Raw genomic sequence first — 144,179 nt, forward strand, 5'->3', positions numbered from 1 at the left:
CACGGGGACGTACAGTTACTGCGTGGTTCCAGGTGCACACTGTCAGCGACAGTGCGCACCGGGAGGCCAGCTGTCCCTGACAGCTGACACTCCACTGTATGCCGATCAGCGGCTTATTTCCGGAGGTTTGCAGATGGCTAGCATGGCGACCGGAGGCCAAGTATTGGCCTCCGTGTCTGCCATGTACGGAAGCCTATCAGGACCAGCCTCCTGATAGACTTCCTGTCAGAGTGACAGGACGTCACTGCCGTTCGCGATGCACACTGTCGATGACAGTGTCTGTGACAGTGTCGGCGACAGTGTGCATCGGGAACTGGGAGGTCAGCTGACATTCCACTGTTGCCGATCAGCGGCTCATTGCCGCTGATTTTGTCAATTAACCCGTTACATGCGGGGCTCGATTGCGATCTCCGCATGTAGGGGGTTTGTAGCACATCAGCAGCCCCCATGCAATTGTGGGGGCTGCTGATGCTTGTGATGGCACCCGGGGGCCAGACAACGGCCTCCGGGTCTGCCATGTACGGAAGCCTATGAGGACCAGCCTCTTGCTGGTCCTCGTAGACTAAGGGCATGGCCAAACGTGGCGGAATTGCTCTGGAATTCCGCTGCGGCCAGTCCGCTGTGGAAATCCGCAGCGGACATTTTCTCCATTCGTTTCCACACCTTTTTAGACCATAGGCTGCGGTGCGGAATTTGGTGTCCGCAGCATACACTGGCTGTTGCGGACGTGTAGCGGACTTGTTGCGGACTTATTGAGGAATTTCTCCATTGACTTCAATGGAGATTCAAAATTGCGTAATGAAATCCTCAGATGTTATGTGTGTTGCGTTGCGCATTGGTTTTACGAACAGGATATTTCATCATTCTGGCTGAACCTATGTGTTTCGAGGTCTATAGCCAGACTGAGATGAAATGTTTTAAAAGACAGCAGGAAGTACTCTTCACCTGAATACGCAACGGCTAATCCGCATCAATTTACTGCACATTTTAGGCAAAGCCGCAACAGAATCTGCAACGCAGATTATGTGCGGCATTGATGCGGACAGTGTCTGCAGGAATACGCCAGGTCAGGCCATGCCCTAACTGTCAGAGTGACTGTGACATCACACTGACAGTTGGAATACGTTACACTACCTAGGTAGTGTAACGTATTCTAGCAGCGATCAGAGCTGCGGGTAAAAAAAGTAAAGGAAAAAGTTAAAAAAAAGTTAATAAAAATGTTTTACAAAAGTGTAAAAATAAAAGATTTTTTTTTCCTATAATAAGTCTCTTATTATAGGGAAAAAATGAAAACGTTAAAAAACAGTACACATATTTGGTATCACCACGTTCATAATGACCCAATCTATAAAACTATAATTGTTCTTTTTACCGCACGGTGAACGCCGAAAAAACCCAAAACTAAAAACAATGCCAGAATCACTATTTTTTGGTGACCACCCCTCCCAAAATATAGAATAAAAAGTGATCAAAAAGTCACATGTACCCGAAAATAGTATCAATAAAAACTACAACCCGTCCCGCAAAAACAAGATCTTACACAGCTTTTTTGACTGAAAAATAAAAAAGTTACGTCTCTCAGAATATGGTGACAGAAAATAATTTATTTTATAAAGAAGTGATTTTATTGTACAAACGCTGCAAAGCATAAGAAAAACTATGTACATCTGGTATCGCCGTAATCGTACCTACCCGGAGAATAAAGTAAAATTGTCATTTATAGGGCATTATGAACGCCGTAAGAAATAAAGAATTTAAACCGCCCAAATCACTGTTTTTGGTCACCAAAGCTCTAAATAAAATGTAATAAAAAGTGATCAAAAAGTTGCATGTACCAAAAAATGGCACCAATAAAAACTACAGCTCTTCCTGCCAAAAATAAGCCCTCACACCACTCAATTCATGGAAAAATAAAAAAGTTATGGCATTTGGAAGGCGGGGAGTGAAAAACTAAAATGGAAAAGCAAAAAAGGATCAGTCCTGCAAAGGTTAATTAATTTCTATTAAAAAAATTAATTATTACCACATGTGGGGTATTGTCGTACTCGGGAGAGATTGCGTTACAAATTTAGGGCGACTTTTTCTCCTTTATCCCTTGTGAAAATGAAAAAATTCAACATTTTAGTGGCCAAAAATGTTTGTATTCATTTTCACGGCCTAATTCTACTAAATTCTGGAAAAAACCTGTGTGGTATAAATGCTTACTATACCCATAGTAAAATTCCTTGAGGGGTGTAGTTACCCAAATGGGGTCACTTTTGGGGTGTTTTCACTGTTTTGTTCCCTCCAGGGGGTTGCAATCGCGACATGGCACTAAAAACCAATCCAGCAAAATCTGCGCTCGAAAATCCAAATGGCGCTCCCTCCCTTATGAGCGCTGCCGTGGGTCCAAACAGCAGTTTATTACCACATATGGGGTATTTCCGTAATCGGGAGAAGATGATTTACAAATGTTGGGGTGCATTTTCTTGTTTATTCCTTGTAAATATTACAAATTTCTATGTTTTTTCAGAAAAAAAGTAGATTTTCATTTTCACAGATTAACTCCAATAAATATAGCAAAATACCTGTGGGGTCAAAGTGCTAACTATACCCCTAGATAAATTCCTTGAGGGCTCTAGTTTCCAAAATCGGGTAACTTTTGGGGAGTTTCCACTGTTTTGGCACCACAAGACCTCTTCAAACCTGACATGGTGCCTAAAATATAATCTAAAAATAAGCAGGCCCCAAAATCCTGTAGGTGCTCCTTTGCTTCTGAGGCCGGTGTTTCGGTCCATTAGGGGACTAGGGCCACATGTGGGATATTCCTAAAAACTGCAGGACCTGGGCAATAAATATTGACTTGTATTTCTCTGGTAAAACCTTCTGTGTTACACAATTTTTTTTATTACAAATGAATTTTGGCAAAAAAAAAAAGAAATTTGTAAATTTCCCCTCTACTTTGCTTTATTTCCTGTGAAACACCTAAAGGGTTAGGCAACTTTCTGAATGCTGTTTTGAATACTTTGAGGGGTGCAGTTTTTAAAATGGGGTGATTTATTGGGGGATTCTAAAATATAAGGCCCTCAAAACCACTTCAGTACTAAACTGGTCCCTGTAAAAATAGCCTTTTGAAATTTTCTTGAAAATGTGAGAAATTGCTGCTAAAGTTCTAAGCCTTGTAACGTCCTAGAAAAATAAAAGGATGTGAAAAAAACATTGCAAACATAAAGTAGACATATGGGAAAGGGTAACTAGTGACTAATTTGTGTGGTATTACTATCTGTTTTACAAGCAGATACATTTAAATTTAGAAAAATGCAAATTTTTGCAAATTTTCTCAAAATTTTGGGGTTTTTCACAAATAAATATTGGATTTATCGACCAAATTTTTCCACTATCATAAAGTACAATATGTCACGAGAAAACGATCTCAGAATCGCTTGGATAGGTAAAAGCATTCCGGAGTTATTACCACATAAAGTAACACATGTCAGATTTGAAAAAATCGGCTGTGCCACAAGGTCAAAACAGGCTGCGTCCTAAAGGGGTTAAATGCCATGGTCGCAATTGACTGCGGCATCTAAGGGCATGTTCAGATGTGGCGGAATTTTTCCGCTGCAAATGTTTGTACAAATTTGCAGCAATTACGCAGAGGAATCTGCTGCAATATTTACATATTTGACGGGTAATTCAGACTTTACGGATGTCACAGCGGACTTGCCGCAGATTTCAGTTTTTGCATTGTAAGGGCTTAAATCTACAGTGAAAATCGGCTGCTTCTCCGCAACAGACTGAGAATGCTGTGGTGTGAAAATTCTGCATTGCAGCCTAAATTCCGCTTTATTATTTTCCCCAACGTCTGAACAAAGCTACCTAAAATTCTGCCAAGTCTGAACGCACCCTAAGGGCATGACCAGACGTGGCAGAATTTCTCTGGAATTCTGCTGCGGACAGTCCGCTGCGGAAATCCGCAGCATACATGTTTCTCCATTGCTTTCCACTGCTTTTTAGTGAGGTTCGTTTACACGTTGCGGAAAACTCCGCTGCGGACCATAGGCTCCGGTGCAGAATTTGGTGTCTGCAGCATAGACTGGTTGTTGCGGACGTGTAGCGGACTTGTTGCGGACTCATTGCGGAATTTCTCCATTGACTTCAATGGAAGTCAAAATTCCGCAATGAAGTCCGCAGATGTTATGTGTGTTGCGTAGCATATTTGTTTTACGAACATGACATTTCTTCATTCTGGCTGGACCTATGTATTTCTAGGTCTACAGCCAGACTGAGGCCCCATGCACACTAACGTAAAAACGCCCGTAATCCGGGCCGTTATTACGGCACGGGCAGGCCCATAGAAGTCAAAGGGGCTTCCCTAGCGTTGCTAGGCGACGTCAGGAGATAGTCACTGTCCAGGGTGCTGAAAGAGTTAAACGATCGGCAGTAACTGTTTCAGCACCCTGGACAGTGACTACCGATCACAATATACATCAACCTGTAAAAAAAATAGAAGTTCCTACTTACCGAGAACTCCCTGCTTCTTCCTCCAGTCCGGCCTCCCGGGATCACGTTTCAGTCCAAGTGAACGGCTGCAGCCAATCACAGACTGCATCGGTCACATGGACTGCCGCGTCATCCAGGGAGGTTGGGCTGGATGTTGAAAGAGGGACGCGTCACCAAGACAACGGCCGGTAAGTATGAAATTCGTTTACTTTTACTAGGGAAAGGGCTGTCCCTTCTCTCTATCCTGCACTGATAGAGAGAAGGGAAGTACTTTCACCTCAATACGCAACGGCTAGTCCGCATCAATTTAATGCCCGTTTTAGGCAGAGCCGCAACAGAATCTGCAACGCAGATTATGTGCGGCATTGATGCGGACAGTGGCGGCAGAAATACGCCATGTCTGGTCATGCCCTAAGAGGTGAAACTGCCGGAATATGAGTTATCTCCAGTCCCAGCAGCAGCGTCAGGAGCCTGGCTGTGTATAACAGCTCTGCTTCTGCCACCGATCCGAGTGACTGATATATCCGTCACAATATGAGAATTGGCACCTGCTTATGACTGATAAATCCAGCGTTACGGGGTTAAATACTTTACAGTTTTTAATATTTTCTATTACGTTTTAACAGTACTGTCCTGCATATATGTTTTTGCGTCCAACACGTGAGGGTCAAGACAGAGAGACATATACACAGTGCACTGGAATGCATACTAGAATTTGTTCAGCATGCAGAAACCCTTTATTAGGGAGAAAACCATAAACTGTTCTTGTTTCCACTAGTAACTGGTATTTTTAGGAAAATATCTATTTTGGATGATGAATAAAGCTGCTGTGACCGGATTTACAGTTCAGCTCAGTAAATAACCCTATTGTTCTGATTATGTTGCAAAACCAAATTGAGTCAAATCACGTAACAAATTGAGAAAACCTTAACATACCGAACAGAAGTTCTCCACACAACCCTTCAGAAGTACATGAAGAAGCTGCTGCCTGGCATAAACATTAGGCTGGGTTCACACAGAGTTTTTTGTAGGAGGAAAATTTTCCTCTGCCTGCACGCCGATTTTCGCGGCATTTTTCACAGTGTTTTCTCGCCCGCGGCCACTGAGCGCCGCGGGCATAAAATGCAGCGAAATACGCTTTCTCTGCCTCTCATTGATGTCAATGGGAGGTCAGAGGCGTAAACGCCCGAAGATAGGGCATGTCCTTTCTTTTTCCCACGAGCCGGTTTTTCCGCTCACGGGAAAAAAACGCCTCCACCTCCCTTCGAAATCAATAGGAGGCATTTTCGGCCGTTTTTTGGCGCATTTGCGGCTCGGTTTCCGTGTCAAAAAACTGGTCAAAGAACTCTGTGTGAACCCAGCCTTAGGTTAGATTTACACGGGACGGAAATGCTGCGGATGAGTAGCATTTCCCCATTTCTGCGGAAAAATACGCATGTTTTACAGTATGTGCGTATTTTGCTGCATATTTCATCTCTTCTACCTTGAATAGGCTGAAATCCGCAGTGAAAACCAGTACAGAATGAGCCTGCTCTGGTTTTGAAAATCTGCAGCATGTTATGATTTCCATCCAGAAAATGTTCAGCAGCATGTGGATAATATTTGTTCAAATCTCATCCACATGGCTGGGACTGTTACCCGATGCAGAAAATCTGCAGCATTTCCGTCTTGAGTGAATCCAGCCTCGGGCCTTGTTCACACAGTGCAGATTTGCTGCAGATTTTGTATGCAATTTTAAGCCAAAGACAGAATTAGATCCAGGAGAGGAGACCTATGTGACTGGACTCATAAGCTGTTATTGATGCAGTTTTATTTTTAGATAAATACAGGAGTGGATACAAAAAGAGAAGAGTCTTTCCTTTTGGCTATGTTCACACGGAGTATTTTGCAGGAGGAATATCTGCCTCAAAATTCCGTTTGGAAGTTTTTTGCGCCGTTTTTCGCCCGCGGCCATTGAGCGCCGCGGGCATAAAACACCGCGAAATACGCTTTCTCTGCCTCCCATTGAAGTCAATGGGAGTTTAGAGGCGTAAACGCCCGAAGATCGGGCCTGTCGCTTCTTTTTCCTGCGAGGCAGTTTTACTGCTCGCGGGAAAAAGACGCCGACGCCTCCCATTGAAATCAATGGGAGGCATTTTAGGGTCGTTTTTGCCGAGTTTTGCGACGCGGTTTCCGCGTCAAAAAACTTGGCAAAATACTCTGTGTGAACTTAGCCTTAGGCTATGTTCACACGGGGTATTTTGCCGAGTTTTTTGACGCGGAAACCGCGTCGCAAAACTCGGCAGAAACGGCCCGAGAACGCCTCCCATTGATTTCAATGGGAGGCGTCGGCGTCTTTTTCCCGCGAGCAGTAAAACTGCCTCGCGGGAAAAAGAAGCGACATGCCCTATCTTCGGGCGCTTCCGCCTCCGACCTCCCATTGACTTCAATGGGAGGCAGGAGAAAGCGTATTTCTCGCTGTTTTATGCCCGCGGTGCTCAATGGCCGCAGGCAAAAAACGGCGCGATAATTGCCGCGAAAATCGGCGTGCAGGGAGAGGAATATCTGCCTCAAAGTTCCAAACGGAATTTTGAGGCAGATATTCCTCCCCCAAAATACTCCGTGTGAACATAGCCTTAGGTTGGGTTCACAAGGAGTTTTTTTCAGGAGGAAAATCTGCCTCAAAATTCTGTTTGGAATTTTGAGGCAGATTTTCCTCTGCATGCACGCCAATTTTCGCCCGCGGCCATTGAGTGCCGCGGCCATAAAACCCCGCAAAATACGCTTTCTCTGCCTCCCATTGATGTCAATGGGAGGTCAGAGGCGTAAACGCCCGAAGATAGGGCATGTCCCTTCCTTTTCCCGCTTGCGGGAAAAAAACGCCTCCGCCTCCCATTTAAATCAATGGGAGGCATTTTCGGCTGTTTTTTGGCGTGTTTTCTGACGGGGTTTCCGTGTAAAAAAAAATCGGCAAAAAACTCTGTGTGAACCCAGCCTAAGGCTGGGTTCACACGTGGCGGAATTTCACTTAAATTCCGCTGCGGACACTCCGCAGCGTTAATCCGCAGCGGAGCCGTTTCTCCATTGACTTCCACTTTAATTTAGCAGTGTTCGTTTAGACGATGCGTAAAATTCCGCTGCGGAGCATAGGCTGCGGAGCGGAATTTGGTGTCCGCAGCATGCTCTGTCTGTTGCGGAGCAGTGGCGGACTGGTTGCGGACTCATGGCGGAATTTCTCCATTGACTTCAATGGAGATTCTAATTTCCGCAATGAAGTCCGCAGCTGTCATGCACATGTTATGTGTGCTGCGGATGCGTCTTGCTTTTTTAACTTGACATTTCTTCATTCTGGCTGGACCTATGTATTTCTAGGTCTACAGCCAGACTGAGGAAGTCAATGGGGCTCCCGTAATGACGGGAGCGTTGCTAGGAGACGTCAGTAAATAGTCACTGTCCAGGGTGCTGAAAGAGTTAAGCGATCGGCAGTAACTGTTTCTGCACCCGGGACAGTGACTACCGATCCCAATATACAGCTACCTGTAAAAAAAAATGAAGTTCATACTTACCGAGAACTCCCTGCTTCTGTCTCCAGTCCGGCCTCCCAGGATGACGTTTCAGTCTAAGTGACGGCTGCAGCCAATCACAGGCCAATAACAGGCTGCAGCGGTCACATGGACTGCCGCGTCATCCAGGGAGGTCGGGCTGGATGCCGAAGGAGGGACGCGTCACCAAGACAACGGCCGGTAAGTATGAATTTCTTTGACTTTCACAGGGGAAAGTGCTGTCCCTTCTCTCTATCCTGCACTGATAGAGAGAAGGGAAGCACTTTTCCCGCAGTCCGCAGCAGCTAGTCCGCATCAATTTACTGCACATTTGGGCAGATCCGAAGCCCGGATTAGGTGCGGCATTGATGCGGACAGTTGCGGAGGAATTCCGCCACGTGGGGGCATGCCCTAAAGCTATGTTCACACGGAGTATTTTGCAGGAGGAATATCTGCCTCAAAATTCCGTTTGGAAGTTTGAGGCAGATTTTCCTCTCCCTGCACGCCGATTTTCGCAGAGTTTTTCGTGGCGTTTTTCGCCCGCGGCCATTGAGCGCCGCGGGCATAAAACACTGTGAAATACGCTTTCTCTGCCTCCCATTGAAGTCAATGGGAGGTCAGAGGCGGAAACGCCCGAAGATAGGGCATGTTGCTTCTTTTTCCCGTGAGGCAGTTTTACTGCTCGCGGGAAAAAGATGCCGACGCCTCCCATTGAAATCAATGGTAGGCGTTCTCGGGCCGTTTTTGCCGAGTTTTGCGACGCGGTTTCCGCGTCAAAAAACTCAGCAAAATACCCCGTGTGATATACATAGCCTAAAGGGTTTTTTGTGATTTTATGGTAATATAGATTAAACACTGTATAAATGAAAAGTTCTACAACTTCCCATCTGTTTCACTTCCTTACCATTTTCAAGATATTTGTTTGCTGTCAGTGAATGAGAACTATTGTCTAAATTCAATATGTATGAATAGGGAATTACTGAATATAGTAAGACAAAACCAGAAAGCATTCAAAACATTGAAGGCTGAGGGCTCAGCAAAAGCGTTCCAGACCTACAGAGATCTCAATAGAAAATGTAAAAATGAAATCAAGTTAGCAAAATTATCTGCGGCGGATCTGCCCAAAATGTGCAGTAAATTGATGCGGACTAGCTGCTGCGGACTGCGGGAAAAGTGCTTCCCTTCTCTCTATTCAGTGCAGGATAGAGAGAAGGGACAGCCCTTTCCCTAGTGAAAATAAACGAATTTCATACTTACCGGCCGTTGTCTTGGTGACGCGTCCCTCTTTCGGCATCCAGCCCGACCTCCCTGGATGACGCGGCAGTCCATGTGACCGCTGCAGCCTGTGATTGGCTGCAGCCGTCACTTAGACAAAAACGTCATCCTGGGAAGCCGGACTGGAGACAGAAGCAGGGAGTTCTCGGTAAGTATGAACTTCTATTTTTTTACAGGTAGCTGTATATTGGGATCGGTAGTCACTGTCCAGGGTGCAGAAACAGTTACTGCCGATCGCTTAACTCTTTCAGCACCCTGGACAGTGACTATTTACTGACGTCACCTAGCAACGCTCCCATAATTCCGGGAGCCCCATTGACTTCCTCAGTCTGGCTGTAGACCTAGAAATACATAGGTCCAGCCAGAATGAAGAAATGTCATGTTAAAAAAGCAAGACGCATCCGCAGCACACATAACATGTGCATGACAGCTGCGGACTTCATTGCGGAACTTAGAATCTCCATTGAAGTCAATGGAGAAATTCCGCCATGAGTCCGCAACCAGTCCGCCACTGGTCCGCAACAGACAGAGCATGCTGCGGACACCAAATTCCGCTCCGCAGCCTATGCTCCGCAGCGGAATTTTACGCATCGTCTAAACGAACACTTCTAAATAGAAGTGGAAGTCAATGGAGAAACGGCTCCGCTGCGGATTAACGCTGCGGAGTGTCCGCAGCGGAATTCAAGTGAAATTCCGCCACGTGTGAACCCAGCCTAAGACAGACCATTGTATCTCATCTTCTTAGAATCTCTTGTAACAGGATCAGTGCCACGGGATTGGAGGACGGCTGATGCTGTACCAATATTTAAGAAGGGTAAAAAGGTGGAATGGAGTAACTACCGTCCAGTAAGTTTGACATTTGTGGTATGTAAAGTATTTGAGGGTATTCTAAGAGATAAACTACAAAAGTATACAGCAGAGAAAAGTCTAATTACTGATAACCAGCATTGATTCATGAAAACCAGGTTGTGACTAACCAACATGCTCAGTTTCTATGAGGGGGTAAGTGAAAATCTGGATGTTGGTCATGCGGCTGATGTGATTTACTTGGATTTTGCAAGAGCATTTGATACTGTTCCACACAACAGTCTTGTTCTGAAGCTACAGACGCAGGGACTAGGGGAACGCGTATGCAATTGGGTAAAGAATTGGTTAAAGGAACAGTGTCACCACAATTTTTTTTTTAATATGTTAAAGATGTTAGTGCTTTATTAAAAACGTTTGGATTAATTTGTGTGTTTGTGTGTTACTTTTTCTTATTTTTACACTTTTTCTTCCCTATGGGGGGCTGCCATTTTTTTTTCCATTTCTGTATGTGTCGATTAACGACACATACAGACATGGAATACGGCAGCTCCAGTCCCATAGGGACTGTGAACGGGGCCCGTTCCATCCACTAACATGTACGCCGCTGTGTGGGAACGGCGCATGCGCCGCTCCCACACAGTTCAATTTGAAATGCGCGCCGTCCGGCGCCATTTTCCTGTGGACCGGAAGTCGCGGCCGGACAGTAAGATTACTACTTCCGGTCGCGGCTTCCGGACTTGTGCACATGGAGCAGCGGCAGCAGACGGAGCGGATGGACCGGAGGGAGCGGCGGCGACTGGAGCAGGTAAGGGATTTCTATGTATGTTTGTGTTTCAGTGTGTGTTTACTACTGTATGTAAACCTTCTACACTGTGTGTTAGCTCAAAAAATGGCGACACACAGTGTAGGAGGTTAGACCGTTCAAACCCCTCGTTTCTCCCAGCACTAGCCAGGATAAAGGAGGGGGGGATTCTGAGAGCTCACTAGAGCGAGGGCTTTTTACCCAATTTTGCAGCATAAAGCAATGTGGTTGCTTTACCACATGCAATGCTGCAATTTTGGGAATGGCTCCATCTAGTGACCAGCAATGGGAAATATTATAAATTAGAATCCAATTGAATCCAATTTATAATATTTCCTGACTCGTGAAAAAAAAAAAAAATTAGAACAATGTTTAATCACCTATACACTAATTGTTTAACTAAAAAAAAACAAAACATGTTTTGCTGGTAACACATTCCCTTTAAGGGACAGAAAACAAAGAGTTGTTATAAATGGAACTTACTCAAAATGGTTTGAAGTCAGCAGCGGGGTACCACAAGGAACGGTGTTAGGCGGAATTCTTTTTAATCTCTTTATTAATGACCTTGTGGCTGGGATTGATAGCAAGGTGTCAGATTTTGCTGACGATACAAAACTTTGTAGGATACTTAAAACTCAGCTTGACTTTAAAATATTACAGAAAGACCTAGATAAGCTGGCAGCATGGGCAAAAACATGGCAGACTAAATTTAATGTTGATAAATGTAAAGTTATGCACTTCGGATGCAATAATAGCATTAATTCATATACATTAAATGGAATAAAACTGGGGATAACGGAAAAAGGACCTGGGTATTGTGGTAACAAATAAGCTAAGCTGCAGCACTCAATGTCAAGCAGCAACTGCAAAAGCAAATAGGATTTTGGGGTGTATAAAAAGAGAGATAAAAACCCGGGATTCAGATGTAATATTACCACTCCCTTGTAAAGCCACATCTAGAATATGGAATTCAGTTTTGGGTTCCACATTGTAAAAAGTACATAGGAGAACTGGAGAGGGTTCAAAGGCGGGCAACGAGATTATTAAATGGGATGAGAGGTGTCGCTTACAATGAAAGGCTAGAAAAATTGGGCTTGTTCAGCCTGGAAAAAAGAGGGGATCCTATTAACATGTATAAGTATATGTGTGGTCAATACAAAGAACTAGCACATGATCTGTTCCTTCCAAGGACTCTACAAAGGACAAGGGGACACCCATTGCGTGTTGAAGAAAGACGTTTCAGATATCAATATAGAAAAGGGTTCTTTACAGTTAGGGTATGTTCACACGAGGTCATTACGTCCGTAATTGACGGACGTATTTCGGCCGCAAGTACCGGACCGAACACAGTGCAGGGAGCCGGGCTCCTAGCATCATAGTTATGTACGACGATAGGAGTCCCTGCCTCGCTGCCGGACCACTGTCCCGTACTGTAATCATGTTTTCAGTACGAGACAGTTGTCCGGCAGCGAGGCAGGGACTCCTAGCGTCGTACATAACTATGATGCTAGGAGCCCGGCTCCCTGCACTGTGTTCGGTCCGGTACTTGCGACCGAAATACGTCCGTCAAATACGGACGTAATGACCTCGTGTGAACATACCCTTAGAGTGGTCAAGCTATGGAATGCCCTACCCCAAGAGGTAATGATGGCGGAAACTATGTCAGCATTTAAAAAAAGGCTAGATGCTTATTTATTTACGAATGGCATTGAGGGTTATAATTAATCAAGCAATGAATGACGGGTAATTTATTGAGAAGGGTTGAACCTGATGAATTTTTCGTCTTTTCTTAACCTATGTAACTTTTTTTTTTAACATATTTTTGTGTTTGCATTTTTTGTAACTTTTTTTTACTTATGTCTTCTTCTTTTGCACTTTCTTTTTCTTCTTTCTGTTAGGTTTCTTTTTTTCAACGTTTTAACTCATTTATTACTTTTTTTTTTAACATCACGAAACTTTCAATATAATCAACATACATATTAAGGTATTGGTCTGTATTTCTGAACACAGCAACTTTTCCCCTTAAGGGTAAGAACACACACAGCGTAAACACTGCGGATCTTCCGCAACGGATTTATTGCGGAAAATCCGCCGCGTTTTACAGTAGCATCAGTGTGTGTGAGAATTCAACAAATCTCGTCCCCACACTGCGGAAAAATGCTGCCGAAAAAAATGCACATAAATGGACCTGCGGTGTGGCTTCTTCAACCGCAGCAGGTCCATTAATCTGCGGAATCGCAGCTCTTCTGTTGCGGATTTTCCCACTGAATTCAATGGGGTGCTTAAACCCGCAATAGAGTGGTGTGTGTTGCGATATTGTCGTAATAATCTCAAGTAAGAATACAAAATAATAAAGTTATACTTACCCAGAGTTCCCTGCTTCTTCTCCAGTCCGGCCTCCCAGGATGACGTAGCAGGCCAATCACAGGCTGCAGCCGTCACCTGGCCTGCAACATCATCCAGGGAGGCCAGAGCGGACATCAGAGGAGGGAGAGGGTAAGTATGTGCGATAATTTACGCAGCGGATTTTACGCCCAAAAAAAGCAACACAGTGTGGTGTGGGTTTTCACAGACGGCATTCCCTGCAGTGTTCAGGGCAGATACACTGCGCAGCTTGACGCAGCATATCCACCCTGAATATGCTGTGTGTGTTCCTAAAATAATGGTTATTGAATAAAAAATTATAAAAAAAACATGTGAAAAATTAAAAAAAAAGAATGAAAAAGAAGGACAACATTCTTTAAAAAAAATCTAAAAAAATTATTAGAAATGTGAAAAAATTAAAAAGAAAATGTGACTAAAAAAATTTTATGAAATAAAAGGGGAAAATAAATGTATTTTTTGCAGAAATACTTAAGCTCGCAACCCACGTCAAGGGTCCTCATTCTCTCGCGAGTCCCTAACTAATAACTAAACCAGGAACAACTAACTAGCTAACAAAAGAAACAGACCAGAACCAACAAATAAACGACAATTGTCCTTATGCAACTATCTACCACTGTGGATTGCATCCATCTGCCAAGTAACCGCCCCAGCAGAGGACATAAAAGTAGTCCGCATAGAATTCCCGAGTCAACAGTCCAGCTGCTCCAGATCTTCCATGAAGGGTGTTGTCCACAGGGATGATAGAAGTCGGAGAAAACTGCTCCAGGTCACTGTCAAGCGCAGACTCATGAATCTGGCAGAAATTTTGTACAATGACACTGGCTTGGATATCCAGCATAACGTTCTGTGGATCCATTTGAAGAGGGCTCTGGAATAGCCGCCATTTGCTGCTCAGAATCCTAAAGGCACACTCCACATACCGTCTCGCACGGGTGAGCCGGTAATTCAAAATATGCCTCCTTTCATCCAAACCACGCCGCGGGAATGGCCACAACATATGGGGAAGAAAGTCCAAATCCTTCTTCTGCCACGATGACAAAAGGGGCTGGAGGTCCAGAAGATCCAGGCAGTTGTCTCAGTTCTGGAAGGGCAAGCTGGTTGGACTGAAGCTGTTCATCCATTTTGGAAGCCCTGGAAATGCCAGCATCTGAAGAGCTCACAAACCGGTAGTCGCTGTCAGCCAAGGCCAACAGCACCACCGAGAAAAACTGCTTGTAATTGAAATATAGGGACCCTCAGTGAGATGGCTTCTTCACACGAATGTGACTCCCATCCAGCGCGCCAACAAAGTTGGGAAACTGTGCTTGTTGGTAGAAGCCCTTGGCAATGAAGCCCTCGGAATCCAAAACCAGTCTTGTGCCTTGGGCTGTGGCATCACCGCCGCTCTCAGTCGCTGCCAGATCACTTCGTAGGTCAGACAGATGATCCGCGAAATGGTGGAGCATCCCAGCAGAAACTCAAATTGCAGTGAAGCAAATGAGTTCCCTGTTGCCAGGAATCTGTGAAAAAGAAAAAAAAATTGTGCTAGCAGTACCAGGGTGACATGGCGGAAATAGGCAAAAGAAACAACTACGGTTATGTCACCCTGCTATAGGTAGTATGGCGGCAATGGGCACAGTGGACAACTATGGTTATGTTATCTGTAGCAGTGTGACATGGGGCAATGGGCAAAGAGGACATTATGTGTTCTGACCTGAGGGTGACGATGAGTCGTTCCTCCGGAGAGATCCACCATTGCATGTTGACGTCCTGGAAGGTGATTCTGGGACGTAGGTCTGACTGCAAACGGTCAAAGCTGGAGATCGACATGCGGCAGAAGTTGTGAAACTTGTTCGGGTGCTGCCGTAGGTCAGCGTAGTAGGTGTGGAAATGCCCCTTCCTTAGCCATTGGGAGACAATGGGGTGAACCCAGTACCTCCTCCTCCTCTTCGGTGCTTCTTCCAGCATAGCTTGCTGTCTGAATCGCCGAGACATGAGCCAGTCCAAAAGAGCATGATCCACAGGTGTGTAGGGAATCTTTGCAGCGAAAGAAACATCAGAAACCAAAGCTAGATCAGCTGAGGAATCCAACAGTGCTCTCACAAAGCACAAATGCCAGAGAAAATGGTGCCAGATCATGTGACCTTTTCAAAGGGGTTGGGATATGTTGGTGACATCATTTGTAGACTCCCATGTTTGTTTTTACATTTACGTAAATACGGATGCACTACGGTCCGTATTTGCAGACTGCATGGCGTATATGTGGATGGCTTACATATGACTACGAATCCGTGTTTGCGGACATTAAAAACCATTACGATTGTGTTCATGATGCCTAATAGTGTGATTATGAATGGACATATTTGTGCCATGTCTATCAATGTGTAACGACAGCTATTTGTAGCAGAGAACTACTACTCATGTATGCCAGATCAGATCTGGTGCAGAAAGACATGTCGTGCAACACATACAATATTTTTCATACAGTGTATGCAGCTTATTTGTCAAACGTCAGGCAACAATATTAGGATTATACACACAATAATAAAAATAATAAAAATAAAGTCTATTATCAACAGCACCAAAAATAGGGAAAGACTTTATTTATACACGTGTACCAATGTGACCTTAGGGTTGTTCTCCTCGCGTAATAGAAGGCGGTGAAAGGATTCATATGCTTTCTAATGTCTATGACACAAGATGGATCATTTTCCCCAGCAATTACATTCTGGGTTCACATGCACATACATAGGTGAATTGTGCACAGGACTGCTGCATTATTGAATACTGAAATCTTACTTTATAATAACTGATTCTGTCAACACTGAAGAAAACTGAAGAAAAATGAAGAACATATAGGTACGTCTGACAAATAAAAATATAGTCAGTATGTGACATTAATGACAGAGCAGGGAAGAGAGTTCACACTCTGGATAATTATGGGTACACGCACACACCTAGAGTGTCCAGTAGGGTAGTTGGGTGGAGAAGTAGTAATAACACATTGAAAGGAAACATTACAATTAACATAACTCTGATTATTCTTAGGCTGATAATTGCATCGATTAAAGATTAGTGGTTTTGGTGTCAAAAAGGGAAGAGCCGACACACTCATTCAACTATACAAAATGCACTGACCTTAACTAAAATCTGTGATATTTACTCCCCTGTGATACAAATATTGTAAAAGTGCTCATCATCAATGTGCATCTTATTCTCAACATGTTTGGACCATACACATAATGTACATGTCTGTAAAGTAAAGTATGAAAACGTATACTGTGACGTTCCTATAGGTTTTTATGGGACAAAGGTATTGACATGTCCATGGCCGCGGGCCGTCACGTTCACTCACCTCCTGATGCCAGAGCTCACTTCCGCTTACCTTGGCCGGGTCCCGTAGGATGCGTGCGCATGCTCGTGCCCGCTCTTATAGGGCCAGCGTGCGCACCGGAGTTTAATGTCTAAATTAGCCCATAAGTACCCTGGACTTTAAGAAGAGCCCAGCCCCTTCCTTCCATGCCTGAGCATTGTTGTCGTACCCTAAGTTTGTCTAGCAAATGGTCTCCTAGTGTTTCCTAGTTCCCAGTGTTTCCTGTACCTGTATCCTGTATCCCGTGCTACCTGGTCAAGTGCCGTGCTGAGCTGTAGTCGTGCTGTGCTGTATTCCACGCCTGTCCTGCTACACCACACCTGATGTCTGCCTGCTGCCTAAGTCCCAGCCGAGCCTGTCATTGCTACTGTCCGAGCTGCCACAGGTACCCTATACGAACTATAGACTGTGACCTGCGTCCTGTCGGCCAGCTGCCATACCGTCAAGGCGGTACTGCCCAGTTGGTCCACGCACCCAACGTGACCGGTATTACCAAAAGAATGGGAGTTAATGGCATTTTCTGAGATCTTTAAAATATACATGCCCTTCCTTATTTAGAATGCTGGGTATTCATGTGATGTCCATGCTGACATAACGTAAATCGTTGTGTGGCCCTGTAGAAGATACATCACAGTAGTTTGCCATGATTGGCTGCCATGGTTATGTGGCCTGACTGTACAATGAATATCACATCAATACCTGGTGTGGGAAGCCCCGAGTTATATTTGAAAGATTTTGCTATGAAGGGCACAGTAAAGGGGTTCCCAAAACTGACCCCAATCTCAGAAAACTTTAACCCCTACCCACACAACTCAGTAACTATACGTCGTCGCATGAGGTTACTTCCTGCACGAGGACGTATAGTTACTGAGTCATTCCCAGTGCACACTGTCGGCGACAGTGTGCACCTGGAACCGGGAGGTCAGCCATCACCGACAGCTGACACTCCACTCTTACTGGCCAGCGGTGCTTTGCCGCTGATTTTGGCAATTAACCCCTTAAATGCTGCGATCAGTTGTGATTGCCGCATTTTAGGAGTTTCTAGCACATCGGCAGACCCCACGATGAAATCGCGGGGTTTGCCAATGGCTGGCATGGCTACCTGAGTCCAACAATGGCCTCCGTGTCTGCCATGGATGGAAGCCTATCAGGACTAGCCTCCGGCTGGTCGTGATAGGCTTCCTGTCAGAGTAACAGGAAGTCACTGAGTCGTTCCTGATGCACACTGTCGGTGACAGTGTGCATTGGGAACCGGGATATCAGCTCTCCCTGACAGCTGACCCTCCACTGTTGCCGATCAGTAGCTCATCGCTGCTGATTTAGTCAATTAACCCCTTAAATGCGGCGATCGATTGCGCTCACTGCATTTAGGGGGTTTGTAGCACATCGACAGCCCCCATGCAGTTGTGGGGGTTGCCGATGGTTGTGATAGCATCCGGAGGCCAGACAACGGCCTCCTGGTCTGCCATGTATGGAAGCCTATGAGGACCAGCCAGAGGCTGTCCTCATAGGCTTACTCTCAGAGTGACTGTGACGTCACACTGACAGTTGGAATACATTACTCTACCAGGTAGTGTAATGTATTCTAGCAGCGATCAGAGCTGCAGGTAAAAAAAAAAAAAGTTCATAAAAATGTTTTCGAAAAATGTAAAAATAAAAGTTATAAGTTACTAAAAACAAACTGCCTTTTTTCCCTATAATAAGACTTATTATAGGAAAAAAATTAAACCATTAAAAAAAAAGTATACATATTTGGTATCACTGTGTTCGTAACGACCCAAACTATAAAACTATAATGTTAGTTTTCCCGCACGGTGAACACCGCAAAAAAACAACACGAAAAACAATGCCAGAATCTCTATTTTTTGGTCACCACCCCTCCCAAGATATAGAATAAAAAGTGACCAAAAAGCCGCATTTAGCACAAAATAGTACCAATAAAAACTACAACCCGTCCCACAAAAAACAAGCCCATGCACAGCTTTTTTGTCTGAAAAATAAAAAAAGTCATGGCTCTCAGAATATAGCAACACAAAAAAGAAATTATTTTATAAAAATTTGATTTTATTGTGTAAACGCTGCAAAACATAAATAAAACTATATACATCTGGTATCACCGTAATCGTACCGACTTGCAGAATAAAGTAAGACTTAATTTATTGTGCACGGTGAACGCCATAAGAAATAAACAATTTAAAACCCCAAAATCGCAGTTCTTTTGGTCACCTTAGCTCTAAAGAAAAATGTAATAAAAAGTGATCAAGAAGTTGTATGTACCATAAAATGGTACCAATAAAAGCTACAGCTCGTCCAGCCAAAAATAAGCCCTCACACCGCTAAATCGACCTAAAAATAAAAAAGTTATGGCTCCCAGAATGTTTGGAAACAAAACAATAATTTTTTTTTAACAAATAGTCTTTTCTTTGTAAAAGTAGTAAAATATAAAAAAAACTATATAAATTTGGTATCACCATAATCGTATTGAGAGGCAGAATAAAGTTAAGTTCTCGTTTTTACTACATGGTGAAAGACATAAGATCAAAACCTAAAAAACAATGGAGGAATCAGTTTTTTCCAAGTTCAGCCCGCAAAAATTTTTGGGGTCAGTTTCCCAGTACATTATATGGTACTATAAATAATGTCAATAGAACCTACAACTTCTCCCGTAAAGAATAAGCCCTCACACCACTCTATTGACAGAAAAATAAAAAAGTTATGGCTCTTGGAAGGCGGGGAGTGAAAAACAAAAAGGAAAAAGCAAAAAAGGATCAGTCCTGAAAGGGTTAATTCATTTCTAATACAAAAACATTTATGACCACATGTGGGGTATTGTCGTACTTGGGAGAAATTTCTTTACAAATGTTGAGGTGCTTTTTCTCCTTTATCCCTTGTGAAAATTTAAAAATGCAACATTTTAATGGACAAAAATGTTGATATTAATTTTCACGACCTAATTCCACTAAATTCTACAAAAAACCGGTGGAATCAAAATGGTAACTATACCCCTACAAAAATTCATTGACGGGTGTAGTTTCCAAAATGGGGTCACTTTTGGGGGGTTTCCACTGTTTTGCAAACCCGACATGGCACCGAAAACTATTCCAAAATCTTCGCTCCAGAATCCAAAAGGCGCTCCTTCCCTTCTGAGCCCTGCTGTAGGTCCAAACATCAACTTATGACCATATATGGGGTATTGCCGTAATCGGGAGAAATTGCTTTACAAATGTTGAGGTATTTTTTCTCCTTTATTCCTTGTAAAAATGAAAAAAAATAATGTTTTAACAGGAAAAAAAGTACGTTTTCATCTTCACAGACTAATTCGATTAAATTCTGCAAAAAAAAACTGTGGGGTCAAAATGCTAACTATACCACTAGTAAAACTCCTTGAGGGGTGTAGTTTCCAAAATGGGGACACTTTTGGGGGTTTTGACTGTTTAGGCACCACAAGACTTCTTCAAACCTGACGTGGTGCCTTAACTATAATCCTAAAAAAAAAGAGGCCCCAAAATCCTCTAGGTGCTCCTTTGCTTCTGAGGCCAGTGTTTTGGCCCATTAGCACACCAGGGCCACATGTGGGATATTTCTAAAAACTGCAGAATCTGGGCAATAAATATTGAGTTGTGTTTCTCTGGTAAAACCTTCTCTGTTACAGAATTTTTTTTATTACAAATGAATTTCAGCAATAAAAATTTAATTTGTCAATTTCACCTCTACTTTGCTTTAATTTCTGTGAAACGCCTAAAGGCTTAAAATACTTTCTGAATTCTGTTTTGAATACTTTGAGGGGTGCAGTTTTCAGAATGGGGTGATTTATGGGGACTTCCTAACATATAAGGCCCTCAAAGTTACTTCATAATTTAACTGGTCCCTGTAAAAATAGCGTTTTGAAATTTTCTTCAAAATGTGAGAAATTGTTGCTAAAGTTCTAAGCCTTCTAACGTCCTAGAAAAATAAAAGGATGTGAAAAAAACAATGCCAACATAAAGTAGACATATCGGAAATGGTAGCTAGTAACTATTTTGTGTATTATTACTGTCTGTTTTACAAGTAGATACATATAAATTTAGAAAAATGCTAATTTTTGCAAATTTTCTCTACATTTTGGTGTTTTTCACAAATAAATATTCAATTTATCGACCAAAGTTTTTCACTAACATAAAGTACAATATGTCATGAGAAAACAATCTCAGAATTGCTTGGATAGGTAAAAGCATTCCAATGTTATTACCACATAAAGTGACACATGTCAGAATTGAAAAAATCATCTGTGTCCACAAGGCCAAAACAGGCTGTGTCCTAAAGGGGTAAAAGAAAAGACTGTAATGGAATACTTAGGAATGCACATGGTTGTAACTTCTTTTTTTCAATATACCTCAACCGTACAAGTAAAATGTGATTGTATATGTATATGTGGGCCTATGCAATGGAGTCCTGCTTCTAATTCTCATGTGTCTGATTTAACCCACTGTGTCCTAGGTAGTGGGTAGTGGTGTCACTACCGCCCTAGAAGTCATAGCAGCTGCTATAGGGTCCAGGGTCTCAGGATGCAGATACAGTTGAATACAATGGTGGAGCAGGGAGCTGTCAGCTGTGATGCACTCTGACTCGTGATGCAGCGACGTGATCACTTGTCGGCGCCCAGCCGCGGACTGCAGGGGACTGCACATGCCAGAAGAGGCCTGCTCTGTTTAACTTGGAAACAGGGCTAGGAGAGTATTACTTTTAATACTTTAAGGGGCACTATTTATTTGGGGAGGCACTAAGGAGGCATCATACTGTGGGATCATTAAGGGGCATCACTACTGTGGGGGGACTAATGGGACATCATTACTGTGTTTGTAGAGCACTTAGGAAGCATTTTAACTGTGAAGGACCTCTTTGTGGGCATCATTACTGTGGGGGAGGCACTAAGGGGGCATCATTACTGTGAGTGAGGCACTAAGGGGGCATCATTACTGTGTGGAAGCACTAAGGGGCATTATTAATTTGAGTGGGGAACAGAGGGGCATCCTTACTGTGTGAGGGACACTAAGAAGGCATTATTACAGTGAGGGGGCACTAAAGGGGCATCATCACTGAGTGTCAGGCAAAGTGGGCACTATGAAAGTGTGTGGGATACAGATGGGTAGTATTAGGGCATGCCCCCACGTGGCGGATTTCCTCCGCAACTGTCCGCATCAATGCCGCACAGAATCCGCATTGCGGATTACGGTGCGTTTTTTGCCAAAGTGCTGCGGATTGCGTTGCGGATTGCGTTGCGGATTTAGTTGCGGATTTTCAAAACAAGTCTTCCCAATTAGGCACTGACCTCATTTGTGGGGTCATTTCCGTTGAGCACGTGCTGGACACACCCATGGCATGTATAAGTGTGGCCCGAAGGAGAAGTGAATCTGCCTGGCGAAGTCTACTAGTCCGAAGTGTTGGACAATGGCTTAACTTTAGGAGCGACCAGTTCAATGACGGCTGCAAAATTTGAATAGGGGGCTGCGCACCATAGTGAGCATTGTCCTTCGTTCGCAATGGCAACGTGTAAGTAATATTTTTGCACCTTCACACGTCCAACGCCAAAGTATATGTTTTTGTCTGCTAATGAGATAGTAACATGTTTCTGGAATTTCCCTCTCCTTTTGTTCACGCAGGCTCAATAAAGAGGCCATGTCCGACTGTGGGTTGACCCTTTGGTTGCTGTAAGAGCAACCCAAGGTCATTGTGCCTTTTTTTTCCGCGAACTAAGAAGGTATATATTTTGGAGAGAATCTTTCATTGTCACTGCCCCTGAGGTTCTGTTGGGTAGGCCAGTCGTGGTGTACCAGTTCGAGATATGTTCTTGTATTATTTCGTGACTTCTGAAGGGGCCGTGCCTTTGCAATACTCCTGGGTTGCTGGTGTGCAGCCTACCCAGCAGTAATCCGTCTCATGTCCAAACAGTAGGCTATTCTGTCAATGATACTCCTATGGATTGCAAAATTTTCTGTTGGATGTGCTTCCCAAGGCCAAAAAAACACGTTTATTCTGATTGGCCCTAAATGTGTGTATAAGCGAAAACACATGTCTGAAAAGTGAGTCGGATGTTCCCTTGATGCCCTTCCCCATTTTGGCGCCCGCACATAAAAAAAGACAAACACACAAGGCAGAGTCATAAATTTAAATTAACTTTTATGGCACGTCTACACATCTCAACTAGACGCCCTGAGAACATTCAGTGAAGAACTTGGACCATAAATGCGCTCACTGGTAGAATCGCGAACAAGGAAAAACAAAAACCTAATGCAAGGTCTGGTAGCGCGGGGGGCTAAATTGGGGATACGAGGAGGGGGCTGAGGAGGAGGTCGAGGTAGAAGGCATGTATGCTGCAGAGGTGGGAGGATGAATCTGCAGAGGTGGGAGAGCGGAAGAGTATGGGGTGGGCAAAGGGTTTGGGACATTGGGGTAGGGACGGTAGGAGGAACCCGGGTTTTGTCCATGTGACCATGGTGAAAAATAAGGTTCGGCCTGCATTGAGGGTGCAGAGGCAGGAGGTGGGGCGTGCGGCACAGCGGCAGAGGGGTCAGCCCTACAGCCAGTTAATGTGCGCAGATGGAAAATAATATCTGCCACATCGGGGAGGGGCTGGGGGGCCTCAAAAATATCTGCCAGCGCAAACACACAAGTCATATATGCTGCCCGGCGAGTGGATTCCATCCCGCGACAGCGGCCACCAACAGAATACCCGAAATTATGGTATTCATCCTCCGCCTCCACCCTCCGAATCATGTTGAGCGCTTGGTTCCTCTGGGGCCACACGCTTTCGGCCACACACTCGTTGCCGACGACGGGACGTTTCTGCCGGTGGGGCTGGAGAGGTGTTGCCAGGAGGAACAGCTGGGGCCGGGGTTGGCTCGTGGGGGACATCATCCTCCGTCATGTTGGCAGACGAGGCTGCCACGGGCTGCTCCTGCACCTGGGCACGGGCACTCACTCGCGGCGTCCGTGGTGGAATATTGCCGTGAGTTCTGCAAGGAAAAAAAAAGTCACTGAGTTTGGTGATTGAGAAGACATTTCGAGGACTGTTTGTCAGTCGCTAATCTTGTAAACATAGCCTTGTGCCATTCTACACACACACGAACTGACACCAAGTTTGGGGGGGGGAAACTAAAGAGGCTTTCTCTTCATGAAGAGAATGAGTTACATAAGCAACGCAGAGTGATAGGTGATAATGTGTAAGGTTAAGGGACATTTTCGTGACGACACTGGCCAAAGCAAAGCAAACATGTCCACTGTAAGCGTCAAAGAAGGGAAATTGAAATCCGTTCAATTGGAATCACGTGGTTCATGCGCTCCCTTTTAACCCAGGTGTGTGTGCGAATAGAGACTCACCTTCGTAGCTCCCTGCACGGAATCAGGAAAGCCAGTTCGTCGTAGTGGGCGATCGCTGCGCACCGTGACGGAGAGGAGCCACTTGCTGGTGTTTTGGACACCTGCTTCCGGAATCTGTCGCGGGCTGTCCGCCACCTATTGCGCACATCATTTTCTGTAAAAGGAAGGATTTTTTTTAATTAGGGCATAGGGGATGAAGTCAGGTGTATTCAGATCAATCGCGTCTTATGGCCTGTCCTGAGGAGATATCATCAATGCAACCACATCATTGGGTCCGAACTTTACTATCCAGTGGTTATGGCTACGGCTGGGTTCCCACGACCTGTTGCCATGGCAAAAGTAGGCATTTAAGGCCTATAACGCCGCATGCCGATACGCCTCAAATACGCTGGCAAAAATCTGCCCATTCATTTGAATGTGCATATGGTTGTCAACGCTTTCAAAACTTACTTCCTGCCGTTAAATGGTGTGTCAAACGCACGATTTCGGAACGTCAAGAGGCCAGGTGCACATACCCTTACAGTCGCAAGAAAGTGGTCAACAACTTCGCACGTGCCATATTGACATGACAGAAGTTGGGCTATTGTTTAGCTAGGCAGGAAAGGCAAAATTAGTGCCTAGTATTTACAGCATGCTAATGATGCAAAACAACGTTAGCAACCAGTGTTTTAAACTATCTGCATTACAAACTATATGCAAACTTACCAATCACTCCCTGCTCCCTCTCCAGCATCCCATCCCACTCGGGGTACAGACCGCGGCACACGTAGGTCCATCCCTCCTCACGTGCATTCCGGTCGCTATATGCTGCTATAGAGGTGTCCCAGATTTCTGGCCTACTATGCACCTACAAAATAAATACACAGTGCATATTGCAGTTTGCTTGGTACTCAGGATTCACGGTGGAGATGTTACATGGTGATCTGCCTTAGAATATGTAAATACTGCAGGTGCTGCTAGTGTTAAACCATACATACTACACCACTTGAAACAACATGACATAAACTTATACATGTACTTACCAGATTTATCAGGGACGAAACCTCCATGTCCATCCGTCTATATCTGGACATTGCAGCCTGGCTTCAGAGTTTTCTCTCTTCTTTTCAAAAATCCTGTCAGGCTGCAAGCCGAAAATGGCGGCTTCCTTTCCTCTACAGAATGATGATGTCATATCCTGCTCCGGCTGGAAATCCGCACCGCAACACACCCGATATCCGCACCACACATAACATCTGCGGACTTCATTGCGGAATTTAGATTCTCCATTGAAGTCAATGGAGAAATTCCGCCATGAGTCCGCAACCAGTCCGCCACTGCTCCGCAACAGACAGAGCATGCTGCGGACACCAAATTCCGCTCCGCAGCCTATGCTCCGCAGCGGAATTTTACTCAACGTCTAAACGAACACTTCTGAATTAAAGTGGAAGTCAATGGAGAAACGGCTCCGCTGCGGATTAACGCTGCGGAGAGTCCGCAGCGGAATTCAAGTGCAATTCCGCCACGTGTGCACCCAGCCTTACTGTGCCGTGCCAAAATGGTGCTACTACTACAGTGTGGGGCACTAAAGGGGCACTAGCTGTTTTCCACACTTATTTTTATGGTACTATCAGCGTGGCACTATTTGTGGGAGCAATATCTGCGTGGCACCTTCTTTGCAGCCGTAGGACACTTTAAAGGCGATAGAAGGGTGGGATGTTTCTGTACAGGGTGAGGATGTGCTGGTAAAGCGAAGAGCCAAAGACATCTGGGCAGCAAACTCTGCAGAGACGAGTCATGGCTGGGAGTAGCAGTCTGGGAGGATGGTGAGAAAAAGAGACGTAAACGGCTCCCATCAAAGAAGATATCACCAGTGAGTCACTGGATATAATTGCACTGTATTCACAGTGTGATTATACACTGCAGAGCGCCAGTGTAGAACTAGTTAAATTGGTCTTTCAGGAAGTTATATGTGGTCATGTTGTGGAGATATTATTTGGTCCTTGTATAGTGGTATTAATGAGTGATAAAATAGATCTAACATATCAGTTCTTAACTGTTTGTTACGTTATTTCTATAAATGTAAAGGTAAAGGCACACTTAACAGCCTGTATTTTTTTAAATTCAACTTGGCGGAAAAGTGTGTCCTTGCCTTAATTTCACATGGATCTGGTAAATGTTCATTCTCGAGGGGGGCCCACTAAAAATTTTGTTATGGGGCGCAACTATTTTAGTTTCGTTTTATTTTTATTTTTTTAGTTTATTTTTAGGTAGCGAGCTCTCTTGATTTACAATGGCTTATGAAAAACGTAAAAAAAAAAAAAGACAAACTTTCTGTATGTCCATGCTGCAATACACAAGGCAACGTTATCAAGTACTTTCAGCTGTATATGCAGGAACAGAAAGAGTGCAGGTCATATAATGATCACACACACAATAGACCATGCTGACCACTTACATAATGTATAGTGAATATTACTGTTATGCAAGATTGTCACATGGATCAATGCTACAACTGCTAGAAGTAAACCCTATGACTTCAGTCACATGGCTCTATGTGTTCTGCTTATTTCTTCCATATTTGTAAGGTAATATTAGTCAAGACCAAAATTCATAGTAATTTTTTACGTTTAATATGCGTCCATATTTTCTCCTTATGCTGGTGCATCCTTTGATCCATATTTATGTTTGTATTTTATGCATATTTGTGGGTAGAACTTAAGAAAAAATGCTGCTGAAAAAACATTCAGGCTGGGTTCACACGACCTATTTTCAGGCGTAAACGAGGCGTATTATGCCTCGTTTTACGCCTGAAAATAGGGCTACAATATGTCGGCAAACATTTGCCCATTCATTTGAATGGGTTTGCCGACGTATTGTGCAGAAGACCTGTAATTTACGCGTCGTCGTTTGACAGCTGTCAAACGACGACGCGTAAATTGACTGCCTCGGCAAAGAAGTGCAGGACACTTCTTTGCCACGTAATTTGAGCCGTTCTTCATTGAACTCAATGAAGAGCAGCTCAAGATATACGAGCGTCACAGACGCCTCGTATATTACGAGGAGGAGCATTTACGGCTGAAACGACGCAGCTGTTTTCTTCTGAAAACAGGCTGTCATTTCAGCCGTAAATGACAGCTAGCGTGTGAACATACCCTTACACAAGTTGGTTTTCTCGTTTTGTAATATTATGGCATATCACTAGGATATACTATAACATAATGAGTGGGGAGTCCAACCTCTGGGATCATAAGAAGGAAGGGACTGAGGTGCTCTTGGTGAAGGAGCATTAGTGCTTAACTAGCGATGCTGCCCATTTATTCTGATCAGTAAGTTATGGCATATCCTAGCGATATACCATCTCTTGCCATAATTGGAAAACAGTTACGAAATAGAGTAGGAGTGAGTATGGTTGAAAGTTTTTTTTTTATTATACTCAAGGAGTTAAAGCCCCATTTCATATATGCTTGCCACTCACGTCATGATTTCCTCTGTGGTAGCAAAAAAACACTATACGGAAACGGATGAGAAAACTGATCTAATAGTTTCCTAAGGGAACAGTTTTGTGTTCAGTGGCATCAGTTGTGACGCCAGACGTCTCCATGAGCTGGACATTAAAACATTTTTTGGTACAGCTATAGATGCCGGACTGGTGCACGAGGCGTACAACTTTGTCTATAGTTGTGTCTGGCTCAGGTATAAAACAACTGGCCAGATACAACAGATATATGTAAACCCAGCCTTAAGGCCCTTTTACACGGGCCAATTATCGGGCAAACGATCGTTCATAGAATGCTCGTTGCCGATAAATGCCCTGTGTAAACAGGGCAGCGATCAGCAGATGAGCGAGCAAACATTTTTTCATCTGCTGATCATATCGCTTTAAAAAAGTTAAATATTATCGTTGTCGGCAGCACATCTCCCTAACGTGCTGCCAACATGATAATAATGAATGGGCCCGTACTAATGAATGGCCCATACTAGCTCCTTGTGACCGGAGCAAACGAGTGCCAATCAACGAACTGTCTACACGGCCCAGGACAGGCCGTGTAAGAGGACCTTTAGATAAGACAGTAGAATTACATGCAGTTCTATGGAATACCACAGGTAACAACGTATCCTGTCAGATACAACTCTGCTACATCTGCATGATCTAATCTTATCTATTTTTATCAGTTTTATAATCTACAATGAAATAAGAGTGGTGCGGATTTCACCAAAAGTCGGCTATAAAAATTGTCGTTGGATCCCACTGATTTCAATAGGACCCAACAACAATCTAATATGTAGGGAAGGTGAAGTTGTCAATAAACTAGTTATCGTGATCCTCCTATTGAAATGATGTGCACGTTCCACGTCAGGGAACTTAGCTGAATAAGCATTTGACCAACACCTGTAATATGTGTATGGTCAGCATTACTGTCCTAGTTACAGTATATTTATATAGTGTCAGCTACTGTATATCTATATAGAGTCAGGCTAAGTTTACACTAGGGTTAGTATACGTTTACCTCTCATCCGTCAGAGGAAGAGAGGATTGAAAGATTAAACACAAAAGATTAAATGGAAAGCAACGGTTCCATTAGAATTACCATTGATTTCAATTGTAATTATTTTGCTTCAGTTGCTTTCCGTTTGTCTCCGTTCACTAGGTTTCTGTTTTTTTTTTACAGAAGCAAAAGTGCAGTCTGCAGCTCTTTTGTTTCCGTTAGAAAAAAAGGAAAGCTAGCGAACGGAGATAAACGGAAAGCAACTGAAACAAAAAGTTACCTTTGAAATCAATGATAATTCTAACAGAACCGTTGCTTTCCGTTTAATCTTTCGATCCTCTCTTCTTCTGATGGAAGAGAGGTAAATGTATACTAACCCTAGTGTGAACTTAGCCTCACATGATGTTACTAACCTCCAGATAATCGACTATCCTTTCCAGTTCTTACTGCTTAAAAAAGTTTTTAATGGGCAACAGAATGGACAACTGATGCAAAAGCAGCTTTAATGTGAACTCATATACACAGACTGAAGATGTATATTTAGGGGGAGAGACTTGATGCTCCACTATTTTTGTTAGATTTATGTGAGAACCGCAGTGTACATGAGGCCAGGTAAAGAATACAAACAGTATAATGTGTGAAGTGGGCATTACATCTTCAAAGAGCATGTGTGCCTGGCAGAGCTGAGTGGATGTGCCTATTAATGTAATATCCATCATGCAGATACACATCTTCAGCTTTAAAGTGATATTGTGGGAATCAATTAGGTATGCAGATTACATTTCACAAATGTCCAAATGTTAAACTTCTGGCTGCTGTGCAGCTCCCAGTATTATGTTTCTCTATGGTGGGGTCAGGCTTTACAATATAATTAATGTGAGTTGTAGACCACTCTGAGCAGATAGAGCAGAGGACCCTGAAGAGGGGAAGTCCTGTCTGCAAGATAAGACCCCGAGCATCTCCTGAGCACATGACAAACTTCAGGTAATATGTGGGCTTTAGTTTCCATGACCATCCCTGCTCCTGCCTTGTGTGTCAGTGTCCACTGGGCAGTAATGTATCAACATATAGGGGCGCCAGGGAGAAGGAGCCCTGTTGTGCCGCACATGTATTCTATATATATATTGTAAGGTTTCACTGTGGTATATTTCTATAGATTTTATCACTATGGGTGTATGTGTATGTATATATATATATATATATATATATATATATATATATATATATATATTACTATACTATATTATACAGTGCATTACTAGAGGTATATTCATACTATTTTATAATGATTTTGCTGTGGGTATATTGGAAATATATCCTTATCTTCTATCTATCATCTATCTATCTATCTATCTATCTATCTATCTATCTATCTATCTATCTATCTATCTATCTATCTATCTATCTATCTATCTATCTATCTATCTATCTTCATATATAATCTATCTATCTATCTATCTATCTATCTATCTATCTATCTATCTATCTATCTATCTATCTATCTATCTATCTATCTATCTATCTATCTATCTATCTATCTATCTATCTATCTATCTATCTATCTATCTATCTATCTATCTACATATATAATCTATCTACCTATCTATCTATCTATCTATCTATCTATCTATCTATCTATCTATCTATCTATCTATCTATCTATCTATCTATCTATCTATCTATCTATCTATCTATCTATCTATCTATCTATGTCTTTCTATGTTATCTATCTCTATCTATAAAACAATTTTATGTCAGATATGTGAAACATTGCAATTACAATCCCTAATAAATGTTAATATAAAATAGATTATATAACTTTCAATTTATTTGTTATTTAAAAGAATATCTATTTTATTATTGTTATTATTATTATTATTATTAGTATTATTATTAGTATTAGTAGTAGTGTAGTAGTACCACAAGTATATTTTATTATTACACGTATATTGTTACATGTATATTCTATTATTAAATTGTTATTATTATTATTATTTTTAAAACATGTATATTTTATCATTAATATTACATGTATATTTTTATTATTATCTTTGTTTTTAATATTATTAGAACTACTATATGTATAACATTATGAATATAGTTATTACATGTATATTTGTATTATTCAAATTAATGCAATACCATGTATAAGATGAATATTATTACATTTATATTTTATTATTTACAATATTTAATAGTTATTATTATAACAGGTATATTATTAGGATTTATTATTATTACTACATGTTTATTTTTACAATCATGAACATTAAGTTTGGTGTTATGATAACAAACAAATATGTTTATAACAACAACCACTGTCAATATTACGGTCTTACGATTTACATTTTTTTTATGGTTATTTATAATGGTAACTAATAATGAATGATGATAATAACAAAATAATGGATATGTTAAATAGAGTAATAAATTGTAACAATAAAAAAGACAGTTCACAAGACATTAGAAGTATTGGATAAGCATGATGAACAATCGGTTGTATGTATATATGTGGTAGCCACTGATGGTAATGGTATATGATGTTGGTATTGTTCATCTCCAGCTCTGTAGATGAAGATGATACACAATATAACGTGGACAGGTAATGAGGGGAAATCAGCCTCTGCCATCTAATAATCAGGAATTATCTGGAACGGTGCTGTGTATTTCCTCTAATTGAAGATGTGAGTGTGATGTGTTATCTAAACACACAAGTGTCTGATCAGTAAACGTTGTACATTGTTGTACATGGACAGGGTGGGGGTGACTTGTGTAGCTGATGCTCAGAGATAGTGGAAGTGGCTGCTAATTCCCCATCTCCACTTCATAAAGTTATCTTATCTCTGTGTTGATAACACAACAAGGTTCACTAACTCAATTTGTGTATTTTATAGGTGTATTGCAGTTATTTTTCATCATATTGTTTCTATATGTGTTTATTGTTTATCACATATTTAACTATTAAATTAGATCATTTGCATTTTAAATGATTACATTGACTACGTAATTCGATTTAATTTAAGATGAATAAATTCACTAGAAGTTTGGAAATATATTTTATAGTCTTAGAATCTACAAATCCATGTATTCTGCTAGAAGCAATAATAAAACCAATTTTAGGATACACATACAGTCATAATCTGTTGTAGTGTTGTTATTATAACTACAACAGATTAAGACTGTATGTGTATCCTAAAATTGGTTTTATTATTATTTATAATAACAACAATTCTAATTATTATTAGTAGTAAAATTATTATTATTTTATTATTGTGAAATATTATTTATAATATTATAATTATCTGTCCATTATTTTATTATTTATATTACATGTATTTATTTAATAATAAATACTATTATTATTTTACTTATATTTATTCTTATTATTATCATCATTTTATTATCATCACTTTTACTTATTTTAACATTATTATTTTATTTTAAATAAATTATATTATTACATCTTTATTTAGTAAATTATAGTTGTATTACTATTATCATTATTCTTACTTTTAATATTGTGTAGTTATTGTTACATATGTATATAATAATGACAAATATATTTATCTAACAATATCACAAATTGCATCAGCCCCATTTGTCTGAAGTCATAAATGCTCTATATATTCGTTTTTTCCCCTCTGTAAAATGGGCCGCAACACTCTATAGAAACTGTATGGAGGTATCTTCCCTGCAGGTAAGTGTAATGGGTAAATAATGTGTTTGATAGCCCCAGGTACTCAGGTCATTTACTAACTAATGACCAACATGAAAGTCAGACTTATTACTATGTGACATTAACATAAGCCAAGTGGCCATTCCCAGAGAGAGAGAGAGAGAGAAAAAAAGAGAGAGAGAGCTTTGCACTAAACCCATAACCTGGTGCTGATCATAATAGACTCACACCTCATTACAGAGCTCAGCAGGAGAGAGGACCTCTGTCGCTGGGGATAGCTCTGCTACCTGGAGTGTCTCTTGGTTTTGGTGGAAGAAAGCAAAATATCTGAAGTAAAGGGACAAAAGAGAAAGGTGCAGAGATAAATACATCAAACGCCTGTATCTACCCAAACGACAGGTACAGGGCATAGCATATTAACAGCCGCCCTGTGTCCATATTACAGTAAAAATTAGATGGTTAATTTCTCCACTCACTAGACAGTTTCATATGCACATTATATAACCTTACTACTTCTATGCACAGTACAAATATTTTGATGTATCATCTATCTATCTATCTATCTATCTATCTATCTATCTATCTATCTATCTATCTATCTATCTATCTATCTATCTATCTATCTATCTATCATCTATCTATCTATCTATCTATCTATCTATCTATCTATCTATCTATCTATCTATCTATCTATCTATCTATCTATCTATCTATCTATCTATCTATCATCTATCCATCCATCCATCCATCCATCCATCCATCTATCCATCCATCTATCCATCTATCTAGTAAATAAAGAAGTTGCAACACTTCATGGATTATAATAGAAAATTTAATTTATTCACTCATGCTCAGAGTATTGCTACCTGTTTAATCCTGAGGTTTTAATCATAGGTTATTTACACACACACACACACACACACACACACACACACACACACACACACACACACACACACACACGCGCGCGCGTGTTTATATATATATTTCTCTCTCTATATATATATATATATATATATATATATATATATATATATATGTCTGTGTGTGAAGATATATATATATATATATATATATAAAAAATACATATGTCTATCCAAATATATATCCCACATCTGTATGTCTGTTTCTATCTCATATCATCTATCTATCTATCTATCTATCTATCTATCTATCTATCTATCTATCTATCTATCTATCTATCTATCTATCTATCTATCTATCTCTCTCTCTCTCTCTCTCTCTCTCTATCTATCTATCTATCTATCATCTATCTTTTTTACATACCACTATATATAGCACAAATAAATGAAATATCTGAAAGATAAATAATGATTACAGATGATTTAGATGACTGCATTCATAAGAGTTGAAGACGAGAAAATAGTCATTTTATCATTAGAAGAAAAATCCCTGTGTTGATCTTGATGAAGATGATGATGAGACTGTGACATTACTACTAATCCCATTTAAGGTGCACCTGGCCCCAGTACTCTGTAATTATCACTATATGTGGCTATATGGAGAGCGTGAAATCTCGCCCCCCCCCCCCTTCTACAAGAGGATCAATTCTGTGGAATGTAATTGTCCTGTTCTCATATGTCTGACTGCGGAAGAAAATGAGTAGATAACATCGATCTATCTATCTATCTATCTATCTATCTATCTATCTATCTATCTATCTATCTATCTATCTATCTATCTATCTATGTCATATCTATCTATCTATCTATGTCATATCTATCTATCTATGTCATATCTATCTATCTATCTATCTATCTATCTATCTATCTATCTATCTATCTATCTATCTATCTATCTATCTATCTATCTATCTATCTATCTATCTATCTATCTCATATCTATCTATCTATCTATCTATCTATCTATCTATCTATCTATCTATCTATCTATCTATCTATCTATCTATCTCATATCTATCTATCTATCTATCTATCTATCTATCTATCTATCTATCTATCTATCTATCTATCTATCTATCTATCTATCTATCTATCTCATATGTATCTATCTCATATGTATCTATCTCATATCTAGAATTAACAGATAAGCTACCTCTTTTTTGGCTACTTAGCGCTGCCTGTATAAAAATGGAACTAATCGAGAGCAATGAAATGATCAGGATGTCAGAGATATCTGAGTAGCGAAAGGGACGTCATATGACTCCAACCGTGGTACTTTCAATTGAAAGTTTTCTTACCCCTCAGATGATTTTCAGTTTCATTCCATGATTTATTTTGTGCCATCGGTGAAGGGACTTCTGAACCTCCACGAAAGGCACATAATAAATTATGGAATGGAGGTTGTTCTTAACCTTTAGGAAAGATCCATGTACACAATCTTATAAAAGGCGGTTTGTGTTCATCCTATAGAGATTAAAGGTATCTATCTATCTATCTATCTATCTATCTATCTATCTATCTATCTATCTATCTATCTATCTATCTATCTATCTATCTATCTGTCTGTCTGTCTGTCTGTCTGTCTGTCTGTCTGTCTGTCTGTCTGTCTGTCTGTCTGTCTATCTATCTATCTATCTATCTATCTATCTATCTATCTATCTATCTATCTATCTATCTATCTACCATCAGGATGGGTCAGATTAACTATTTAAAATGTCCCGGAATTCTGACTCAAATTCAGCGAGAATTCTGGCGTACATGCTGCTTACTGTTTTAGACCCTTTTTTCGACATACTTGACAAGATGGCGTGTCTTAGCTGGAAAGAGGGTGTGGTCTAGTGTAAAGGGGATGTGGTTTAAAATACGCCAAAATTTGAGCGTAAAAAACTGCCATGAACTAAGACAAATAGTAAGTGGTAAAAGGAAGATAAAAGTGTCTAGTAGCATGTCTAGCAAGATGCACCAAATTTATCATACAGCATGCACTATCCTAATAGTTTGGGCGCATTTTCTGATTGCCTTGTGTAAGTTTATGTTGTCTAAAACTTAGTATTAGTAAATCCACCCAAATATGTTTCAGAACAACTAAAGACAACGCTAATGTACACCTAATGATTTTATTTTTATGCATAATTTGGACTTTCCACATAAGTGTAAAGCGATGGAGGCAAATAAATAATACAGTAGAGTAATATCAATACTATTCCTCTGCTTTTACTTACATTAATAACAACCTAAAAATGTACCCAAACCACACTAATAACCTTATAAAATCTAGTAGCAATTAAACTTATTTAAAAAATGTTTATTAGTGATTGGTCAGATAAACATTATTGTAAAATATTTTATTTCAGTGCTTGTTCAGCCATAAATCCCAATTGCCCATATGCATATGTGTTTTACCATAGGACAGTATAAGGCCACACAGTCAATATACCAGCTACAGGAAAGTTTTGACATCCATCAGAGGAGGTAGCTACATGTAGACTGGGGGCTATGTCAAGCTCTTTTTTTCCATACAGACACAAGAACTCACGTGTGGGTGTTTTAACCAAAAATAGAAAGAGGGGAAGATAATAGAAATCAAATTCTTAGATCAATGCAGTATATGATCTATGGTGCATAGTACATAATGATGACCAAGGTGCCTGATGCCAAGGAGTGTGGCCAGCTGCTTTGCCCAGTTTCATGTGTTGGGGAACAGCAGGAGTTATCCAAAATGGAATTCATTTTAAATTAACCAAATCCAAGTCATTAATTTTGATGTAATTGGAGCAGAGCTAAGAATCTGCAGGCTGAACAAGCTCTATAATGTGATAAGAGTTTAATAAGCTGATCTGAGCACAGCACACCACACACACACATACAGAGGAAGGGGCTTCTCTAAATAATAAAGGGGCATAGGGTCTGCACCATGTGGTCACACTGTGAGGTCATGGACACTTCCCAAATTTGTCTGTATCCCTATTACTTCCTCAATTTATTCCCTTACAGGAAAACATGGACCACCCTATTCATATTAGATAGATAGATAGATAGATAGATAGATAGATAGATAGATAGATAGATAGATAGATAGATAGATAGATAGATAGATAGATAGATACATAGATAGATAGATACATAGATAGATACATAGATAGATAGATGATAGATAGATAGATAGATAGATAGATAGATAGATAGATAGATAGATAGATAGATAGATAGATAGATAGATAGATAGATAGATAGATAGATAGATATATGCATGATGGATAGATAGATAGATAGATAGATAGATAGATAGATAGATAGATAGATAGATAGATAGATAGATAGATAGATAGATAGATAGACTTTTTTTTTCCATGATCATAAATGAAGCAGCTTTAAAAATATGCTATTATCAGTAATATATCAGCGATTAATGATATTTATTATATGTTATGTTAATAATTTATTTTAATTAAATTGAATACACATATGTATCAGTCTATATATAAACAAACAGCTTAGAATATTGTTTGAGTATTAAATATGACACTGGAGAGAGATAAAATGATTAGAGGGTGCAAGATAAGAAGGTTCTTCAGCAAGTTGTCGCAGTGCTATCCCCAGATGAATTAATTCCTTATGTATTATAACACAATACCCCAAATACTGTAAACTCAGAACATTGTAACATCTATATTGATGTTCTTTAATATAAACATGTAGCAGAGCTATTTATGTTTATATTTTTCATTATTATTATTATTATTATATTTTTTTTGTGCACTTCGACTGATGAAAAAGTCTAATGAAAAAAAATCATGCTTTATTGCAGATACATTAAACATTATCAATACAAGAATCATTAGAATTTGTTAGAATTCCACTTGACAAAATGTTAATGATTTCTTTACATTATTAGAGAAATATTTAAAGACGCCATTGGCTGTATAAGTATGTGTTCCCTGCACAACTGTTGAGCAGATCTCAGCATGTTGCATGTGTAATATCTATATAGAAATAAAAAGGGAGAGGGTATTAACCCTGCTGATGCCACTCTAGCAGCAAAGAGGTTAATGATGGAAGCCATTGTGTCTTTTATTTCAAAGGCAGAGAACCTGAATGTTTTTTCCCATCCTTTTGATTGATGAAGGCGGTGAATGACTCCAGTACTGGGACTGACAGTCACTTGAATAGACTTTTACAAATAAAGGAGGCTGTAGAGAGCGCAGTATAAAGTGGAGCTGGCACTTACCATGTTATAAATAAATGGCCACTCACAATGGCACCTTCTATCCAGAGAGACAGCCTTTACAACCTCCCTGGCGTCATCTCCTGCTGGGGATCCTCCATCCACTGCTTCTATTTAGCCTCAATGCTACTATAAATTCCTTTCAACAAATGCTATGTGAAAAAACACCCACTCCTATATATATGAAGGGGAAACGCTCAAACTATGGCCCCCATATACCTTCCTTACTACAATACCCAACTGAGCAGCCACGAGAAAGTGAAAAGTGGATAAATAAACAATTAATAACAAAAAGTAATACAAAGGCAAAAAAAAAGTTCTACAAATTGTGTATATATAAACATATTTAAATATATATATGTGTATATATATATATATATATATATATACATATATATATATATATATATATATATATATATATATATATATATATATATATATATATATTTGTATGCGTGCATCTCCTTTGGCGTATGACGCAGCAGAGAAAGGGTTAATGTTTGGTAAATAGAGCTGATCCCCCCCATTAGGAATCAATGTGGCGTGTGATGTGCGGCACTGATAGCAGGGCAGATAGTGATCAGTACTGTGCAGGCCTTTAGGATGGGAAGAGAAAGTAAAGGAGCATGGACCAATCAGAGCAGGCCTCTGCAGACAGGACACGCCCCTTGCTGGCCAATAGCAAGCACAGGCTCCTGATGCAGCCCTGCTTGAAAGAACTAATAAATACTCCAGAGGAGGTTTCCTTCCACTCTGAACCATCCACAACAAGGAGCTGTCTGAGTGCTGTGTCCACAGGAGGAGCACATCCACACTGAGAGCACACTCACTGGAGCTGCCCTCACTCACACTACATTGTACAGTACTACTGGAGGCTGGGGGCACTGGCAAATAACTTTGGGACACTAACCCCAAAATGACAAGCCTGGTTGGAGCTGTGCCAAGAATGATGAGACCAGCTCCGGGACAGAACTACCCCAGGAGTGGATTCCCCCTAGAAGGTACAACACAAATGATACCACTATCTTACACTACATTATACTACATTATATTATACTGCCCTGTATTACTTACGTTCTGTATTTCGAGGAAGACTTTAACTTGTGTAAAGCCAAAAAAACACTAATGAAGGCTTTGCTATAGGTTTGATAATGAAAAGTGCATTAAGTATTATGTATAGAATTTATGTCCTAAATCATTACAGGCTACAGATATTTATTAGTGCAAAATAAAATGTTTTTGAAATTTTAGAAGCAATCATAAAAATATCTGTAACACCTAAATATATAGAGCTAAATTACTAATCTAATCTAATTATTTTATCTACATCTATTTGTCGCATATATTTCTAATCTTTTATATCTTATAAATCGAATAATTTATTTAGTGAAATATATCTCTATTTATCTACTATAAATTAAAGTATACACTTAGCTAATTATCTATTTATTTATTTATATATCTATCTATTATAAATCTAAATATCTATTTAGTAAATTATCTATTATAAATGTAATTATCTAATTAAATTTGGTATTTATCTATCTATCTACCTAATCATCAACATATTAGCAAATTATTTAATTCTTTTATTTGTCTATGTATTATTCAGTTAATTAATTATCTATTTATTTATGGATCTAATTATCAACACATTTTGAATCCAATTATTTAGATAAGTTGCAAATCTAAAGATTTGAAAATATTTTATTTATATCTATTATATATATAAATATCTAATTAATCATCTATCTTTCTATTATAAATCTAATTATTGTATTTAGTTCATTATCTTTCTATTATGAATCAAATTATTAATTTTGTTAATTATCTATCTATTATAAATCGAATTATCTTTTTATTTTATTATTTATCTATTTTTCTAATTATTTTATCTATATCTAATTTCCAATATATTTTAAATAAAATTCATTAATTATCTATCTACCTAATTCTGTTTTTAAATCAAAGATTTTTATTTGGTAAGCAAGTCATGAAAGAGTACAAAACAAAGCATTGAAATAGTTCTCAGTATAGAAAACAGTTTACATATTATTTAGTAGTGAGTATAATGTATACCTATGCATGCACGCTAAAAAGAAACGAAAAAAGAACTATCTACCTAATTATGAACATAGTATCAAAATATATCTATCTATCTATCTATCTATCTATCTATCTATCTATCTATCTATCTATCTATCTATCTATCTATCTATCTATCTATCTATCTATCTATCTATCTCATATCTATCTATCTATCTATCTATCTATCTATCTATCTATCTATCTATCTATCTATCTATCTATCTATCTATCTATCTATCTATCTATCTATCTATCTATCTATCTATCTATCACCTATACATACATATACACAAACACACACATAGATACATACATATATTTATACACATATCTATATACATATATATTTATATTTCTAGATATGTCAGTTATTTATCTAATTATCTATGTATTTATCAGTATAATTATCTTTATGAGTACATGAGTGTAGTGGACTACTGCACAATGGGGCCATTTCTCAGTCCCCGGGGTGTCCCATTTCTGTACATTGTGGATTAGGGTTATGATTATTTTATGAAAGTGCAGAACTCTGTCTACAGTCTCATCCTGGACACCAGCACTTCTGCCTGTCACTCATTTTCCTCACAACTACTCTCCAGATGATGACTCAATGATCTATATATCAACATATTAACAAATAATCACTCCAGCAGGATGTTATTTATTACACAAGATTCTGCACAGCACCGCTTTATATATCTTATATATGTATAGATGCAGCATAGCTGAATGTCATTGAACTCTTTCTATATAACTGAGTAGATCCCTTTCTGCAGTTCTATGTGAAATTACAAATAATCATTATTATTATAATTAATTGTAGCTAATGAACTCAGTTCTGCTACATCTATAGCCATATATTTTATTTATATATGTTGTGTGTGTATAGATAGATAGATATATTATATATGATAGATAGATAGATAGATAGATAGATAGATAGATAGATAGATAGATAGATAGATAGATAGATAGATGATAGATAGATAGATAGATAGATAGATAGATAGATAGATAGATAGATAGATAGATAGATAGATAGATAGATAGATAGATAGACAGACAGACAGATAGATAGATAGATAGATAGATAGATAGATAGATAGATAGATAGATAGATAGATAGATAGATTATTTGTCTATGTGTGTTATAACTAAGATGAATGTTAAGGATATAAGTGTCAGATGTCAATTTATAACAATTAATTAACTCTCTATTTGGTGTCTTTTAACATGCAGTGTCCACTCCTCTAGGCCAAGGCAGAGTGAACCAACTGGGTGGAGTGTTCATCAATGGCAGGCCCCTGCCCAACCACATCAGGCATAAGATAGTGGAGATGGCGCATCATGGCATCCGCCCATGTGTTATCTCCCGCCAGCTCCGGGTGTCCCATGGCTGTGTGTCCAAGATCCTGTGTAGATACCAGGAGACCGGTTCCATCAGACCAGGGGCCATCGGGGGCAGCAAACCCAAGGTGAGGACCCAGCTCTGAACGCTCAGAACTGTGAAAATTAGCTATTGATACTCATTATAGCTATAATAATGGAAAAATAATGTAATAAGAGAAAGTATGTCTACATTCATTTATTTATAATATCCAGGACTATTTATAGAATAACAGTGGCCATTATTTAAACTATATTTTTAGATAAATAGATTGATAGATCAATTGCTAGATATTATATATAGATAATAGATATATTATTCTTATGGATAGATTTTTTTGTCATTTATTTAAGTGTTAACAAGTAATTTTACATCTTTACTCTTATGCATTTTTTTTAAATTGGAGAATTTATTTTGGGTGGGGACAATATAATTGATTGACTGCAAAGTTTAACTATAATCAGTATTGCTAAGACATTTGGAATGAGAGTGAGGTATCATATGCACATGACATATGCTGACCATCTGATCAATATACACAGTTGACCCGGAGTCAAACTACTGGGGAATTCTTCCAGGCTTTTTTGTAGGACTAGAATACCTATCTATCTATCTATCTATCTATCTATCTATCTATCTATCTATCTATCTATCTATCTATCTATCTATCTATCTATCTATCTATCTATCTGTCTGTCTGTCTGTCTGTCTGTCTATCTATCTATCTATCTATCTAATTATTAATTTTTTCATGTTCTATATTTGGGTGGGGGCTGGTATCCTGCATTCACATGTACTTGTGGAATATCAGAATTCTGGAGCATTAAATTCTGTGAATAATGGAAAGAAATAGAAAGTAACATTTACATTTTTACTTTTATTTGTGTATTTACCTACTGGATGTATAGAATATGTATATATATAGTTCTGGTGATTATTAGTCGGCCGCCTGGTTTACTTGGTTTCTTGTGTTGCCATTAAAGCAGGTGACCACTCCGGACATAGAGAAGAAGATCGAGGAATACAAGAGGGACAACCCGGGTATGTTCAGCTGGGAGATCCGGGATAAGCTGCTGAAGGACGGGGTGTGTGATCGTAACAGCGTCCCGTCAGGTAGAGCCGCCATACACAATCCATCCACAGCTCATCATCCATCTCTATTAGAGCGGCAGCATCACTTATAGGCAATTACACATATTGATCGCTGCACCAGTGGAGCCATCCCAGGCATGAAATATTAACAAGCGCTGTCTCTGCTCTATCCCCTGCCGCCTTGCTGCCTGCAGGTTAATACACCCCCTTAATGTGCTCATCCAGAGCGGCCACCGCACTAGTGCTGTCCAGCAATCACACAATCATCCCAGTTATTATTATTATTATTATTATATAATAATACAAATAGTACAATTATTGATACAATAATACATGTCATTATAAATCAAAATATTTGTTAATAACAATCCAATTAATAAAACACAATAATTATCAAGAGCAATAATAATATTTATAATAATAATACTAATAATAATAGTTATAATAATAGTAGAAACAATAATAATAATAATAACAACAACAATAATAGTAATAATAATAGTAGAAACAATTATATTCGTAATAATAATAGTAATAATAATAGTAATAATAATAGTAATAATAATAATAATAACAACAACAATAATAGTAATAATAATAGTAGAAACAATTATATTCGTAATAATAATAGTAATAATAATAGTAATAATAATAGTAATAATAATAATAATAACAACAACAATAATAATAATTATTATTATTAACTGTATTTATAAATTAAAATAATTTTTGCTGGATGATGGTGATGATGATGGTGATGATAATAATAATAATAATAATAATAATAATAATAATAATAATAGTAATATTAAGTATTTCCACTCCCAGAAAATGTTAAGTAAAAACAACAACTTAAAATGTACTCTTATTCGTAACTATTAAACATGTAGGATGTATTTATTTATTTATTTACCTATGTAACTATTCTCTAAATATTGTTATAATTATTATAATAATTTTTTTCTAATAAGTTTCATTTTGTAGGTTGAGTAGAAACAGATATAAGGTGAATCCTTCTGCAGGAAATATAGAGATCACATTATTAAATGAACTATTTATATCTGTGTTTATATTCTTATATTGTTATTATTATTAGTAGTAATTGCTGTTTTATTGTATCATGAATTGTCGTTATTAGTAATCGTAGTATTACTTTAAATTTTTAATTATTACCGTCCTCATTTTACAGTTGCTACAGATCTATCAAGTATCTCTCTTTCTCTCATCCATCTATCTATCTATCTATCTATCTATCTATCTATCTATCTATCTATCTATCTATCTATCTATCTGTCTGTCTGTCTGTCTGTCTGTCTGTCTGTCTGTCTGTCTGTCTGTCTGTCTGTCTATCTATCTATCTATCTATCTATCTATCATCTATCTATCTCTTGATAATTTATAGACAATATATGTAATTAGAGTAAATAATACATCGCATTGATGGCGACTACAACCTTCTCCCCCTTTAGTCAGTTCCATTAGCCGCATTTTGAGGAGTAAATTTGGAAAAGGGGAAGAGGATGATGTGGATCTAGAGAGAAAGGAGCAGGAGGAGCAAGAGAAGAGGACAAAACACAGTATAGACGGGATCCTGAGAGAGAGAGGTACAGTGAACCCTAAACGCTGCTTGTATTGTACTCATTGATTATTGGGTCATTAGAAGTGGCAGACTATGTCAGCATATCATGACGTCATAATAATGCTCATGTCTATGTAATATTGCTCTGCGTAGGATTATTCACTCCACGTCCTACTCTTGATTTGGTTGCAGGGTTATGAAGTTTAGTTTCTGTGGTGCCTTTTTATTGCTGGAGGGTCTATGTCTTTCCATTGTATATGTGATCATGGAGAGTTTTCCTGTTGTGTTTTGTGAGTGTACACTGGACATTGTAAAGTACTGATTTGTGTTGTGTTTATAGCTTTAATCAGGGGTAATGTGTAACCAAGGTGTCCGGGCAATTGCTTCTTTTACACCTATTAGAACAGATCAAAGGCCTCCATTTCCCAGTCTACCTCAAGGGGACCTGGGTATTGTCATAGGATAGCAGGGGAAGATGGTCATATGGGGGATGGGAGGGGTTAATAATGGGAAAGAAACTTTACAGAGCCTTGCAGCTTAGTTTTAGACATCAATAGGAAACCACAGGAGTTCCAAATTCAGTTCTGTGAAGAGCTGGAGTTGAGGGGGTAGGGGAAGGGGGGGGGGCACCCACAACCTTTCTGTTTTCTACAGAAGTTATATTAAGAGTATCTGTAACTGTCATCTGACCCAACTTAGTCCATTCTTCTATTTCTCCATTCATTAAAAGGTCCACTGGCCCAGATTGTGCCCTCACCTTAACCCCTTCAGTGCCTGTGAGCCCTTAAACAGTAAATATTGAAATCATATACTTCCTTCACAATACACAAACTTATTTCAGCTGTTTAGGGGCTTTGATAATAATTCAATTCTAAAAGAAACATTTGTCCTAAAATAAATTGGAAACAGGAATCGTGTAATTCCTATGTGCTATGTAGGAGTAATGTTTAGGTATATAATGTAATACACACACACACACACACACACACACACACACACACACACTCACATATATATATATATATATATATATATATATATATATATATATATATATACAAATATATATGCATACAAATTTTTGTAGTTCATATTATATTATATTTCATATATATATATATATATATATATATATATATATATATATATATATATACATATATATATATATATATATATATATATATTTTATGATTATTATACAGATTTATCCTGTGTAATTAATATGTTTTTAAGCATAAAGTTATTAATCTAAAAAAGTGAATCAGGTGGATTCAACATTCAACTTACTCTTGTAGCTTCAATTTGAACAGGCACTAGTTTGCTTTTCATAGGTAGATTATTTTGGGACAGGTAGACTCATTTTGGGATAGTTAGACCTAGCTCAAGACAGGTATATTCCGCTTTGGGCAGGTAGACTCAGCTTGGATAGGTAAAACTTGCTTGGGACAGATAGATCTAAACTTAGAACAGATAGACTCATCTTCGGACTGCTAGACTCAGTTCAGGACTGGTAGACTCAGCTTAGGACCTCTTTTGTATTGTAGGTCTTGACAGCAGTAAGTGCAGCCTGTCCCTTCCTCGGTGTAATGAGGCAGTTTAAGCTTGGCTGTATTAATGTGAGCAGTATCTGCATATAGGCACTAGAGGGGACAAAAAGTACCAAATGAGCTGGTCAAACATTTGTACAACTTTTCCATGGATGACAAAGGAGCCTCTCCATACACGATCTACACTTGGAGATGAACTTGGGGGACAAAGGGAGGAGAGTCCATTGAAACTCACACTTTAGCTCTTCTCAGACAAAGCTCCAGCTAGAAGCAGCTTGGCATGGACAAAGAAGGGCCTGCCTTTCTTATAATTCAAGGAGAAAAGAGTGAGAAAGCTGCCTCACAAAAGCCTCAGAAAAGACATTATGGGCTTGCAATGAGGGATGAATAATTCAATAGCCACTGCTACTGAGAGTTTTATGGACTCTTTACTGGGGAAGAAAAAAGGACACTTTTACCTACAAAATGTCTCTGGCTGTCATAGGGTGTATAGGACTAGTGAAAAGAGAGTTACTGAACCATTAACCCTTGTGTACTGCATGCATGACTGCTTCATAAGGAGCGGTACGCGGATGGATAGATAGATAAACAAATAGTTCATAGATAGATAGATAGATAGATAGATAGATAGATAGATAGATAGATAGATAGATAGATAGATAGATAGAAGATTCTGATTTTCACTACTAAATATAAGTGTGTGTTATTCTTATAAAGCTGCAGCCTTGGATAGCACACAAGACTTCGCCATACTGTGTATCACATGTTGCTGGTCCATGCGTTCGCAACAAATGGAGATCATTAGCAAAAATCTACTTAAAAAGAAAAAAAAATTGTCTCTGCTTTCGATTTCAGTTGAAAAAGTAGAGAAATCTCCAAAGCCTAAAAAAATAAATGCCACCAGCTTTGTAAGAAGTAATGTTCATATTTCTCAGCACAATACATTAACTCTTCATAGTACTCTCTGGCGGTTATTGGATATGATTGTGTCATTAGGGTTAGGTCACATTCACACTAGCGTCTGAACCTGTATGGTTTTATTTGCAGAATAAATGCATTATTTGCAACAGTTGTCCAATCTATATACCATTGATTAAAAATGGTAAAAAAAAGATTGTAAAAACAAAAACAACAATGTAGTATGGAGCATACAACTAATGCAAAAAAAAAAAAAAAATAATACAAATTTTCCTATCCCTCTTGAACATAAAACCTACAGGTTCACATAAGAGCTCTAGTGTGATAGCTATATCAGCCACTTATTGAAGGTCAATGCGTGGCCTGTAAGGTAAATGCAGGCTGACACTTTAAGGCAATCTATTCATTCCTATTGATATTATAGGTGTAAAGAACCCCTGGTTCTCCTACTACAGCTTTCTTACCTATGTAAATGTTTATTGGCTTTTTGAGTTGCTCAGTTGGTGAACTGTGGGTTTTCTAGAAGCATTATCTGTGCATATTGAACAATACATTGCTTAGTCTTTGTTGTATGGTTTACTACTGTTGTGTTTTACTTCTAAAGGGAATTTTGCACAATGTGTGGATTGTTTCTGGCAAAGCTAAGTAGAAATCCATCCGAATAATGTATTGTAATTCCTCATTACAGGTTTTATTAACCTCATTAAACAACATTTACAGAATGTGTCCACCAATTTATAGAAAAAATTGGGAGCCTTGTAGAAAAATGACACACATGCACCATTACACTGTTATCAAATTTGCCAATAAAATGATATATTTTATATATTCCACCTGTTGCTTCTTTTTAATAGAAAGTCTACATAATTTCTATTAAGTACAATCTATTCTTCCCTCTTATAAGCCATTTTAGGCAGCGGAGGGGCTGAAACATTTACATACATATTTGTATTTTTTTATGCTACAGACATTCGGTCCTTTAAATATTGTTCAGATATGTACTATATATAAGATATTGGCTTTGGTAATAATTGTTGTGACGTTCCTGAGAATGGTGATACTATTTAGGAGTAGTATATTAGAGTAATGCCGGCCTCCCGGTGAGAAGTTGAGTGTTGGCCACTGATTTGCAATAAAGGAAGATAACCTGACTCTTGGTTCTCAGTGTCCCCATCATCTACTTTGTCTTCATTGGGTCCTGTAAATATTTCTGTAGCTGCTCAGTGTGACATTTACAGCTCTGCTGAGTGTATTTCAGGCCTGGCAGTTGAATGGGCCCCTCTGTTCCCCCATGCAGAGTGGATCTGGCCCCCAGGCGGCGTCACAATGCATTTGTCCCTGGTCAGGCGCTCAGCCCCAATAGACTCTCTGCTAACTCTTCCCTATGTGAGAGCTCTGTAGGCAGATTAAATTGACTCCTTTCTTCCTCTCTCACTTTCATCTCGCACCATCCCCGCCCTCTGTAGCCCCGGGCGAACATTCGTGAAATTTCTGCAGCCTCCCCTTATTTCTTTTATTTAACCCCTTTTTCTCCACTACATACGCCATATCTGCAGAATGGGGCAACATTTAGTGTTGTCCAAGGAGTCAGACACTAGAGGGGGATGCAGGGGGCAGAGTAATATGACTAATAGAGTAGAGGTTTGGATGCATTCTTGAAACAACATAATATAAAGAGTTACTTGCATTATTAAAGATACTTATTTGAACTTTGGTCTAGTCTCATTACCGCTAGGGGTCAGATGGAACTTTCCCTTGTTAAGGTGAATTGCACTATGCTTTATAAGGGTATTTACCTTGCTCTGGGTTAACCAGGGTTAACTTTTTCTGGTTTAATTTGATAGACAATCTACCTAGCTGTATGTCAGTGTTTATCGCATGTGATGATCGTGTTTGTGACCCTACTGGCGAGTTCATAATGATGAGACATCAGGAACTGGCAGCAACGGGCACAGATATGTTGTATGGTGGATGCTCTCCAGGGAGAGACATTTCATTCTGGTTGTGGTCACAAGAGGTGGACAACAGAGCAGTGTTGTATATGACACACGACGGCCATTGCAGAGCTTAAATATTTACATGTAACCTGACAATAAGGGACTTGTTCCCCAGCCTTCAACTTGTTGCTTATTAGTGTGGAGGCAAGATGGTCATCTTGATACTGCCCATCATCCGCGCACAATGCACTGACTAGCCTCCATTATTGATCTTGTAGAGGCTGGCACCTAATATAGTGTCCTCATCACATATATTCCCATATTACATTATATTTAGTGTCCTGGAATATTATATGTACTGTACTATGTGCTGTATCCTTCAGTAGTTTTCTTTCCTAACAGTGCAATGGCACTAGGACACACACTGGTACTCCGACTAGTGGGAGTACCCCTCTCTAGCGGCTCTATACAGTGGATTGTCCCTTCTGTAGTAATGTATCTTATTATATTGTGTCATTAATTACAAGTGCTTAGTCCTGATTTTCCACCTTCAGAAAAAATGACTTGTTTTCCTCTATAAACATGTGCTAATGTTTAGTCCTGCACGGCAGCACAGACTAGTTCTGGGGATAATTTCCAGCGTCTACTTGTTGATTTAATGTGTATTTGTCTATCCATATATTATGCTGATTTATATGCATGGCAACCTGAGCTCCACCAGTTACTGTAGAACTAGCACCCCCAGCAAGTGCAGGCTACTTGTAAAATTTGTCTTTAAGCACGTCATAATTGATTTATGTCTATGTTGATTTTAGCCGTTAGATTTTCATTAGCTTTCTATTGATTGCTGAAGAAAATTGTATTTGACAACCTTGATGCTTATGTAAAACAACAACTGTCTAATGATCTAATACTGCTGCAACCGGATTTACATGCTGGAGGCAATTTATTTAGCGTGGGACATAATGTATTCCTATGCCAACTATATAATGCATAGAAATGCAGCCGGAAAACACTTTAGATAGGCGCAGAGCAGTTGCAGCTTTGGCCTGTGGCGTTCCACGCTCTGACACTGGCAGCTCTATGCTTCATTTCGCACTAAATTAAATGTACCATAAAACAAATATTACCAGCATGTCTATAACTGTCTGTCTGTTTTATTAGTGGTGTTGTTTTTGTAATTGGACATTGCCAGCCTTATATTTGTAAGGGTATGTTCACACGCAAACGCAAAATACGTCTGAAATTACAGAACGGTTTTCAGGCGAAAACAGCTCCTGAATTTCAGACGTTTTTGTATTTACTCGCGTTTTTCGCGGCGTCTTTTACGGACGTAATCGGAGCTGTTCTTCATTGGAGTCAATGAAAAACGGCTCCAAAAACGTCCCAAGAAGTGTCCTGCACTTCTTTGACGCAGGCGTAATTTAACGCGCCGTCTTTTGACAACGACACGTAAAATGACACCTTGTCTGAACAGAACATCGTAAGACCCATTGCAAGCAATAGGCAGATGTTTGGAGACGTATTGGAGCCGTCTTTTCAGGCGTAATTAGAGGCGTAAAACGCCTGAATTACGTCTGAAAATAGGTCGTGTGCACATACCCTAATGGCAAAAATGTTGGCTTTAAAATGTAATATAATATTATCTATAGAGCTTGGGTACACCAGGATTACACGCCATGTCTCTGGGGAGTACGTGCACTGTCTTCATGCTGTGCTTTTCATAGGTAGAGGTGCAGCACATTGTATGATCATAGCCTTGGGGGTATGTCATTTATTTGGATAGGGGGTACTTAGTTTTGGAACGTTTAAAAACACTGCTCTGGAATGACCATAGATGACCAGTATTATGTTATTTGCATTATATTTCCCCCCTTTATATCTAAGGTCGGATTATATGTGATAATTGTATGAAGAGGTATCTTGTGGTCTGATTATAATAATGACTAAGAATAATTGTAGTTAGACGTAGATGATTGTTTGATAGCATATGAATTATTATTGATAATATTGATTGCAGTGTGGACAGTCATTCCTATGCTGTTTACATGCGGCAAATATTTTTAATACGTTGGATTCATTGATGACGTCAATGATTAAAGACAGTGGGAAACTATAGCTTTCAATCAGTTACACGTAGTGATTATCGCTAGATTCAGTCTGAATGAATCACAGGGTGTAAACTGTCCCTTATGTAATATACTGCCCATGATTCATGAAATGGGTCATGCTAGTGTAAAGCTGCAGCCTGCCAGCATGCGGCAAACATATGGTTAATCCTGAGTGTATATACAGCAAAGAGGACAGTAAAAGGTAATTAAGTTGTTTTAATACCTCATCTTAGGGGCTGCTTTACAGCTGTTTTACAAGCAGACATTATAATGTGAAAGGGATGTTTTTAAGTAGCCTCTCTGGGCAAATATTGATTAAGTAGTTGTTTGTTGATACTTTTGTCACCTCTGAAAGAGTCAGGGGCTTTGCTTCTTGTGTTTTATCTGCCATTGTTATTGGTATCTAATGAGATCAAAGGGGGATCATTTCAATGTATCTGACTTGGAAAATCCTATTTGACCACTAAGCCCCTTTGTGGATTTTTGGCTGATCAGTGGTGTCTATATAAATGGAGTCAGATTAATTATACTTCAAACACTCCACAAGACTTTCTCATTTAATACTTCAGTATAAAATTATTAATAAATAGTAAACAATTTATAGAAATTAGTTATCTTGTGTGAGATCATTTTTTGCTTTAAATTTAGCTTTAAAATTGTATTATGTACTTAAAAATGACATTAAAAAAATTGACTTTAGTTTAAGTTTTAGTTTCTGGAACGGCTAAAGTGTGACTATTTTAAGCAGCTACAGTCTTGTTCAATATGTTTAAAAATACAATTAAAGAATTAATATTATAAGTAAATATATATATATATATATATATATATATATATATATATATATATATATATATATATATATATATATATATATGCACACACACACACACGCACGCACGCACACACACACACACACACACACACACACATACACACACACACATAGATATATACACACACACACACACACACACACACACACACACACACACACACACACACATATATGTATAGTAAATATATATTTTACATCAGTTTGCTAAAATCATCTAACAAAAATAAAACCTAAAAATGGAATAAAATTAGCTAATATAAAAATAAAAATAGAAGTTCGTTATAACAATATCAAATTTGTATATTGCTATGCAATATCCAAATATCTCATGCTCTATTTTAACTAAAAAGAAATAATTGTAAAGTTTAGGTGAAATACATTTTTACGATGTTTTTACCATATATTTCTAGCCAATGGGCCTCTTTATTAGTTACTGTTTTACTACGATTTACCACTTCGATATACCATTTGTGTTGTGTTCTTACACAGTATTAATTTGTAAACGAGAGTCATGGATTATTTCATAAATATATCCCATATTTTACCTATAATGAGCTTAATTTATTGATAATGACACTTTGCTGTTGATTCACATGTGGCTGCTAGAGATGCACAGTAGTAAAAAAGTTGTTGATCCATAGCCAAATAAAATGCATCAGAGCCTTGAAAATATATATAGTGTATATTCAGGTTGTGATAAAATATATTTTCCTATTTTATTGACTATGACAAAAAATATGGACCAGATACTATGTTGCTGGTTTTCAAATAATATAAATATATAAATAAATAAATGCATATATAATAAATATATGTCATAGATTATATATTTGATATAGACATATATTTATTCTATATATATACATACATATATACATATATATATGTATGTATATATATATATATATATATGTAGCATAAATATATGTCTATATCAAATATATATATATATATATACATACATATATATATATATATATATATATATATATATATAGCACATTTAGAGTGATAGAAATGCATCTAACATATTTATTTTTCTATAGCCTTACCATTTGTGGAATGGTGTGTTTGATTAGATGAAAATGTGCGGCAGTACACATAAGAATATTTGCAACACATTTTCACATATCACTCCCATTATTTCACATATCCCTCCATGTATGTTCCTCAACAAGGGTACTGATGGTAAAAATTGGTTGTATTGTACCTTACCATCGATAAACTGCTTTATATATGTCGATTGTTAAGTGGATAATACTATATGTCTCTTGTGTTAATTTTAGAATGCAACAAGTGAGAAGCACAAAGGGGTTTACTGCCTGGAATCTATAGGTACTATTAGGGCACATTCAGACGTGGTGGAATTACTGTTGAAGTCCGCAGTGGAATTCTGCAGCAGCCGTTTTTTTCATTTCTTTCTATATATTTTTAGGAAACTTAGTTCAGACGTTGCAGAAAATAACTGTGCGGGAATCAGGCTGCGGTGCAGATTTTTCCCTCCGCAGCATGCTCATTACATTGCGGAGAAGAAGCGGAATTTCACTGCGGATTTCAACCTTTCCAATGCAAAAACTAAATCTGCGTCAAGTCCGCTGTGATATCTGCAACGTCTGAATTACCTGTCAAATATGCAAATGTTGCTGCAGATTCGTTGCGTAATTCCCCCGAATCTGCACCAACATTTACAGTGGAAAAAGTCTGCTACGTCTGAACATGGCCTTAGGCTGGGTTCCCACAGTGCAGATTTGCTGCAGATTTTGCATGCGTTTTTTAAGTCAAAATCAGGAACGGAATCCAAAATATAGTTCCGCTCTATTGGATCAAATTCTGGTTTTGGCTTGCAAAGTGCAGGCACAATCTGCAGCAAATCTGCACTGTGGGAACCCAGCCTTAGATTTCTAGACTCTTCTGTTCTCCATTGTACTGTGTTGCTTATAGACGGTAATTGGTTATAGATGTTAATTGTTTATAATCAGTAGAGCGCTTATTAATAATTAGTGCTGTTTACTGTCCTACTATTGTTTATAATCAGTAGAGCGCTTATTAATAATTAGTTCTGTTTACTGTCCTACTATTGTTTATAATCAATAGAGCGCTTATTAATAATTAGTGCTGTTTACTGTCCTACTATTATTGGTTATAATCAGTAGATCACTTATTAATAATTAGTGCTGTTTACTGTCCTACTATTGTTTATAATCAGTAGAGCGCTTATTAATAATTAGTTCTGTTTACTGTTCTACTATTGTTTATAATCAATAGAGCACTTATTAATAATTAGTGCTGTTTACTGTCCTACTATTATTGGTTATAATCAGTAGAGCGCTTATTAATAATTAGTGCTGTTTACTGTCCTACTATTATTGTTTATAATCAGTAGAGCGCCTGTTAATAATTAGTGCTGTTTACTGTCCTACTATTATTGGTTATAATCAGTAGATCACTTATTAATAATTAGTGCTGTTTACTGTCCTACTATTGTTTATAATCAGTAGAGCGCTTATTAATAATTAGTTCTGTTTACTGTTCTACTATTGTTTATAATCAATAGAGCACTTATTAATAATTAGTGCTGTTTACTGTCCTACTATTATTGGTTATAATCAGTAGAGCGCTTATTAATAATTAGTGCTGTTTACTGTCCTACTATTGTTGTTTATAATCAGTAGAGCGCCTGTTAATAATTAGTGCTGTTTACTGTCATACTATTGTTGTTTATAATCAGTAGAGCGCTTATTAATAATTAGTGCTGTTTACTGTCCTACTATTATTGTTTATAATCAGTAGAGCGCCTGTTAATAATTAGTGCTGTTTACTGTCATACTATTGTTGTTTATAATCAGTAGAGCGCTTATTAATAATTAGTGCTGTTTACTGTCCTACTATTATTGGTTATAATCAGTAGAGCGCCTGTTAATAATTAGTGCTGTTTACTGTCATACTATTGTTGTTTATAATCAGTAGAGCGCTTATTAATAATTAGTGCTGTTTATTGTCCTATTATTGTTGTTTATAATCAGTAGATAGCTTATTAATAATTAGTGCTGTTTACTGTCCTACTATTATTGTTTATAATCAGTAGATAGCTTATTAATAATTAGTGCTGTTTACTGTCCTACTATTATTATTATTATTACTATGACATCGTGCATGGTTAGAGGTAAGAAACACATGGGTAAAACTTCTCTAAATTACCTTCCAGTCACTGATTTACAAAGTAAACTGTGGTAATTAGACGGATAGTTCTGATGATCTCTGAGGAGTATTGATGTCATTCTGAATTAGAGATAATGAGCCGTTATTGGCGGACCTCTGGCTGCACTAATATGAGCCTAGAAGCATGTCAAAAGTGGAATGAAATAGTTTTAGTCTATGGCAAGGTGACATCTGCATGTGATGCACTAACTGAGCGACAATAAATAGTAACAATGCCAGAGTTACAGTAGAATTTATGTATCAGGGTGACGCGCCACCATTCATTTGTCCATTAGCGCACAGTGTTATGTCCCAAATACCAATAAAGTCAACGGGTATTTTTTGCCTTTTTTTCCCTCCTCATTGAAAATAATGGCAAGTCATTATAATATTTCCTAAGGGGGTGATCTGAGGCTAAAACAGCTGACTACCACCATGAGTTGCAGCAAGTCCCGTCACAGTTAAATTGGTTCACACACGTGAAGCTTACGGGTGTGATGTAATGCGCTTGAATAGGCTACTACATTATGTGACGTTGCACTGACAGCTGTTTCCACCATAAAAAAACAAGGTTTTAGATTTTTGTTGCCTTTTCACTTTCATTTTTCAGATGTAGCAAAGCTGAGGTTGTCATTTGACTGATTATTTCTTTCATCTTGATAAGTCACTCTCTTGAATATTGAAATATATACCAGTAAATACCTGCAGTTGTGCAAAATGACAAATTCAGCTCTGCTACATCTGCACTTAAATATGGGGTAAAGGGTCAGACGTGTTTATTTTATGTGGGAACATAGGGGAGGATTGGGTAACCTAGGTCCATAGGGGGGAATTTAATAAGACTGTCGTTTCTTACGCCAGTCTTATATGAAGAAAGTTGGAGTAAAAGGTGCCTAATGTATTAAGAGGCGTACTCCTCTAAATAAATTATGCGCATCTCTGACCGTCTTTGCACCAGAAAGTGAAATCTACGCCAGCCATGAGGTGGTGTAGATTTGTGTCACAATTTATGGCAGGTTCTGGCGGGAATTCTGGTAAATTTGTCAGGCCATTGATCACCACGCCCCTTCATTTAAGCTCCACCCACTTTATCGACAAGTGTCATGAGTGGTGTAAATGGCACAAAAGTCAAAATTATTGCTACAAATGTATGACTTTTGTACCGTCTGCAACTTTCTACACCAGAAAACTGGTGTAGAAAAGTTAATAAATTCCCACCATTGTTTTTATTTAGTGATTGGCACAAATGTTTCAGCTAGTGAAAGTGATGCCCAATATCCACAAAACCCAGTCTATTCCTACTATGGTAAGTAACGTCTGTCACTGCACATAAAATTCATTAGGCCTCCTTCACGCACAGAATTTTTCTGGCTCTTTGAACTGCTTTAAAAAATGCTTTTAAAAATGCTAGCATTATAAAATGTAACGTGTTTTTTAAGGCCTATTTTTCTGACGATTTTGAAGTCCTATAGTAAAGCCTATGGGAAAATGTCTGAAAAACGCGAGACCCAGAACATGCTGCGTTTTGACCACAAAATTTCCTCAAAAACACCACAAACTAAAACGCAGTTGTGTGTAGTGCATTTGATATTTTACAATAGACTTTAATGTAACATCTGGCAACACTAAAAAATGCATTACAAAAATGTCGCAAAAACCACCATGAACACGCACGAAAATGCAGAAAAAACTTGTGTGTAAATCCGGCCTTCGGTCCCTCCTGGTCTGATGGTTTCTCCAAGAAAAAAATAAACTCTGCACTTTGAATGGTAGAATATACCAAAAGGAAGATGTAAGACTAAATGAAAGAAAAGCACCCCCAAAAATAACAAGAATCGTCACAAGTCGTTGCGATCTTCTGTTTTGTCAGTCTTTTAAAAATTCTGCTCAGCAGTTTCTCAGTTCAAATCTGTTTCTGGGAAAGCTGGGTGACAACCATGATAGCTACCATCCGCACAGTAGTTGTCCTTCAGTTACCCAGACATAAATGGCAAATAAGCCAGCAATATGGAAGCAAGGTAATCATTGCTTAATAATCCTTCAGTGGTGGAATTGCTGTGGAATTCCGCTGAGGACAGTCCGCAGTGGAATTCTGCAGCAGACGTTTTTTACATTTGTTTCTATACATTTTTAGGAAACTTAGTTCAGACGTTGCAGAAAATAACTGTGCGGAAATCAGGCTGCGGTGCAGAATTTCCCCTCCGCAGCATGCTCATTACATTGCAGAGAAGAAGTGGAATTCCACTGCAGATTCCAGCCTTTACAATGCAAAAACTGAAATCTGTGCCAAGTCCGCTGTGATATCTGCAACGTCTGAATTACCTGTCAAATATGCAAATGTTAGTGCAGATTCGTTGGGTAATTGCCCCAAATCTGCAACAACATTTGCAGTGGAAAAATTACGCGTAAAAAAACGGCCACGAAAAAGAAGTGCAGGACACTTCTTGGGACGTTTTTGGAGCCGTTTTCCATAGACTCTATTGAAAAAAGCTCCAAAAACGGCCGTAAAAAACGCAGCGAAAAACGCGAGTGGCACAAAAAAAGTCTTAAAATCAGGAGCTGTTTTCTTTTGAGACGTTTTTGACTCTGCGTGTGAACATACCCTCATAGCGGCCATATTGGTTGACACCCACCTTTCTTAGAAGAATTAGGCAAAATAAATTATTTAACATCTTGACAGATGACAGCTCAGGCTTATGTACTGCCTATTTTAGGGTGAAGTCACACGCGGCAGATTTTGTTGCAGAACTTTCTATCACTCAGGGTACATTCAGACGTGGCAGAATTGCTGTTGAATTCCGCTGAGGACAGTCCGCAGTGGAATTCTGCAGCAGCCGTTTTTGACATTTGTTTCTATACATTTTTAGGAAAGTTAGTTCAGACGTTGCAGAAAATAACTGTGGAAATCAGGCTGCGGTGTGGAATTTTCCCTCCGCAGCATGCACTGTCTGTTGCAGAGAAGAAGCGGAATTTCACTGCGTATTTCAGCCTTTACAATGCAAAAACTGAAAACTGTGGCAAGTCCGTTGTGATATCTGCAACGTCTGAATTACCTGTCAAATATGCAAATGTTGCTGCAGTTTCGTTGCGTAATTGCCCCAAATCTGCACCAACATTTGCAGTGGAAAAATTCCGCCACGTCTGAACATGGCCTTACGTTCCATACATCGGCATGGAGTTGTTCTGCAGCAGGTGCATGGATTTCTGTAAGTCACTTTCAGAGGAATGGGACTGATTTTCAGTCACAGATACTTCTGCAACGACATCTGCCGCGTGTGACTGCTCCCTTATCATAGAGGGAAGTGCTCTACTACTACTAATACTGATTATAAAATCGATAATATGTCAGCATGACCCCGGGAAGCCTCGTTCTTCTATTCACATAGCAGCGCTTCCCTCAGCTATTTCCAAGGACAGTTGCCAGCCGGGTTATTTTATAAGTACAAAGGATAAAAAATTAAGTACAGAAAAAAAATAAACACAAAGAAAAACACATGTCTGGGTTACAAATATGCAAACGCTGCTGTTATTTCATGCATTTTCCATTCTTAAAGGGAAAGAATAATGACAGCACTACTTGGCATGTGGAGCTGCATACTGTAGAGGTTCCTCAGCTTAATTTCTCCCAGTCCAGAGCAGCACTGAAGTGGTTACACAAGGAAATATTTGCTGCATGCAAACATACCATCTCTACAATTAAATCCCTACACCCTGATTAAAAGAAAGACGTCGCTATTAACTTGTGTTTTTGGGAGGCTTTATGGGAATGTAGGAAAATCAGCTCTGACATAAACCATTCATGGAGGCTCAGGAGGAAAAAGAGACATATAATTGGTTATTATGATGTACATTGAAATAAGTTCCTCTAAGAACAGGCTCTGTTGTGAGATGAGACGGAGATTAGACTCCGCTTACAGAGCTGAAATATATACACGAAACCTAAAACTCAAAGGCTGGGTTGTACAAGTACAGAAAATGTAAAGTCCACAGCACATAGGCCTCAGACTCAGCGCTCAGACTTCTGCATGCAAGAGCCTATGAAATAATAATCAGGAGTAATATTTATTTCTATTATTTATATAGCGGCAACAAATTCTGCTGCGCTGTATGCAGATTGTATTCCCTTATTCCACTGGGGCTCACAATCTAATTTCCCTATCTCAATCACACCGGGGTCAATTTCATAGGAAACCAATTGACCTATCAGTTAGTTTTTGGAATGTGGGAGGAAACCCACGCAAACACGGGGAGAGCATACAAACTCCATTCAGATGTTGCCCCACGTGGCTAGAACTGTTCTATGTTGTGAATGATATGAAGTTAGATTACTGGTTATAAGAGATATTGCAACCAATCATTATATCACTTTTTATGTTTAATATTTTTATATACACACATTTTTTTTTGCTCACTCTTTATGTTGGTTATATGAACTGAATTATATGTGAATTATCTGTAGGTGTTACCACCTGTACATTGATTATTCTGCAAAATTGTAGTAAATTAATAAACTGAAGAATAAAAAGACACTGGGCCTCATTTACAGTAAGGGCACGTTCAGACATGGCGGAATTCCACTGCGGACAGTGGAAATCTGCGGCAGCCTTATTGTCCTTCGGTTTCTATAGCTTTCTAGGCAACTTAGTTTAGACATTGCGGAAAATAACAGTGCGGAATTTAGGCTGCTGTGCAGAATTTCCCCTCCGCAGCATGCATATTATGTTGCGGAGAAGCAGAGAATTTTCACTGCGGACTTCAGACTTTGCAATGCAAAGGCTGAATTCTGCGGCAAGTCCTCTGTGATATCCGCCACATCTGTATTAAGGCTGAGTTCACACGTTGCGGATTTGTCACAGATTTTGTTCTGCGGTTTTGACGCAGATTTCACCCTTTTGCATTGCAAAGTGTAAAATCTGCGCTGAAAATCTGCCTCAAATCCGCAACGTGTGAACTCAGCCTAACTGCCAAGTATGCAAATTTTGCGGCAGATTCGTTACGTAATTGCCGCGAATTTGTGGCAAAATCTGCAGCGTAAGAGTTCTGCTACTTCTGAACATGCCTTAAAACTGTCCCTGTTGCTCACTCAAAGCTCATCTTTTATATTCCCAAATTAATTTGACAAATTAAATTGATTGGTTGCAAGGGGCCATAAGGTTAGTTTAAGGGCAAAGCCCCACGTGGCGGAATTGCTCTGGAATTCCGCTGCGGACACTCTGCAGCGTTAATCCGCAGCGGACCCGTTCGTCCATTAACTTCCACTTCTTTTTAGTAGGGTTCGCTTAGACGATGCGGAAAATTCCGCTGCGGAGCATAGGCTGCGGTGCGGAATTTGGTGTCCGCAGCATACAATGGATGTTGCGGACCTGTGGCGGACTGGTTGCGGACTCATTGCGGAAGTTCTCCATTGACTTCAATGGAGATTCAAAATTCTGCAATGAAGTGCGCAGATGTCATGTACATGGTTATGTGTGCTGCGGAGCGTATTGGTTTTTTAACATGACATTTCTTCATTCTGGCTGGACCTATGTATTTCTAGGTCTACAGTCAGACTGAGGAAGTCAATGGGTCTCCCGTAATTACGGGTGACTACGTGTGTGCACCCATAATTACGGGTGACTACGTGTGTGCACCCATAATTACGGGTGACTACGTGTGTGCACCCGTAATTATGGGAGCGTTGCTAGGCGACGTCAGTAATAGTCACTGTCCAGGGTGCTGAAAGAGTTAAACGATCGGCAGTAACTGTTTCAGCACCCTGGACAGTGACTTCCGATCACAATATACATCAACCTGTAAAAAAAATAGAAGTTCATACTTACCGAGAACTCCCTGCTTCTTCCTCCAGTCCGGCTTCCCAGGATGACGTTTCAGTCTAAGTGACGGCTGCAGCCAATCACAGGCTGCAGCGGTCACATGGACTGCCGCGTCATCCTGGGAGGTCGGGCTGGATGTTGAAAGAGGGACGAGTCACCAAGACAACGGCCGGTAAGTATGAAATTAGTTTACTTTCACTAGGGAAAGGGCTGTCCCTTCTCTCTATCCTGCACTGATAGAGAGAAGGGAAGTACTTTCACCTCAATACGCAACGGCCAGTCCGCATCAATTTAATGCCCATTTTGGGCAGATCCGCCACAGAATCTGCAACACAGATTATGTGCGGCATTGATGCGGACAGTTGCGGAAGAAATACGCCACGTGGGGCCATGCCCTAAGGCTGAGTTCACACGTCACGGATTTGACGCAGATTTTCAGCGCAGATTTTACACTTTGCAATTCAAAAGGGTGAGATCTGCGTCAAAACCGCAACAAAATCTGCAACAAATCCGCAATGTGTGAACTCAGCCTTAGGATATGTGCACACGACAACGCCAAATACGTCTGAAATTACGGAGCTGTTTTCAGGAGAAAACAGCTCCAGAATTTCAGACGTTTTTACAAGTGCACGCGTTTTTCGCTGCGTTTATTACGGACGTAATTGGAGCTGTTTTTCATTGGAGTCTATGAAAAACGGCTCCAATTACGTCCCAAGAAGTGTCCTGCACTTCTTTGAGGCGGCCGTAATTTTACACGCCGTCTTTTGACAGCGACGCGTAAAATGACAGCTCGTTATGGCCAGATGTTTGCAGACGTATTGGAGCCGTCTTTTCAGGCGTAATTCGAGGCGTAAAACGCCTCCATTACGTCTGAAAAGAGGTCGTGTGCACATACCCTTATTGTGTCTTAATAAATGAGGGCCAGTTTTCTTACCACATGATAGTTATATGATTATTGACCTATGTAGATAATTAACTAATATTAACCTCTTAATCAACAAGAGCCAGAACTTTTTTTATTTTTCCGTCGATGTAGCTATATGAGGGCTTTTTTTTTTTTACAGAACAATTATTTTTTAGTGGCGCCATTTATGGGTGGGGGGGGGGGGTCACAATTTTTGGGAGGAATGCAAAAAGAACAGATAAACATAAAAATAATAAGTATAGTTTTTTTTTCATTTTTTACTTTTTAGTACTTTTGCACAATAAAAACATGTTTTATCGAAATGTCATTCTTTGTTTCACCGAATTACAAGAGCCTTAAATGTTTAATTTTTCATCAATGTAAGGCCTTATTCACACGAACGTGTCCGTTTTGCGTGTGTAAAAAACGCAGCGTTTTTCCTGCGTTGCAGTTCCGTGTACGGTGCGTGTCTGATTTTTTTACGCGCGTATGTCATGCGTATGTTACGCGTTTATTACGTCAGCAAAATAAACTGAAGCAGGTGCTTTTCTCATCATTTCTTTAGCAACTGTTTCGTGAAAAACAAATGGCACACGGATGTGTGTCCGTGTGCTGTCCGTGATTTTCACTCACCCATTGACTTCAATGGGTGCGTGGTGCGCAAAAAACGCACAACTATAGGACATGCAGTGAGTTTCACACAACGGACACGCTGCGTGGAAAACACTGAATGTCTGAATGGCCCCATTGAATTGCATAGGTCCGTGTGTCATCCGTTGTTTTAACGCGCGTAACACAGACGTGAAATACGCTCGTGTGAATAAGGCCTAACTGTATGAGGGCTCGTTTATTGCAAGATGGGTTGAAGCTTTTATTGGTACTATTTTGAAGTACATGTAACGTATTGATTAATTCTTAAAAGTTCTGCTTTTGGGAGGAATGCAAAAAAACCTGTAATTTCGCCATTGTTTCCATGCTAGAAAAATATCAAGTTCTCTATATTCAGTGGGCTGTTATAAATGTAAATATGTATTTTTTTATTTTTTTTTGTAAACTATTAAAAGAAATGAAGTCGAAAAATAATGTAAATTTTTTTTTTGGGGGGGGAGAAATTTTTTAACTCTATGTTTTTTTCTTTGTTTCCCTAGGGGGGAATCATTGATGCTGCAATCATTGATGGTTTATATAATGCTTTGCAATATATATTATTTTAAAGTATAATTGCCTATCAATTGAACACTCTGGTGTGGACTAACAGGCAGATGCTTATCGTAGACCTGGGGGCCTTTGTTCAGTCCCCGGCTGCCATGGTAGCCTAGAGGCCCCATCCCTCTGTCAAACTCCTTAGATGCTGTGGTTGCTACTGACTGCTGCATCTTCGGGGGTTAAACTGCTGGGATTGGAGTTATCAGCCATGCTCCTGCCTCTGATCTCGTGGGTACAGTGAGCGTACCCACGAGATCATTGTGACGTATATACAGGGTGGGCCATTTATATGGATACACCTAAATAAAATGGGAATGGTTGGTGATATTAACTTCCTGTTTATGGCACATTAGTATATGGGAGGGGGGAAACTTTTCAAGCTGGGTGTTGACCATGGCGGCCATTTTGAAGTCGGCCATTTTGTATCCAACTTTAGTTTTTTCAATGGAAAGAGGGTCATGTGACTCATCAAACTTATCGAGAATTTCACAAGAAAAACAATGGTGTGCTTGGTTTTAACGTTACTTTATTCTTTCATGAGTTATTTACAAGTTTCTGACCACTTATAAAATGTGTTCAAAGTGCTGCTCATTGTGTTGGATTGTCAATGCAAACCTCTTCTCCCACTCTTCACACACTGATAGCAACACCGCAGAAGAAATGCCTCCCGATCTGATCCCCTTAGACTTTTATCTTTGGGGTCATCTGAAGGCAATTGTCTATGCTGTGAAGATACGAGATGTGCAGCAACTGAAACTACGGATACTGGAAGCCTATGCTAGCATTTCTTCTGCGGTGTTGCTATCAGTGTGTGAAGAGTGGGAGAAGAGGGTTGCATTGACAATCCAACACAATGGGCAGCACTTTGAACACATTTTATAAGTGGTCAGAAACTTGTAAATAACTAATGAAAGAATAAAGTAACGTTAAAACCAAGCACACCATTGTTTTTCTTGTGAAATTCTCGATAAGTTTGATGTGTCACATGACCCTCTTTCCATTGAAAAAACTAAAGTTGGATACAAAATGGCCGACTTCAAAATGGCCGCCATGGTCAACACCCAGCTTGAAAAGTTTCCCCCCTCCCATATATTAATGTGCCACAAACAGGAAGTTAATATCACCAACCATTCCCATTTTATTTAGGTGTATCCATATAAATGGCCCACCCTGTATATCCATCACACATTGTTAAGTAGTGCTTGCCTGACGGATACAAAGTCGAGTCACATTATTATGACCATCTCCTACTTTCGACGTCGGCAGCGCGTAGCTCATGTAGGAAGCGCTGTGTCGTGGGCTGGCTTTGTGGGTATATAAGGTGTGCAATAGGCTGTCTGAACACATATCACTCGTTGCCATGGGTATAAGGGGCGATTTATTAGAGTTGCAAAAAGGGATGATTATTGGCTTTTGGGCCAAGGGTGGCAGAATTTCTCAAACAGCGCAGTTTGTGAACAGTTCGCGTGCTGCTGTGGTGAAAGTGTATTGTGAGTGGACAAATGGCACCATTGGGAATAACTGGCTTGGAAACTGCGGCGCACCACATGCCATTGATGTGAGAAGTGAACGTCGGCTACGAAGGTGTGCGGGGCCAAACGACACGCTACAGTGGAGCAGCTCACTGTGAAAATCAACCAGGGGCTACCAGACGTGTATCTAAAACAACAGTTCAGTGAACACTACTGCGTATGGGGCTCCGAAGCAGACGAATGGTCACTGCTCCTATGCAAACAAAGGTGCATCGGAAAAAAAAGCACGGATGATTGGCAAAGGGTTGCCTTCTCCGATGAGTCATGATTTCTGCTTCATCTGATGGACGTTGGCGTGTCAGGTGAGAAACATCAGAGAACAATCATCCACCATTACGGGAAGAACACAAGTTGGTGGTTGCAGCGTTATGGTCTGGGGATTTTTTTCATGGCATTCTCTGGCCCCACTCATCCATGTGGAAGGCACTCTGAACCGATTTGGGTATGAATTCATTGTATGAATCCCATGCACCCTCCAGCAAATGTGGGATGCACTGCAGTCAGCAAGGCTCCAGATACCTGAGACAACCGACCCGCACCTTATTGAGCCCGTCTAGATGCTGTCCGTGCTGCACATGGTGGTTACTCAGGATTTTAGCTGGTGGTCATAATAATGTGACTCGCCTGTGTATATACGTCACTAGTCGTTAAGATATATGCAGAAGTCCAATTCTTGTGATCTTATTTAACTTTAGTAAAAGAATAGTGACATGACCTCTAGTCTTTCTTTAAACATGACCGCCATTGTGTAATTGTATACAGTATGTTCATGAGATTTTTGTGTCTGGGCCGGATAAAGCAGGAACAGCGGTTGTTTGGCAAACAATTTGTTTTCTTAAATTTAGAAAATGAGCAATCATTACATTTCCCTCCAGCGGGGAAATATATAATATCCTTCTCTGTGAGCAGACATTCAAAGGACTAATTTTTGGTCTCTGGGAAAATTCTATCTGAAGCTACAGACAACTAAACAGAATAGGTGACCATCTTCCCCAAATCAGGAACAGCAATGGGGCCTCAGTAAGAGCAAGCACATGCTGCTAACCGCACCCAGATACAGGAGATCTAATCCAATTTACTATCAATTGTTTGGTTTCCATCACTGTCTTAGTGGAGGTTCATTAGTGAATTGTACTTACAAGAAATTCTCAACTGTACAAGGTATATAAGTGAGAGTTCTTATATTTTCATGCATTATTATTGTCAAGAATTTCAATCAAAATGCGTGAGAACCAATAAGATTATTTAAAAGTACCTTTTCAGCTTTTGTTCTATAGATTTCGAGAAGGTCATTATTATTACTGCTGGAAAGTATAGCTGCAAAATTATGACCAGCAAGTTCAATCTACTTGCTAATGTAAAATTAAAATTTGGATATATTCAGTTTTGGTTGCTTATATAGTGCCAACATTTCCACAGCACTGTACAGAGATTGTTATCAGTCACATCACATGCCCATACTAACAGGCTGAAATTTAATTTGAGGGTATTTTGTCCTCTTTGGCCAGTCAAGATGATCATGATCGACCAGAAGACTCTTCTTCTAATGTTGCATTGATCTGCTAGTTGTTTTTCAGATTAATGTTCTTGTAATCGTGATTTTTATAAGGAGCTGTAATTTTGCAGGCATTACTGGTAGCCAATCACAGCTAATGTTGGGACTGGTAAAGGTCCATTGGTTGTGTTACTTCTTGATACCCGGTTAGGACATCTCATTGGGTTAATGAAACCTGATGGTTTCCAAGGACCCTTTATTAAATATGCTAATTATTGCATAATAAATTTGGAGTACTGCTGATCATACACATCTGTAGAATCATATGCTTTAGCATAAATTTGTAAGAAACCAGATTATTAAACTGTGCCGGCCAGGCTTATCCAACATTCCTGTCTGCCTGTACATGACCTTCCAAAGCCAAAAGACAGTCTGGGGCGTCTAACGTTCCTGGTCATTTTGATGCAGAATTGACAGAATTGAAAATAATGGAAAGCATGATAAAATAATAAAGAGACATATGGGACTCTTGCAGAAGTAAATAGTGAGTGGGTGCAGTAATAGAAAAGAATATTTCTATAGAAATAATGAGGAGCGGGCACAATGGTGATGGCGAGGTGAGCATATGCACACTGATTTGTACTTATTACATAACAAAAGTCTGTTTCTTTATCATCTTATCATTCAGTTAATAAAAATTAGCTACAATAACAGCTTCAGTTTAAAAACCTCTCAAACTCTGAAGGATTTGCTTTCACAATGGACATGAATACTGTTCAGAAATACAAACAGTCAAAGGATAACTTTAGATCTGAAAGGGAAACCTGGAGTGGCTAATTGAATAAGCCTTGGTCCCCTTAATATGTCATGGTGAGTGCAGTCAACGTATCATAATTAGGCTTACAGAGACCCATTCCAACATTCTGCTTCCATTCTCCTGAGCCATTGTCCACAGCTCAGCAAATAGCCAGAGGACAAAGGGAATTCAAGTGCTGACAAAACATGAAAGAGGAAAAAGATTTAGCTGCTTTTATCAAAGAAACTGAGAAGGACTTTGTTTGTGTAAATAACGTAGAATAACTGGACGGCCTTGCATTTAAGCAATGCTGTTTCCATTACAATTAATTCTTGACATGCTGGAAGAGGTCCAAAAGGATGGAGTTCTACCACAACTTTCATTTGCAAATTAAAAACAGTTGGTCAAATGAAAACCTGTATTAAGAGACTTAACCCGTTCTTTAGTGGGTTGCAGAACTCTGAAGTACAGCACTGCAGATGATGAGATGTTGACCAGGCCTACGTTATGATATAAGGAAATGATAAGCTTTTTTGAAGCATCGAGTTGTCCTTTAGTAGCTTTAAATTCACGCTCTACATAGATGTAGACCAGTAAGATGAATTTCCTCTTCATGTGCATGATCTAGTAGCTGGGACAACCCTACTGATGTCAATGATGTCATCGGTGACATCACTAACTTGGAATGTTGGACTATGCATTTCACAGCAACTGGAGGGCATAAAATGAGCAGCACATCACATCCAGCACTGCAAGCTGCTCGTGACCCTTTATATTAAAACTAGAATATTTACACATCGTTTTGTAATGAACATATTAAAATGCCCATCTGTATTATCATTTCATTGATACCACATCACCCGTATCAGCCCTATGGCAGCAGTGAGCACTTGTCAGATATTGCACTCTGTTCTAGCTGATCTTCAAACCATGAACCTTCTGTCTCACATTACAGGCTTAAACTAGCCATGCGTATGGCCGAGTTGTGGAGGTCATACCAAATTATGATGATCCAGTTGCTTGGTCAATAAGTCATACGTCCTTTGTGGTCCCAATATGCCACTAATTTCTTGTAATTACCTATTGCTCTGTCTCTTACACTGTGTAGGGCATTATAAAGCTATGGGTATGAAGAATGCATGTACCGTACAAGGAAGAGTACAATGGGAAACGTTAATGGAAAAGTTTAAATTATATATAGAATTCATTAGCTTAGGCAAAACAGTACCAACCAAGCGTTACGTGACGAATTCAGCTCTGCTAAATCTGTATAATATACTTGCTTTCTGAAAGTTTTCTCTTACATTTAACCAGTCCCATAGAGCTTCTGGGATCAAACAGAACATTTGTACATTGTACAAAATAATGGGTGTATATCTGCAAAGTGGAAGGTCAGTACTGCTATTTAAAGGCACATTGTAGGCTTGGGATAAGGATATATATATATATATATATATATATATATATATATATATATATATATATATATATATATATATATATATACCGTATATATATATATATATATATATATATAGAGAGAGAGAGAGAGAGATATAGAGATATATATAGATGTATATGTGTACCTATATGTGTATACATCTATATATATCTCTATATCTCTCTCTCTCTATATATATATATATTTTATATATATATATATATATATATATATGTATTTATATTTATTAATATTTATTCACCATATTTATATTTAGTTACAGGTATTTCTATGTTTGAATATCTTATCATACAAATCTAGAATATTCAGGTCAAATATGTGCATTCTAAATTGTGAGTGGTGCTTTACAATTAACCCAAAACTTTCTGATGACAAAGGAAAAACTTCCAGGCTGAATGGCCTTTCACTACATTCCTAACAGGCCATTGAAAATAGGACGCTGTCCATTTTTATGACTGTTTAATGTAGTCCCTAAGTCAAATAAGCATTATTGTGCTGAATAAAACATGTCTGTGTTTTTATAGCTGCTGCTGGGTGGACTTCAGATTAGTATTATGCAGCTCCCTCCTTCAAAATAGGATCCACAAAGTCCAGTCCTTACTTTTTAAACTTTTTTGTTTGCAGCTCCAGCGCGCTGCAGTAAAACTGTCTGGCGATCTATGAATGGTGCGAAAAACATTTATTTACTAGACATTCAGGCCAGATCAAACAGAGACAAAGAGAAAGCACAACGTTTTAGACTCAATAGAGTCTTTTGCCTCCGATAAAAGCCTATTCAGCCACAAACCTTGTCCTTATTGTCCACTTGAGCTCTGAAGTTGAAGGAATTAATATTTTAGATAGGTGAGAACTTTGGACGCTTTATTTAAAATAAAATTTAGAATAGATGTCATCCCCATTCTGAATATATTAACATTTAAGATGCATATTTTGCGAGAATTAAATTTATATGCATTTCTCATTTCCAGTCAATGGTGGAAAAATTCTCATGACATATGACTCATGACAATATAATGCTTTTTTTTTTACCATTACTTTCTCCAATAGGACATAAAAATACAATTTTCCACCACAAATACAAACATACTGGTTTAATAAGCCAAGGTAGTTTACTGCCAAGTTTTTGAACCGGGGGAGAGGATCATAGCACCTGAAGGAAACTTATGTTAATGAAATCTGCAAAGAATTCAGACTGCTTTTGGCCCTCCTGTAATAGAAGGAATATATACATGCATAGTCTGTGTTGAAATTCTTGTCCGTGTTTATGTTGGATGACAAGCCTGTCAATCGTTTCCCCACCAGGACATACAGCTGTAGGTACATGTAATTCATCATATGGGTATACAGCCAGTATATGAGGGCTCACAATGAGGCTGGATTGCTCCATGCTGGCATCGTTAAATAAGAACCACGTGCCTCTATTCAGCATGCTGGCCCCTTTGCTGGAGAACTTTTCAACTCGACTTAAGTGGCAATTTTCCATACAAAGAAAAAAAATTACACACTCCCAAGGATCAAACTGAGCATATTTTAGCCAGTGTAAAAAAATAAATAAATATTGGCAAGTGGAGAACAGTCTTTTTTACTCAGGTACTTATTCAGTGCCCAGGATCTGGCACAGCCGAATATATAGACATTAAAAAGTTTACTAAAAACTAGTGTTTACGACTATTAAAACCAGCTAAATCCTCGTCTGAGAAACTTGTGTCATATAGCTCAGAATATTTTATAAAACAACTGCTAGTCACACTTGAGTGGATTCTAATGGTGGTAGAACTCTATGCTCAGATTGGTCGTTTGACTGTCTTAGAGGGATCCAATACATGAAGACATTTAACATCAATGTTACACAAGCTGTTGTATAATGAAATGATTGTATCAGTTGATAGAAAATACATCAATATAGGAAAGGGTTCTTTACAGTTACAGTAGTCAAAATATGGAATGCCCTACCCCAAGAGGTAGTGATGGCAAACACTATGTCAGCATTTAAAAAAAAAACTAGATGTCTGTTTAATGACAAATGGCATTGAGGGTTATAACTAGTCTAGTAATGACAAACGTGTAATTGATTGAGAAAGGTTGAACTTGATGGATTTTTTTCAAACTATGTAACTCTTGGCCTTTATGAGGTCATTTAGTTTAATTTAAATAATTGCTCTTTCTATGTATTATAACGTACTAGAAATGTGTCTTGGTGGTTATATATCATGTTTGTTAGGCTGTGTAAAAAGCATTAACCCTTATAAACACTATCCAAGAAAAAAATTGTACTTCAATTTACATTATCAATACTTTTTCAATCCCAAGAGTGCAGATTATTTAAAATCTTTATTAATGACCATTATCCAGCATGAGGGACTGTCATGGGTTAGGGTGTGGAAACCTATTTAAGACAATGGCTTTTCCCACATATGACTTTAATGCAATTCTTTGCTCCTGTAGTCATTACCATGTGCATATTAATTGAAGAATAAGTATGGTGACAAAATTTCGGCAATGTATATCAGATGATATTGGTTTCGGAGATTGTTAAGAGTACTTCGTTTTTCATAGGTTTTTGACTGGCAGACATTAGGGTAAATCCCCTTCACTGTATAAAACTTACATTGTATAATACGGTTGTTTAATGTGTTTTGAGGCAGAAAACGTTTACAATAATATCTTGAGTTGAATGAGTCAAGTTGCTTCTTTTATTTTCTCCTTCATTCCTTTTAGTTGAAAAAAAAAACAAAAAACGTAATTTTAATCATCTTCTCATATATGAAAGTGGAAGCAGAGACAAGTGGAGACATAAAGACTATTAAAGCAAAGAGCCAAAGAGATCTGTTTTCTGAAACCTGACCAAAAGAAGGTCCTTGATTTCTTCACAGACCACATAGTACTACTGATCTTTCTGAAGCCTATTAATGCCAATGTTCCTATGTAAAGTGAATCCTTGTATTTATAGAGAAAATAGCAGATACTTAGAGCTCACAGAGGCTTCCCGCTGTTGAGGAACATTTATTTGACTTATCCTGTGGTGTTTCTTTTTGCAAATTGCCTTGAAGAACTTGAAAAAGCCACATGAATTCATTAGAAATACATGGCAACAAAAATGGGCAATATACTGACTTTCAAGTACTTGTATAATTCTTAAAGCTACCGTGGCGTCTTGAGATGGAGAATTTAATGTGTCTATACAGATATACTAGTGTATGAAAATGTATTCCTTTAATTTAGTATGCCTATTGTTACTGAACACGTGACTTATTTTTAATTACAGAAATGACCTTTTCAAATGCCAACTTCATGTGAATTTCATGCCATAGAATACACTGCCACAGTGTTTGAACTCTTGCTGTGTATATTAGACACTATCTTAGACAGTCTATCAGACACCACATCCAATATTTCTCAGTCCATATCTTTGCATTGTCAAAATGGATTCAAGGACTGTTAAAGGATACAATACATACGGGGTCAGATATAAAAAGGCAATCTTCTGTCAATGCAGAACAATATCTGACAATTTATAAGTACTTGTACTTTAAAAATGTCACAAATTATTTTATGCACAATGGCTTGAAGGGAATGACGTTTTAGAATAAAATGTAAAATGTCCAAATCGGCACATCTAAGAATTTACATTTCTTTAAAAAAGAAAGTTTTGCAAAGCCTTAAGACCCTTTTACACGGACCAATTATTGGGCAAACGAGCATTCATAAGCACGCTTGTTCCCGATCATTGCCCTATGTAAACAGGGCAACGAACAGCTGATGAACAAGCAAACACTCGTTTATCGGCTTATTGTATTGTTTATACAGCCAAAAATTGTATTGATATCGGCCGCACATCTCCCAGCGTACACAGGGAGATGTGCTACCGACATGATGGAAATGTATGGGGACGAACGATCGTAGTAACGATCACTCGTCCCCATACATTACTGATCATAGCTCCTTGTGAAAGGAGCAAACGAGCACTGATCAACGAGTTGTCTCGTTGATCGGTGCTTGTTTACACGGCGCCACGTCGGGCCATGAAAGAAGACCCTTACGCTAGGCTCACACAACAGGATGGTAGCTCATTTGCCACATCTATTTTGTAGTTAAAGGACTGTCTAGGACTATAAAAAAAAGGTCTGCCTTTTTCTTAGAAACAGCACCACTCTTGTGGACGGGTGATGTCTAGTATTGCAGCTCATCCTCATTAAAATAAATAAGACTGAACTGAAAGAACAAACACAGCGCATGAACAAGGGTCACTGTTTCTGAGTAAAAACAAAGCACACACGTTTTTCTAAATCTAAACAACCCCTTTAAAACCCGGGGATTGGATCCAAGACAGAAAAGTTATATTAAAGAGGCTCTGTCACCACATTATAAGTGCCCGATGTCCTACATAAGGAGATCGGCGGTATAATGTAGGTGACAGCAGTGCTTTTTATTTAAAAAAACGATCTATTTTCTAGTAAGAACGCGATTCTGCTGTCTAAATGAATGGAGACGAGTGCATGATGCCGATTGGTCAGCGTCATACACTCCTCTGTACAACACCCACTTGGTCGAAAATAAAAATACGCCCACTTGGCCATTAAGAAACTTATTAGCATAAACCAAAATCGCTCCTAACGTTGTGAAAATAGATAGTTTTTTTAAATAAAAAGAAGTGCTGTCACCTACATTATAGCGCCGATCTCCTTATGTAGGAAATAGGGCACTTATAATGTGGTGACAGAGCCTCTTCAAGCTTTGCTTTATACTTTTTCTCTTTAGTCTAAAATATAAGTCCAAACTAAGTGTGACAAACTTGCCACAACCTCTCTGCATAAAATTGGCCGGATCTGAGAATTTGCACCACCCTCTGCTTGCCATTAATAAGTCAATTAAAATATTTAAACCACAGACCGGTCTCCCCCCCCCCCCACTCATTTCCTTTTTTATCTTCTTTGCCCTCCTTCCCTTTTTGCCTTTTTCCTTTTGTACTCAACTGCTATCTCAGATGGTCCCTTGAATAACAAAAGTACGTAAGCGGGTACGTTTTTCCCTCTACGTCCAGCTCTGGTTGTGTCGTGCCTTGATCCTGTCACTACTACCCCTTTCTTCCCCTCCCACCCCTTTCTTTTAGTTGTGCAAATGCTGAATAAACTTTGTACTGTTTTGATGTAGATCATCAATTCTATTAGTAAAATATTTGAGCTTTTGCTTTATTACTCCCCAAGACATCTTTTTGTACTGTTTCTACGGTTTATATGATACCAATATTCAGGCTTATGTTTTGGTCTGTTTTCTATTCTATTTTCTCTGATATACCCCTACGCTTCATTGAAAAACAAAAATGTAATAAAATTGTGAGTTTAAAAAATACAAATATACAGTCAATCAGATTATTGGGTTTGAGCACTTGATCACCAGGGTCATAATCATATATATACTAATTATATTCAATTTAGACTTTACTATAAAACAAATATAAAAAAGTATATTTAAAAAGAATATTATTCCATGAAACGCATACTGAATGTTTATTATTATACTTTATGCGTTACTTGTTCCCGATGGGAGGCTTCTATTCAACAAACAGCTATCCCGCATTACAAAATAGATTTTAAATCCTCTTCTTTTATGGTGAGAACAAGGATTAAACAATACAAAAGTGATTTCAGTGCACATATGTATTTTGTAGGTTAGTTAGTCAACTGAAACTGACTGAGTCTTAATCTGTATAATGACTTTAGAAGAAAAAAGCAGACAATCCTATCAAGAGCAAATTAAAACATCTACAGGGAGTTTTCTCTGCTGCCCCGTTGATGGGAAGTGGGGGAGAAAAATCATCATAAGTCGGGCGTGAAGACAAATTTAGACACAGAAAGTGTAAATATTTCAAGTCATTAGCTGAATGCGTTACTTCTGTCTATTTGGGTCCTTGGCTTGTTTGTAACGTTTGTGTTGCTTTGCTCTTGTGTTTCCTTGTTTACTCTTGTTTGTTTGAACTAATCATTTCATAAGGAAAAAAAGTTCTTTTTTTTTGGCCCTAGCTGCCTTCAAAAGGCCTAGCCTTCAATAAAGCCTTTAACAGTGGTGGTCGTTGAAGCATTAAAACGTGCTTATCTGCAAGTGAATGCAGTGGCTTTGTTTCAATAAGGCCTCTTTCTCTTTTGCCACTCGCATTGTGACCCTTTGGTATCAATTCAAAGGCCAATTAAAGAATGCACCCATCTTTGAAGTGGAGTATTGAGGGCGCGGGGAGGGATGAACCTGGCGCTCTGATGGACTGCGCTCATTCAACGTGCCTTTTCAAGGCAGTTTTAAGAGGCTCAAAGAGAATGAGCCAGGGGAAGGTCAAGTAGAAAAAAGGGCCAAAGAAACAGACCCTATTTGTTCGGAGTATTAGCCAAGCAAACTGCAAAAAGCAACAAAATGATACTGTTAATGGAGTAGCCAGACACAGACTTGTCAATCATGCAGTGTGAATGACATTAGACGCACCAAGCCTCGGCTCTGTAAACTTACCCAATTATCTTGGGAAAGCCACAAGCTGGAATTAATTGTATTATATGTCTCCCTGCTTAGAAGGCCGATACATACACATTTTAATTATGCCATAGCATATGAGCTGAGAGTGAACATTCATACTTGTTTTCCCATAGAGATTGAATTTACAATTTTTTACCTTGTATTTTAAAGAAACAATATTTTAAATGTTAATCTTACCTTAAATGACCTGTATATAGTATAGTATACATTCAATTCATATTATAACAATAGTAAATAATAATAACAATAAAAATAATAATATTTATTATTATTATTATTATTATTAACCCCTTAATGACCGCCAATATGCCTTTTCACGGCGGCTAATAAGGGTACATATGCCAGAGCGTGGCCTTTTCACGGTGCTGTGTCATAAGCCCGGCACGGGTGTCCTGTGCCGGCTAAAGTGGGTGTCGGGCGGTCTAAATACAGCCGGGCACCTGCTCTAACGGGCGGGATTGTTTTGAACATCGATCTCACCCGTTTAACCCCTTAGATGCGGTGCTCAATAGCGAGCGCCGCATCCAAGTGGTTTTGGAGGGAGAGAGCTCCCTCTCTCACCCCACCGGCACCCTGCAATTGCAGGGTGCCGATGGCTTCTATGGCAGCTGGGGCCCTAACAAAGGCCCCCAGGTCTGCCTGTAGTGGATGCCTGCTAGGCCATGCCTGAGTCATGACCTAGCAGGTGCCTGTCAGTTTTACACTGACAGAAATATTGCAGTGTATTATAAAAGCGATCAGAAGATCGCATAGTGAAGTCCCCTAGTGGGACTAAAAATAAAGTTTTCAAAAAGTTTAATAAAGTTTATAATAAATAAATACAAATCTCAAATATAAAAAATAAAAACCCATTTTTTCCCTTATAAAATACTTTAATATGAAAAAACTAAAAAAATATTACAACATTATGCATATTTGGTATCGCCACGTCCGTAACGACCCCACCTATAAAGCTAAAATGTTTTTTAACCCACACGGTGAACACTGTAAAAATAAAATAAAAAAACAATGCCAGAATTGCTGTTTTCTGTTCATCCTGCCTTCAAAACAATTTGATAAAAAGTGATCAAAAAGCCACATGTACCCCAAAATTATACCAATAAAAACTACAAATTGTTCTGCAAAAAACAAGCCCTTACACAGCAGCATCTGCGTAAAAATAAAACAATTGTGGCTCTTAAAACATGGCGACAAAAAAACTAATAATTTTGAAAAAAAAAGTGTTTTTACTGTGTAAAAGTAGTAAAACATATAAAATCTATATAAATTTGGTATCTACACAATCCTAATGACCCACTGAATAAAATTATTATGTTATTTATACCACACAGTAAACAGCGTAAATCTAAGATGCAAAAAACCATAGAGAACTTGATGATTTTTTTTCCATTACCTCCCCAAAAAAGTTAATAAAAGTTAATCAATAAATTATATGTACCCGGAAATGGTGCTATGAAAAAATACAACTTTTCTTTACTTAAAGAATAGCCTCGTCATTAACGTCTACAAGAGGTCGGCCATTAAAGGGTTAAAACAGAACAATAAATTCATATTTTATCTCTATTTAATGTTAGTGATTATATTTTACTAAAATTTATTACAAATTCTCTATTTTACAAGATGGAACGATGTAATAATATCCCTTCATGGCTGAGAAATTAAAATACCCTTGTACTGCCCCGCCAGGCCCCTACTTAATACCCCAATTTATGGCAGCTGGACACAGGTTGTTGTGAAGCGCTGGGGTTTCTTTTTTGTTTGTTTGCTTGATATTGTATGGATTCCAGTAGGGAATAACGGATTGTAATGTTTTTGCACGCTACAAATGTTATCGCTGATACTGCTCACAAATTGAGGTTTTGAAGTGCTGATGTTCATTGTCACATACTACAGGACGTATATTCTGTTGACAGAGTCTGCAGGGCAGTACCAGGTCATTTCAGTTGCCAACATGGTTATTATTGTATTGCGTCAGGACACGGGATTGGTAAAGTAGGCACCAGGGGGCACAGGGTGGCACAGTTTGTGGATTAAAATTATTAATAGGAATGTTACAGATTTCTGCTGAAGGAGTTGGACTAGACGGGCAGCTGCTTCTATCTTCTCCTCAGGGTCCCCGGGAGTCACTGACTGCCGGAGACCCGACATTCGCCGTAAATAGTCTATGGTTTTAAGGACCTCGACCGCCGGACGTATATACACAGTCGGTGGTTGGGAACCGGTTAATGATTGTCCATCCAACAAACAATTAAATATAATGTATAGAAATGCAAAGTCATTCCATTTCTTGGTTTAGTGAAGCTGCAGTTCACATTACTGAAATATAAGTCTTAGGTTGGGCCATAATACTCCGAGTGGCCTGAAACATTTTCCTTTGTGGTCAGCTTAAATATTTATTATTACTAAGACATGTATGTTATTGTTAAGCAGTAATTCCGAGTCCTTAGATTTCACTGACTGCAAGAATGGAAACATAACAGTGAGCAGATCAGATGTCATGCATCCAACAATAATATTACGGCATAGAAAGCAGGGCACGAGCCATAGCAACCAATCAGATTGTAGCTGTCATCTTGCCACCCCAGGTTTTAGAATGTAATCCTTTTGCTGATTGGTTTCTATGGACAACACTTCCTCTTTATTGTATAAATACATAGGGGTTGTACAAAATGTTAAAAAAAACATGACTGCTTGCATCACAAAATAGCGCTACACCTGTCCACAGGTTGTGTGAGGTATTGCAGCTCAGTCCCATTTACTTTATTTAAATCAAAGTAAAGAAAATTTAATTTTTTGGTAGAATATCTGAAAAGTTGTTTTTTAAATTTGAACTATTATGTGATGAATCTATTACCATAAATTGGAAAGGCACAGCGCTCACCTCAATCGGGGAAAAGTTGTGAGCTCAACCTATAGACCCTGTATGATAATATTGTCTGACAGAAGCAGTAGATTGGATAAGAAATAAGTGTAAAATGTATTGAGAATTTTAAAGCATTGCACCATCTACCCATCCATCCATCCATCTATCTATCTATCTATCTATCTATCTATCTATCTATCTATCTATCTATCTATCTATCTCATATCTATCTATCTATCTATCTATCTATCTATCGATCGATCGATCGATCGATCGATCGATCGATCGATCGATCTATCTATCTATCTATCTATCTATCTATCTATCTATCTATCTCATATCTATCTATCTATCTATCTATCTATCTATCTATCTATCTATCTATCTATCTATCTATCTATCTATCTATCTGTCTGTCTGTCTGTCTGTCTGTCTGTCTGTCTGTCTGTCTGTCTGTCTGTCTATCTATCTATCTATCTATCTATCTATCTATCTATCTATCTATCTATCTATCTATCTATCTATCTATCTATCTATCTATGTCATATCTATCTATCTATCTATCTATCTATCTATCTATCTATCTATCTATCTATCTATCTATCTATCTATCTATCTATCTATCTATCTATCTATCTATCTATCTATCTATCTATCTATCTCATATCTATCTCCCATGCTAGTTGTTTTTCATAGACTACATCAGATATTATCTAGTCAACGCTTTATAAAATACGTTGCATGCTCACTGAGAATAATTTTGATAACAGAAAATGTTCCCATCTTTACATTTATTGGTTAACCCTTAAGCTTTTCACATGCGCTTATAAATTGAATCTATGGTCGACATAATATAAATTTACTGATAGTTGTATTAAAAATGTACAGACAATATTTAAACGTTACTCTTCCTAAATGTTAGATGTTATTCTACTTGATGCCATCTGGGTTTGCCATGCGCAGGCATCAATAATGTATTGTATTCTTGGTCTGGACGAGCAGAATTGGTTAATGTGTTATTCAATGAGAGCAAAGGAATTCTGCTATAGAGAGGTCAGAGGTTCTTATAGCCAAGCCAAAGGCCATTGGGAGATGTATATTAAATGCATGTCAGCTTGTGGATTGTGAAAGTAAAGCGGTAGTCTATTAAAAGGGACAAGGCATTTTAAGATGCCTGATCACTGAGCTAAGGGTCAAAGTTTATCTTTGGGTCAGTAACACATTCCTAGTCCAATTGTTGTGCTTTTTTCGATGTCCTGAAATGGACTTTCACTGAATGATTTTCAAAACAAAATGCTTGGCTTGAGTTATAAAAGGGAAGAAAAAAGTTTTTATAAAGAGATACGACATTTAGGATTGGAAAAAAAATGTACAAAAAAAAAAAGCATTCACTTATAATTTGACAACGATTTACTAAAAATGATCTGGGTGCAATTTTTGAATCACCGGCTTCTTATACAATTAGAATTATTTTATGTCCAATATCAATAATTGTTATGAAGTAATGTGAATATATGTATATAATTATGTATTTATAAGTAGATATTTATATATAGGTATGTATTTTTTATGTATGTATATATTTATATGTATATAAATTCATATATTTTTATCCTAAAAATATTTATACAAAAGGAAGGAAGCTTCTCATCAAATCTTTCGGAACTCAACATAGGAAACAGTAGTGACATTCAGCTAGTGAATATAGCAAAGAGCAGTTCATGTCAGCCGAATTGCCACAGGCCCTGGGCATACACTACAGAAACGTGATGCATATGTCTCTCTCACGTGAATTTGTGACTTAATATGATGGCTTTACACAGTAAGGGCAAGTACTAAAAGGTTATTGTGACAGACATGTTTGGAGAACCCATGTGGCCACTTGTTAAGACCCTTTTTACACAGGCCAATGATGAGGCGAACGACGTCTCGTATGAATGCTCCTTCCCAATCATTGCCCTGTGAAAACAGCCGTGATCGGCTGATGCACGAGCTAACACTCATTCATAGGCTGATAATATCTTTTACGTGGCAAGAAAAATGGTCGCTTTTTAGGAGCACATCTCCTTGTGTAAACAGGCGATGTGCTGCCGACGAGATGCCAAATGTATAGGGACAAACAATCGTATTAATGATCGTTCGCCCTTATAATTGCGATCCTTGCTCCATGTAAATGGAGCAAATCCATTACAATCCATGTAAGTGCTGTGTTGTCGATTGGCGCTCGAGTAAAAGGAGCCTAAGAAAATTCTATTTGAATAGGTGATATCTTTATTTTTTTACTTTTATTTATTTTTACTGGACGTTGACATCACTCTAATAATAATATATCTTACATTCAAAAAGTTTCTCCCCTAAAATTCTAAATATTTTTGTAAATACAAAATAATTATATCCGCTTGAGAGGTCATTACCTATATGAACGCAGCTCATTATTACTTAAATGGGCTCAGTCAACCTGCAATACCTGCATTGAGCTGCACACCTGCTCTGCTTGGAAAAGCTTGGAGACATCGTTCTATGAACATTAATGGCAGCCATATTGGTTGTCACCCTTGCAGTATACAGATAAGAAATAACAGAGTAGAACTACTTACAACTTGAGAAAAGAGGACGACTCAAGAACCTACAAGTGACTTTTTTTTAAATATTTTTGGGAAAGTTATATCGAAATGTAGGTTATACTAGAGGATCAAACCAAAATGACTTCAGAGATTACCTTGCCAAAGGAGGGACATCATCGCCTATAAATGACCTGAAGTATGTCTGCAGATATATGGTTATATATTGTGTACCAAAAAGTTGCGTCCTAAAGACATTGTGTGACATGTTAGGTTGTGCCTGGCATTTATGTATCCTGTGCTAACCTCAGTATAGCAGGGGTTAAGCAGTATTGTCATGCAGTGCATTAAATAGTTTGTGGATGCCCTGGTACTTGTTAGACAGTGTTTGGGGGCAGCTGGACGTTTTGCCTTCTTAGTCAAGTAATTTCTTTTAACAAAATGTTAAGCACAGATGGGACTGTGGCTGTCACTTCCCCATTATTGTCTGTGCAGCTGTTCGGCCTCAATTCACTGTTTTATGTATTCAGACAGTTACTTAGTGGGGACTCTCTGAAAGCCTGGTCCAACCTCTAATCGCCAAATAAAATGGCCATTTGTCTCCTCTTCCTATTGTTTTGTTTTGGTAACACATGTCACAAGCTCAATTACCCAGTTCATTAACAGCTCCCACTGGACATGATGATGGGGGAGTCTTGATAAGGTAGCTGGTTGGGCTATATAGTGAATAATATACTCTTCCTACAACTGTAAACAAAAGTTTGGGGTGGACCTGAAATTTAATGAGCTAAAACTCTCACTTCATTATGTCCCCTCATCCATCCTGGTTGTCTGTACATTTTACAATGTCTCTAGCACACTAAAAAAACAAGCAGAAATCAAAAAAGCTGAATTAAAAAAAAAAAAAAAACAACTAAACAAACAGATAGAAATAAAAATATATATACCGCGATGAAAAAGTTATATGACAATGTGCATGGCAGTTTTCTTTTATGAATTATATAATTTAGCTGTGAGACAGGTTGTAGTATTAAACTGAGGTTGAGAAGTTGAAGTTCATGCGTTGAACTTTGGCACCTGCATGTTTTTATTTTTTGGAAATTTAAAGGAATTTTAGCAATTTGTTCTCTGTTCAGATTCTTTTGGGTTAGTGTTTAATTTAACTCCCTTCTTTTGACTTCCTAACTGGTGAAAAATATCAATAGCTCATTAAATTTATATATAACAATGCAGGATTTTCACAATTTCATGGTTTTTTGCAGTGAAATAATATTTTCACGCCTGAAGATTTCCATGAAATTTGTCGCCACCGTGAAAAATAGACAGAACTATGGTTATTTGTGTGGACAGGATCAATGGTGCTTTCCTCGACACCCTGAGCACTGTGCTCATTCACATAAAATTGAGCTTGGTATAGACACTCTCAGCACTGTTTCCTCAGTCTTGAGTAAGGTACACCAGAACTGGAGAGATATTAAGGCCTTGAAGATAATATATTAACACTAAAATGCATTCAAAGATTTACATTTGTCATAAAAAAAAGTAGACATTAATTATTCTACAAGAAATACATTAACTATAAAGGGTGATTACGATTTTTTTTTTTAATTATTTAATATTAATTATAAAAAAGAAATAATAATTCAGATTATTTACTGGTAGCTCCTGTAGAACATAGTACATATACTTTGAAGTATTTTGCTGTTTACCATAGGTATAAAACCACATCCTAATTAGTTTATTCTCGGTATGACAGGGATTTTTGAAGTATTTTTAAAATAATTCTATCATGTACATATCTAGAGTTTAAAAATCCTAATAAAATAGGAGATGCTCAGGAAACGATATTTAATGTATACTAACATTTTCCCATTGCCAAAGTAGGACACAATATTTTCACGGAAAAATATTTAAAACATAGGTTAGTTGTCACTTCTGCTATTATGACCTACTTATATTATATTATATTGTATATAACTTTTTTTTATATGATATAATTATGACCATAAAAAAATAAAAAAGCCTAAATATAAGAAAACAAATAATAGAAAATGTTTATATTTTTTTAAATTTTCATCACAATTAATTTGTGATTCCTAATTTCATTGAGAAATGGATCTATTTGATAAATTATTATATGATTAAGTAATGTGGTTATAATATTAATTATTAATTAAATAGGTTCTGTTGGAGGAAGTAATAATAATATTATAGTCATTATATATTTAAATATTAATTTAATTTTGAGGGTAGAATATTAACAGAAATCGACAAATTAAATAAAAAATTTTGATGATGCAACTATTTTCTTGTGGATAAAATTACATTTTGTATGGGGCTATGATTTCTATACATGTGTATAGTAGGGGGCTCATGATATATTTCGTTTTGTGGAGTACAGGGCGGGGTTACGACTCCAGGTGCTAAATGATCTAGAGTAGAGGGTCTTGGATTAACCCCTACTGTGAGCTCATTTCACACCCTCCTCTTCAGCCTCCCCACTCCACCCAAAAAAGAGAAACTTTCCATTCCTTCCCCCCTTTTTCGAGTCCCGTTTTCTTTGTGTATGCTACTCCCTGCCAGGCAGGTGTCAGAGGCCTGAATGCTGGTATAGACTCTGTTAATGGATACCACAGATGGAGCGTGGAAATTGGTAGAAAAGGCCCCAGCCACAGGCCATTTCTCGGGGGCCCCAACAAAGACAAACCAAGTAAGTCAACAAAAAAATCCTAAAAGATCACAAAAGCTGGGTGTCGTTTACTGAAGGCTGGCAAGAGGAGTTATGTCCTGTGTAACATAAGTTCTTGTATTCGGAATCTGACACTTCATCTCTAAACATGGCTACTGGTGTAACTCTTTTTGATTTATATAAATGGGGCGGCACCACTATACTGCTGCCTCAGTACTGTACAATTAAATTCTAAAAAGATCTATAAATCTGGGTCACTGTGAGAACCCACCTCCTCTTTACTTGACAGTAATGACATAAAAAATTTCATAAGTGTCTCTGAAACACAATTATACTGTATATTAGTAAAAGAGGGTAACATATTACACGATGATGGTTGATGGTAACTCAAGTTCACACTCTTGTAATATAGTAGGTCATCGCCTTATCAAGCAAGCAAAGTATATAAAAGACTTCTATGTTTAATGTTCTATAATGAAACCATAATGAGTATAATTAAGAATATTACTGTACTGTCAAGAGCAGATTCCTATTGGTCTTGCTGTATTTTTAAAGGACATTTTAAATGTGCATCATTTCAAGGTCCTTTATAATTCAATACAGTTCTGTCAATATCTATGTTTTTTTTTGTGGATTTATATACAGGTAATATTTTTTAGTTCTTTAAGCATATTGTTCATGATAATACCGGATTATCCTTTAGAACATAATTTTAGGGAAAAAATATTTTGGCCGCCTAGTTCATCGGAGAAGTCAGTAACCCTTCTGAATCCTTGTGGCAAGCAATGGGTAAAGTCGTGCTCTCAAGACTCTGGCTTAGAATAGGGATTTTGTTAACAATGAGATCAAGGGCAGAAAAGTTATCTAAAGCCGGCCTGGCCGGATTACAAAGTTCTGCCTTTTAAGAATAAGTGGCAGCATTGGCCTGGCTGTGAAGTTTAATTAAAAGAAGTTCCAGAATTAGAGACTGCTCCCATGTCCCATAACCCCTCGTGACCTAGTCTGTAGCCCCAGGAAATATTTGTGTGCACAGCACTGCAGCTCAGTGTCATAAGCCACTGGTCACATGAGTTTCTATAATTGAATGTATCCCAAGCAGGAAAAATGGATGGATTTTTGCTTTAAAACAAAACCAATTGAGAGAAGAGCTCAGTTTTCAATGAAAGGGACAATGGCTCTTAAAAACGACACTGTTTAGATGAATCTTTGCATCTATAAGAATTATAAAGGGTTTATGCACTTTTGAGCACAGCTTGGTATTATTGCTTAAAGATTACTTCAAGAATTCATAACTTACTCTACTAACATCCAAGACAGTTATATACATTTGAAGATGTATCTGTCATATATTATTACACTGTATTACATTGACTAAGATAACAAAGGTCCCTGCTTGGGACAAGCAATGATGTAGTACATACCATAAGGGTTTTGGTAAAATTGAATGATAAATAACAGCTTAATGGATAGAAGAATAACCTCTGGCCAAATTTGCTCCCTAGTGCCTGTTTTAAGCACAAAGCCAGATACTATGATGTTATATTTTCTCCGTTGGGCTTTACTACAAAGTTTCTGTTTGTTTTGTAAGGCTGTAACATAAGCATAGCCAAGTTTTAGTTAAAAAGTCACTGTTTTCTTTCCCATGGTCTGCAAGAGACAAACATGATAGATGCTGGTCTTCTTTCATACAACAGATTTCCACCAGAGAAGGCTATTGAGGTATTCAGTCAACTTTGATTAAGAAACTGTGTTTCTTGCCAATATAGTCAACCACTCAGTCACCATGCACATTATGTATCATTAAAGTATGGATTTTAGCCATGGTACATTTGATAATTTAGTACTGTCACCCTTTGCTAATTTTGTAATTCTTGTTCACCTTGACATGTGTAAGTACTTTAGGTGTTGACGTGTGTGATTTGTTCCTTTCAGCTCCTTCATCCCCCCACTCTGAAGAAGGTTCTGACATTGACTCTGAACCAGACCTACCCCTGAAGAGGAAACAGCGTAGAAGCAGGACCACATTCACAGCTGAACAGCTGGAGGAACTAGAGCGAGCATTTGAGAGGACTCACTATCCAGATATTTACACTCGAGAAGAGCTTGCTCAAAGAGCTAAGCTAACTGAGGCCCGAGTACAGGTAATAAACACACTTATGTCTATTCAGTAAAAAAAAAAACACAAAATGTACACAATAAATAAGGCTGTGTCCACAAAAACACAACACCGTTTTTAATGTAACAGATGTCATTCATGTTATTACTATTTCTAGACCAATATGACCCACTAAATCAAAATATATAGAACATACTGTATGTCATCGAGACTGCCTAAAGAGTCACTTCATATTGGCCTGATCCAGTAGTCATCAGTAATGAAGGTTCATTTTCTTCTACTATAAGATACAGTAAAAATTCTTTAAGTAATAGAAAACGGGTTCATTGGAAGGGGCACAAGATGTATGTACTTAATGTGGGGAAGATCCCTTTTTAGTCCTGTTCCACAACAACTCCAAATCCCATGCACATTGGTTCCCATGTTTTCACTTATAGATGGATGGTAAAACAATACAGGGCAAAATAGGGGATTAAAACTCATCATGTTAACACAAGTAATAAATGTTGTTGTGTTTCCAAGAGCATTTATTTTCATAAGTCGATGACCCTTACCAGGCAAATGCAGGAGGCTTTTTCCAGCTGTTATAATGTGTCTTTAACCCTCTGACTTCACAACATTCCTTATGGCTTCCTCGGATCCCTGGAGACTCATAACCTGTCACACTATTACCATGATCTACAGTCTAACAAATTCCCCTGAACATCTAACATATGGGTCTTGAAATGAGCACAGCATGAAGCGGCATATCACTGTCAGTCAGGACCTCTTTGCTGCTGGAGAGGTGCACAGTGCATCGTGTTACAGCAGCAGCAAAGGAGTTAATTTACCATAGAGGATTTCTGATTCCTTGTTGTTGCTTTTTATTAAAGGGACAATGCAGCCTCACGAGACCAGTCAAATTGGCTTTTTTTCTTTTACGAAGCTACAACACTGGTAGAACGCAGAACTGTTTCAATGAACTGTCTTGTATTTGCTCTTTGGCTATTATGTGTTTTGTATGTACGAAAATATTGTGCTCTTCAATCAAGTCAAAAAGTAAAAATAAATTATTTTAGATATGTGAAGAATGTAAATTTCTAATGTCATTGCCACATGGAATTTTGGATCTCAACAAATATATATCTAGATTTCCATAATGTAAATCTGCATAGATAATATAAAATATTGTGCAAAGTCCTAATCACACACATTAAAATAAAACAATTAACATAATTAGCTATAATATAATAAATTAGAAAGTATACATTGCATACAGTTAAGGTGGCAATCCATCATATGGAACTGTCAGGCCTGTCGCTGAACGCTTGAAATCCATCTTGCCCGATCATTCTTTCCCCCTACGTCTGCCACCGGGGGAAAGTAACCCCCATTGACATTGGGTGGTCGGCCAGTCCCACCTAAATCGGCGGGTTTAGCCGACGTTCTTCTAACGTGCATGAGCACCTTTGATCTGCTAAGAAGGTTGAACTTGTTATATACCTAACCAGTCCCTGCAGAAGGCTCTTATCTGCATACATTGTTACAGGGTTTAGTCATTACTGTTGAAGACGTCCCAGAAGACACTTGAAGACATTAGATAATGATGTAATCCCAGAGGTTTTCATTTGTCGATTACAAAGTTGTATAGCCTTGTTAAATGGAAGGACACATTACACTACTTCATGCCTTGCAAGGGAGTAATAAACAAATCAGACATAAAATATGCCTCTTTTCATTTGTATATTATGCCTTTTCCCAGACCATAAATCTTCATAAGGTGTCAACAATTATTGATGAATCTTCCATGGAGGATACTATGCATTATTTTGTTTCATCTCAGTATCAACATTTGGAATTTTTTGCCTCCTCTATGCTAAAGTGTGCCCATCCCCCACCCACTGAACATAGTCATCTCGATGTCCAGCTGATTTTGTTCGCTTTACATGAATTGATATACAGAGTGTTGGTTCCATCTGCCACCTCTGATTTAAGGAGACACATATTAATGTGACTGGGCATTTACTTATAGTGTCTATAACGTTTATAAATATTTCTCTTATAGGTGTGGTTTAGTAACCGCCGTGCCAGGTGGAGGAAGCAAGCAGGAGCAAATCAGCTAATGGCTTTTAATCACCTGATTCCAGGGGCTTTTCCACCTTCTGCCATGCCAGCTCTGCCAACCTACCAGTTATCAGAGACATCCTACCAACCTACATCCATACCACAAGGTAAATGACCACAGTCACAGTAATATAATCACAGGGCTTACAAAACGTTAAAAGTCCTCATGTTACAACATATTGAATATACAAATTTCTTTTTGTAACTTAAAATAAATATCCTCTCTTTCTATTTTGCAGCTGTGTCTGATCCAGGCAGCACGGTTCACAGACCCCAACCTCTCCCTCCGAGCAGTGTTCACCAAAGCCTTCCTTCCAATCCTGAGAACAGCTCGGCCTACTGCCTGCCCAGCGGCCGGCATGGATTTTCCAGTTACACAGACAGCTTTGTACCCCCATCTGGGCCTTCCAACTCCATGAACCCCACCATTGGCAATGGCCTTTCACCTCAGGTCAGTAGAGTGTTTTCATTCCTTTAACTGAGAGCCAGAACCGAACAGGCTGGGCACCTGAGGCAAAAAGGGAAGAAATTGCCAAATTCGAACCATAAAGCGTTCTTTATATGAGCCACATGATTCTGTTTTGCAAATTTCCTTCCCTTTTTTCCTCTTCCACCCCCGCACTGGCTACTTCAAAAGCTGTGGCTGGTAGGCTGTCTTTCAAGTGTTTTTCTTCCTCCAAAATAATATAGACCTTTCTAGAGTTAAAAATGACAGTGGCCACAAGGCAAAAGTGTTTGAGGGAACTGCACAACAAAGATCACAATGTCTTGCACGCAGCACACATCACGAGCAAAAGCAAAACGATGACTTATTTACTCGACCTTGTCAAAAAATGTTCCAGATCTTTTGTCCCTCTCAGTGCAATGTATTACAGTGAGTTGTATTTTACACCGCAAAATGATCAGTGAACACATCATGTGAAATATTTATGGGACAATGAGTGGTTATTATATAACACACCCAAAACTGTCTACAGCATTAATGCTGTTTAATTCATATTGGAGCAGTCCTAAGACCTGCTGAGAATATTATAAATATATAATTTTTATTATTTATTCTGTTATTAGTAGGACTATTATCATAGATAAAGGTGTTAATTGAGATCCAAGTCCAGAAAGAAAATGAAAAAACAATGTTCAAGTTTTAAGCTCTTTCCATGCATGGGAATTTTGATCTAATAATGATATATATTAATACTATTTGGATATAATGTTGATATTTTGGGCTTTAATCGTTTTCTCAAGGGGCATTTCTGGGTTTCTTGGCCCTTTAATAAATACCAGCATCAATAAATTGAAAGAATACTGGCACCTTGGGAATATATATGGTTCTCTAAGCAATAATTATACTGTTAATTTTCATTCAGAAGAGTTTTGGTGTTGTACTTGGGAATTCCAGTAAAATAAATTGACTTGGTAATTGAGTGTCAAAAGGTTGGTTGAATTTACTACGGTCCACAGCTGCCTGAGGTTGGCTTGACATTGTTAATGTGTGTCTAAACACAGGGATTTTTATTATATCAGAGGGACTAATATTCAGGTGTCTAATAGTTTCTCTGAACGGCATGCAATCTATAATTAAAATCAGGCCTCTTTGTCGGGCTAAGTGGGGGCAGTTTCACAGCTATGAATCCTCCCCAAGCACATCTTCCTCTCGGCAGTGAGAGGAAACAGAAGGATATTGAGAATGACATAAATGAAAAGTGAAAAGACAATTATACCCAATTACACACTCATCAGCCTGGCTCTAGCACTGAGAGGGCATCTTAATAGGCAGAAAATGAGATTTTAATGGCACAAAGGGGAGCAAAAATAACGACTTGCTTCTCTTCCCTCTCCTCTACGTGAGGTTAGAATCTTGAGACGGCTATAGCTACTCTCTGCTAGACAGTGATAAATCTGTGAAAATGTAAAGTTCAAAGACTTGAGAGTTAAAAAGGGTCCACAGTCAAATGTGATGGAATAAACATTACTGCCTACGGGCAAAAAACTCATAAAACCTCCTTTTTCTAACAGTAAGTGTAATTAACTTTCACTGCTTTCTTTCTACTGCGTATTAGCAGGAAGCCCAAACTTTCTGCCTTTTAACACACAGTAGGAACGAATGACTTTAAAATGGAATAATCATCTTTTTCTAATGTTATGGTATCACATATAAGAATTCGGCAGAGACCGGAATTTATTTTGTTAATTAATTGGACTGGACGGGCAGAAATGTCTTCTACACATATAGACAAGACTTTTCATCTAAGTATAACATATTTATTTACACTTTGAAGATTATAAGACAACAAAATAGACAAGGCTATGGAAATTACAACCAAATGTATGTATATTAGTCTGCGTAGAAGCTTTAGAACCGCCTTAAAACTATTCGGGCCCCTTTGGAAGTGGAATCCTCTAAGGAACCTCAAGTATCTCTGCTCCATAATTCAGATTTTTGTTATTTTTTGCATACTTTTGGAATTGTGAATGTTCACCCTGGGACTTGAATTTCTGGATAGGACTCTTAAACCGGGAATTAATGTTATTTAATGATTTTCAATCGTTTTAGAAGAGCAGAGATTGAGAAGGCTCATATTTTCATGATGAAATAAAACCACCTGCAGAGGTCATTAAAGTGATGTAGTTTTCCCTCCGGTTTACTCATCAGCATCTGGGACACAGAGTATACTGAGGATTCTGCTCCGATGACATGAGCATGTACTTCTAAATAGGATAAATAGATAGGGTGTCATTTATGATTGGGTTTATTTTCATGTCCAGTCCACATCTACATTCGGCTTCAATGAAACTAACATTATACCTTTAAATATTAATGGAAATGGGAAGGAAGTAGACAACTGTTTTTTGTTTTTTTTATTGCTATGTATTGAAACTGTTTGTCTTATACTTATTCACCATGATTATAGTATAAGAAAAAAATTATTGAAACCAGTTTCCCAATGTAATTATTCATTAGCTTTTCAGAAGCTGTAGTTAATATTCTCTGCTAGAACTAAGTTTCCTAAATGGCACCTTAAAAGTATCAGACAGCTGCCCAGAAACAAGACCCACCACCATAAGTGACAACACTGGATCTGTATGTTCTTGTGGGGACCAATATGGTACACTTCTACATTCCAGAAGTGGTACAAGCATTTGTTCAGATGTGCTCCCAGCACTTCTACATCTGTATTCTGCAAAAAAAAAAAAATATGTATATTGGTCTTCCGATCAAGTGCTGTGAACATTAGAGACATTTTTCTTAAAACGCAAAAGAGCAGATGATGTGTTCGGCAGGAAAGGCATTCTGCTAGAGTTTGTAATATAGTAGTAGAAATAGTCAGATAAACACACAAAATTCTTCTACCTACCTGAATCTTTCTATCCCTTCATTATTAGAAATAACAAAATAAATAAAATAATCCAGAATAAATTCATAAATAATCTGTCCAGCACCAATATGAAGCAACGCCCTGTACTTATAACAATAGGCTAGAATGCAAGAAAGATGTGTCATAATTGTCTATTGATATGTATTCATTTATTCTTTATTCCTATGTGGACCTTTATATAAAACGTGGTTATGTCATAAAAAATGTAATTTTTCCTGAACACTATACAAGAGAGCAATTTAGTAAATGATTATTGGCATAAGAGACATTCAGTTAATAAATTGCACTCATTTCTATTATATTGTCTCATAGTGCAGAGCAGGCAACCTACAACCTTTTCCTGGAATAGATCTTTCAAGGCATGTTCCTCCCGTCCTGTCACCATTTATGGTCCAATATTTGAAGCTAATGATTTGTTGTAGCCCATTGACACTTACTTCGGGTGATTTGCCCTGAAAATGTGGCCTCCACCTCTTAATATGTATGACATGAGTTATTCTATAAGAAGAACAAGTGTGTCACAAAGAACTCAATTCAGTTAAGAGGGAGCAAAATATTTGAGAGGTGCCGAAGCTTACAAGGCTTTCTGGATTCTAGTTATGTTATTGGATATGAGAAAAATGTTTGGATATGCAGAAGAATATTTTTTTTAATTGAATTTTTTTATTTTTTTTCAAACATTGTCCATAATGTCAAACAACTGGCTGTTTTAACTGATTTTATCATAAGATTTTTTTTATATTAAAAGAGGTTCCCAATGATACTAGAAGGTTTGTGGGGTAATCTCTTAATTAAAATCAGTTCTGGGATCTTTTTGATCTCCCCTCTTGGACCCCCACTGATATAATCTTAATGTCCACCCAGCATATCATTAAAGTCCATCATGGCAAAACCCAATAAAATTGCTAAAGTTGATTTTCATAAATGTATATTTAGCCAACGTTAGTCGCCCATATTAAATAGTATTGTCTATATAACTGTCTTAACAACTATTTAATGTTTAGCTTCATTCCCCTACAGATAAAGATTCTACATCTAGTGGTATGTTCCAGGGTTCCCCACACACATGCATTAGCTAGAGAGTTATTTTAGAATAAAGAGGATTAGCTGGTTAGCTGGCGAAATCCCATAGAGGTGTAGACCAGATTAAATACACATGATGGAGATGTCCTTATAAAAGTATGAAGGATAGAATCTGCCATCAGTTGATTCATGCCCGTGTGAACACGACTAAGGAATTCACAGCCATTCTGCGCAGCGGGAATAGCACAGAGCAGGTGGCACCATTTTTCTTAGAACCGGGCCTGCATCTGTTTCCCATCACAATAGAGCAGGGCTCTGGACATCTTCAGGACGTGTCCGGCTTCCTGTGGAGAAAGCTTCTGTAAATTACACGCTACACATGTGTGAGGGTCAAACATGGACAGAATGCATAAAGTTAGTGTTAACCCTTCTTATACTGGAATGTACACAAGCTAGAAAAGGTAATTAATGCAATGTACATGTATGTCAACAGATAAATTATAATTTACCCCCGTAGGCCACACACAGAAGGTTTAGCCTTGCTGGTGCTAAGCCAACATTCATAAAACTGATTGAAACCAGTATTTAGTAAACCAGTGGAATGGTTATGACATCAGGCCCCTAATGACATCATCACGTACTTTATAAAAATCTCTCCTTAGAGAAGGGTCTCAGTTTTCATTATAGTGGAATATTATTTGACTAACAACAGATTTTTTGATGGATTGTTAGGTTTTATATCTAATTTTATGTTTTATGGTAGAAATATATAATAGAAATGAATATTAAAGTTAATATTTAATTAACACTTTTAGAACATAATTACTGATTACGATAATGTTACCCTCGATGACTACATTTGTGGACCGTTACCATCAGATAGCATTGTTAATTGGCATGTTCTTCTGAACCGTTCCTCTAAAGTTAGTGATCTGGGAATAATGTTGAATTTATTAGGAATGGGCTCTTTGTGTAGATTTGAACTTTCCAGCATATTCTGTAGTGCAGCCCCTCAGTGTAGACTCACCATTAGATTTTTAACTGTTTAGTTTCCATATGGTTCTGCTTTAAGGGTACATTGTTGAGATGTGTTGGGCTATTATATGGTTTGCAATGGGATCCTTATTACATTAAACATGTCTTTAGGAAAATATATTCGCTATTAACTCAGTTACGGATGCTGGCAATTTTAAGCACTGTCGATAGCTTTTAAGTGTGGGAGAGATTTTTTACAGAGGTCTGCCTCTGCAAACACTGCTGCCTGATCTTTTACTATGGAAAGGAGAGCTTTTCTGGAACCGGAAACGAAACTAAGTAGATACTCACTAGTTTAGTAAAAGGATTAGACCGAGGTGACCGTGCCCTTCCCTTAGTTCTGTGTTCAGGTGAAAAGGTCAAGACAAAAAAAATACAGGGGTCCTCAAGCCCGGGGCTACTTCCCTTTTTTAGCTTTCAAACAGACATAAGCAGGAAAATCAAATTATTGGGTTGCTAATTCAGTACAGGTAGATTCATGGAACACTAGAGTTCATTGGAAGAATAATATGTTTTTTAGTGGATTCCTCTGGGTTCATTCTGTGTGCCTTTTCTTTTTTTTTTTTTTGCAAAACTTTCCTTACATATTAGGTATACTGGTCCTGCAACAGCTCAATTTAGTTTGAGTATTATATTATATATTTGGGTCTGTAGTGCATTTTGCATACCTCGGTTTTATATATTTTTCTATTGTATTCATTCGGATGTAAGAACCCAATAAACTATATATATATATCATCATGTGTAGAAATAAAGCATATTAAAAAGGCTATTGTTTCCCACAGGTAATGGGTCTCCTTACTAATCATGGTGGAGTGCCTCACCAACCTCAGACTGACTATGCCTTATCACCATTAACTGGAGGTCTTGAACCCAGCACTGCTGTGTCAGCAAGCTGCAGCCAGAGACTAGAACACATGAAAACGTTGGATAGTCTATCAACATCTCAGTCATACTGCCCACCAACCTATAGCACATCAGGATACAGCATGGAACCTGTAACGGGATATCAATACAGCCAGTATGGACAGAGTAAGTATACTCAAAAAGTCAGTAATGTGTGCCATATATTCAGGCCTCTACTCAATAAATACTCAGAAGCAGGAAGTCTTTAGCAATCTTCAACATCAAATTGGGAAGGTCACAGATTATCTCTTAAATTTGAAGTATAGTTTAACTGTTTCCATTTATGCAGGGGAATCAATCCCTTGCAAAGAGTTTACTTTTTTTTTAAATCTATCAGATAAAGCACAAAACAAGAAACATTGTGGCTTCCAACAGAAGGTTGATGACTCTCCCTTTCTCACTGAGTCTCTTTTGTCTCCGGTGCCCGTTGATTGTTCTCTGAAAAACATCTGTTGCATAATTATTTGCTTAAGTGATGTCAAGGACATCTTGAGGTGATTATGTGCCGAGACATGAGACCTGACCGCCATTAGGTAAAACAGAAGGTTTTGCCCGACATGCAGTAACCACGGGCATGCCCCGTATTAAAAACACATGTCTTTAATCAAGTCAGTTCAAGAGTCATTAAAGTATATGATCACAGATTCTGAAAAGTTTGTCAAACTTGTCCCGGGAATAAAAATATTAGCCCTATTCTTTGATATTCCAGTATTACTTGTGACAATGTCAACCTATGGTTCAGGCTGTCTCTTAAAGTGAATTGGTCTTAAGTCTTCTAAACATCTCTCTGTTTTCTACAGGTGCCTTTCATTATCTGAAGCCAGATATTGCATAGAGTGGCATAGAGTTTCTGATGGTGTTAGAACCGGAAGTTTGGACAGGATGGATATTCTCAATTAGCAGCACCAACTGGAGCTTGACTGCAACACAAATAAGTAGATGATAATGACTTTTATGGAAGTGAAGTGGATAATGAGAAATATTATAACGCCGCTGGTTGTGTAGGGAAAAATTGGACATCTTACCATTCAGTTGGAATGACTTATCTGCGTCGAAAGACTGAGCAACTGTTCCAAGCATGGATGCCGCAACTGCACCACTCAACACATCTCTACTTTGGAAGTCAAAGCTTTTTCCAGGTTCCCACAAGAGTCTGAATTCAAGCCAATTGAAAGAGCTGACAGAAAACATGAAAAGTGTTGAGGCGTTTATATGAAGAGATTTTTTATTTTATTTTATGCCCTGGTTAGTAGCAAAGTGATGAGACAGCTGTTAAAGAGAAGCCTTTCTATGTCGGACCTGGCTTCATAATTGGCACAGAGCAGGGAATACTCAGGATTTTGTGCCTTATGGGCTCGGCCATGTTGAAATGCTCTCACTTTGCAGCTAGATGTGACTGTATAGATAACATTCCAAGCTACAAATATCTTGACCATCCACTTTGATCATCCACTTGTTATTTAGGGTTGACATAAATAGACAAACAATGTCTAATGTTTATTAAGACTTTACTAGGATTAACACCCAGCATTTAAGAACTGGCATATACATTTGGCGTGAGAAAAAATAAATGAGAGGGGAACGCCCAGCGCCAAATTCTGACTAAAAGACATTGATTTCATGGCTGTCAATCAACGTGCAATAACATACCTCACTTCAACATCCCTTTCATGTCTTGCAAATACAATGGGATTGTATTTTTCTGCAAGTTTATTCATTTTCAAAGAAATTTCTGAACCTCGATTTGACATTTTCTAAAAGAAAGTTACACTTTCTATTTTATAATATACGTAAAAAGGCATTCCACTATTTTGTCTAGTGTATGTTTCTGTAATTCAGAGGCCGTCTGTGGATTTTTTTTCTCCAAATGTTTGATTTGAATACCCAGCATGTCTTCCCAGGGAACTTTAGGCAAGGCATGATGGGGCCTGTAGTTGAACATTTTTTAACAATCCACAGGGGGCTGAAGCCTGCTTTAAGTTATTTGACTGATTCAAGTTTAGGTTATAACGGTTGTTATATGTAATTATATAAAGTGGTAGCATCAGGCCTGTCCCTGTGCTAACTCTGAAGGCTGATTCATCTTCCCTCTAAGTTGAGCATTGATGGTTTACCCTGTGTTATGCCTAGGGCATGGCCTGAAGGGGTGGTGCTTGACACAGGAACTCAAAGAACACCAAAGTGAGAATCCCTGTCATGCTCCTCCCCCTAAGACACTGCGCTATGCATAACACATGTATTATTTTTGCCTGGAGTGTTCCTTTAAGGGTTGCATTTCAAATATGCAAGATTTTTCATAGAGAATTTTCTTTTCAACATAATTTCCATATTGTCCATCTAAAAGAGGATCTGATCTGATTCTAGACTATGCCGCATTTATCAGGAATTAGTCAAACAAATGAAGCATATGTATGTCACAGGTCTACTTTGAGAAAAAAAAAAAAAAGAAAAAGAAAACATGAAGTAGCCAATTAACTCGCTTTCATTGCTAGATGGGAATAGCAATAAATAGGGTTACATGATGTCTTATACTGAAAATGTAAAAAAATGAGGTTAGGTGGTTGAAAATTTTCAAATTAATTTATTTCTTCGTTTTCTTGACAAGTGAAGCGAAGTAGAGCACAAAATACATTCCTTCAAGAATGATGGGTAATTCATTAGGGGTCTAGATAGGATAAGATTAGTGATGAGATCACACTTTCGTCTTAGAGGTGATGGAAGACGTTTTATCTGTGTGTAGTCGGTATTTCCGGCAACAGATGCTGCAATATGTTTCATGTAATAAAGTGCAGTAAATATTTACTATTTATAATAAAAACATTATAAATACATGCGATGGAAGGTTGTTTTCTTAATGGCTGTCAAGATGTATGGATATATATGGCATAAAAATGAATCATGTTTTCTTGTAGGCCATGTTTGCTATAACTCCTGTATGACTATTCAATACCAGCTGCTTATTGCAAAATAGGGTTGTGACCAGGTTAGGGTTACCAGCTAAGAAACCTGGCATCTGCTGAAGAACAATAATAGCAGGTGTGGGGTCATCAAACACAACCAGCCTCCACGACCTTGAGAAGACTAGATATCTAGATCATTTGTAGGATCTGTAGGCATGTCAATGAATGTTGGAGCCCTTTTTGAAATCACTAATTTGAAGAAAACTCTCTTGACTGCTTTTTAGACCTAACTTGACCATGTATGAGTTCAACACGTCTAAATTTTACATCCCTGAATTCAGGGGCTTAGGGCAGAATATATTAAAACTGGTGTCTCAAATGCCAGTCTTAAACTAATTTACATTGGAGGAAAATGCAGCAAATATATGAGGAGTTGCACATCTCAATATTTGAAGCATCTTTGGTTATACGTGTGACAGAAATGCAAATGTATGCCTGCTCTGGGCAGGTGTAGATTTGTGACATAACTTACACCAGTTTCTGGCGCAAATTAGAATAAATCTATCATTCCAGTGGAAGCCCTGGCCCCTTTGGACAAACCATGCTTCCCTTCTTGCCACTTTGGCTAAAAAGTGGCAAGAAAAGTAAAAAGTTGCAAACTTTAGCGCAACTATGGCATGTGCCAAAATGTGCTTCTTTTTTATGCAAAACTAGCATAAACCTTTGGCCATATTCCCCGTATTGTTTCTTTAAATTGTCTCAAAGAGGAGATAAAAAAAGGTTTGCTCGTTCATCTGCTGATCGCGCCCTGTTTACACAGGGCAATGATCGGGAACGAGCTTTCTATGAAAGAGCGATTGCCCGATAATTGGCCCCTGTAAAAAGGCCTTAAAGAGGCTCTGTCACCACATTAAAAGTGCCCTATCTCCTATATAAGGAGATTGGCGCTATAATGTAGGTGACAGTAATGCTTTTTATTTCGAAAAACGATCTATTTTAAACCACTTTATGAGCGATTTTTAGCTTTATGCTAATGAGTTTCTTAATGCCCAAGTGGGTGTGTTTTAGTTGAGACCAAGTGGGCGTTGTACAGAGGAGTGTATGACGCTGACCAATCAGCGTCATACACTTCTCTCCATTCATTTACACTGCACTAGCGATATAGTTATATCGTTATGTTCAGCTACATACACACACTATAACATTACTACAGTGTCCTGATAATGAATGTACATCACTACCAGCCTGGACGTGATGTTTATTCAGAACCCTGACACTTCTGAATCTTTTCTGTGAAATTCCAGCAAGGCAAGCGTAATCTCATTTGAAATGACAGGTTGCATCGTAATCTCGCGAGATTACGCTTGCCTTGCTGGAATCTCACAGAGATGCTACAGACATGCCAGGATTCTGAATAAACATCACGTCCAGGCTGGAGGTAATGTATATTCATTATCAGGACACTAGTAATGTTAGTGTTTGTGTATGTGGCTGCACATAACGATTTAACTATATCGCTAGTGCAGTGTAAATGAATGGAGAGAAGTGCATGATGCTGATTGGTCAGCGTCATACACTCCTCTGTACAACGCCCACTTGGTCTAACGTAAAAACACACGCACTTGGGTATTAAGAAACTCATTAGCATAAAGCTAAAAATCGCTCATAAAGTGGTTTAAAATAGATCGTTATTCGAAATAAAAAGCATTACTGTCACCTACATTATAGCGCCGATCTCCTTATATAGGCGATAAGGCACTTATAATGTGGTGACAGAGCCTCTTTAAGGGCCCTTTTACACAAGCAGACATTCCTCCGGTAACGAGTGCAGATTGACTATATTAGCATGCTGATTAGAGCTCTTTTAGCTCCATTTACATGGAGCAATCATTATGAGTGTGGATTGTCAATATGATTGTTCGTCTCCATACAGTTTTCATTTTGTTGGCAGCACATCCCCTGTTTGCACAAGAAGATGTGCTGCCAACAAACAATAATTTTTTTGCCTTCATAAAAGATGCAAACAGCTGACAAACGACAGTTTGCTTATTTGTCAGCTGATTGCTGCCATGTTTACACAAGGCAAAGATTAGGAAAGGCTGCAGATTTTCTATTCTGGACTCCCGCAATGTTGGGCAAGGGTCCCACGACGTGGGCCGTGCAAACGAGCGTCAATGAGACAGCTCGTTGATCGGCACTCGTTTGCTCCTTTCACATGGAGCGATGCTCAGTAATGTATTGGGACAAGCGATTGTAACTACGATACAACGATGCAATCAGCCAATGGACGTTTGCTCGTTCAACGGCTGATCGTTGCCCGATAATTGGGCCTTACCATGTATCAGTAGCCAGATTAATTGGCACCCAGGTGTCCCAGAAACAGACAAAACTAAGAAACAGTTGAATACAGTTTTGAAAAACTTGATGGAAGAAGACTACTCAAGAATTTAAGGAATTACATTGTCAATTTCTTAGGGCCTGTTCACATCACGATTTTTTTCTGCGTCTAGCATGTATGCTGGAAAAGCTCCTGACATACACTCTAATTGTATCCATAGGCTTCCATTGCCAGACAAAGGCCAAAAGAGCGTCCTGTTAGCCTCCATCTGGCAAAAAGAGGTAAGGAATAATATAGTAGACTATGCTATTCTGTACAACGGTTTGCAGTAAAAAAAAGTATACATTTAACAGAGGCCATAATAGCCTATGGGTGATGAATGACACTGTTTAGCATCCATCACAGTCCTCCATTAAACTTATACGTCAGGAAGCTCCAGTGACATCACTGTCCATATACAGGCACTGAAGGATGCTGTATGCAAGAACTCTGACAGTCGCTGTTTTCTTATAATGTTTCCCCTCTGCATGCTGGGGTTCTGCGAAGCAGCACTCTGTACTCTTGCTAGTATTAGGGCTCGTCCACGCGCTGCGGAAATGCAGCGTTTTTTCTGTCCAGAATTGCGGTCGGAAAAAATGCGGCAGAATAAAGTAGCAGCTTAGTGGATGAGATTTAACAAATCTCCTCCGCATGCTGCATAAAAATTCCGAGCAGAAATTGACCTGCGGTGCGTATTCTTCAGACTGCATCATGTCAATTCCTGCTGCAGAAAGTGTCCAGAATTGCTGCGTTTTTCATAGGAGATGTCACCATTATCTAGCATTGAGAAAAACTCAGCAAAATACGCACCATTTTCTGCCGTAAAAACTGCAGAAAATGGTGCGTTTTTTCCGCAGCAGGAAAGTCTGCGACTTTCAATGGAATTGCTGCAGAAATTTTCTGCAGCAATTCCTTTGTGTGTGGACAAACCTTTAGGCAGATGACTGTCCTATGCTCGCCATGTTTGAGAGTTGAAGGAGGCCAAAGAAACCGCAGGCACTTGAGAGAGGAGTCGGGTCGGAGAATCTAGTGTCTGTGCTAGATAGTGGGGGACTTTATAGCGCTGCCGGTCTCTGAAGCACATGGACGGAGCATCGTGACTAAGGGAGGTTCCCCTCTGAATCCTTATGCTGTTTTCGGGGGAGTCTGGCGGCGTTTTATCGACTGGGTAAGCTCTAGTCATGTAATTGTGACAGTTACGTCGCTGGAGCTTTCCCGGGGCAGATAAAAAAACAACCAGTCTTGGACAGAGTATCAGGAAAAGAGGGGACCCTCTCTGAATCCTGATGCTCTGTTGGGATGTAGCTCTCCAAGATTTGCCCATATAAGTAGCTCAGCTCTCTACTCTCCTGATCTGTTTATACCTGAGGTCTGCAGTTGACTGTCCCCTCCATGATCCAGTCAGTTGAGTGTACACTACACAGCACATTGTGGAAGAACATACATAGTTTCTGCCTGTGATGATTAACCCTTTATTTTCAGCATTCAGCTGACGCTGCATCACAGTGTGAGGGTGGCTCATAGTCTGTATGGGTGATGTATCGCACTGTATACCTTTACAGTGGGAGATGTGGCAGCCTTCCGTATATCTATATCTCCAATGTAGGGTGACAAACATAATGTGAATAGAGCCTTACCTGTTCTTTTTCTTGCTGCTTCTAACATCAAATATCAGATTCACGACAGTGGGTTTGTTGCATAGAAACAGTCAGAATCAGGCTTCAGTGACAAACTTTCTCTACTTGAGTCAATGTGGATTAGTCTAGATTTACACGGGCGTTTCGCATCTCGGACGTGAAAAACTGATCTTTTTCACGTACGAGGTGCATCCGTGCTCTGTGCTGCGGGATGCGATATCACGCATCCCCATAGACTAGAGTCTATGGAGGGATGCGTGAAGTGTGAAAAGATGGGACATGTCCTATTTTCTCATGGACCCTTCACACGGTCCATTGAAACAAAAAACATGTGAATTGTTTCAACGGCCGTCACACGGACGTTTAACACATTCGTATGAATAATGCCTACATCTTTGTTACCCATACAGGCGCCAAAACTTCTTGCGTAATGGACTGTTGCTTTCCACCAGTTGCAAGTATCGTACTGATATAAATGTCTATTAGATCCTTGGCCACTCATCAGTGGTATGAAAAATCACGGTGTATAAACCCACCTTAAGATATTGTTTCTTCCTTGTGTGTTTTCCAGATGTGACAACAGGTAATGGAAGTAATAATACATCCTATAGGGGTTGTCAGTTATTTTTCTAGACTCCTGTATGACTTATCTGCCAAGAAATGCAGCGATAAAAGGGCCAGGCAAATTATCAATGAATAACTATGAAGTTTCACCTTCCAGAAGTCTGGAAAAAATCAACTCTATAATGACTTCCATTTCCAGTTGTCACTTTTAGAAAACACATATGAAAGAAACAGATATAAGTAAGGAATGTTTCAATTGAGTTTTTAAGAAACTTGAGGGAAAGGATAATAAAAATAATATGAGGCTTTATGAAGAAATGTTATCTTCTTATCGTGTTATACATGATAAGTAGGAAAAACAGATATATGTTCAAACTTAAAATGGATCTGTCCCTAAAAGGGGTTTTCCCATCTCCCCTTTTACTTCCATCGCATCACCACTGCTGCCTGCAACTTCCTGGTTCTCTTCTTGGTTTGGTGGGACGTCCTCCTCCTTTCGATTGAGAGTTCAGGCCAGCAGCGATGTGCTGATATCATCTCGCCGAAACGTGCGCACTCATGATGCTCGGTAGCTATGTGAGGTGCAGAGCACTTATAAACAGCTCCAGGGCTGCTACTGCACATGCCCTGAAGCCATCCATACACATCTATGGAACTGCAGAGCGTTGGCTAATGTGCATCTGCCAGTAGACGCCCTCCCGAGACCCATCCATCTACAATAGAGGATTTGGAGAAGACTTCGCAAGAGTGGCCCACTGCTGCAGGCAGCGGTGGCCATAACTCTAGACAACCAGCAGCACCCAAAGAGGGGGACCCAGGGTGGAGATAAATATCTGATGAAGATAGTTAGTAAACATCTTATTGTGGGTTAGCTTTCATATGAACCTGGATTAAGAAGATGGAAATACCCCTTTAAAATGTGCTTCTAGTTAAGGGCAGCTTATAATAAGTAAAGATCCGCTATGTGTCTGTTAAATTGGACAAATATATGCAGTCATTTGTTTAATATTAAACTCGGAACAGTATGGCAGACATGGTTAAAACTGTATTTATGAGGAGAGTTCTCCCTCCACCTTTCTGTGCCTCCTTCCACCCTCCTTAAGGCTGAGTGACGGCTGCATCTCAGTTATATAGGGGAAGTCAAACAAGAAAAATTCCACAGCACCGGACCACAAGTGGGTGCACGCCTCAATAGGACCAGGTCCATGGTCCTCAATACTGGGCAATTGAAAAATAGACAGGGAGGCAGCAGTTCCAAAAAACAGACAGCTTTAATCACCCGTGCAACGTTTCAGTACAACAGTACCTTTCTCAAGATTGAGAAAGGTACTGTTGTACTGAAACGTTGCACGGGTGATTAAAGCTGTCTGTTTTTTGGAAGTGCTGCCTCCCTGTCTATATAGAGGAAGTTGTCACTGAAGATTGAGGAGGGTAGGAGAAAGTGGAGGAAGTTGGAAGGAGAACTCTCCTCATAAATACAGAATAAGCAGGGCCTCATAAATACAGTCATAAGCAGGGCCGGCTCCAGGTTTATCTGGGCCCTTGTATGACACAGACTTAGTGGGCCCCTTTGTGGGTAAACTCACGGCAGCAGTAAAAAGAGAGTTTGTGCCCCTATATAGAAGTTAGGCCCCCAGTTTGTGCCCCCAAATATACAGTGCCCTGTAGATAATGCCACACACTGCCAATGTAGATAATGCCACAGTGCCCTCTGTAGATAGTGCCACACACCCCCTGTAGATAGTGCCACACACATCACTTGTAGATAGTGCCACCCCCTGTAGATAGCGTTACACCCCCTCCCTCTAGAAGTGGAATCCTCAGCCAGAGAGTTGCCGACACTCCAGCCGGAGATTCCTCTCCTGGGGGAGCCCCTGACGTCACTGTCCATATATGGATAGTGACATCAGTGTCTTCTCCAGGAGCGGAATCCCCGGCCAGAGCATTGGCAACGCTCTGGCCAAAGATTCCGGTCCCGGTGAAGCCCCTGATGTCCCTGTCCATATATGGTCAGGGACGTCAGGGGCTTCCTCTTGGAGCGGAATCTCCTGCCATAGCGTTGGCAATGCTCTTGTGGGATTCCGCTCCTAGACAGGGGCTCCCTCTAGAAGCGAAATCCATAGCAAGAGTGTCGGCAACGCTCTCGCCTGAGATTCCGCTCCTGGAGGAGCCATGATGGCAGCGTAAAGCACCCGGCGGCCGAGTGGGCCCCCCCAAGGGAAGTGGGCCCCGGAACTTGCCCGGGTTTGCCGGGTGCTGACGCCGGCCCTGATCATAAGCATGATTTTTCTCTATTACTTTTAGCTTGATATAAACCACTGCATATTTATGTGAAATTTGGTACAGACACATAGTAAACCGATACTTGTAAGATGTTTCTGTTAACTAGGGAAGCATATTATTAGGGAGAGATCTACGACATACCCGCATACCTTGCTCTTAGTAAATAGCAGTCTATTTTTTATATAGATATTTACATTATGTAACCCATGTGGATAGAGTTATCTTATAATGTCTTCTGCAGATGAATGGTATATTTCCTCGAACAGAGACAAGCACTGAGCCAAACAGCTACAGATATACAGCTTACTTACGAGCATCTGTTGACCATTTATGTTGGATTTCTAATTGTCATTAATGGAATTTTTGCTAAAAAAATCTGTGAGAAGTGAACAGTATATACTTCAGGAGCTTGCAGACAATTGTACAGCCTAACAAATACTCTAGGTGTTTCCTTTCCCTTTCTATGTTTATTATAACATAAAGGCTCGTTTACATGACGTATACTTTATCTGAGTTGTATGGATCCACAACCATATAAATCTTCTGATTTCTGTATGCATCTGACTTCATTAAGAGTCAGACATTGGCATTGTATTTGGTCATAGTTATATATGGAATGGATGAGAAAAAAAATTATGGCATGTTCCAAGGGATGCTGTATTATGAAGATATTCTCACCTAGATGCATTGCTCCTAGCGGAGAATTCAGTGCTGTGCAGAGGCACCAAATGGCGGCACATGGAGTTCTTACAGCTCTGTAGTATGGAACTGCAGGGACAGTGTAAGCCATTGTACATACAAGATTTGTGTTCATGGAGCCTAAGATAAGCACACTTTTTCGTGCTTGAATGAATCAATGAATCCATCAATTTTCTATTTATCCTTAGGCCAGAATCACACATGCAGTTTTCGTGCGTTTTTTGGCTCAGGTTTTTTAGCCAAAGCCAGAAGTGGATGCATAAGGAAGAAAATGTATGACGAAAAGTCTGTTGCTTATCCTTTCTTTTGTGGCCACTTCTGTGTTTGGCTAAAAAAACAAACAGCCAAAAACTGCATTAAAACTGTGTGTGTGATCATGGCCTTAAATTTATTAAAAATATGAATGGCAAATACAATTATTTTTGCCAAAACTGCTATTGAATCAATAAAAAGAAGTAAAAGTATTTTATTTATACTTCTCCCCACATTAGTATCCACTCCTACCAAACCCTATGGCTGGTTTCACACGAGCCTATTATGGACGAAAATCTTGACCTAACTGCAGGTCTAAGGACCCAAACCCATATTATGCTTGCGTGAAACCAGCCTAAAGGGAGGAAAGCTTTATACTTATCAGTTTTGGACTTCATAATTATTATTTTTTTATGCAATTCCAATTTTATCCTAAATACTGAACCATGACTCCATTGAGAAAACACTTCCATACACAGAATAACAATAGCTGTTAAGAAAGGATGAACAACCCAAAATTATAAATTAATCCAGCTAAAATGTTTTTGCTAATAAAATGGCAAAATCTACCTAAATAGGGAACATTGTTTTCTTGTTTTACAAATAAAATGTATGTGACTGACCATATAATGTAAAGTAAGCGTACAATTGTGTGCAGGAGAATTGAAACCACAGAGAGATTCATGGAAAAATAAACAATGCTAGACAAACAAAGAAACATAATACACTAGGTATCGCCCCAATGTATCCTTAGGCAACCCCAAAAGCATTTTGGCTATATCTTTATTACAACAGAGCTGCTCTGCAGGATTACAATGGACTTAGTATGGACTCGCGTAGGCAGAGCCGCTATTTTGCTTGTCGGGGAAGGAAAATTACTGAACAATTACTTGTTTCCCCTTTGCAAACAGACATAGGGATGGCTAAAGCAGCTCCGTGCATCTCTGCTCACAGTGTCCTCTGTGATTGTGACATGAGGGGGATTGAATTCCCAGGTTTCGACTGAATTTAGGTTTTAATGCTAAAGAGCAGTGGTGGTCAAATAAACACATAATGGGAGCTTCAGGTTTGTCCCTACACAATACATTCCCTGTCCCCTCTACCTCATGGCCTCACGTACACAGCAACTCACTATTGTAGTCTATGCAAGATATAGAAACAACATATCTTGTGCTTTGTATATTGTAAGCCCTCGGAGGCAAGGACCTCTCTCCTTCTGGACCGGTCTATCATTCATTAAAGGGAATGTCCAGTCCCTAAAAATTGATCCTGAGGATAGGCCATAAATGTCTGATCAGTCAGGGTCCGACTCTCGGGACCCCCGCCGATCAGCTGTCTTGAAGGGGTCGCAGCCTTGTACGATCGCTGCTCCCCCTTCATTCTATATCAGCTCATGCTATGAATAGCTAGCATTCTTGTAGCGGCGATTGACAGTATTACAGCCTTCGCCCTTAAAAGTGAATTGTACTAAAGGTGTGTTTACATCAGCGTTAAGTTCCGTTGATAGGTTCCGTCAGACCTTTCTGTCGGAGGAACCCATCAACGGAAAGGCAAACTGGAATCATTGCTTCCGTTTGCATTACCATTGATTTCAATAGTAATGCTTCCGTTGCTAATGGTATCCATTTGTCTCCGTTCTCTAAGGTTTCCGTTTTTTGGCAGAAACAATAGCGCAGTCGATATCACCAAAACAATGGAAACATTATGGAATGGAGACAAACAAAAACCATTTACAACGGAAGCATTATCATTGAATTCAATGGTACTGCAAACGGAGCTATGGTTTCCATTTGCGTTTCCGTTGATGGGTTCCTCCGATGGAAAGTTCTGACGGAACCCATCGCTGATGTGAACACACTGTTAAACCCCTTTTCATATGTATAGCACCCTGGAATTAATGAGGCTTTTAAATAAATAATAATAATATAACGATCAACCATATATGTGTGGCAACCTCCCTGCTGCATATGGGCTACACAGAGCCTTGTATCGGTTGGACAGGGGGCATTCTATTCTGTCTGCAGTAAATGTGTATAGTGGAAAAATCCCTTTAATAGTACTAACAATGCACCACACTGTAGAGTACACATTATTATCGAAGAAACCATGGCACTCAGTATACAGTAGAAGGGTGCTCAGGTAGGGTTCAACTCTGTAGAGTACACAGATGGAAGCATGGGGCCACAGGGTGTGCCGCTGGTTGCCCACTACTACTATAGACTAAATTTCATTTTTAGGTATATTATAATGTAATTACAGAACCCTTCTAAATTAAGATTAGTGTTATAAGCACGTTCCTTAAAAAGATCTTAGTGGAGATATTTGATACAATGATTATTATGCTTAAGTACATACATAATTCTTCATTTTACAAATAGTATTTACATTTATATTTATTATTTGCCCAGTGTCACCTATTGTTCACCACACACACTCACACGCATAAACTCACACACATACGGTACACTCACACATACACATAAACTCACACACGCATACTCTAACAAACACACGCATACACTCACGCAGGCACTCACACACATGCATACTGTATCACACACATGCATATACTAATACACACAGATATGCATACACACATGTATTTATACGCACACACATACACTCACACATATACATACACTAACACACACATGTATTTATACGCACACACATACACTCACACATATACATACACTAACACACACATGTATTTAGACGCACACACATACACTCACACATATACATACACTAACACACACGTGTACACTCACACACACCTATACACTAGTTCACACACACACACACACACACACACACACACACACACACACACACACACACACACACACACACACACACACACACACACACTATGATTTTCAACTTTTGAAATACATTTTCTTTTTCAATCACTTGATTATTAGCAATAAAGCCCATGCTGCGTCATTACTAATAACTCTGATAATGTTGACTACTTCTTGAAGGCTCCGGAGTCCTGCCTGTAGCATGGTGAAGGTTTGCCAATATCATAGGTTTGCGATGGCCTGTTTTATGGGGACTAATAGAGACTTGACTAATGATGGATTGTTTTATGATGGACTGAAATAAAAAAAAAATCCCCAAACTTCATGATAAATAAAAAAAATTCTGCAAATGTATTTTTGAGTCAAAACAAACTAATCCATAAGAATTCAAAGTAAATAGATCTCTACCTTTCCGAAAGTAGAAAACAATACATCATAGAAAACAATCATATAAAGTTTACATTATGCCAGAATAAGTTCAAGTATCACATATCAATTCTTTATATAGATGGCTAAACCTTTCAAAGTTGGATTTGCCATTGGTACTCCAGGTTCCAAACCAGACTTAGAGAGTTGTCCGCTTTAGACCAGGCCTTTTTGTTAGAAGGGTCCCCCCCCAAAAGTTAAGCTCAGCATGAGTTCTCCCTCTTCTGGGACCTCCAGCAATGAGCTGTAATTTGTCCCCTGCATCGCTGCCATAGGAGAACTGAAGCATCACGTGGTGCCTATTGAAATGAATGGGCTGGAGAGTGTAATGCACGGGTGTTCTTGGTCCGTCAGGTCTCCATGGGGGATCACCTCTATAAACTCAGAATTCCCTATCAGAGTTTTCTTCTAAAGCCATTGAACTGATTTTTTTTAAAATTTAGAATTAAAATGATCTATTTTTAAATCCCACTTTTCAAGAATGAACAATCAAACCTGCCACAAACAACCGAGGAAAACTTCCTGCAATAAAATTTACAAATAAAAAATAATACTATCCAAATTCTAATTAAATGCAAAGTAAATGTGCTACTACTATATAGCAGTATATAATGTATCAGTGTGCATGGAAATACATTGAAGACTGATCTGGTTCACTTTCATTCAAGTAAAAATGGCTCAACTGCAATACCGGACACAGCCTGTGGGCAACAGTGGCGCTGAGACGTAGACTAATAACCCTAACTACAATATTTTCCATACTATAAGATGTGCTGTACTGGAATGCAAAACCAAACTTTAGAGTACATTGTTGTACAATGACTGGCCTGTAAAACCAAGGATATGTCTCTTAAGCTGCCTGTGGGTTGGTAGAACCTGGGAATACAGAAAATATTGATGGTGCATAACATTTATTGAGTCATTATCTCTTAATACTGTCCTTTGATCTTTCATCAGTGGTATGTGTGTGCTTGGATTTCACAGTTTTATTGCAGCAGGTGTTTATGTGGCGTTTTGCAGCTTTTGGTTTACAGCCCTTCTGGATTGTCAGTGATCTATGGGTATATGCTCAGTATATGAACATGTATAATGAATACCATTAGATCTACTCAAAAAACAAGATATAGAAGTGCATGGACTTACACTACCGTTCAAAAGTTTGGGGTCACCCAGACAATTTTGTGTTTTCCATGAAAACTGACATTTCTATTTATCAAATGAGTTGCAAAATGACTAGAAAATATAGTCAAGACGTTGACAAGGTTGGAAATAATGATTTTTATTTCAAATAATAGTTTTCTCCTTCAAACTTTGCTTTCGTCAAAGAATGCTCCAAGAATACGTCTGAAGGGGGATTATCCTTTCCTTACTTCCGGGGGTACCTTGTGGCCGCCGGATTGAGGCTTCTGATTCAATGGGAGAAGGACCCGGCCCTCAGGAGGTTGCTTGATTCAGTGGGAAAGAAAGCTGGAAATATTTTTGAGTTATTGGAGACAGGCCTACTGGAGATGGAACCACTGAATAAATGGCCCCTGAGTCTGATGTTGTCCCGTTCATGGCGAGCACTGAGAGAGATGTTAGGTTTTAAAGGAATTCTCAAGTTTACTCCAATTTGGGATAATTATAATTTTAGAGAATTTGGGACAATTCCGGATATAAATTTCTGGAAAAATAGAGGGATTTTTTTTATCTCACAGATTATTATGGATAAACAAATAGTCACTTTAGATAATTTGAAAGAATGGTATCGTATTGAAGAGAAGTATTTATTTAGATATTACCAGATTCAGCACGCATGTAAGCAAATTGATGTAGCACGGATTTAACTGGAATCTCACAGGATAATTGAATATTTATTAGTAGTTTCACAAAGTAAAAAATCACTTTCACATATTTACCGCTCTATTATGAGCACATTTGGAAAGCAAATTCACTTTGGAGCACAAGCCAAATGGGAAAGAGATCTAGGACCAAAGGATGAATCTCACTGGGATCATTGTTATAGGAGTATTAGCACGGTCTCTCTCAGTGCCGCCCATAGGATGGTTCAATTCAATATAACGCATAGATTGTATTATACGCCTATATCCCTACAGTCAATGAATTTGAAGGCAAACTCTTTTTGCCTACATTGCCAGCACCCTCAGGCGGCCTTTTTGCATTTAATTTGGGCTTGCCCTGGAATAGCCCAATTTTGGAGGGAGCTCTGCTCGGAGATCAGCGGTTCTTATGGACTGGTTGTCCCATTAGAGGTTGAGTACCTGATTTTGGGCAATTTAAGCGATTTGCAGATGTCAAAGGACAAAAGAGCTTTATTGGGGAAATTGCTCTTCTTGGCCCGTCTTCTGATTGCTAGACTGTGGGGGTCTAGCTCGCTCCCAACACTGCAAAACTGGCCGGGCTTGGTTGGTAAAATTAAGAAATATGAAAGGGTATGGTATGGCAATGCCAACAACATCGCTAAATGGGAACGAACCTGGCTATAGGCTAGGGTAAGTTCTCAGAGTAACAAGTAAGATGGAGATAAGAGGCATATTTTTATTTATTATGAGTTTTTTTTTTTGTTTTTTTTCTTTTTTTTCCCTTCATTTCCCTCCCCCCTCCCTCCGACCTTCTCTCCCAACAAGGGTATCTATAGCATTGCATATTTTTTCTTATTACATGTTTGTATGTACTATGTACTTCTTTCCCTTTGGTACTGCTGTAGAACAAAATAAAGATATTTAAAAAAAAAAAAGAATGCTCCATTTGCAGCAATTACAGCATTGCAGACCTTTGGCATTCTAGCTGTTAATTTGCTGAGGTAATAGGGAGAAATTTCACCCCATGCTTCCAGAAGCCCCTCCCACAAATTGGATTGGCTTGATGGGCACTTCTTGCGTACCATACGGTCAAGCTGCTCACACAACAGCTCTATGGGGTTGAGATCTGGTGACTGCGCTGGCCACTCCATTACAGATAGAATACCAGCTGCCTGCTTCTTCCCTAAATAGTTCTTGCATAATTTGGAGGTGTGCTTTGGGTCATTGTCCTGTTGTAGGATGAAATTGGCTCCAATCAAGCGCTGTCCACAGGGTATGGCATGGCATTGCAAAATGGAGTGATAGCCTTCCTTATTCAAAATCCCTTTTACCTTGTACAAATCTCCCACTTTACCAGAACCAAAGCAACCCCAGACCATCACATTACCTCCACCATGCTTGACAGATGGCGTCAGGCACTCTTCCAGCATCTTTTCCGTTAGAACAAATGTTCTTCTGTGTGATTCAAACACCTCAAACTTCGATTCGTCTGTCCATAACACTTTTTTCCAATCTTCCTCTGTCCAATGTCTGTGTGCTTTTGCCCATATTAATATTTTCCTTTTATTAGCCAGTCTCAGATATGGCTTTTTCTTTGCCACTCTGCCCCGAAGGCCAGCATCCCAGAGTCGCCTCTTCACTGTAGACGTTGACACTGGCGTTTTGCGGCTACTATTTAATGAAGCTGCCAGTTGAGGACCTGTGAGGCGTCTATTTCTGAAACTAGAGACTCTAATGTACTTGTCTTGTTGCTCAGTTGTGCAGCGGGGCCTCCCACTTCTCTTTCTACTCTGGTTAGAGCCTGTGTGTGCTGTCCTCTGAAGGGAGTAGTACACACCGTTGTAGGAAATCTTCAGTTTCTTGGCAATTTCTCGCATGGAATAGTCTTCATTTCTAAGAACAAGAATAGACTGTCGAGTTTCACATGAAAGCTCTCTTTTTCTAGCCATTTTGAGAGTTTAATCGAACCCACAAATGTAATGCTCCAGATTCTCAACTAGCTCAAAGGAAGGTCAGTTTTATAGCTCCTCTAAACAGCAAAACTGTTTACAGCGGTGCTAACATAATTGCACAAGGGTTTTCAAGTGTTTTCTAATCATCCATTAGCCTTCTAACACAGTTAGCAAACAAAATGTACCATTAGAACACTGGAGTGATGTTTGCTGGAAATGGGCCTCTATACACCTATGTAGATATTGCATTAAAAAACAGACGTTTGCAGCTAGAATAGTCATTTAGCACATTAACAATGTATAGAGTGTATTTCTGATTAATTTAATGTTATGTTCATTGAAAAAAACTGTGCTTTTCTTTCAAAAATAAGGAAATTTCTAAGTGACCCTAAACTTTTGAACGGTAGTGTATATCTGTATCTCTTTACTTACTACTGTGTCTGTCTAGTAAGTGTAGAAGCAATGAGCCAAATTTTGGCTCAAATTTGCATAATTTGGTGCAATCTATCTATCTATGTATCTATGTATCTATCTATGTATCTATCTATCTATCTATCTATCTATCTATCTATCTATCTATCTATCTATCTATCTATCTATCTATCTATCTATCTATCTATCTATCTATCTATCTATCTATCATCTATCTATGTATCTGTCTGTCTGTCTATCTCTCTGTCTGTCTGTCTGTCTGTCTGTCTATCTATCGATAATGTTTTCAAAGATGTACATAGCCTTTTATGTGTTCCGAAAAAGGGAGTAGCTTAGCAAGAAAGGGTGTGGCTTGGTGGAAACGGAGCGGAGCTTAAAATACACCAATATGCGCCAAAAAGCATTAAAAACTGGCACAAAAAAATCAGAACAAAAATTTAGCCAAATTAAAAGTGGTATAAGGAAGAAAAAAGTGTCTAACAGGTCATGCAAGTTGGAACAAAGTTATCATGTAGAATGCACTACTTGATAAGTTTGGCACATTTTGTGCCGGCCTGGTCAGTTTACATGTTAGACAGCATTAGTAAATGTGGGCCATTGTCTTTTGTGCTATTTCTCAGGTTTTTTATAACATTATTTAACCCCTTCCCGCAATCCGACATACCAGGCATGTCCTGAAGATGAAGTGGGCACAGGAGCTGTGCTCGCTTCATCTTCAGTGGGTGTCAGCTGTAATATACAGCTGACATCCCGCTGCAATGGCGGCGATCGCAGTCACCTCCTATTGCCGCCGTTCAACCCCTTCAATGCTGCGTTGAATAATGACCGCCGCATTTAAGTGGTTGACAGAGGGAGGGGGCTCCCTTTGTGCCCCCCCCCCCGCGAGCAATCAAGGTGTGCTGATGGTTGCTATGGCAACCAGGAAGACTAGCAGCAGGTTCCTGGTCGGGCATGTACGAAAGCCTATTAGGTCTTGTCCAAAGTCTCGAAAATAGGGTCACTTCTGGGGAATTTCTACTGGACTGGTACATCAGGAAGCTTTGCAAATGCGACATGGCACCCAGAAACCAATTCAGCAAAATATGTGCTTAAAAAGCCAAATGCGCTCCTTCCCTTCTGAGCCCTGTTTCCAAACAGCTGTTAGCGATCGCGTATGGGCTATTGCTGTACTCGAGAGAAAATGCTTTACAAACGTTGAGGTGCTTTTCTCCTATAGTCCTTGTGAAAATGAAAAAGTTTTGTTTTTATTTTCACATCCCAATTCTAATAAATTCTGCAAAAACTCGTTGGTTCAAAATCCTCAATATACCCCTAAATTAATTCCCAAGGGGGTAGCTTACCAAATGGAGTCACGGCTCTGTAAATGCAAGATGGCACCCAGGAATCAGTCCAGCAAAATCTGTACTCCAAAAGTCAAATGACACTCCTTTCCTTCTGAGCCCTGCCGTGTGCCCAGGCAGAAGTTTATGACCACATATGGGGTATTTCCCTACTCTGAAGAAGTTGCTTTACAAAAGTTGAGGTGCTTTTTCTTCTTTATATGTTAAGAGAATTAAACATTTTCAGCTAAACTTCTTATTGGAAAAAAAAATAATTTTTCATTTTCACTGCCCAATTCTAATAAAATCTATGAAACACATGTGGGGTCAAAATGTTAACTACACCCCTAGATGAATTCCTCAAGGAGCGTAGTTTGCCAAATGGAGTCACTTTTTGGGAGTTTCTACTGTACTGGTACCTTAGGGGTTTTGCAAAAACGACATGGTGCCAAGAAACCAATCCAGCAAAATCTGTGCTCCAAAAGCCAAATGGTGCCCCTTCCCTTCTGAGCCCTTTCGTCTGTCCAAACAGCAGTTTATGAGGACATATGGTGCTTTACATATGTTGGGGTGCTTTTTCTCCTTTATTTGTTAAGAAAATGAAACGTTTGAGCTAAAGCTACTTCTTATTAGAAAAAATGTAATATTTTTTCTTTTTGGGGTCAAAATGCTCACTACACCGCTAGATGAATTCCTTGTGGGGTGTAGTTTAAAAAATGGGGTATTTTTTTTAGGTGTCTTCTTTGTTTCAGCACCATAAGACCTCTTGTAACTTCACAAGGTTCCTAAAATATATTCTAATAAAAAGACGAAACCGACATCAAAATCCACTAGGTGCTCCTTTGCTTCTGTTTCAGTCCATTAGCACACTAGGGCCATGTGTTTCTAAAAGCTGCAGAATCTGGGCAATGAATATTGAGTTGTGTTACACTTGATGTGTTAAGGTATGCACACACGGCTTATTTTCGGCCCTAAATGGCTGAAAAACAGCCGAAGAATTGGAAGCAGAACGCCTCCAAACATCTGCCCATTGATTTCAATGGGAAAAACGGCGTACTGTTCCATCAGGCCATTTTTAAAAATGCATGTCACTTCTTGAGCCGTTTTTGGAGCCGTTTTTCATTGACGCTATAGAAAAACAGCTCCAAAAACGGCCGTAAAAAATGCAGCAAAAAACGTGAGTTGCTAAAAAAAAATCTGAAAAACATGAGCTGTTTTCCCTTGAAAACAGCGCCGTATTTTCAGACATTTTTTTAGTAAGCGTGTGCACATACTCTCACAGAAAAAAAATTATTAAAATTGAATTTCTGAAAAAAAAAAGGAAAAATGTAAATTTGATCTCCACTTTGCTTCAATTCCTGTGAAACGCCAAAGGCTTAAGAAACTTTCTAAATGCTGTTACTTTGAGGGGTGCCGTTTTTAAAATGGGGTGATTTATGGGGGTATCCCAAAATATTGGCCCATCAAAGCCACTTCAGAAGTGAACTGAATCCTATAAAAATATCCTTATGAAATTTTCTTGAAAATTTGAGAAATTGCTGTTAAACTTATAAGCCTTGTAACGTCCTAGAAAAATAAAAGAATGTTCAAAAAACGATGCAATCATAAAGTAGACATATGGGAAATGTTAATTAGTAACTATTTTGTGTGGTATTAGGGTATGTTCACACGCTTAATAAAAAACGTCTGAAAATACGGAGCTGTTTTCAAGGGAAAACAGCTCCTGATTTCAGACGTTTTTTAAGCCACTCGCGATTTTCGCTGCGTTTTATACGTCCATCTTTTTACATGCCGTTTTTGGAAAATGAGGCATAAAAAATTGGAGGCATTCTGCTTCCGTTTTTTCAGGCATTTTTCGAGGCAAAAACGCCCCGAAATACGCCTGAGAAATCTCCGTGTGAACATACCCTTACGATCTGTTTTACAAGCAGATACATTTACATTTTGGTGTTTTTTTTGCAAATAAGCAATGAATTTATTTACCAAATTTTACCCCTGACATAAAGTACAATTTGTCGCGAGAAAACCTTCCCAGAATCGCTTGTATCGTGAAAGCATTCCAAAGTTATTACCAGATAAAGTGACACATGTCAGATTTGAAAAATGTGGCTCTGTCATTTAGCCTAAAAGTGGCTGCAGCGGGAAAGCATTAAAGAATAAAGTAGGTTATCAGAATAATGTATTGCTTCCTTACAAAAAAAGACAATAACTTAAATATTAACTACTTCTTGATGGCTCCCACCTGCAGGATGTTCAAGATTTACTAACATGATTGATGCAATGGTTTCCAACCGGTGACTCTCCAGCTGTTGCAGAACTACAACTCCCAGCCACAGTCTAGCATTACATGCTGGGGGTTGTAGTTCTGCTTCAGCTGGAGAACCAGAGGTTGAACACTGGATTAATTAATTGTTTCATGATTGACTTAAATAGATAAAATATTAAAAGTAGTTCTTCATGTATCATGAGAAATCCCTGGTTTCACTGAAATAAAAAATGTAACCAAAAATGAGTTCTGTATTTCACACTTAAAAACTCAAAACGCTTTCTTTTTTTTTCTCTACAAAAGTGTTTCTTGTGTCAGAATAAGTCAATCCATAAGAATTCAAAGTGAATACATTTTCACCTCCAACCTTTAGAAAACAATACATCATTATAAGATATACTTTAGAGTGCGCCAGATTACATTGTGTTTTTTGTCTTCACGGAAATAAGATTACATATTAAAATGTCAGTATTCAATAACAAAGACGTAAAAAAACAAAACAGAAACACATATCCCTGGGTCAGGACAGTAGTGGATGTTACTTGGTTACACCTAGACCTCTGTTACTGATGTTCTGCCTGAAACTTGTGGAATAGATCATGCTTGTTTAGAGCCGTTACTTCAGCCTCCTGGGACCCATTGCCATTTACAGTACTCTGTGCACATCAGACACCATCTTACAGGTGTGACTGCTGCCTCCTACTCCCTACTCGCTATTGCTATGTCCCTGTCCTTGGTTTGAATTGTCCTGCCTCATGAATTTTGCATTGCTTAGCACACTTTTAGCTGACAGTATGAGATATTGCAATGTGACAATGTTTATATCCCATTGGACTACAAATGTTTTGCATAGCCATTCTTTCTTCTGGTAGACCCAAGGTCTAGTACTCTAGTCTGTCCCTGCACTGATGTATCCTATATTTTAGTTACTGTCACCTTCCAGTCCCGCTATTGTTCTCTAACTTCTACACTCTAGAGTCTGCTGTGCGTGAAAATCCCAGATCAGAAGTTTCTGAAATGTTCAAACCACCCTGTCTGGCACCAATATTCATTCCATGGTCAAAGTCACTCAGCTCACATTTCTTCATTCTGTTTCTTGGTCTGAAGAACTAAACTTCTCAACCACTTCTGGATGTTTTTATGTATTGAGTTACTACCACATGATTGGCTGATACAATATTTTTATTTAAAAGCAGGTGTAGCTGAAAATGTGTCTACTCAGTCGATGTATGTTTTCATGAGACTTTCTTTTTAATACATAATCACATCCACAAAGTAAAAACGTATGAAACTTTCACCTGGTTTATAAGAGCAAATGTTTTTCATTTTATCGGTTTTCCAAAGGGGACCAACATGGAGAACATCAGAAGATCTATTATGCAAAATGTAGCCACAGGCACAAATTCAATGAAGTATGTAAATGGAAAAGGAAACATACACAACATATTTATTTAGATGTAACTCAACATGGGATGGAAATGACATGCGTAGGCTGTTATATACACTGAATGGACACTTTATTGGAGACACCTGCCCTTTTACAATTGGCGCTTCCCTGTATAGAAATTACACATGTGACCCCGGTTTGCAGAATAAAATCAAGTGAGCAAGTTTCCTGTAGATCAGTTTCAGTCTGAATCCACATTAGTATAGTAGATATAGACCGATCTGAGCTACTTGAAACGAGGCATGGTCATCGGTATTAGACTAGCCGGGGGCAGTATTTCAAGAACTGCCAACCTTGTGGTTTTGTTTTTGTCGCAACGGTGTTGAGAGTAAACCAAGAATTGTGTGATCGAGAAGAAACATCCAGCAAAAGGGGATCCTTTGGACTTCAACAACTTGTGGATGAAAGAGGTCAGAGGAGCATGTCAAGAATCGTTCTGACAAACAGGTGGTGCACAGTTAAGCAAACTAAAACCAAATTGGATCGCTGAGCAGTGGAAAAAATGTTGCTTAGTCAGATGAATCCAGATTTCTGTTTGACCATACTGATGGGAGGGTCAGAATTTCACACAATTAGCATGAACCCTTCCTGTCAGGTGTCAACAGCTCAGGCTGGTGGATGTGGAGTAATAGTGTGTGGAATTTTTTCTTGCCACAACCTGGGTCCTTTGATATCTGTGGATGGAACTTTGAACAGTATTATTTAACTAAGCATTGTGGCTGACCAAGTTCATCCCTTCATGGCAGCTGTTTACCCTATGGCAGAAGGATAATTTAGCAGCAACTACGAAAAGCTGTCCTGTCCACATGGGCCAATATTCCTGCAGAACAATGTCAACACCAGGTGGACTTATGCCGTGACTAATTACTGCAGTTTTGAAGGCCAAAGGAGGTGCAACATGCTAGATGGTTGTCTCTAATGAAGTGGTCATTCAGTATACATATATATATATCATGTTCATGGCCGCGGGCCGTCAGACTCACTCACCTCCTGTCGGCCGCAGCCATGGGTCTGCGAGCGCTAGCCCCAGTCTCCTCCTCAGGAGACGCCAGCACTCACATCCGCTTACCTCGGCTGGGTCCCGTAGGGTGCGCGCGCACGCTCGTGCCCGCTCTTAAAGGGCCAGTTCGCGCACCTGTAGTTAATGTTAAAATTAGCCCTTGAGTACCCTGGACTATAAGAAGGGCTCAGCCCCTTCCTCCCTTGCCTGCATGTTATTGTCATACCCTAAGCTTGTCTAGCAAATGGTCTCCTAGTGTTTTCCAGTTCCCAGTGTTCCCCATTCCTGTACCTGTATCCTGTATCCCGTGCTACCTGGTCAAGTGCCGTGCTGAGTTGTAGTCGTGCTGTGCTGTATTCCATGCCTGTCCTGCTACACCCCGCCTGATGTCTGCCTGCTGCCTAAGGACAATCACAGAGTTGTCCTTAAGCCACTCCTGTGTTGTCTTGGCTGTGTGCTTAGGGTCATTGTCTTGTTGGAATGTGAACCTTTGGTCCAGTCTTAAGTCCAGAGCACTCTGGATCAGGTTTTCATTAAGAATATCTTTGTACTTTGCTCCATTTATCTTTCCCTCAACCCTGACCATTCTCCTTGTCCCAGCCGCTGAAATGCACCCCCAAAGCATGATGCTACCACCACCATGCTTCACTGTAGGGATGATATTAGGCAGGTGATGAGCAGTGCCTGGTTTCCTCCAGACATGACGTTCAGATTTGAGGCCAAAAAGTTTAATCTTGGTTTCATCAGACCACAGAATCTTGTTTCGACTAGTCTAGTCGACTACGCTATTGATTCAGTCAAAACGACAAAAACCCTGCACAACAGAGACAAACGGAAACCATTGGCACCGGATCCGTCACCATTGAAATCAATGGTGATGGAAACGGAAACCTTTGTTTTCCGTTTGTGTCAATCAGGGTCCCGTTCCGACGGAAAGCTCAGACAGAACGTCGGAATGGGACCCTAGCGCAGATGTGATCGAAGCCTTTAGGCACGTTCAGACATGGCAGAATTGCTGTTGAATTCCGCTGCGGACAGTCCGCAGTGGAATTTTGCAGCAGCCGATTTTTACATTTGGTTCTATACATTTTTAGGAAACTTAGTTCATACGTTGCGGAAAATAACTGTGCAGAAATTAGGCTGCGGTGCAGAATTTCCCCTCCGCAGCATGCACATTATGTTGCGGAGAAGCAGCGGAATTTCACTGCATATTTCAGCCTTTGCAATGCAAAAACTCAAATCTGTGGAAAGTCCGCAGTGATATCTGCAACTTCTGAATTACCTGTCAAATATTCAAATGTTGGTGCAGATTTATTGCGTAATTACACCGAATCAGCACCAACATTTGCTTCGGAAAAAGTCTGTCACGTCTGAACGTGGCCTTAGACTATCAGACAAACCCGTTGAAAATCAGTGAGTTTGGTCGACTTTGTGTATGTCCAGCTTAAGTGTACTTACTTTAAAGTAACCATTTAATGGTCCTCGGATAGGTCCCATTGACTTATCTTGACTCTAGAAGAAAAAGAAAGAGCTACAATAGGGTAAAACGTAATGGACAGTTATTGTACGTTTTTACGGTGTAGGTTTTGCACTGACTTTTTGGTCCAATGGTCCAATTTTGCTGGACTCGATGAAGACATTTTTTAAATTTCAAAACACTTTGATTAACCATCCGGGTTACCTGCAGTTAATCTAGTTATCTGGAGATTTGTTTCTGAGATAATGTTAAGCTCACAAGTTTGTGTTCTGACCTACCTAATCTCCATCTATTAGTATCTTTTTCATCATTCAACACTACACAGCTCTACACAACCTATACAAACACAAGTGAACTTTCTCCATGAAGGTGGCATCCATCTTTAATCACTGACAGGGAAAGCAGAAAACTAATTTAGGAAATGACTATAAGGGAATGTGCACACGATATCGACCATTACGGCTGAAATTACGGAGCTGTTTCAGGAGAAACAGAACCGATAAAAACACAGGGACATATACAAAAACACCGACAAAGGCCATACTTGCAAATGGACACAGCCAGGCCAGAAATGCTGATGAAAGGGCGAGCAGGTGCTTTAAATAATAATAGCCACTCCCACTAGTCTTGAGGGGAGTGGTGTGTGGTGCATGGGATGTGTAGTAAGAAATAATAAATGAATAGTGTGTGTGCAAGTGTAATACTATAAGTGAAATATAGGGGGCAGTAATAAATGAAGTGCCTCAATAGAAATAAATGGATAATGGGGTGCAAGTGAGTGAAACATGGAGGGATAGTGTGTACGTCATGAGGCACAACGTGTGTAGCCAGGTAGAAGCCTATTTGTGACGCCTTGATAATTCATAGAGCGGGCTACCCTGCTTGCTATGCCAAACAACAACACACCATGCTCTCCCAGCATCAAAGACCCAGCATCAGCATCGGTGTTTTTGTATATGTCCCTGTGTTTTTATCGGTTCTGTTTGTGCATCAGGAACGTTCTGTTCCAGTTTAGGAGTTAGGGACTCGCAAGTCTGGGGATCCTTGTCGTGGATTGCGAGCTTGCGTCCTTTTGGCCAAAATGATTACCAATACCCCAGGTATTTTTCATTATTATGTATATTCGCTTCTCTTGGACACAGCCGGGTCTTTGATGCTGGGAGAGCATGGTGTGTTGTTGTTTGGCATAGCAAGCAGGGTAGCCCGCTCTATGAATTATCAAGGCGTCACAAATAGGCTTCTACCTGGCTACACACGTTGTGCCTCATGACGTACACACTATCCCTCCATGTTTCACTCACTTGCACCCCATTATCCATTTATTTCTATTGAGGCACTTCATTTATTACTGCCCCCTATATTTCACTTATAGTATTACACTTGCACACACACTATTCATTTATTATTTCTTACTACACATCCCATGCACCACACACCACTCCCCTCAAGACTAGTGGGAGTGGCTATTATTATTTAAAGCACCTGCTCGCCCTTTCATCAGCATTTCTGGCCTGGCTGTGTCCATTTGCAAGTATGGCCTTTGTCGGTGTTTTTGTATATGTCCCTGTGTTTTTATCGGTTCTGTTTGTGCATCAGGAACGTTCTGTTCCAGTTTAGGAGTTAGGGACTCGCAAGTCTGGGGATCCTTGTCGTGGATTGCGAGCTTGCGTCCTTTTGGCCAAAATGATTACCAATACCCCAGGTATTTTTCATTATTATGTATATTCGCTTCTCTTGGACACAGCCGGGTCTTTGATGCTGGGAGAGCATGGTGTGTTGTTGTTTGGCATAGCAAGCAGGGTAGCCCGCTCTATGAATTATCAAGGCGTCACAAATAGGCTTCTACCTGGCTACACACGTTGTGCCTCATGACGTACACACTATCCCTCCATGTTTCACTCACTTGCACCCCATTATCCATTTATTTCTATTGAGGCACTTCATTTATTACTGCCCCCTATATTTCACTTATAGTATTACACTTGCACACACACTATTCATTTATTATTTCTTACTACACATCCCATGCACCACACACCACTCCCCTCAAGACTAGTGGGAGTGGCTATTATTATTTAAAGCACCTGCTCGCCCTTTCATCAGCATTTCTGGCCTGGCTGTGTCCATTTGCAAGTATGGCCTTTGTCGGTGTTTTTGTATATGTCCCTGTGTTTTTATCGGTTCTGTTTGTGCATCAGGAACGTTCTGTTCCAGTTTAGGAGTTAGGGACTCGCAAGTCTGGGGATCCTTGTCGTGGATTGCGAGCTTGCGTCCTTTTGGCCAAAATGATTACCAATACCCCAGGTATTTTTCATTATTATGTATATTCGCTTCTCTTGGACACAGCCGGGTCTTTGATGCTGGGAGAGCATGGTGTGTTGTTGTTTGGCATAGCAAGCAGGGTAGCCCGCTCTATGAATTATCAAGGCGTCACAAATAGGCTTCTACCTGGCTACACACGTTGTGCCTCATGACGTACACACTATCCCTCCATGTTTCACTCACTTGCACCCCATTATCCATTTATTTCTATTGAGGCACTTCATTTATTACTGCCCCCTATATTTCACTTATAGTATTACACTTGCACACACACTATTCATTTATTATTTCTTACTACACATCCCATGCACCACACACCACTCCCCTCAAGACTAGTGGGAGTGGCTATTATTATTTAAAGCACCTGCTCGCCCTTTCATCAGCATTTCTGGCCTGGCTGTGTCCATTTGCAAGTATGGCCTTTGTCGGTGTTTTTGTATATGTCCCTGTGTTTTTATCGGTTCTGTTTGTGCATCAGGAACGTTCTGTTCCAGTTTAGGAGTTAGGGACTCGCAAGTCTGGGGATCCTTGTCGTGGATTGCGAGCTTGCGTCCTTTTGGCCAAAATGATTACCAATACCCCAGGTATTTTTCATTATTATGTATATTCGCTTCTCTTGGACACAGCCGGGTCTTTGATGCTGGGAGAGCATGGTGTGTTGTTGTTTGGCATAGCAAGCAGGGTAGCCCGCTCTATGAATTATCAAGGCGTCACAAATAGGCTTCTACCTGGCTACACACGTTGTGCCTCATGACGTACACACTATCCCTCCATGTTTCACTCACTTGCACCCCATTATCCATTTATTTCTATTGAGGCACTTCATTTATTACTGCCCCCTATATTTCACTTATAGTATTACACTTGCACACACACTATTCATTTATTATTTCTTACTACACATCCCATGCACCACACACCACTCCCCTCAAGACTAGTGGGAGTGGCTATTATTATTTAAAGCACCTGCTCGCCCTTTCATCAGCATTTCTGGCCTGGCTGTGTCCATTTGCAAGTATGGCCTTTGTCGGTGTTTTTGTATATGTCCCTGTGTTTTTATCGGTTCTGTTTGTGCATCAGGAACGTTCTGTTCCAGTTTAGGAGTTAGGGACTCGCAAGTCTGGGGATCCTTGTCGTGGATTGCGAGCTTGCGTCCTTTTGGCCAAAATGATTACCAATACCCCAGGTATTTTTCATTATTATGTATATTCGCTTCTCTTGGACACAGCCGGGTCTTTGATGCTGGGAGAGCATGGTGTGTTGTTGTTTGGCATAGCAAGCAGGGTAGCCCGCTCTATGAATTATCAAGGCGTCACAAATAGGCTTCTACCTGGCTACACACGTTGTGCCTCATGACGTACACACTATCCCTCCATGTTTCACTCACTTGCACCCCATTATCCATTTATTTCTATTGAGGCACTTCATTTATTACTGCCCCCTATATTTCACTTATAGTATTACACTTGCACACACACTATTCATTTATTATTTCTTACTACACATCCCATGCACCACACACCACTCCCCTCAAGACTAGTGGGAGTGGCTATTATTATTTAAAGCACCTGCTCGCCCTTTCATCAGCATTTCTGGCCTGGCTGTGTCCATTTGCAAGTATGGCCTTTGTCGGTGTTTTTGTATATGTCCCTGTGTTTTTATCGGTTCTGTTTGTGCATCAGGAACGTTCTGTTCCAGTTTAGGAGTTAGGGACTCGCAAGTCTGGGGATCCTTGTCGTGGATTGCGAGCTTGCGTCCTTTTGGCCAAAATGATTACCAATACCCCAGGTATTTTTCATTATTATGTATATTCGCTTCTCTTGGACACAGCCGGGTCTTTGATGCTGGGAGAGCATGGTGTGTTGTTGTTTGGCATAGCAAGCAGGGTAGCCCGCTCTATGAATTATCAAGGCGTCACAAATAGGCTTCTACCTGGCTACACACGTTGTGCCTCATGACGTACACACTATCCCTCCATGTTTCACTCACTTGTACCCCATTATCCATTTATTTCTATTGAGGCACTTCATTTATTACTGCCCCCTATATTTCACTTATAGTATTACACTTGCACACACACTATTCATTTATTATTTCTTACTACACATCCCATGCACCACACACCACTCCCCTCAAGACTAGTGGGAGTGGCTATTATTATTTAAAGCACCTGCTCGCCCTTTCATCAGCATTTCTGGCCTGGCTGTGTCCATTTGCAAGTATGGCCTTTGTCGGTGTTTTTGTATATGTCCCTGTGTTTTTATCGGTTCTGTTTGTGCATCAGGAACGTTCTGTTCCAGTTTAGGAGTTAGGGACTCGCAAGTCTGGGGATCCTTGTCGTGGATTGCGAGCTTGCGTCCTTTTGGCCAAAATGATTACCAATACCCCAGGTATTTTTCATTATTATGTATATTCGCTTCTCTTGGACACAGCCGGGTCTTTGATGCTGGGAGAGCATGGTGTGTTGTTGTTTGGCATAGCAAGCAGGGTAGCCCGCTCTATGAATTATCAAGGCGTCACAAATAGGCTTCTACCTGGCTACACACGTTGTGCCTCATGACGTACACACTATCCCTCCATGTTTCACTCACTTGCACCCCATTATCCATTTATTTCTATTGAGGCACTTCATTTATTACTGCCCCCTATATTTCACTTATAGTATTACACTTGCACACACACTATTCATTTATTATTTCTTACTACACATCCCATGCACCACACACCACTCCCCTCAAGACTAGTGGGAGTGGCTATTATTATTTAAAGCACCTGCTCGCCCTTTCATCAGCATTTCTGGCCTGGCTGTGTCCATTTGCAAGTATGGCCTTTGTCGGTGTTTTTGTATATGTCCCTGTGTTTTTATCGGTTCTGTTTGTGCATCAGGAACGTTCTGTTCCAGTTTAGGAGTTAGGGACTCGCAAGTCTGGGGATCCTTGTCGTGGATTGCGAGCTTGCGTCCTTTTGGCCAAAATGATTACCAATACCCCAGGTATTTTTCATTATTATGTATATTCGCTTCTCTTGGACACAGCCGGGTCTTTGATGCTGGGAGAGCATGGTGTGTTGTTGTTTGGCATAGCAAGCAGGGTAGCCCGCTCTATGAATTATCAAGGCGTCACAAATAGGCTTCTACCTGGCTACACACGTTGTGCCTCATGACGTACACACTATCCCTCCATGTTTCACTCACTTGCACCCCATTATCCATTTATTTCTATTGAGGCACTTCATTTATTACTGCCCCCTATATTTCACTTATAGTATTACACTTGCACACACACTATTCATTTATTATTTCTTACTACACATCCCATGCACCACACACCACTCCCCTCAAGACTAGTGGGAGTGGCTATTATTATTTAAAGCACCTGCTCGCCCTTTCATCAGCATTTCTGGCCTGGCTGTGTCCATTTGCAAGTATGGCCTTTGTCTGTGTTTTTGTATATGTCCCTGTGTTTTTATCGGTTCTGTTTGTGCATCAGGAACGTTCTGTTCCAGTTTAGGAGTTAGGGACTCGCAAGTCTGGGGATCCTTGTCGTGGATTGCGAGCTTGCGTCCTTTTGGCCAAAATGATTACCAATACCCCAGGTATTTTTCATTATTATGTATATTCGCTTCTCTTGGACACAGCCGGGTCTTTGATGCTGGGAGAGCATGGTGTGTTGTTGTTTGGCATAGCAAGCAGGGTAGCCCGCTCTATGAATTATCAAGGCGTCACAAATAGGCTTCTACCTGGCTACACACGTTGTGCCTCATGACGTACACACTATCCCTCCATGTTTCACTCACTTGCACCCCATTATCCATTTATTTCTATTGAGGCACTTCATTTATTACTGCCCCCTATATTTCACTTATAGTATTACACTTGCACACACACTATTCATTTATTATTTCTTACTACACATCCCATGCACCACACACCACTCCCCTCAAGACTAGTGGGAGTGGCTATTATTATTTAAAGCACCTGCTCGCCCTTTCATCAGCATTTCTGGCCTGGCTGTGTCCATTTGCAAGTATGGCCTTTGTCGGTGTTTTTGTATATGTCCCTGTGTTTTTATCGGTTCTGTTTGTGCATCAGGAACGTTCTGTTCCAGTTTAGGAGTTAGGGACTCGCAAGTCTGGGGATCCTTGTCGTGGATTGCGAGCTTGCGTCCTTTTGGCCAAAATGATTACCAATACCCCAGGTATTTTTCATTATTATGTATATTCGCTTCTCTTGGACACAGCCGGGTCTTTGATGCTGGGAGAGCATGGTGTGTTGTTGTTTGGCATAGCAAGCAGGGTAGCCCGCTCTATGAATTATCAAGGCGTCACAAATAGGCTTCTACCTGGCTACACACGTTGTGCCTCATGACGTACACACTATCCCTCCATGTTTCACTCACTTGCACCCCATTATCCATTTATTTCTATTGAGGCACTTCATTTATTACTGCCCCCTATATTTCACTTATAGTATTACACTTGCACACACACTATTCATTTATTATTTCTTACTACACATCCCATGCACCACACACCACTCCCCTCAAGACTAGTGGGAGTGGCTATTATTATTTAAAGCACCTGCTCGCCCTTTCATCAGCATTTCTGGCCTGGCTGTGTCCATTTGCAAGTATGGCCTTTGTCGGTGTTTTTGTTTCAGGAGAAAACAGCTCCGTAATTGCAGACGTAGTTGCTCGTTCTCGCAATTTGTGAGGCGTCATTGACGGCCGTAATTTAGAGCCGTTCTTCATTGAATTCAATGAAAAACGGTTCAAATAACGTCCAAAGAAGTGTCCTGCACTTCTTTGACGAGGCAGTCATTTTACGCGTCGTCGTTTGACAGCTGTCAAACGACGACACGTAAATTACAGGTCGTCGGCACATTACGTCGGCAACCCCATTCAAATGAATGGGCAGATGTTTGCCGACGTATTGGAGCCGTATTTTCAGGCGTAAATCGAGGCATAATACGCCTCGTTTACACCTGAAAATAGGTTGTGTGAACCCAGCCTAAGTGACAATTCAGAAGTAAGACCCAGCAGTGAATCCTCTTCCTTCTCTAGGCACCTTCTTAAACCTTGTTTCCTCTCTATACTGGTTGTCCTTTAGTTAAGGGTCGACCAATACAGCCCAATAATAAAAAGGTGCGAATGACATGGAGTAAAAATATTGTATTATAATATCTAAAGAAGAACCAATCTATATGGATTTTGACAGTGAGCAATGATAGGAGGGATCTTGCCATATGTTCTTTAAGAAGCACTAGTTTTCGTGTCTTTATTTTTTTGTAGCCGTAAATTCCATGCTTTCATCCTGTCCATTGGATCATGCGATCCAACGGTGAGCTCTTTGTGTCTTGTTGTAGTAGGAACTGGTCACCATCTCTTGGCGTGACCCACTTTTGGTTGCCTGCAAGCGTGCATTAGTCATTAGTCATTGCTCACCGCTCTCACTTCTAAACGATCCCACCCCATTGAAAGCTCCCGGCGTACATGCTAAGCGTGCACATAGGGCTCCATTAGCCCTACAGAGGCAAAATATATTTATTTTGGCCTACGTCAGACATGTATACTTTAAAAACCTTTTCAGGTATGGTATAGCATGTGCTATACCATACAACAGAATCAAGTAAAAAACCTTTACAGCTTGGTATATATTTTTTTAACTTGGGAGCCTATGGGATGACATATGCCACTGTATTTCATATGTCACAGGCATACGTTTAACGCATGCATCATGGACTTTTTTAATAGCTTTTCAAGATATATCTGTTAAACAGCATCTGTCACCCATAGACTATAATGGTATCCATTTATCGTATACATCATAAACGCTCATGAACCCAGTTCATAACGTATCCATTTAATGGATACCATTAGTCTATGGTAACGAATGCCACTGAGAGAGCATCCGCCACAGCCTACGTTTAACGTATATTTTAGGAGCTTTTCCTGGCGTTTACGTCAAACATAGGCCATTTAAGGTGACGTGAACTAGGCATAACTGTAAAACTCTAAGAAATATCTCATATATATTTTGTGTTGGTATTAGCACATGTCTTAGACCGACCATATACATTAGACAAATATTGTCCGAATCCCCAAATTTCTGTAGGATTGACCAATAATCTAAAGTGTATGGGTGAGGGGGGGGGGGGGGTGCAGATCAGGGATGTTGTATTTCAACATGTCTGTTTCTTTGTCCCTAAAGGTCCTTTTAGATGGCCCAATACCGTGAAAATGAGCGCCGATCAACAATACAGCGCTAGTTAACTCCAATCGTCGGTAATGTATGCGGATGAACGATCATTTATTTATTTTTTTATATTTCTAATTATCTACAATTATATTCTGGTAGCTGTCTTTCTAAATGTACATGCCCGACAAATTATTTTTTTCTGAAATATGTTTGGCTCCATTTGTGCTGTGTGTGGGAAAAAAAATAGATGTATATACAATAGACGTCTATAACGGAAGGCGTTTGAAGCCCTATATAGCAGTGATGTGGTTAAAGGATTTGTCTTGAAGAAAAGGAGTTGAAAACAGTACTCAAATCCTGGGCTAATCTGAATACGGGATAATGTTTGCTTCCTACCCTTGCTTGACTTCTGATTTCTCTCAAGTTTGCAGCACACAATTACCTTTGGCAGCTGCCTGGGCGCACAGATCTTGATATATATGTCTAATGCAGAACATGACGGCACAAATTCCTCGTTTTCCCTCTTTGCAGATGCCTTTTATTCCTTCCATTTCTCATGCAAGCGGATATATGATCTAGGCAAACCAACTATTATAATTATCATATTCTTCCTGGTCAAAACAAAACCAATTATAAAATACAACAAGCCATTTTCTACTTAGAATTTCTAGAATTTAGCATTAATCTTTACATGGATTTTTGTATTCAAGGGGCATCGATAAACCATATTCATTTCCCCTGCTTTGGTAATTTTAGTTAAAGATTTTCATCTAATTATAAATATTCAGCATATATATAAATACACTATTATGGGTGCAATTTAATGTAGTTTTATTACATTAATATTATTTCGCCTAGGTAGATGGATTCTAGTCCTTCTACCACCTGAGGAATAAAGTGACGCTCGATTGAAAATCAGAAAGACTGTTTTTTAAAAGTCAGCCTCACCCTTGAACACTTTGGTAACATCTTCATATCCACTCTTAGTCATAACCTCAAGACGAGTGCTTCTCAAAGTGTGCGGCAGGGCTCAACAGTGAGACACCCCCTAGTTGTTGGTGAGACACAGCTGGGGAGATTGTTTTCACAAAAGTGATTATAAACTGCACAGTCCTTTCTCTGGCTGCAGCAAACTCTGATTTACTAACATAATTGACTACTTTATTAATGTTCTACTGGGTTCAGGAAACAAATTAAAGGTAAATTGAGCAATATTTTTTATTTTGGCAAGGACTTTGACTATGGCTGGTGAGGCCCAGGCATTACCAAGTTCTGAATGGTGAGGTCCCAGTAAAAAACATTTGGGAAGCCCTGCTGAAGATAAAAGTCATACTTAGGCTGAAGTCAAACGAACATCCGGACAGTCGGACATGTAAAACGGGCGTTTTTTAAATCTGAGGTGCCCCCGTGCGGGTCCCGTTTTCATGGATCCCCATAGGCTTGAGTCTATCGAGGGATCCGTGAAAACAGAACAAAATAGGACATGTTCTATTTTTCAACAGACCCTTCACACGGTGTGAATGGCTCCATTGAAATTCATGCGTCCGTGTGACAGCTGTTGTTCTAACGTCCGTCACACGGACGTATACTACGGTCGTCTGAATTCGGCTTTATACCCATAATCCCAGTCTACACCTTAGATATGTCTACTGAACCCGCGATTTGTATCATGGCATCCCGACTGTCTCGCAACATCTGCAATATGCCCGATCCTTTTGTTTGCAAGTAGATAACTGAGTCTGGCAGCGGCTTTCTTACTTTTCCCCTATTGAAAACACATGCAAGCTCGGGTGAGCCGAACATGCATGTGTATAGGGGAGATGGTAGGAATAGGTACAGCTTTCTCAAGTGTATGGCCGGCCTTATAGAAATGCTTGCAATGCCAAACACATAGTAGTCCCCACATTGTCAGACTCTTCGTAGTGCCCTTTAGAGATAGCCTCATAGCACTACATCCTTTCCTATTCTTCTGCACCATTCACTCCTCTACTGTGAGCAACTAACTTAAAACACCCTATCAGTGGCTGCTGCATGTAACATCCTGTAATGGATTTGCCAGACACAGGTTCTGTGTCGACGCCCGGGGTTAATCAGCCTTCCTCAGCTCCAAGGTCTGCTAGAGTGACACAATCTGTTACCACTCAGGCTCGCAGGCTGAGGAGAGGGAGAACCTATCACAGCCTGGCCTGATGGTTCTGCTCCCGCCCTTGGTCTATTTATACCCTCACTTGCAGTTGTTCCTTGCCTCTGATTGTCTTGTTTCCTGGCTCTGCAATTCCTGCTATTTACATTATTGACCGCTGTTACTTTTTGACCCTGGCTTGACTGACTCTTCTCCTGCTCTGATTTTGTTACTACGTACTCTCCTGGTTTGACTCGGCTCGTTCACCACTGCTTGTTGCTCACGGTGTTCCGTGGGCAACTGCCCCTACTTCCCCATTTGCTTCTGTGTGCCCTTGTTTTGTGTTGTGTCTTTCACTTATTGAGCGTAGGGACCATCATCGCCCAGTTGTACGCCGTCCCTTAGGACGGGCCGTGCAAGTAGGCAGGGACTGAGTTGCAGGTAGATTAGTGCTCACCTGTCCGTCTCCCTACCCCGATTCGTTACACATCCTCTTCCTAAAACGGCACAGGAGAAGGATATGTGTGCAGATGATTTGCTTTATGAATGATCTCTCTTGCAAATTCTAGTGCAGAGACAAGGGGCATAACTAGTGATCCTGGGGGACCTAGAGCAAAAGGGGGCCCCCTCACTTGTAGCAGCAGAGCACATATTTAGTTAATGCTCACTCATACATAAACAATGTACACATAGATACACACATACAATGGCGGATTATAATATGGGCGGTTCGGGCGGCCGCCCGGGCATGAGGCTGCCAGGGGGCCCATCGCGGCCCGAATCGCACACAATCTTAAAAAACTATGCAGCGCTGCTAGCTGCCACGCTGCCCGCTTCCAACTGAATCTGCATCCGCAGGACGCAGATTCAGTTGGGTTGAATGCTGGAGCCTTGCTCCAGCATTCACTCTGCCGTGAGCGGCTCGGTGCAGGCAGGCGCGATGTAGTGACGTCATCGCACCTGTCTGCATGGAGTCACTCACAGCACAGTGCAGAGGAGGAGAAGCATCCCCCACCGTCGTGGGAACCGGGATAGGTAAGTAATTATGTTTTTTTTATTTATTAGGTACGCACATATGAAGGCATTATACTGTCACAGCTATGGGGCATTATACTGTGTTACATCTATGGGGCATTATACTGTGTCACATCTATGGTGCTATAATATTTAGGGGCACAGTGTTTGTACTATTTTATTCAGGGGCGCAGTGTTTGGTGCTATTCTATTTAGGGGCACAGTGTGTGGCACCATGATAATATTATCTTTGTTTATAGGTGTGGAAATGTTGGAAAAGTGAGGAGCCAAAGACATCTGAGTGGCAAATTCTACAGAAATGGGTCATGGCCGGGAAAAGTCGTCATGAAGTCTGGACTGGATGGAGAAGAGGAAAAAAACGACGTCGTCACCTGTGAGTCTCTAGATTTATAGACAATCTGTCCTCTCTACTGATATGTTTATTATAGGAAATCCTTGTATTTCACAAAGTCTTTGTGCAGTCCAGGACTGATAGACAAATAAGTGTTTCTATTCCCCTTGTCAGGAGAATGTGTCCCTACACGGTGCGATACTGTCAGCGATAGTTGGAGACTGTCAGTATGTGGGGACACAGCCTTTTGACAAGGGGAGTAGTAACACCCATTTGTTAATGTCTGGACAAAAGGAAGTGTTAACAATAGTTACAGGGCGGCGGTGGAGAAGGACTGCCCAACTATGGGTAACAGCCCAGGGCCTATGGTCTACTTAATCCGCCACTACACACATACATATACACAAGTACACACATACACATAGAAACACATAAAAATGTACAAAGATACACACATGACTTCAAACATATGCCAACGCATTCATAAATAATATAAATACTACTATATACTATAAATACTATAAATAAATACATACACTTTAATAAGCACATATATTATCACAAATACACAGGAATTGCGCATATACAAATATGTGGGTACACACAAATACACACGCGCACGTCCATTAAAAGCTCACATTACTCTCCACCTCTAGTGTCAGGTACATAAGTTCATTACAACCCCCACTGTCAGTTTAGTAATACATTGGGCTTGCCTCAGTCCATTCCCATTGCACAGGCCAGGTCTTCTCTTAAATGGACTATGCAATTATAAATATGCAAAATTCTGTGTCAAATCAGCAGCAAAATGTGCATGTAAAACACTGCTGCATGTGGATGTGCCCTAGATGGACTTTTCACTAGAGACATTTATGACATGCCAGCGGGATACCATCAATATGTTCCCAACCCACCATTCCCTTTGCGAAGGTGGCTGTCCTTACTGGGTCGCTCTTTACTAAAGTCTATGGATAGCCTATTTATATGTCATAAGTGTCTCTACTATCAAAACTGCTGGGCGGATTGATTCAGCCTGTTCTATATGGTGCAATAGTGAACTTTATCATTTAAAACACATTAGATTCTTTCTATGTGTACACTGGTTGCAGAAACCTCCTAACTATTGGTTGTAAAAGGGACAAGTATCTACAGCACGCTGCACACACATCAAATTTCTTAATGCCCCCATAACTGTGCGATTCACAGAGCAGCCAGCACTTTTCTGGGGACTGTCCATAGTTTGGCATAATTTGGGAACTTGATGTAGGAAAGATGAAGTGTTGACAGCACTCTCCGAGGCTAACAGATAAGAATATTTTCAACTTATAGAAGTGCTTGAATTGGCTTTAGGACTGGTTACATATGTTATAACATTTATATTTTATCCCTTCTGTCTCTGACTTCATACGCAGTGTGTAATGAGAGCTGCTGGGTTATGTCAACAATTTCTATTCATAGAGTTATAAAAAAAAAGAAAAATATTTTTCTTTAGAACCCCTTTAGACAACCCCTTTTTCTATTTGCCGTATAATGCTATATTGATGTACCAAAGGGGATGTTCCCATATAGAATGCAAAAAAAACAACTTAATTGGGATCCTGTATATTAGACAAGGCAGAGATTCACTGCTAAGATCATCAGCTCTTCCTCTGGAGTACCCGGCTCGTCCATTGATTTCCGCGAGCAGGAGGACCGCCCATCATTGAGGGACCCACCCCATGATGAGACATCCTATTTAATGACTGGAAATTCTCAAGTTATAGTCTACACCCCAATTAAATTCATATATCCCCTTGAGGAAGCGAAACGCGCGTCGTGGCGAAACGCGCGTCGGGGTATACGGCGGAGCAGACACCCTTTACATCCTCTGCTACATATATGGGTAAGTTCTTTGACTTGACCAGGTAACCTTATGCAATGTACTATCTTTGATTATAATTGTGGGGTGGTCTATACAGTTATGGTTACATACTTGCCCATACATTATAGTGAGTAGCAGTGTGTGAGTGCGGTCTCCTGTCATTTTACTAGAGTCATACTTGTTTGTTCATATTTTAACTTATATGATGTTTGTCTAAATAAAATTTACAATTTTTTATATATTGATACATTGGCGTTAAAGGCTCTTGAATTGTCTCTGTGTGTTATATCAATTTAGAAAATGTGTCTGGACATGCAAATAGCAATTCACTCAATGTCTCAGTATTACTTGGCAGTTCTTAAACAATTTTGTAAAAATTAATGCGGTAAAATTGTGTTGTCCACATGTGCAAAGTTGATAGAGACGCGTTCACACAGACTGATTGCTGCCAAAGGTGCCTAGACTGAATACTGACTTGGAGGTGGCAAATAGATATACTGTATGTACAATTATTTTGTGTTTAGTAATTGCTGTGAATTACTTTATAGAGATTTGTTTTCATTTTGATATTTTGTGCTCCTTAGCGACTTTTGATCAAAGTAAAATCCACAGTAAAAAGTCATTGACTTTAACGGGTGCAGTAACCCACCATGGACAGAATTTTATCCACTGGAAGTAATCAATGAATGTTCTCACTGAATAACAACAAGCAGAGATCTTGAAAACCATGTGCCATTCACGACAGCATTACCAATGAGGCCTTATTGGTTGCAGCACCATGTGACCGTCACGTGACCACTACAGTACCTTACGGTATTGGAGCAGCGGAGGATGGTGCCTTAGTGTATTGGGAAATGTTATAACTTTTAATTACACTAAACATAACATTAATTTGCTGAAACCAGAGAAGGCCTTTAAATAAATCTTCTGTGATTTAATGTGGTTATACAGTAAAACCAGAAAATGTCCACGTTTGGGGGGTGCATACTTTTTTAGCTACTGTATTTGTTGGATTAAGTTTTGTTGGATGCCCTGTTTCTCAAGCTCTTAAACTGAATCACGATGACTATAGCTGCCAGGAAATTGACTAGAATAAAGTTTATAAACACTTCAATTATATCCATTTGTTCTCATAATAACTATACATCACATATAATCGTTGCATGGATTACTCCTTTCAAGAGCAGGTCACTGGAGGTGGTTACTGTTGATTTGTAGTATTTTGTAGGCGCCATTGAGAAGTGAAAAGGTTAAGACTGCTATATTTGTTTTATAAGCCTTAGCAGGGCCCTTCTATATGTCCGTCTTGTCCTCCTGTATAACGTTTCACCTTTGCGTTTTCATCTTTGTTTTGTTTGGGAACTATAATAGAAAAGGACAGCTCAGTGATATGGATACAGCACATATGAAAGAGTCATCATACACGGAGTTCAGAGGTCATGTTTAAAGCAATAGGACTGATAAGTAGGGAAGGTACTGATTGGCTAAGGTGCCTTCCACATCAAAGTGTTTCGTCCAGTCTTGGAATCAGAGCTAGAAGCAGCTGTTTCTCTCGTTTGGTCAGACTTTACCATCTCTCTCCATCCAGGAAAAGGATAACGTTTCAGGCCTCCCTATGACTATGAGTAGAGTTCAGCATTCTCGTGAACTCTGCTGTGATCATGTAGTGGTCACGACATCACACAACTTAACCCCTGCTCATTGTTTGGGAAGGTGCAAGACAATTGCCACTTGTTGCTGACACTCATGACTTTTCCTTATCTTGGTTTATTTTTCTAAAGGAATGATCATTTATTTAGTCGACTTGTGTCTTTTGTTTTATATATATATATATATATATATATATATACATATATATGTATATATATATATGTGTATATATATATATATATATATATATATATATATATATATATATATGTATAAAAAATTATATTTAGCTAAAAAAAACACAAGATCAAGGTCTATGGGAATAACCAAGAATAAGTAATAAGATAGAAGATTCCCAATTTGTAGTTTTATGTACCTGATGGAAGTATTTGTGTTATTGGTATCCTTAAAGTATAGAAACATAATATCCCAGTATATTCATGCATGCCGGTGTTTTTTTTTTTGTTTTGTTCATTCTCTAATGGACTGTAATTAGTACCATTTTTACGGGGTTGTCCTAAAAATTTCTACAGTACATTCACTCCATATATCAATTAAAAACATTCAAGGGTCTCGAAACTCTAAGAATGGAGCTGCTTACATTGATCTCTATGTGGTTGAACAGGTTAACTGCATCCTTTGTGCGACCTAGTCTTCTGTAGAAATTTACATTTAAATATATATATACACACAGAATTATGCATACGAACACACACATTTGTACATACAAATGTATGCACAAAAAATTGCACATACAAATATAGACAGATATTGTGCACACATGTGTATTAACAAATAAAAAAAACTTCTAAGGAAAATTTAAGATTCAGATCTCTCAAATATACTTATATGTCTTACATTGTACTTGGAGGCTTTCATATCCAAAATACCTCCCAGCAGCGCCTACGTAATAATAACACAATTAAAAAACATAACAGTGCCATGCCCAAATACTGCCTCTATACAGTGCATAAATAATACCACATTGCAGAGTCCAAATAATACCACCATAGATTGCCTGCATAATAATAAAAATAGTAATAATAATAATCTTTATTTATATAGCGAGAACATATTCTGCAGCACTTCTCAGACAATATCAGACATTACATAGTGACAAAAGTAATTAACAATTCAAACAAGAGGAGTGAGGACCCTGCTCGCAAGAGCTTACAATCTATGAGGAAATAGGGGAGACATAAAATGTATAAAAGTTCTCCAGTCATCTTACACATAAAGGATCATGAGCCGGTTACCACACAGTATCTGTGTATGTACAGATATGAAGTGCCTTAGGGTGCAAGGAGTGTGGGGGATACTGCTGAATGAAGAGTAATAGTGGTGTGGAAAGTTTAGGAGTCAATTTATGGAATATTTTAGGACACGCTTAAGGCCCCGTGCACAGGACCGTAGATTTCGTCCGTAATTACGGACCCATTCATTTCTATTGAAATATATATTTGCGGGAAGGAGTCAGGCCATAGAAAGCCTCCGTCCGCAAAAGATAGGACATGTTTGAATTAAACCTCTTGATGAATATATAAGGGAGAATTTAGCCAAGGGATTGTATATGCCATTCGACTTCTCCTGAAGGAGCACCAATATTCTTCACACCTAAAAAGGATGGTATATTATGTCATTATCCTCTTCCACTTATTCCAGAATTAATTGAGAGAGTCAGCCAAGATCTTTTCTAAGCTTGATCTGCGAGGGGCCTAAAATCTTCTCCACATACGACCCAGTGACGAGTGGAACATGATGTGGGCATTTGAATCTCTTCTAGTGCTCTTTGGACTTTGCAATCGCTCAGGTACATTTTACAATTTTGTCAAGTTTGTATTTTGGGGTCTTCTGAATTGATTTCTGGTGCCCTATTTGAACAACAAATAATTTTAACTGAGAACCATGAAGAACATTATAAGCACGCTAACATGGTTTTGAGCTTTTTGAGAGAAATTGAACTGAATATATATATTGAATTGAAAAGTGTAAGTTGGAGAAGACAGAGATTCAGTTTCTGTGGTACATAATTTCTCCTGTGTTGCGCAGGGACTGCAAAAAAAATTGAAACTAGATTAGATTAGTCTACTTTCAAGAATGTGTAGGAGGTCTGAAGAATTCAGGTTTTTCAAATTTCTCCCGCAAATTTATTAGGAACATCTAAAAAATTACTTGTCCATTAACATAACGTACCTGGAAAAAAATCCATTTAAGTTGTCTTTGAGTGCTGAAGCTGCATTTACCCAATTAAAGACTCTTTTTACTTCGGCTCCTATCTTGGTTCACCCTAATCCACACTTATCATTTGTTGCATAAGTAGATGCTTTGGACTCAGCACTGGGAGCAGTATTGATCCGAAGATTTAGTAAGAAGCAGTTACTTAGCCCATGTTCCTTTTTTCTTTTGCCAGATGTCATCCCCCAAAAGAAATTATGACCTAAGAAATAAAGAATTATTAGTAATAAAGAAGGGACTCACAGAATGGAGGCATCTCCTTGAAGGCTCTACTGACCCTGTAAAAGTTCTGACTGACCATCAAAATCTTGAGATTATTAAATCAACTAAGAGACTTTCTGTCCAACAAGCACAATGGTCTTTATTTTTTTTGCAAGATTCAATGTTATTATTTCCTTCAGACCCGGATCCCGTAACAGGAAAGCAGATGCTTATCCAAGATGTTCCCATTTGAAATTGAGGCTTAAATTAATCCTGCAGCCTTTTATTTAAAAGTTCCAGACTTGGAGGCTTCAGCCTGTTTTTCAATCTTCTCTTCTTAAACCTTTTGTAGAGAATCCTTTCCCAGGCCCAGTTCAGTTTAGGAAGAAGAGGAGTACTGTATGTTGTAGAAAGGATTCTGGATTCTATGATTTTTTTTAACCAACTACAGTACTTGATTCAGTGTCAAGGCTACGGTCCTGAAGATAATCCATGGGAACATTCACGCTTCACAGCTGGTAAGAAAATTGGCAAGTACCATCCCGAGGATGTCCTTCGAGGAGGTACGATAATGACAGGAACTGAACTTTCTTGTCTTGCTCTGCACTCTTGACCACTCTGCTACAGAGAGCATTTCAGGTTCTATCTTTGTCCCAGCCATGTCTCCGCTGCTCTTGGTGATTGGTTATGGATTGTACCTTCTCTGTGGCCAATCCCAGTGGTTGCTGCCCAATATTTACCCACAGCTGTATACTTCCTATGCCTGAATATTCTAGTTTGTCAGTAATCCAGCTTCCCTGTGCTTAACCCCTTTTTCTCTTTTCTGTACCAAACTCTGCCTACATCTGACTATAGCTGATCAATTATTTTCATTGTACCAAACTCTGCATACTTCTGACCACGCCCCATCCCTCTCAGTCACGGGCATAACTAGAAAAAGCTGACCCCCAAAGAAAACTTCTAAATGGGGCCCCCTACCTTGAGCTTTAACTATCTTCATGTAAGGCTGGATTCTAATATATTCTACTATCCTACATTTTTTCCCTCCTGGTGGCATCCTTTGCAACAGTTTTTGCGCCGGATGCATTCATTCGCTGGAAAGAAAAACGCATGCAGCACTTATCTTTCTCGCTATAGTCGGGCCTTCTTAGGAACTGTGCGCTGTCTCCTCTCCTCACTCAATAGATGAGTTAGCGGTGTGGCGCAGTGCAAGGGAGCAGCGCACAGCTGGACTAGATCAGGAACTGCTTCTTCTCGGTCCAGCGAATTGGCTGTGATTTAAGCAACTGGTTCGGCCGAAGAGAAACCTCTGGATCCCGGCTGATGGCACTTTAGTGCCCCCACATAAAAATGATGCCCCCTTAATGCTTCCCTCACAGTAATGATAGAAACTTAGTACTCCTTTCGCTGAAATGATGCCCCCTTAGAGCATTTCTCACAGTAATGATGCCCACTTAGTGCTCATAGTCTTGATGCCCTATTAGTGCTTTCCCACACAGAAATAGTGCCCCTTACCATATGGTAATACTGTAAAGTAATATTCACATAGCCCTGTTTCCGTGATGAATGAGGCAGCTAATATTTCCGGCCTCTTCCGGCCTGTGCTGTTGACTGGAGGTCAGGGGTCACAGAGTGAATGGTGAAGCAGGGATCTGACGTCTCCTTGCTGCACTATTGTATTCAATTGTATCTGTGACCTGAGGATGCAGATACAATTGAGAGTGTCGCCATGCGGTAGTTACATTACTGCCAGAGCCCTGCCGTCAATTAGGGGCTATCCTCGGGATCTCAACCTGGGAATCGCCCTGCAGCAAAGTCCACACCCCTTCGGGGAGGTTCAGGGTGAAGACCAGACGGTTCCTTAGACTGGGCACCCCATTCTTCAACTCAATTACGGCAATTCCATATTCCAGCTTGCTGCAACTCCTTGAAGTACAACTCATTGAAGTGCAACTCTTAGAAGTGTTACTCTACTTTGCTACTGACTATTATTGCGAACTGTGTTGTTGCTTTCCTATTGGATTCCAGACCAAAGCATCAGCATCTTCACAGTTACTCTAGTAAAGGTAGTAATTGGTGTGTTTTATGGGCTTCTATAAGGAAGCAGATTTTGGGACAGTATTCAAACTGTTGTCATAATTGGTGGAATGGCCGGCTGAGCCCAGGAACTGTGATCACTTCAAGTGGCTCCTTACCTAGGTTGATGCATAAAAGGATCTCAATGGCATCTGCCCTTGGGCCTACAATCTGTCCATTTCACCACGCTTGTTTCAAGGCTACTATACAGCCAGACTGCAATCCGGCATAAAAGATCGTATACCTGTTATACGTATTCATATTTATTAAGATCTTTTGTGGAAACCAAACTTGTAGCTAGACTTTCCTTCACCTGGGACAAAACTTCAGTTTGCTGCCCTTGTCTCTGACACATCCCGAATAAAAAACACAAAAGAAAATTGTGAATTAAACAAGATTTTATTTTATTATTTGTGCCTATCGTACACATTTGTTATTTGTTATAGGACTTCCCTAAGGCTGTTGATCCAGAAGAAGTAAAAAATCATGGACACTTTTGGCCAATTTATGTCAAAGGGTAAAAATCCCTTTTGAATCCAGAAAAAGGCAATCAGTTATAAACCCTGGATCAAAGCTACTGACACTTTCAATAAATTATGTGCATTGTGTTCATTTGGGGGAGGGGGGGGGGGAGAGTGTGTTTTTAGGGTTCCTGCCTTGTCTGTCTAGTTTAGCTTAGCAATGTATGGAACATGGTTATGGATTAAAGTTGTACCCATTGTACTGTGAGTGTATCCATCTTGTCTGTGGGCATACGTCATACGCCTATTGTTCTGGGCATCCAGAAATCTCACAGGGGGGAGAGCAATCTGCTGATAATCAATGCCTACTATGTTGTTAGGGTAAGGCCACACGGTGCGGCCACGTTGTATTTATGTTGCGTTTTTAAACCGCAGCAAGTCATTTTTCAATAGAAGTCAATGGTGAAAGTTTTGTTATGAACAGACTGTTGCTATTATATTTAAATTTGTTTTTTGTACAGTTGAAAGCATCTTCATAATGTCCGACCGCATGCGTTTTTACTGAACTGCTTGTGTTTTTGCTAACAGTTCTGCAATGCATTGTAATGACCTATATACAGGAAGCACCTAACAAACTTCAACACCAGTGAAAACTATGTTTGTAAACTATTTCCTTTAAAAAATGCAACAGAACTGCGGCATTACAGAGACAAAAAACGCATGCAGTTGACCGCATGCGGTTTTCAAACGCAACAAAACCACGTCAACCAGTGGCGGATTAAGTAGAGCATAGGCCCTGGGCTGTTCCACAAACTTGGGGCCCCCTTTCCCACCACCGCTCTGCCGTGCCTATAGTGACCACCACCTTTCTGTGTGAGCATTGACAAATGGGTGTTACGATTCTCCTTGTCAAAGGGCTGTGTCCCTACATACTTAAAGTCTCCAACCATCGCTGACAGTATCACACTGTGTAGGGACAGATCCTCTTGACAATGGGAATGGTAACACGCATTTGTCTATTAGTCCTGGGTACACAAAGACTTTATGTGGAATACAAAGATTTCCTCCAGTTACTCACAAGTGATGTCTTCTCTGATGGAAGTCGTTCTCTTTTCTTCTCCATCTGACATAGACCGTTATGGCGACTTCTCCTGATGACACATCTTTGCTCCTCTCTTCTGCAGCCATTTCCAGCCTCTATAGAAACACAAAAATTCAAACACCAAGGCCCAGGCCCATACATTAAAGGATTTGTCCGGGCATGGACCATTTTTTTCATAATGATGACCTATCCACGTTCCCGGGCAACCCCTTTTACTCAGACTAATAAATTCGGACCCCAGACTAGATCCCAGAATACATACAGACCCCAGACCTTCTAAACGATTGTATGCCCCAGACCAGACCTCCTAAACAAATACAGACCCCAGATCAAGCACCCTAAATAAATACAGACCCCAGAACAAGCACCCTAAAAAAATACAGACCTCGGACCAGATGCCTAAATACAGACCCCAGACCTGACCGCATACACTAATAATGACCCCAGACCTGACTAATAAATTCGGACCCCAGACTAGATCCCAGAATACATACAGACCCCAGACCTTCTAAACGATTGCACAGACCTCCTAAACAAATACAGACCCCAGATAATGCACCCTAAATAAATACAGACCCCAAAACAAGCACCCTAAATAAATACAGACCTCGGACCAGATCCCTAAATACAGACCCCAGACCTGACCCCATACACTAATAATGACCCCAGATCTGAATAATAAATTCGGACCCCAGACTAGATCCTAGAATACATACAGTCCCCAGACCTTCTAAACTATTGCAGTCCCCAGACCAGACCCCCCTAAACAAATACAGACACCAGAACAAGCAACCTAATGTAATACAGACTCAAGACCAGACCCCTTAAACCAATACAGACACCAGACCCCTAAATACAGACCCTTAAATAAAGACCCCTAAACTAATACAGACTCCAGACCAGGCCCGCTAAAAACAGACCCCATAAACTAATACAGACACCAGACCCCTAAATACAGACCCCTGACCCTTTAAATTAATACTGACCCCAGACCAGAACCCCTAAATATACAGACCCCAGACCCCTTAAACTGATACAGACCCCAGACCAGACCCACTAAATACAGACCCCAAACCCCTTAAACTAATACAGACCTCTTAAATACAGTCCCCAGACCAGACCCCCTAAATACAGACCCCTTAAAGAAATCCATCCTCTTACACTTACCTAGCAGCTTACCTCACAGTCTTCTCTCTGGAGTCTTGCTGCTTTTCTAGGACCTGTGGTCATGTGATCAGCAAGTCTCTAAACACTAACAAGAATTGCAGAGATAAGGTCATGTTACCTTATGTCTTAAGGTCCTTTTGCATGACATACATAATGTTGTTTTTTTCGCGTTTTTTGCAGCGATTTGTGTCAAAAATGCGACAAAACGGCATTGTACTTTGGGCAGCCATGGCCCCCTGGTAGCCACGGGCCCCGAGTGGACGCCCAGAACCATGATGATCCGCGATTGGCGTCAATGATGCACCGTATGGCCTTACCCTTAGTGCTAGCAGGCACACCCATTAACCTGCCCAACAGTGTTAGCTGTTCCTAGCCACATGGAGTCTAGACACATAATCCAACAGGCCAAAAAAAAAGCCTTTTTACTCTAAATGTGTCTAATCCACCATTGTTTAGGGACGTTGTGCGCCATATGCATGCCATGCAGTTCACCTATCTGCAGTATAGAGAGGAAAATAGAAGCAATTTTCTCCAGCACATCCATAAAAAAATATAAAGTTTTATTCGTACATCAATTAAAATCCAGATAGAGCATAGGTTAGGCGTGTAGACGCTTACGAGTTTCTAACAGAAGTGTTCTTACTCATAGGTCACTAAGCTAATGCATGTGTTTTAAAAGCATAATAAGTCAATCCTAACTGCTTCCAATCGAAACTCCACATAGGTTTGAAAAGCATACAATCCACATTATTTGGCATTCGTTCACATTAGTACTATACATGCGTGAATGCAGGAGAATTATCTATAAATGCAATGTTTTTTCGTTTCAGAAAAATCCCATTTAATGAAATACAGTAAATATACATTGTTTATATGACCAAGGGGAAAAGTAGTACCAAAATAAATGTTTAGATTCTATGGCGCTTACTCCATATTAAAATTATAATGCAAATATCTAAATATACGTGAAAAGGTTACTGTTAATTCCTACAATGATCTTTTCATATAGAGACATCCCATTTGAACATATGTAGACAAAAAATGTAAACAAAGAATGCATAAAGAAAATTGAAAGCAGATGATACAAAGAGGAAAAGAAAGCGAATATTGTATCATTACGACACAATACTATTTTAGATGAAATTGTTAGTGGCACAATCGGGATTTAAATAGTGGAAAAATTCCAAACTCCAGTCCATAGAATCTAAAAGATTGCAAAAAACTACTATGTTTCTCAATAAAATGTTTGGCAGCACCTGTAGTGTTAGAGGAATTTTTATTTCTATCGGATATATGTTCCGCTATGCAGATTTTTCATTTTCTAATTGTACAGCCCATGTAGATCAGATTACATAGGGTGCATGTGATAGCATAAACTACATGTTGCACGTCACAATTCATGAATGTATCGATTTTATAGCTTATTTTTTTGAGAAATAAACACCTTTGTTTTAATACTATATTTACACACATTGTACCTACTACACCCACATTTGAAAATCCTTTCTGAGACAACCAGATTATATTACTAATGTTAGAGGAAAAAAGACTATGTGAAAGAGTTTCACCCAAAGCCTTTCCCCTTTTGGCTACAAATCTGCAGCCCTGGTCAATGATATGTGATAAAATTGTGTCCTGATATAGTAAATATTTCTTCAGAATATTGACAATGTCCTTATAATTAGAACTATGGGCCGTAGAAAAAAACTATAGGGGACGAGACTGGAGAATAGTTGTCCCGTGTCTTCTCTTGTAAAAGAAAAACTTGGGTTTTATGTTTAATATGACTCGCTCAACATCCATTTTTTTGTAGCCTCTTTTTGTTAGTCTCCTTTCTACGGCTTCACATCGGGCAGGGAAAGTATCATTGTTTGAACAAGCCCTCGTGGCTCTAACAAATTCTCCTTGCGGTATTGATTTTATGGTGTGAATAGGGTCGCAACAGGATGCATCCAAAATAGTATTGCCAGCCGTGGGTTTACAGTACATTGAGGTGGAAACACATTCTTTTTGAACATCACCAAGTAAAAGTATATCCAAAAAGGGAATTTTCATTAATAAGGTCCACAAACCGTGGTATGGACACCACATCTTTGCTCCACACCAATAATAGGTCATCGATGTAGCGTCCTTACCACACGATGGTATGTATCTCCAGTATCGTTGAGCTCCATGGATGTTATGCCAGTGTGACAGGAGGATCTAGAAATACACAGCACATTTGTGTGTATGTTAGTTACCTTTGTGCCGTGTGATGGGTCGCTGTGTGGTTTGTGCAGGATGATTTGCGCTTGTGGGGTAGCTGTGTGTTATCTATGTGCGTGCCAGTAATCTGTCCATTGTGTGCTCTCAGGTAGCTGTACCATGAGTGTATGCTGAGCACTTGTGTACTATTTGTGCCATTTAGCTATGTGGCAAGTATATGGAGTAGCTGTGTGCTGAGAGGTTGCTGAATGGCTCTGTGCTAAATGAGCCCAGTGGTAGCTATGTGCTGTGTGTTTGCTGGTTAGCTGGCTGGCGGTGTGCTTAGTTTTCACCTGGTAGCTTTGCACATTTGCTCAGATTGTTGAATAAGCATCAAATACTCTATGTTGTGTGGAATTGAATCCACTTCTCTAAAAGTTTCATAAAGGAGCATTATTGTATTTTGCAAACTTGTATTGTTCAAATTACAAGAGTGAAGGTTCATTTTAGCTTTCCGGGTGTGAGTACATCACATTTAGCCAGGATCCATGTACATGCAGTTTGCTTGCACTCCGTTGCTGGGGTCCATTGTCATGCAAGACTGCTGGGTCCATATTAGCTGAGTTCTGGTTATGTCCGGGATGGCTGTGTGCCATGTATCCAGGGTGGCTGCAATAAATGTACATCCAAAATGGCTGGATGATATCCAACCTACACTACCGTTCAAAAGTTTAGGGTCACTTAGAAATTTCCTTATTTTTGAAAGAAAAGCACAGTTTTTTTCAATAAACATAACATTAAATTAATCAGAAATACACTCTATACTTTGTTAATGTGCTAAATGACTATTCGAGCTGCAAACTTCTGGTTTTTAATGCAATATCTACATAGGTGTATAGAGGCCCATTTCCAGCAACCATCACTCCAGTGTTCTAATGGTACATTGTTTTTGATAACTGTGTTAGAAGGCTAATGGATGATTAGAAAACACTTGAAAACCCTTGTGCAATTATGTTAGCACCGCTGTAAACAGTTTTGCTGTTTAGAGGAGCTATAAAACTGACCTTCCTTTGAGCTAGTTGAGAATCTGGAGCATTACATTTGTGGGTTCGATTAAACTCTCAAAATGGCTAGAAAAAGAGAGCTTTCATGTGAAACTCGACAGTCTATTCTTGTTCTTAGAAATGAAGGAAATTGCCAAGAAACTGAAGATTTCCTACAACGGTGTG

General features: G+C 39.4%; 1 protein-coding gene across 2 annotated transcripts; it reads left to right on the forward strand.

The window, feature by feature from the left end:
• Nucleotides 1-38,040: 38,040 nt before the first annotated feature.
• On the forward strand, nt 38,041-95,129 carry PAX3 (paired box 3). 2 transcript variants are annotated; one of them, XM_075863975.1, is made up of 9 exons: nt 38,041-38,274; nt 40,601-40,836; nt 41,732-41,861; nt 43,310-43,444; nt 83,744-83,952; nt 85,972-86,137; nt 86,270-86,481; nt 92,251-92,497; nt 93,172-95,129. In XM_075863975.1, exons 1-9 carry the CDS (start codon nt 38,190-38,192, stop codon nt 93,204-93,206), a joined length of 1,455 nt encoding a protein of 484 aa, XP_075720090.1. In that variant the 5' UTR covers nt 38,041-38,189; the 3' UTR covers nt 93,207-95,129. The 2 variants fall into 2 exon arrangements, with proteins under 2 accessions (XP_075720090.1, XP_075720091.1); XM_075863976.1 differs by lacking the exon at nt 43,310-43,444 and having other exon boundaries at nt 41,732-41,789.
• Nucleotides 95,130-144,179: the final 49,050 nt, after the last annotated feature.

The sequence above is a fragment of the Rhinoderma darwinii genome, chromosome 4, assembly GCF_050947455.1.
Source record: "Rhinoderma darwinii isolate aRhiDar2 chromosome 4, aRhiDar2.hap1, whole genome shotgun sequence".
NCBI classification, from domain to species: domain Eukaryota; kingdom Metazoa; phylum Chordata; class Amphibia; order Anura; family Rhinodermatidae; genus Rhinoderma; species Rhinoderma darwinii.

Coding starts and splice junctions, on each gene's coding strand:
- PAX3 (XM_075863975.1), top strand. CDS start 38,190: ATGACAAGCCTGGTTGGAGCTGTGCCAAGAATGATGAGACCAGCTCCG. Junction 40,837..41,731: donor TCGGGGGCAGCAAACCCAAG/GTGAGGACCCAG, acceptor TTGCCATTAAAG/CAGGTGACCACTCCGGACAT. Junction 86,482..92,250: donor GCAATGGCCTTTCACCTCAG/GTCAGTAGAGTG, acceptor TGTTTCCCACAG/GTAATGGGTCTCCTTACTAA.